At 49.3% G+C, this 144,179-nt stretch overlaps 2 protein-coding genes across 2 annotated transcripts; one reads left to right on the top strand and one right to left on the bottom strand.

The window, feature by feature from the left end:
• Positions 1-8,997: 8,997 nt before the first annotated feature.
• Positions 8,998-10,071, top strand: LOC119963615 (trace amine-associated receptor 1). The gene has a single exon (XM_038792946.1). The coding sequence runs from the start codon at positions 8,998-9,000 to the stop codon at positions 10,069-10,071; it is 1,074 nt and encodes a 357-aa protein (XP_038648874.1).
• A 42,910-nt stretch (positions 10,072-52,981) lies between these two features.
• On the bottom strand, positions 52,982-119,124 carry adra1d (adrenoceptor alpha 1D). The gene is made up of 2 exons (XM_038793240.1): positions 118,126-119,124; positions 52,982-54,266 (listed from the first exon to the last, which is right to left on the bottom strand). Exons 1-2 carry the CDS (start codon positions 119,078-119,080, stop codon positions 53,641-53,643), a joined length of 1,581 nt encoding a protein of 526 aa, XP_038649168.1. The 5' UTR covers positions 119,081-119,124; the 3' UTR covers positions 52,982-53,640.
• Positions 119,125-144,179: the final 25,055 nt, after the last annotated feature.

Here is a 144,179-nt window from a genome sequence, read left to right as displayed (position 1 = left end):
ATTGACCTCCTTTGGGTCTGTTACCAGTCTGCCTCTGCTATCCTTTACCTGCGCTATTTCCCTTGTGGCTGCTTGCTTTCTCAGCTGGTGAGTCAATAGGCGGCCAGCCTTGTCTCCGTGTCTGTAGAAGGTCCCCCGTGTCTGGCGGAGTTGGCACACTGCGTTCCTAGTTGAGAGCAGGTTAAAGTCCATTTGCAGCTTTTTTCTCTCCGCCAGCAGCTCTACGGTCGGGGCCTCAGAGTATTTTCTGTCAACTTCCAGAATGGAGTCCGCTAGCTGTTGCCTGGCCACCCTCTCTCCCCTATCTCTGCTTGCCTTGTAGGCTATGATCTCTCTTCTAATCACAGCCTTCAGTGCCTCCCAGAACGTGGAGGGTGAGACCTCCCCGTTTTGGTTGTTACTAACGTTGTCGCCTGTGGCCCGCGATATGTTTTGACAGAAGGCCTTGTCGGCCAGGAGGCCCGTGTCCAGCCTTCACGTGGGACGCTGGGCCCGGCCTGTCTCCAATCTCACATCCATATAGTGTGGAGCGTGGTCAGAGATAACGGTCGCGGAGTACTCCGTTCCCGTGATCCCTGGAATAACCGATTTCCCCACTGCAAAGAATGGTGTATACCTTGTGTACTTGTGAGAAGTATGAAAATTCCTTCTGTCCCGGGTGCAGGAACCTCCATGGGTACACCACCCCCATCTGCTCGATAAATGCTCCTAGTTCCCTAGCCATGCCAGTCTTTTTCCCTGCCCTTGGGTTTGATCAGTCGGTCAGTGGGTCCTGTACACAGTTGAAGTCACCCCTCATAATCAGTCGCTGTGTGTCAAGGTCGGGGATTTCTGCCATGGTGTTCCTTATGAATTCTGTGTCATCCCAGTTGGGAGCGTACACATTTACCAGTACAACCGGTGCCCCTTCCAGGATACCGCTGACCATGACGTACCGTCCCCCTGGGTCTGTAACTGTCTTGGTTTCCGTAAACCTCGTCCTCTTACTAATTAATATTGCTACCCCACCTAGCCCTCGTCCCGTAGCATGAGTGGTATGTCTGTCCCATCCAGCCCTTTCTTACCTGCAGTCGGTCCTTCTCCCTCAGGTGCGTCTCTTGTAGGTAGATTATGTCTGCTTTTAGGCTTCTTAGGTGGGTGAAGACTCTGAATCTTTTCACCGGGCCGTTGAGTCCCCTTACGTTCCAGGTAACAATCCTGGTGGGGGGAGGTTTTGACCCCCCGGTCCTGCGGGGGTCCATACTTACCTGGTGGACGCGGCCCTGCACTCTGGGGTTTCCCTTCGTTAGGGGGCCGTCCAAAATGGCCGCAGTCGCCGCCCTCACCATGAGGTCGGGCCCCAGGGTTCCGGAGTTTCCTTTTGTCCAGGGGGCACCCAACATGGCCATCAGCTATGTGTACGCCACGTGGCTGTGCTCCTGCACTCTAGGGTCTCCCTTCGCCCTGAAGCCCTCCTGAGTGGCTGTTTGTGGTGCCATCTTAGTTCCTCGCCCTGCTCCATGCCTGCCGAGGCCTGTGTTCATGCTGTTTATCTACCTCACCCTTCTCTTTGCTTCTCTTTTGTTCTGCGCTCTCCCCCGCCTCCTCTCCCCCCCCCCCCATAGTCCCTGTCCCTCTATCCCCCCCCGTGTTCTTCCCCCCCTTCTTCCCTGTCCGCCCCCTTCTCTTTGTGCCAGGCGCTCCCTCTCCCCTGAGAGGCGCGCTGGGGCCCTCCTTTCTTCCTGCCCTCCTGTGTTGGCCATCCTCGCTAGCACGGTGGCCCCCCTCCCAGTACTTGGCCTGCTCTGGTCCTGTTTTACCTCCCTTTTGCTAGCCCTTGTCTCGCCCTCCTGTTCGCCTTTCTCACCTTGGAACCTGTGCAGCTTCACAATAATCGCTCTGGGCTGCTCCCCGGCTTTGGGCCTGTGTCGGAGCGACCTGTCCGCCCTGTCGCTTTCTGGGGGGTTTGGAAATTTCTCCCTTCCCACTAGCTTGCCCAGCATTTGGGTGACGGAGCCTGTTGGTCTCTGCCCTCCATCCCCTCTGACAGACCCACAATTTTAACATTGTGCCGTCTGGACCTATTTTCCTGGTCCTCCACTTTCTCAGGCTCCCCTGGGTCCTTACCAGCCTTTTCACCTCGGTTTCCTGAGTTACCATCCTGTCGCTCTGGTCTGAGGCGGCCCTTTCCAACTCCTGAATCGTTTTCTCCTGCGCCTCCACCTTCCTTTCCAGGCCATCGATGGTTCGCTGTATTTTGTCTGTTGTCTCCGCCAACATCTCCTTCACCATTGTGTGGAGCTCCGTCCTGAGTGCCTCCCTCATGGCGTTTATCTCTGCTTTTATCTCATCCTTTGTGGTGTTTATTTCCGTTTTCAGCACGCTTCTCCATTCCTCCCCCTGTGCGGGGGGCGGAGTGGGGAGGGGGGGGAATGGTCGCCACGTCCTGTTCCTGCTCCGCTGCTCGACTCGCCAGCTTTTCCGCTTCCTGGTTCGCCTGAACCTCCGCCTCGCCCCGTGGGGTCATCTGCCTGCGCAGCCGCAGCTCCTGCTTTTTTCCTTCGCCTTCGTTGCTGCTCCTTCTTGCCCTCCGCTGTGCCCCCGGTTTATTATTATTTGCAGGCATATTTCTGTTATGTGCCTTTCTCTTTTTTTCCTGTGTTTTGGTGCGAGGAAGAAATTCTTTTTTCCCTCCCCCCAAAAAAAACCCCAAGGGTTTTTTCTCCTTTTAAAAACGATTTTTTTTAAATGAAAAGGAATTTTTATTTGTTGAGAAAGTTTTTTTTTGTAAAGATTTTTTAAATTTTCAGGAGAGGGAAAAAAAAGTTGAATAAAAAAATTATAATTTTTTTTGTCTTATCCTCTCCGTGCTCCGATTTTCAGGCAGCTTCTTGTTGCGATCCCCACTCCTCCTCCATGTGCAGCTGCCCCACTGACCAGGACCAGTCTCTCCTCTTTCTGTTCTCTTCAGCTCTGTGGAACGGAGCTTTGGCGCCTGGGCAGGGCGAGGGAGGCAGGGCCGATTTCACGGGACTTTAATGTTTTTTTAAACCCGCCGGGAAAACCCCCGAAAAAAGCCGCGATTTTGTGGATCTGTGGGAGCCTCTTTGCTGCGGCCGCTCCGTTTGCGAACGCTACTGGAAGTCCCCCAACTCCCGCTCTATCTAAATCCCCGCTCTGACTCTCAGCTCCCGCTCTGACTCTCAGCTCCCGCTCTGACTCTCAGCTCCCGCTCTTTCTGAATCTCCGCTCTGACTCTCAGCTCCCGCTCTTTATAAATGCCCGCTCTGACTCTCAGCTCCCACTCTTTCTAAATCTCCGCTCTGATTCTCAGCTCCCGCTCTTTATAAATCCCCGCTCTGACTCTCAGCTCCCGCTCTTTCCAAATCCCCGCTCTGACTCTCAGCTCCCGCTCTTTCCAAATCCCCGCTCTGATTCTCAGCTCCCGCTCTTTCCAAATCCCCGCTCTGACTCTCAGCTCCCGCTCTTTCCAAATCTCCGCTCTGACTCTCAGCTCCCGCTCTTTATAAATCCCCGCTCTGACTCTCAGCTCCCGCTCTTTCCAAATCCCCGCTCTGACTCTCAGCTCCCGCTCTTTCCAAATCTCCGCTCTGACTCTCAGCTCCCGCTCTGACTCTCAGCTCCCGCTCTTTCCAAATCTCCGCTCTGACTCTCAGCTCCCGCTCTTTATAAATCCCCGCTCTGACTCTCAGCTCCCGCTCTTTCCAAATCTCCGCTCTGACTCTCAGCTCCCGCTGTTTATAAATTTCTGCTCGTACTCTCAGCTTCCGCTTGATGTGTTGGTAAGCTGGGTCTGCGAGGACTGCGTTTACTGCAGCAGTGAGAGAGACAGTCTTCCAACACTTGAAGAAATGCAACTCAATTTTATTGAACTCTTAACTATCATACATACTTCAACTGTGGGTTGACACTATGCTGACTTCACTGGAGACCTGAGGCTAACCTGACCAGACTATCTTACTACCGCATGGTGGATGTTTTTTACACGTAAATAAAAAGCAAGAAGGTAACCGGGGAAAGGGTTGGCCCACTTAAGGACAGGGGAGGAAATCTATGCGTGGAACCACAGGAAATAATCAAGGTACTGAATGAGTTATTTGTATCAGTATTCACCAAAGAGAACAACTTGGTGAATAATGAATCTGGGGAAGGGTGTGCCTGGGTCACATTGAGATCAAAAAGGGGGAGGTGTTGGGCAACTTGAAAAACATTAAGGTAGATAAGTCCCCAGGGCTGATGGGATTGTGGTAGTAACCACTGCTGTATATATTAGGGTATGTATGGTAAGGCCCTGTACTATAGGTATGGGGGTAGTCCCTGCCTGCTGGCTCCGCCCAGTTGGCGGAGTATGAATATGTGTGCTCCCCGCACAGCAGCCATTTCACCAGCTGCTGTAGGAGGCCACACATCTTAGTGTAATAAAGCCTCAGTTGTATTCAACTCTCGACTTTGTGCAATTGATCGTGCATCGGGGATCTTTCCCAGAATACAGAGGGAGGCATGGGAGGAAATTGGTGGGGCCTTGACAGAAATCTTTGTATCCTCAGTAGCTACAGGTGAGGTCCCAGGAGACTGGAGAATAGCTAATGTTGTTCCTTTGTTTAAGAAGGATAGCAATGATAATCCTGGAAATTACAGGTCCGTGAGCCTTACATCAGAGTTAGGGAAATTATTGGAGAGGATTCTTTGAGACAGGATTTACTCTCATTTGGATGCAAATGGAGTATGCATTCGCGAGAAGCAGCATGGTTTTGTGAAGGGGAGGCCATGTCTCCCTAACTTGATCGTGTTTTACGAGGAAGTGACAAAGATAATTGATGCAGATAGGGCAGTGGATGTGGTCCACATGGACTTTGGTGTCCAGGTCCCTCATGGCAGACTGGTACAGATGGTGAAGTCTCACAGGATCAGGGGTGAGCTGGCAAATTCGATACAGAACTGGCTTGGTCATAGAAGACAGAGGGTAGCAGTGGAAGGGTGCACTTCTGAATGGAGGGCATGACTAGTGGTGTTCCACAGGGATTAATGCTGGGACCTTTGCTGTTTATAGTATATATAAATGATTTGGTAAAAATGTAGCTGGTCTGATTAGTAAGTTCGCAGACGACACAAAATTGGTGGAGTTGCGTATAGCGAAGATGATTGGCCGCCGTCCCCTTTCAGGGGCTCTTGGCCGCCGCCATCAGGAGGAGTGGCGGCCGGCCACTGGGACATCCACTTTGGTGGGGACACTCTCGGCAATCGGACGGATTCCACTCGGTGATCTGTACTCGATGGAGGGATGAGGGGTGATCGCATTGAAACTTACAGAATACTGCGAGGCCTAGATAGAGCGATCGTGGAGTGGATGTTTCCAGGAGTTTGAGAGACTAGAACCCAAGGCCACAGCATCAGACTGAAGGGACAATCCTTTACAATAGAAATGAGGAGGAATTTCTTCTGCCAGAGGGTGGTGAATCTGTGGAACATTTTGCTGCAGTAGGCTGTGGAGGCCAAATCACTGAGTGTCTTTAAGACAGAGATAGATAGGTTCTTGATTCATAAGGGGATCAGGGGTTATGGGGAAAAGGCAGGAGAATGGGGATGAGAAACATATGAGCCATGATTGAATTGCGGAGCAGACTCAATGGGCCGAGTGGTATAATTCTGTTCCTATGTTTTATGGTTTTATGATCTTCTGTGGTTCTTAAGGGTCGAAACACTTAATTCAGGTGGAGTTTTAAAAAATTCACTTACATAATGTGGGCATCGATTGTTAGACCAGCATTTATTGCCTATCCCTAGTTTCCCTTCAGAAGGTGATGGTGAGTTGTCTTCTTGAATTGCAGCAGTCCTTGAGGGGTCGGTACACTCACTATGCTGTTAGGGACACAGTTCCAGGATGTTGCCACAGTGACAGTGAAGGAGCAGCGATATATTTCCAAGTCGAGGTGGTGAGTGACTTGGAGAGGAACCTCCAGGTGATGGGGTTCCCATGAATCTGCTGCTCTTGTCCTTCTAGATGTTAGCAGCCGTGGGTTTGGAAGGTGATATCAAAAGAACCTTGACGAGTTACTGCGGTGCATCTATTAGCTGCACCCATCAGGGCAAGTGGAGAGTATTCCATTGCACTCCTGATTTGTATCTTCTAGATGGTGGACAGGCTTTGGGGAGAGGGGGGTTGGGGGTCAGTAGGTGAGTTACTATCCGCAGGATTCCTAGTCTTGACCTACCCTGGTAGCCACAGTATTAATGTGGCTAGTCCAGTTCAGTTTCTGATCCAGGGTCACATGCTTCACCCACACAGCAAGCATGCCCCAGGCACAGGGTGTCATCGACTGCACCCAAGTGATTCTGCACTCCCCATGGCATCATGGGGCACCATTTCTGAACCGCAAGAGATACCAATCCCTCAATATCCAGCTCACCTGTGACGACACAATGCAGATCATGCAGATGTGCGTCCGTTTCCCGGGGAGTGTCCATGATACATTTTGCAGCGCTGGTGCATCCCAACCATTTTTGTGGGAGAGCAGCAGCTCGAGACATGTCTCCTCGGGGACAAAGAGTACCCACCCAGGAGATGGCTAATGATGCAATGCGAAGGTCACAGTCACGCGCTGCGACTCACTACAATGCGTGCACTGGTCGAGCAGGTCGGGCCAGAAACAGTCGGGCGGGGGGGGGGGATGTGTGGGGGTGCGGTTCCGGTGTCCTCCACTTCGGTCAGGGCGGGGGGGGGGGGTTCCTCCACTTACTGATGATGTAGACGAACTTTCTACACATTTTCAGTGTTTGGCATAGAACATAGCACAGAACAGGCCCTTCGGCCCTCGATGTTGTGCCGAACAATGATCACCCTACTCAAACCCACGTATCCACCCTATACCCGTAACCCAAACAACCCCCCTTAACCTTACTTTTTAGGACACTAAGGGCAATTTATCATGGCCAATCCACCTAACCTGCACGTCTTTGGACTGTGGGAGGAAACCGGAGCACCCGGAGGAAACCCACGCACACACGGGGAGGACGTGCAGACTCTGCACAGACAGTGACCCAGCCGGGAACCGAACCTGGGACCCTGGAGCTGTGAAGCATTTATGCTAACCACCATGCTACCGTGCTGCCCACGGCATCTTCATAACGAGAGAATGCTGGCAGACATGAGAGGCCTGAACTTTGCTGTGAAGGGATAAACCTTCCATGGTTCGGGGCTGGGGGGGTGTCAGATAGGCAGGCCACCCCCAGGTTCTCCTGGGTGGAAGGCCCCAGGCTGTGATCTTCCCTTCAGTTGCCCAGGGCTCATCCATGGAATAGAGGAGCAGCTGGAGTGAGATCCAGAAGCCCCCCCTTTCTCTGGCGCTGACATTCAAGAATTCCCACCTTGCACCATGCTGTTGAAGCTCTGTACCATGAAGTTCATGCCCTCAGCCATGAAGGTCATGAGCTGAGCCATGGAGCGAACATCCCCCACCATTGAGTGCACCTCTTGTACAAAGCTATCCAATGTGGACGCCACCTTCGCCGTGTTGGCCTCATTGTTTTGGATGATGGCAGCATCTCCTGGGACAGAAGGCAATGGGACTCCACTAACTGGTTTTGTAGTCGAGCAGGGAAGCTGTCAACACTTCCTAATGCTCGTGACTCTGCCTTTGTAGCGCCTGCAGCTGTGGGATGAAAGGACCCAGGGGCACATCATCGGCCTGGGCCTCAGCCGAGTCCTGGGCTCTGGCATCCTCCCAGTGCTGCACCCCTGGGACATTCCTTCCTCCACCTGCTGTGCATCTTCAGCTGTGCAGTGTTCACCAGTGAGTGACCCAGAAGCCTGATTAATCCCACTGAGATGTTGGTATCTGCACTGGTGGAAGGTGAGGGAGACAGACGTGATGCCTCCTCAATACTTGTCTCCGAGATGTCTCCATCGGAGCTGCTCTGGTCTATAGTCCCAGAGGGCACGAGGATGGTCCGGGCTGGCCGATTCATTGACCTGCAAGGGGAGTAAGATGGCATTAGTGACATGACAAGGGCAGACTGATGGAAGAAAGTTAACTCATGTGAGGATTGCACCATGGTTGCACGTCTTGACAGTTCTCACTTTTGCCTCTTGTTCCCAGCTTGCCCTCTGCACAGGTGCACTGCTCTCCTCGCCGGCCAGCTCAACGGCTCTCTCCTCAAAGAGCATTAGGATTCTCAGCTTAGGTATGACTCTGATGGCTGTACCCATTCACGCTGGCTCTGCTCGAGTTTGTCCTGCAATGAGACAGGTGGGGAGAATGTAGGCAGGGGCTCTGCCGGATCAGATGGTGATGAAGTCTGGCACGTGTGGAAGGCGAGTGGGAGCGGGGATGTGAGGAGCAGACTATCTACTGGGTTGGGGGGGGGGGGGGGGGGGGATGGGTAGAGGGCGGGTTGGATGACAAGTGTTGGGACCCTGTGAGGTGGCTGGCAATGAGAAATCTGTGGAGATGTGATGGGTGTGTGATAGGGGTGCAGTGGGAGACGTGAAGAGGCAGAGTTACCCTGGCTGCACAAACAAGGTCATTCATCTTCTGGCACTGTCGCCCACATCCTTGTACGGAGCGAGCTGGCACTCACTATCGAGGCCACTCCCAGGCAGGGTTGGTGACCTTGTTTCCTGGTCACCTGGCCGATCGCAGGTGAAGGGTGCCACGCCTCTGTGCAACACCATCCAGGTGTTTGGTGAAGGCTCCCTCTGTAAAACATGGGGCTGCATTCCCGGCAGCCATCTTCTCCACTGGTCTCGGAACAAATGCTGGGGAGGCGTTTAATAGGAGCGGCCCACTGGTCACAGAGATTATGATTTCCTGGGGCCAGTGAATCAGAGTCAAGCAGCCATGGGTGGGGCGAGAATCACGTGGAAATAAAATGAATTAAAGAGGCTGAATTTTTGGTGGGTTTTCTTGCTAGAAATAGTCGGTTCTGACAGTAAATGGAGCTTTGGTGTCTTTCCTAATGATATCTCCCCCTTTTCTCCAGGTGGCAGTTTGACGGAGCATGGAGAATATCTCAAGTTCGTTCAATGTCACCAGTCCATCAGGCTGGAGGACGGCTGGTCAATGTTTATCGAGCACGGGAAGGTCTGCAGTCAAACCAGGACTTTACATCTTTATAACGATGATCATGATGGCCACCATGGTTGGAAATTGCCTCGTGGTCCTTGCCATTTTCTACTTCAAGAAGCTGCGCTCTATAACCAATGCCTTTGTCCTCTCGTTAGCCGTAGCCGATTTCCTGGTTGGGATTATGGTGATGCCCTACAGCATGATCAGGACTATTGAAGGATGTTGGCACTTTGGACCCATCTTCTGTCAGATCCATTCGAGCCTGGATGTAATGTTCTGCACTGCCTCCATACTCCACCTGAGTTGCATTGCCCTGGACCGTTACTATGCCGTCTGCGACCCTCTAGCCTATCATTGTAAGATGTCACCCGGGAAGGTTGTCATCCTGCTCTTTGTCTGCTGGACGGTCCCAGCCGCGATATCATTCATCCCCATAATGCTGCAGCTACACAAATTCAACATAGCTCCTGACCTGTTGACCAAGAGCAGCTGTGTGTTTATGGTGAACCCCATTTATGCTGTGTGTGCCTCTCTGATAGCCTTTTACCTGCCCATGTTTACTATGTTAGCGGCCTACTGGAAGATATACAGGGCAGCTCGAAAACAGGCAATTCAGATTGGTGCGGTGGACAACCAAATCCAGGGATGTGCGTCCGGTTTTGTGACGGCCCACACTCACAAACAGTCCATTAAGAGGGAAAGAAAGGCAGCAAAAACGCTGGGGATTATTATTGGCGCTTTTCTGGTCTTCTGGCTTCCTTTCTTCACAGCGAATATCGTCGATCCTTTCCTGGGTTACAAGTTAGGGAGAGTGACTTGGGAGGTGTTGATCTGGCTTGGCTACAGCAATTCGTCCCTGAACCCGTTCCTCTACGCGTTTTTCAACCGGTCATTCAGACGGGCCTTCCTCAACATTATCAGCTGTAAAATCTGTGCGCCCCGCTCTCTGCAGAACATGGACTTGTCCAACAGCAAAGCTGGCGTCGTGCAGGAGTCGGTGCCCTGAGCGGGCATGGCATTGGTCATGGTGAGGCCGTGTGCCCTGAGGATGGATGGGGAGAGCGGTCAATGGTTTGGAGATTGCACCTGAAACATGCTGCCATGTGCCGCACCGAGATAGCGAGTAGGGGCACCTCTCAGAGGTCATTTTAACTTTGGGTGGGTTTCAATGCAGGCAGTGGGAGAGGTGGAGGGAAGGAGGAATTTCCCTACTCGTTGGGATTGATTTCGAATTTGTGCTACAGCAAAGACAGGGGTGAGCCGACAGACCGATTTATATCTAACCCCAATGACTGGCACTGACTGAGGAGCTGGCAGCTTTATGGAGCTGGAGCAAATAGTCAATGGACATCAGTAACATTGGCGAGATATATACAGACTGCCTAATCACTACCACCTTGTTTTGTCCTATCACACAAGCTGTTAACCTTATGTGTCAAAACTGGGTCAGAACACTGCTCTAATGACTGATTTTGTGATTTGATTTCTCCTCTGCTTTCCTTTTGAGACCGTAGTGAATATATTAAAGTCATTTTGGATTTAATCTGGCTTGGTAGATATTGGTCTTGACCCACTCCAGTGTTTCGATTAATTAATCAATAGTAATCAGTCAGTCCTGTCTTTCTGCACCTTCTTGTTCAGCCGAAGCACCATTCAGCCTGTGTTTAGGCGAAGGCCGGGATTTTCCGGCCCTTCCCACCAGCGGGATATTCCGGCCCCGCTGAAGGCAGCCTCCTGTGGGTGGGTTCCTCGGCAGCAGGACGGGCGAGCCATACAAAACACTGTAAACATCGGCTGAACCGGAAGATTCTGCCAGCAGCCAATGGTGGGCCCCATCCACCAGTGAAAACCATGGTGTGCGGGGGCGGGGGGGCGGGGGGGGGGGGGGGGGGGGGGGGGGGGGGGGCGCATGGGGGCTCGGGAAATCCCCACCTTAAATCTTTGTTTTCCACTTTTTCAAGCTCGAATACCAAAATAAGTTGTCTTTTGTTTGTGAGTGGAGTGTGACCTTTGGGCTACAGACCGGGTTGTTGAGTAACCCTATCGGGTAGGCAGGCTCACCTGAAGCCATCGGAAGGTGAAGTTTGATTAATGGACATACACCTGATTGACGGCAGGTGAGAGGACTCCCCTTCAACAGCTGTGTAAACAACTTGGATAGTGTGAAGGCTGCATAGCCTCGCAGTCCCTGTGAGATGAACAGTTACAAGGTGAGATTTAGTTTGGGAAAGACTGCACCAGGCCTCAAAAAGGCTGGAATGCAGCCAGAGGTTCAGCTTCGAAGGGTCCATTGCATTCGGGCCACAGTGCTAGGGCCAGAGTGGAACAGTGACCACTGACAATGGGGTGGGGGGGGGGGGGAGAAGGGTCAGGAACGGAATGACTGACCGTAGCACCCACTGATTGGATTGCTCAGCAACTTGGTAATGAGGGGGCGGTAACATGTGTACCAAGTTTGGGGAGCTGGCTGTCGTGGAACAGATCAATTTGAGGGTTATTGTTTGTGATAAACAAACGTCTGTCTGTCCTCTTTTCTTCAGGTGGAGACAAAGTGCTTTCTTCTTTCAGTCAAGTTATCTTTCTTCCCTTTTACTTATTATCAGCTATAATTGTCATGTAAGTAGCCAAGACAAGATAGAAGAGTGGGAAGTGAGGGAGGACCCAGAGGGGGGTGGGTGGGTGGGTGGGAGGGAGGGGGTGAACAATAGAGGGAAGAAGGAAGGAAGGAAGGAATTTGTTTTTCTGTGTGTATGTTTATAATTATATCTTGTATAAAACCCAATAAAAACATTTAAAAAAACAATAGTTGTCATTTTAGTCTTACAATCATTATTCAATAAAATTGTTGTTTTAACACCGTATTTATCACAGTCGCTCATTCCTGTTATGCACAAACTCGAGTCTAAATGTGACTCTGAGAATGACTCTCCTCGCCTCACTGCAGCCCAGAAGATTTTTCTGCCATCTGTCTTTCTTGCAGAATCCGAGGCTTTAAAAAATGAAACGTTGAGCGTCTTGTTTTGATATTTTTGACCATCTTTCCACACAAAGGATTTAGATTGGAATTACATTTAATTTGCAGGGCTCCTGACAACACAGTGCATTCACACAAACTTATACAGTGTTTTTAAAAAATGTTGAGATTGAATAAGAATGGGCTAGCTTTTAGAACATAGAACAGAGAACATCGAACATTACAGCACAGAACAGGCCCTTCGGCCCTCGATGTTGTGCCGAGCATTGTCCGAAACCAAGATCAAGCTATCCCACTCCCTGTCATTCTGGTGTGCTCCATGTGCCTATCCAATAACCGCTTGAAAGTTCCTAAAGTGTCCGACTCCACTATCACAGCAGGCAGTCCATTCCACACCCGAACCACTCTCTGAGTAAAGAACCTACTTCGGATATCCCTCCTATATGTTTCCATTCAGTCAGAACAGAATAGACAATCGATTCCAATGAAAAACAGGGCGGGATTTGCCAGATTTGTGGTTGACACTCAGGAGGCTGACAAGCTTCAACCGCATCTACACACTTCACTCCCCACACACACCAACCCAGCCAACAAGATGGCAACGAGGAGAGCGGCACCCCATTTCACAGACAGCGAGCTCGAGACCCTGCTAGACATCATTGCAGTCGAGAAGATTGACGCTGTGGAGGAGAGGAGGTTCCACCCTGGCTCAGGAAGGAGGGCCGTTTGCCGTGCCTGGGCGCAGGTGGCAGAGGCCGTCAGTGCCACGAGCAACACCGTCCAGACCAGCCTGCAGTGCGGGAAGAAACTGCACAAACTCCTCAAAGCGGCTAGGTTGAATACGCAGCACTGTGCCCCTGGCACCAATCCCCACTTCACACACCCGTTACCCCACCCCACCAACCAGGACGGCGGCCAATCCCCACCCTGCCCCACATGCCGGCACCCATACCGGTCGCCATGGCTGGCAGCCCTGGCCACTGAAGCCACCAGCTACCCACCCGTGGGCTGTTTGCATCAGAGTAACACTGACGTTTTCTGTTTCGCTGCTGCAGGAGAAGGCTGCTCATAAGCGCAAGGAGCGGAAAAAGACTGGAAGGGGACCGTTGGACCTGCGACTCCTCACCGTGGCAGAGCAGCGGGCTCGGGACATGGTCAGCGGACCCGAGGAAAGGGAAGTCACTGAGGTGGCGATCGGACTCCGGCAAGGAAGTGAGACTCCGCTTAGTTGCAGTTCCCCGCACCGCCCTCATCCCCACACCACTCTCACCCTTACACCACCCTCACCCCCACACGACCCTTGCCCCACACGACCCTCACCCTCACACCACCCTCACCCCCACACCACCCTCGCCCCACACCACTCTCACCCTAACATCGCCCTCATCCCCACACCACCCTCACCCTAACATTGCCCTCACTCTCACGCCACCCTCACACCACCCTCGCCCCACACCACCCTCACACCCACACGACCCTCGCCCCACACCACCCTCACCCCCACACCACCCTCACCCTAATACCACCCCCACACAACCCTTACCCACACCATCACCCCCACAGCACCCTCATCCTAACACCACCCTCACCCTACACCACCCTCACTCCAGCCCATCCCAACCTCAACCCCCCTCGGCCTGCAGTTTAATCATGCATCTTGTCTTGTGCCTTGATGGAGCTGCTGGTGTTAGGGCGGGTCCTTCTGGTCCCACCCCCAGCCACAGCCAGAGCGCCCCCCCCCCCGCCCCACTCTCCCATGTACCGAGCAGCAATGATGACACCTACACAGAGGGGACCCATATGCCCGAAACCCACTGGTTTCCTTTCATAGCTGTCTCCAACATCCTCCACCATCCCAGAGACACTCACCTCGGTTTGGGCACTTTAGTGAAGAGGCTCCTGGGACAGTATCTGATGCGCACCACACAAATGCCCCGTGCATTAGGTAGAGGTAGGAACACCCGAGGGGGCAGACAGTCGGAGGGCAGGCCAACTCCAGGGACTAGCTGCCGGCCAGACGGGTTACAGGCTTCTGGAATGGACAATCCCATCAATCATGGAGATGCAGTCACAGAGCCAGTGACTACATGAGGGGTTGTCGGCGAGCGTCCAGTACCTGCAGACGCAGTTGGACGAGTTCAATTGTGTGCAGGAGCAGGATGTGGTCCCAACCATGCGTGCCACCTTGGCCAACACCGCACGGGTGGAGTCCAAGGTGGAAGGCTTCGGGGTAAGGGTTTTGGCTGTGGATCAACATGTCCAAAGCCTGGGGAATTTTAGCAAGCGCTGGCTGAGGCCCAGGACAGAGTTGCCACCTCACAGGCAGCCATATGCCAGAGCAGCGGTGCTGCTGAGAATGGCACAGTCACAGTGGGCCATGACTGGGAACGTGGCGGCATTGCCCAGGTGCTGGCCAACGTGGCACAGACACAGAGGGAGGTGGCGCAGTGACTGCCTGATATGGCACAGCCTCAGAAGGTGGTTGCACAGTTGCAGCGTGATGTGGCACAATTCCAGATGGCTGCGAACTTGCAGATCCTGCCCGAGACGAGAGCGGGCCTTCAGGACTGACAACCGAGAGCCTCTTGGGATAGCTTCCCACGCACCCCCGTCCCATGAAGTAGCCCGGGGGCCATCGGGCACCCCGAGGGGGAGAAAGTGATCGGACCCGTGCCGGTGACTCTCGCAGGGAAGGTGCCGGAACACTGCAGCACCTCCTCGTCCTGTCCTTGGTGCATCTGGTGGGCAGCAGGCAGAACGAATGGGCACCAAGCCACCTGGGACAGCTGAGCAGCAGCCGGGCCCATCCAGGCTCGATCGCCCCAAAAGACCCCCGTCACAGGGGATCCAGATCACAGGGCAGGAATCACAGCTGGCCGCCTCCACTCCTGATGTACCGATGATTCACCATGCACGTCAGCCCAGGCCTGCCCGAGCCCTGTGCCCTGCCCATCCCCGCCCTCCCCCCGTCTCCTCCTTGTCGGACAAGGACTGACGTTCATCATCCTCCTCCAGAATCTTGCCCCTCTGCTGTGTGATATTGTGGAGGACGCAGCAGGCCACCATGATGTGGGATACGCTCCCAGCGCCATACTGGAGGGCCCCTCCAGAACGGTCCAGGCACCTGAACTGCATCTTCAGGATGTTGAATGACCACTTGATCACGCACCTGGTCGCTGCATGTGCGTGTAGCAGGTCTCCGCATCAGTTGGTGGCCTTCGGATATGCATCATCAGCCATGACCTAAATGGATAACCCCAGGGGCCAACCCGCCAGCCAAGGCGCACCTTGAAGAGGCCAGGAACCGTTGAGCGTGTCAGGCTGAAGGTGTCGTACACACTGCCCGGGTATCGGGTGCAGTTGTGCATGATGGGCATCTCATGGTCACACACCAGCTGCACGTTCATTGCGTAGAACCCCTTTCTTTTGTGAAGACTAGCCTGTCATCTGCACATGATCGTAGGGGACATGCATCCCTTTGCTCACCTCCTGGATCTGGGGCATCTCGGTGATAGCAGCGAACCCTGCTGCCTGGGCATCCTGGTGGGCTCGGTCCATTTGATATCGATGTATTGCGCTAACGGGGCATACAGGGTGTTCGTAACGGCGTCTTGAAAAACACCAAACTCTGTCCTCCGGGAGGGCGGCCAGCTCTCCATCCTCACTGGCTGCTTCCTGTTCCTCTGGGCAGGCTCCGCTGCTGCAGGGTCCTCTCCGAGCAGCTCCAGCTCGTAGAGCCTCAGTGCATCCTACAGGGCTGCGACCACCATGACGAAAGCCCCCATTCCTGGTTGAATTCCAATATCTATTGTCTGCCTGAGGTGGAGGGCCGATACATTAGCATGGTGCACACATCCGTGCCCAACCAGGTCCAAACGGACTACATTGTGGCTAAGATTTACACTGCGGATCCAGCCCCCACATATAGATCATAGAATTTACAGTGCAGAAGAAGGCCATTCGGCCCACTGAGTCTGCACTGGCTCTTGGAAAGAGCACCCTACCCAAGCCCACACCCCCACCCTATCCCCATAATCCAGTAACCCCACCCAACACTAAGGGCAATTTTGGACACTAAGGGAGAATTTAGCATGGCCAATCCACCTAACCTGCACATCTTTGGACTGTGGGAGGAAACCGGAGCACCCGGAGGAAACCCACGCACACACGGGGAGGATGTGCAGACTCCGCACAGACAGTGACCCAAGCCGGGAATCAAACCTGGGACCCTGGAGCTGTGAAGCAATTGAGCTAACCACTGTACTACCACGCTGTCCAAATCCTCATCCTCCCATCTCCGCACCACTGGCCCTGTCAGTGCCCGGCAACGTGGGGGGTCTCTGGCCCAGGTGCCCGTCCCTGCTGCCAAGGGGTACCATCACCTGGCACTGTCTTTGCCAGTGGTACATTCCGTGGCCCCGTCTAGCATCCCCCTGGAGAGGCCATTGTGGGCGTTGCCCCTGAGTGGGCTGCGGGATGCCCCGCCAGCTAGTTTTGAGCATGGTGGTGTTAAAGCGGAGGGTGGAGTGTGGGGTAGTGGAGTGGAGGGTGGGGGCTGGGCTGTGGTTCGGTGGGATGGTGAGGCACCCAGGCCGATGTAACTCTGCAGAACCACAGGCCACAGTGGGTGGTCAGTGGGGTATGAGGCAATGGCAGTCCATACCTGGATACCTCGGCTCCACGGCCCGTCCCCTGGTCACCCCCCCCTCTCCCCACTACCACCCCACCGCCCCCTACCCCCGAGGCCTTAGCTCAAGGTGTTTTTGAAACAGAAAGTTGCCAGAGCAGGTTCTTGGCAGACTTTGAAGGGGTAGGAGGACAATTGCTGGAAAATTCAAAGGTTGCAATAGATTCATCGACATAGATTCATAGATGTTTATAGCACAGAAGGAGGCCATTCAGCCCATCGTGTCTACACCGATCAACAAAGATCTGACAACACTCATCCCATTATCCAGCACTTGCCCCACAGCCTGGAGGCTATGGCAGCGCAAGTGAATACCGAAATACTTCATAAATGTTCTGGAAATTTCTGACTCAACCACCCTTTCAGGCAGTGAGTTCCAGAAGGTTTCTCCTCAACTCCCCTCTTGGCCTTGTACCTCTTACCTTAAATCTATGCCCCCTGATTATTGGCTCCTCTACAAGTGGAAAAAGTGCCTTCCCATGCACCCTATCTACGCCCTTTATAATCTCATGCACCTCTATCAGGTCCCCTCTCAACCTTCCCTGCTCAAGGAAAACAGCCCCAGTCATTCCAATCTTTCCTCAAGATCAGACCCTCCAGCCCAGGCAGCATCCTGGTAAATTCCCTCTGCAGCCTCTCCAGTGCAATCGCATCCTTCCTATAATGAGGTGACCAGGACTGCACACAGTACTCCAGCTGTGGCCTGACCAGTGTTTTATGCAGTCAGCAATGCTGGCCAGTGCCTCCATTATTGGGCCTGCTGGAGTTTACAAAGTCAGGAAGGGGGCAGCTAATTTGCATGATGCAGGTAGTTTTAAGCCCCATAATGGGAACATGTCTTTTGTATCTTCCTGTCCCACACAACCGGATCAACTGAAATGAAAAATGAAAATTGCTTATTGTCACGAGTAGGCTTCAATGAAGTTACTGTGAAAAGCCCCTAGTCGCCACATTCTGGCGCCTGTCCAGGGAGGCTGGTACGGGAATCGAACCGTGCTGCTGGCCTGCTTGGTCTGCTTTAAAAGCCAGCGATTTAGCTCAGTGAGCTAAACCAGCCCCTAACTGATTCAGTTTTTGTCTTTCTGTCTCAGAAAGTATGAATAAAGAACGGTAATTAGAAGATTTATTTCAGTAAAGATGTGGCGGAGGGTGGAGGGGAGCATAGCCTATTCAGAATTTTATACCACACTATGAACAGAAAGGTACTGATTGCAGTGAGGAAGCATTGACTGGTTTAGCACACTGGGCTAAACCGCTGGCTTTGAAAGCAGACCAAGGCAGGCCAGCAGCACGGTTCAACTCCCGTACCAGGCGTTGGCATGTGGCGACTGGGGAGGCTTTTCACAGTAACTTCATTTGAAGCCTACTTATGACAATAAGTGATTTTCATTTCATTTCATTGTGTGCTTGCTATTTTTGTTTCATTCAGTGAAGGCTAATTTTGCCAACAATAACTTGCTCTGGATGTTGATTTGCTGACTGTGAAATAAAGTCATCTGATGATTCACTATTTTCTGTTTAGATGTTCACAGGGACCAGGTAACAAAATAGTCACTACATTTTGGACTTACAATGTAACATAGAAATTGGGGGAAATGTAAATGGGGTGCTTACTCACTGTCACCTTGTTTTATCCGATCACACGACGCCAAGATCTATCCCATTGTGTGTCAGAACTGGGTCTGAGACACTGCTAAATCGGTTGCTTGTGGGCCGTAAGTGCAACTGGGAAGAGTTCTTCACTGGGCCAATGCTTCTCGCCGAATCTGAGCTAATGACCTGGAGAGTTTTCGAAAAATTATTTCACGGGACGTGAGCACTGTTGACAAGATCATCGGTTGTTGCTGATTCCTAATTGCCCTTGAGATACGAGTTCAAATCCCACCACGGTGGTTGGAGCACTTAAATTCAAGTAATTGGTTCATTAAATAAACCTGAAACCTTGCATCAATAATGATGCCCTTATAACGACCCAGATTATTGTAATAGCCCATCTGGTTCACTGTCGCTTTTACTCAGCCCAGCTGATACGTGACTTGAGGCCAACAGCAATCCAACAGCAATGAGGGCCGGGGTAGGGGGGCTGGGGGAGGCAGTGAGGGGGAATACCAAATATGGGGGACAATATGCTTGGGGGGGGGGGGGGGGGGGGATAAGCCACTAATTATATTAACATTTATAGAAATTAGACTCTCGACCTTCCTGGGCGGGAACCTCTATTTATCACCGGTGGGGAGGGAGGGGGGGATGTGAAAATTGATGTGTTGGCTAGTGTAGACTTGAGAGATGAACAGACACTTCCAACACAGATGAAGGTTCAACTCAATTTTATTAACTACTTCTAACTAACTAACACACACGATGACTGTGGGTCTAAATGATGCTAACTTGAACTGGAGACCTAAGCCTTGTCCGAACCAGTTGATTCTCTCGGCACGTGTTGTGAGTCCGTGCTGGGCTGGATGAGTTCCTGTTACACTCAGAGGCAGCACCCAGAATGAGCGGGAACCATGGTGCCCTCTGCCTTTATAGTGTGTATATTCTAACTGGTGATTGGCTGCGGTGTTTGTACGTGTTGATTGGTCCCTGTGTGTGTCCATCAGTGTGAGTCTGCACCATGACATATTGGTATATAGTATGACAACCCCCCCTTTTATAAAAAAAATGTTGATCTAGGCATGTGCTAATAAATAGTGTGGGTGTGTGGAGAATGTACCTAGCTACGTGTGAGGTGCGAAGACATATGTACAAGGCTATATACAGGGAACAAGACTATTTACAGAGGAAGGTGCCTGGTGCAGATGACTACCATGAACTGGAACAACCAACGAATCTATTTACTAATCACTGGATAACGAATGTAACAACAAAGAATATGGTAAAAAAGAACATTTCAAAAAGTCCACATGTGTGCAGAGTTCATAAGTTCAGTCTCTGAGGTGGGCAACGAACTCCTGTTGACCAGACGATAATATCGTCGACATACACCCGGACGCCGTTGATCCCCTCCATCATCTGCTGCATGATCCGGTGGAAAACTTTGGACGCAGAGATGATGCCGAATGGCATCCGGTTGTAGCAGAACCTGCCAAAGGGTGTGTTGAACGTACACAGCTTCCTGCTTGACTCATCTAGTTGGATCTGCCAGAAACCCTTCGTGGCATCCAGTTTTGAGGATAGCTTGGCGTGGGCCATCTCGGACGTGAGCTCTTCCCGTTTCAGAATCGGGTAGTGCCCCTGGCTGATATTCTGATTTAAATCTTTAGGATCAATACAGATCCGCAGCTTGCCGGACGGCTTCTTGACACAGACCATGGAGCTTACCCAGTCTATGGGTTCCATGACCCTAGAGATGACTCCTTAGTCCTGGAGGTCCTGGAGCTGTTGCTTGAGGCGGTCCTTGAGGGGCGCTGGGACTCTGCGAGATGCGTGAACGACAGGCGTGGCGTTGGGCTTGAGATTTTGTATGTGTAAGGGAGCATGCCCATGCCTTTGAAAACATCATGGTATTGTTGAATAATGGAGTCGAGCTGCGCCCTGAAGTCTGTGTCAGAGGATGCAGGTATATCGCTTGAAGAGAGAGAGTGTACTCTCTGCACTAAGTGCAGCAGCTTGCCTGCCTGCACACCAAGCAGGAAGGCTTTTGAGGCAGCAACAATCTCGAACGGGAGAATGACTGTGTGAGCACGAGGTGTCACCTCAAGGCGGCAGGAGCCGCTGGCGGCGATGGCATTGCCATTGTAGTCCAGCAATTTGTACGCAGGTGGCAGGACAGCAGGCTGTACGCAGAGTTTGCGGAAATCAGATGATGCAATGAGATTGGCAGAAACGCCAGTGCGGAACCTGACAGGGGATCGGTTGACCGTAAGGGTGGCACACCACTCATCATCCTGGCTGATGCTGTGGACGTGGACAGTTTCAGTTCCACGGTTGGGGGACATCCTGTTGGTAGTAATGTCGTCGATTTGGAACTTGACCTGTGGGTCATTGCAGGCATAGTCGGAATCAAGGTCTAGAGTAGGTTCATTGATGGCAGGCTGGATAGCCCTGATGTCTCTGTGGGGCTGGGTGGACCTTCGAAAAGCAGCAGGCATGGAAGATCTGCACAGTGCAGCGTAGTGGCCTCGTTTGCCACACTGCAGGCAGCGTCGGGACTTCGCGGGACATTGCCGCTTTCAGTGGGCGGAGCGCAGTTGCCGCACGCCGGAGCGTCGGGACGTTCGTCATGCCACCGCGCATGCACAGGGCAATCCAGCGTAGCGCGCACCTGCGCGAAGTGGTCCATGACGTCAGTGCTCTCGCTGCGCGTGGGCGCGGGACTCCGTGAAAAATGCGCAAAATGGCCGTCATCATTCAGGTCCAGAGATTGAAGAGATTTTATCATCTGGACCCGTTCTGCCTCGTAGGGGGCTTGCCGCGCCGTTTCAGCAGCCTGGATGCATGAGTAACGCGTGGAGGCTCATGAAGCACACAGGTCTCAATGGCCATGGAGCGAGTGAGCTGCTTTACTTTTAGTAGCTGCTGGCGCAGGGGCTCAGATTGAACACCAAAAATAATCTGGTCACGGAGCATGGAGTCAGAGGTGGACCCGTAGTTGCAGGACTGCGCAAGGACGCGGAGGTGGGTAATAAAGGACTGGAAAGGCTCGTCCTTACCCTGAGTTTGCTGCTGAAACATGTATCTCTCGAAGCTCTCGTTCACCTTGACCGCGCAGTGGCTGTCGAACTTCAGAATTATGGTCTTGAACTTCGATTTCTCCTCCCCCTCATCGAAGGTGAGCGAGTTGTAAATGTGCAGAGCATGGTCACCGGCTGTGAAGAGGAAAAGAGCAATCTTACGTGCGTCCGAGGTAGCTTCCAGGTCCCTGGCTTCGAGGTAAAGCTGGAAGCGCTGTTTGTAAAGTTTCCAGTTGGAGCCCAGATTCCCTGCAATGTGGAGAGGCGGCGGCGGACGAACGGACTCCATTCTGTAGGATGGCTGGAGACTGGTGGAAGGGAGATCACTGAATGGTAGGTCTCAGAAGTGCGAGCATTCCTCAACTCCTGGTATCATGATGTGTTGGCTTGTGTAGGCTTGAGAGATGAACAGTCACTTCCAACACAGATGAAGGTGCGAAAGCAGGATTAGGCTATTGAGTTGGATGCTCGGCCATGATTGTGATAAATGGCGGAGATGGCTCGAAGGGCCAAAAGGCCTCCTCCTGTTCCTTCTTCTGTGCACCTATGTCCATGCATTGCACCCAAGAAATGCCAGCTGGCATAGAAACCTGCAGCATAGTGGCCAACACAAATGGTCCCAACTGGTGCAATATCGGTACTACTGTGTTAGCACAAATGAAGCAATTGTTAAATTGGCCAATGAACGAGCTTCCTTTTGGCAGATGAGCTTAAATTGAGCTGTTACATTTCACTGATATGTGTAATTATAAGCTGTTATAATACGCAATTGATTCAGTGTTATGATATTCCCGGACCAGCCTCCCCGAACAGGCGCTGGAATGCGGCGACTAGGGGCTTTTCACAGTAACTTAATTTGAAGCCTACTTGTGACAATAAGCGATTTTCCTTTTATTTCATTTCTTGATTCACCTACAGTCAACGTGTCAGCAAGGCCAGATTCTTGTAAAAGCAAAATACTGCAGATGCTGGAAATCTGAAATAAAAACAGAAGATGTTGGATCGACACAGCAGGTCGGACAGCATCTGTGGAGAGAGAAACAGGGTTCACGTTTCAGACCAAAATGATCCTTCTGCAGGTTATGTGGCGGGCCTTCAGCTGTGCAATGTTATGGCAGAAAGTGGCGCGGTTTGACCGACAAAGATGTATTAACAACTTGCCTTTTCAAATGTCGCAGAGGAACTTCGCGCAAACGTGCTTGTGCACTTCTCCCCTCTTGTCGTTCTGTTTGATTCCAACCCACCCCCTGCTGCCAGGTGCCAATCCTGGCACAGCTCGTAGCTCTCACATCGCTGGTTTAGAAAGGTCATGGGTTCAAGTTGCAACCCAGGGACTTGAGCATAAAATCCCAGTTGACAATCCAGTGCAATAGTGAGGGAGTGCTGCACTGCCACCTTTTGGATAAGACGTTATGTGAAAAGTCCTGTGGTTCTCTTCACAGAAGATCATGGCAGCGATCCCCGGTGTCCTGGCCGATATTTTCTTTATAAAAAAACAAATGAGCTGATCATTATCGCAGTGCCTGTGAGAGCTGGCTGCCTGCACATTGGCTTCCATGTTGCTGACATTATAACCATAGCTACATTTCATTGGCTGTTCAGCACTTTAAGGTGCTTTCAACTGAACAAAGCAAGTGGTTCTGAATTTCAAAATACGGAAACAACAATTGAAATACGTGTGAACTAACAAGGGAGGGGAAATTTCACGCCCTGCTACTGATTTGAATCATAACTTTCTTTTCCGTCCACCCTTCTGTGCAGCCCATGCTTTTTACCAGTTGAGGCCACTAGCAGCTCGCAAATGGATCCAAAGACTTGTTGCTACCAGCATGAACCAGCAGAGGGAGACAGTCTTTTGTAGATGGACTGCTCTTTGCAAGCTTTTTTATGCTGGGTAGGTTACATGGAGATGGCCATAACTCAGCCGTTCACCTAAAGATCCCTGTCGTAAATGACATCTTTCAGTTCAGACATTAAGCTGAGGTCTCGCCTGCTTTGTAGATGGATGTGAAAGATCTCTTGGCATTATTCCAGAGAAGGACTGTGAGTTGCTTCAGGACATCCTGCAGTTGTGCTGGATACATGAATCTTTTTTTATTAACGTGGGCTCAATGGCCAGCAATCAGAAGCCAAAGCCATACCTGTGCCTTTTTCCACTTCCTGGAAAGGAATCCTATGAAAGGGATTCCAACTATGTTTCAAGGGAAACTTGGAAAAACAAAGGGACGGGACTGAGAGCGATGGGGACACAGGGAGTGAGAGAGAGAGAGATAGACAGGATCAAATGGGGAGGCAGATGGATGGTGTGAGAATGCAATAAAGGTTAAAAAAAGGGCTGTGTGTGTGAGAGAGAGAAGAATCACAAAATGTTATGATGCAGAATGATGCCATTCGGCCCATCATGTCTGTATGAGCAATTCATCCAGTGCCACCCTGCTGACTTCTGCCCCCAAACCTGCACATTCGACCTTTTTAGATAAAGGGCCCTGACCTGCCCACCTAATCTCACTTGCCAGCACTTGGCCCATAGCCCTGTAGGTTATGGCGTGACAAATACTCATCCAGGTACATTTTCTTAAAATCTAGAGTACCCAATTTATTTTTTCCTATTGAGGGCCAATTTAGTGTGGCCAATCCACGCCCCTAAACCTTCCAACCCTCACCTTGAACTTGTGTCCCCTTGTAACTGACCCTTCAACTAAGGGGAGCAGCTGCTCCCTATCCACCCTGTCCATGCCCCTCATAATCTTGTACATCTCAGTCAGGTGGCCCCTCAGTCTTCTCAGCTCCAGAGAAAACAACCCAGGCCTATCCAACCTCTCTTCATAACTTAACCCTTCCATCCCAGGCAACATCCTGGTGAATCTCCTCTGCACCCTCTCCAGTGCAATCACATCCTTCCGATAATGAAGCGACCAGAATTGCACACAGTACTCCAGCTGTGGCCTCACCAAAGTTCTATGCAGCTCCATCATGACCTCCCTGCTTTTGTAATCTATGCCCCGATTGATAAAAGCGAGTGTCCCATATGCCTTTTTTATCCACCTTTCTGCCTTCAGAGATCAGTGTCCTTCTGAAGTTCTTCACTGTCCTCCTCACAGTTAACAATACTTCCAAGTTTCCAGGAAGAACTTCGTCTGTGTTAAATAATGGTAAGTGTGCCACACCCAGAGGAAATATGGGAGGACTGAGAGGTTGAGGAACCACCCACCTGTAGTAAAGAGTTTCCTTCAGATGCTCTGAATAGCTAACACTGATGTGCAAACTAGGATAAAACAATCCAATGTGTTAATGTCGCAGAGAGAGTCATGTGGGATTCAATGTTTCTGATTTATGGAAGGGCTAAAATCAAGACTTGTGCCAAAGTTTAGGATGGAATCCAAACTACTGGATCTCATCCTCATTTTCCAGACAATTCTGATTGAGGAGGATGATGTGTAGGGTCAGAAGGGAAGGTGGCACTTCTGAAACTTTCTCAAAGAGACTATTTCAGGACATTCCTGGACAACATAGAACATTACAGCGCAGTACGGGCCCTTCGGCCCTCAATGTTGCGCCGACCCATGAAACCATCTGAAGTCTATCTGACCTACACTATTCCATTTTCATCCATATGTCTATCCAGTGACCACTTAAATGCCCTTAAATTTGGCGCGTCTACTACTGTTGCAGGCAGGGCATTCCACGCCCCTACTACTCTCTGAGTAAAGAAACTGCCTCTGACATCAGTCCTATATCTCTCACCCCTCAATTTAAAGCTATGTCCCCTCATGTTGGTCATCACCATCCGAGGAAAAAGACTCTCACTGTCCACCCTATCTAACCCTCTGACTATCTTATATGTCTCTATTAAGTCACCTCTCAGCCTTCTCCTCTCTAACGAAAACAACCTCAAGTCCCTGAGCCTTTCCTCGTAAGACCTTCCCTCCATACCAGGCAACATCCTAGTAAATCTCCTCTGAACCCTTTCCAAAGCTTCCACATCCTTCCTATAATGTGGTGACCAGAACTGCACGCAGTACTCCAGGTGCGGCCGCACCTAGACTAGTCTAGGAAATTCAGCTTGTTGCCTTTCAACCTGTAAATCCTGTCACTAGTTTGCCCTATTCTCCATGTCAAGATACAACAACCTCTAGAGACTATGAAAACTCCACTGATCAGAGTCGGACCGGGCTGTACTTTGTTCTGCATTACATTTGGGTGCTCCTTGACTCCAGACTTATGACGCATTGTCCATTCCACTGTTGGAGTTATTGGGGAAGCTGTCATTGTTTGTTAGTCTAAGGCAGATCGGTATTTCTCTCATCTTCCCTCAGCATGTAACCCTGTCTCCCACGCACGTTACCGACCCCCACGCAAATGTTTCACATTTATATCCATCTTGACTCCTTTATTGATCATTTCTGCTCAAGCCAAGTGTACGTGCAGATGATTGGCTTCCCATTGATTTTATTTCTAAACTCACCCTTGTTTTCAATTGTACCACATGTCATCAGGGAGGGTAAGACAAACAAGAACGTCAGTCCCTCGACGTCGAAACATCCTCTTTGACACAAGACACTGCTAACACTTCACAGGCATTGAGCAGCGGATCAAAAACAACAGGGAAGTTATGTAAGGGAAGCTAGTTACTGTAGAGCAGTGCTTCTCAAACTACCTGATGTGGCGTACCGGCAGTTTTTTTTTTCAATGTGCCAGGGACCGGTGAGTGAAACAAGCCAGTCCAGCTGGGGGTTTGGGGGGGGGGGGGGGGGGGGGGGGGGGGATGTGAACCCCCAGAAACTTTTTTGAGATATATCTTATTGCAGGGGCAATTATATTACATTATATTATATTATTGCAAATATAATGGATATATTTGCAGTAATATAATATAATGTAATATAATTGCCCCCCCCAAAGCACGGCCCGAGGACGCAACCCCCCCCTCTCCCCAGCACGGCCCGAGGACACAACCCCCCCCCCCCCCAGCCCCCAGCACGGCCCGAGGACGCAATCACCTCCCCCCCCCCCAGCACGGCCCGAGGACGCAACCCCCCCCAGCACTGCCCGAGGACGCAACCCCCCCCCAGCACTGCCCGAGGACGCAACCCCCCCCCAGCACGGCCCAAGGACGCAACCCCCCCCCCAGCACTGCCCGAGGACGCAACCCCCCCCCAGCACGGCCCGAGGACGAAACCCCCCCCCAGCACGGCCCGAGGACGCAACCCCCCCCCCCCAAGCACGGTCCGAGGACGCAACCCCCCCCCAGCACTGCCCGAGGACGCAACCCCCCCCCCCCCAGCACGGCCCGAGGACGAAACCCCCCCCCCCCCCAGCACGGCCCGAGGATGCAACTCCCCCCCCCCCCCCCAGGACGGCCCGAGGACGCAACCCCCCCCCCCAGCACGGTCCGAGGATGCAACCCCCCCCCCCCCAGCCCCCAGCACGGCCCGAGGACGCAACACCGCCCCCCCCAGCCCCCAGCACAGTCCGAGGATGCAACCCCCCCCCCAGCCCCCAGCACGGCCGAGGACGCAACCCCCCCCAGCCCCCAGCACAGCCCGAGGACGCAACACCGCCCCCCCCCCAGCCCCCAGCACGGTCCGAGGACGCAACCCCCCCCCCCAGCCCCCAGCACGGCCCGAGGACGCAACCCGCCCGCCCGCCCCGCTCAGCACGAGGATGGAACTTTGGAACGCCCCAGCCCCAGCTCCAGCTCAGCACTCACCTTTGCGCAAGTGTGAAAGTGTTTCTTTTCTGGGAGTACTCCACGTACCGGCAGTCGACGGCTTGCGTACCGGTGCCGGTACGTGTACCACACTTTGAGAAGCACTGCTGTAGAGGATATTTAATCACCTCAAATTGGTGCACAATCACCCAGCACCCTGACTCCCAAAGCTTTTCAAACACCTGCGCTTTAATTCAAACTAAAGGCACATTTTTTTCTAAGTACGAAGAGAAAAGGGGCTGGATTCTCCCAAAATGGGACTATGTCCCCACGCCGGCGTAAAAACGCTGGCGTTTTACTCCCCAGTTTCCTGCAAAATAAAAGTCAATTCACTTACCTGCAGGGGGCTGGCAGAGACCCGGGGAGCTTCACGAAGCTTTGGCTGCGGATATGGGCCCCCGCACTTCCGGTTCCGAGCCCACGCATGCGCATGGCGGCGGCCTCCAGTGGCCGCGCCGAGCGCCATGGCAGACTCAGACACGCACAATGTAGGACCCACTGATCGGCCGCATGCCGCTGCATTGGACCGGCCCGATTGCTGCCCCTGCTGGCCGTACGGACCCCCCGCCGGTGCTCGATCCTCCCGCCCCCCCCCCCCCCCCCCCCCCCCCCCCCCACCCCCACCAGGGCAGCTGCGGACTGAATCCCGACCGGCCATACCACATTCGTTCCACTCCGTTGGGAACTCGGCTGGTCGGGAGCAAAGTATCGCTGGGAGGGCCTCTGGCAATGACCCCCCCAACCGTGCGGCGTAATTTGCGGATGAGCGATTCTCCGCGGGCCAGAGTGACGCCGGGTCCGATTCGGTCGGGAACTTTGATTCACGCCAAATGCGATTTCGGCGCGGGGCTGCAGGGAATCCAGTCCCCAGTCTGGATAGGGTGGAGGACACGGAAGTTTGAATGGCATAAGATGTCAGGGTCACGGGAATGATAATAATAATCTTTATTGTCACAAGTGGTCTTATATTAACACTTTAATGAAGTTACTGTGAAAAGCCCCTAGTCACCACTCTCCAACGCCTGTTCCTGTACACAGAGGGAGAATTCAGAATGTCCAAATTACCGAACAGCACGTCTTTCGAGACTTGTGGGATGAAACCGGAGCACCCGGAGCAATCCCACGCAGACACGGGGAGAACGTGCAGACTCCACACAGACAGTGACCCAAGCCGGGAATCGAACCTGGGACCCTGGCGCTGTGAAGCAATAGTTGTAACCAGATGCGACAACTAAAGGAAACAACAAAAAAAAATGCATGAGTGTCTGAACGTGGAAATAAGAGAAAAACTGAAACATGTAAAGAAAAGTAAAAAAACAAATAGGGGAGGAGACAGAGTTTCTTGGCCGGAACTGTTCAACTCAATGTTGAGTCTGGAAGGGTGAAAGGGCCTAACTAAAATAATGAAAAACGTATGTTGGACTTCACTGGAAGAGCACAGAAAGACATGGGTAGAGATGTCACCGTGAGAGCAAGGGGGTGAATTAATATGGCCAGTGAACGGAAGCTCAGGGTTATGTTTGTTATCTGAACGGACATGTTCAGCAAAGTGGTCACCTAATCCACGTTTGCCTCCCCCCCCCCCCCCACCCCCCAGTATAGTGGAGACCACATTGTGAGCAGCAAATACAGTAACATAGATTGAAATAGGCACAGGTAAACTGATGCTTCACCATGAAGGTGTAGGAATGTCTGGGATATTGGACAATGAAGAGATAGGCGGTAAAAGGGAAAGTGTTACATCTCCTCCGTTTGAAAATGAAATGAAAAATGAAATGAAAATTGCTTATTGTCACAAGTAGGCTTCAATGAAGTTACTGTGAAAAGCCCCTAGTCGACATATTCCGGCGCCTGTTCGGGGAGGCTAATACGGGAATTGAACCGTGCTGCTGGCTTGCCTTGGTCTGCTTTAAAAGACAGCGATTTAGCCCATTGTGCTAAACCAGCCCCTAAACCTTGCGTGGAATGGTGCTGTGGGAAGGGGCAAGGTATTGGGGTGACTGAGGAGTGGAGCGGGGGGGGGGATATTTTGGTGGTGGCATCACTCTGGAACTAACAAAAATCACTGATAATGATCCTTTGAATGGGATGGTTGGAGAGGTGGAAGGTGGGAACAATGGGAACCCAATCATGGGGCAGCATGGTAGCACAGTGGTTAGCACAGTTGCTTCACAGCTCCAGGATCCCAGGTTCAATTCCCGGCTTGGGTGACTGTCTGTGCAGAATCTGCACGTTCTCCCCGTGTCTGCGTGGGTTTCCTCCGGGTGCTCCGGTTTCCTCCCACAGTGCAAAGATGTTCAGGTTAGGTGGATTGGCCATGATAAATTGTCCTTAGTGACCAAAGAAGGTTAGGTGGGTTATTGGGTTAAGGGGATAGGGTGGAGGCGTGGACTTAAGTGGGGTGCACTTTCCAAGGGCTGGTGCAGACCCAACGGGCCGAATGGATTGATTCTACACTGTAAATTCTATGATAAAGACAACTCAGAAATGGTGGTGCAGAAGGTTGCATCATTGGAACAGATACAATGGAGTTGTAGGAACCGGGAGGATGGAATGGAATCCTTACGTGTGTGAGAAAATGTAGTTGTGGGAACTGTGGAAGTCAGTGGACTTATCATGAATATTAGTTGATGGTCCATCACTAGACAGGGAACAAAGAGATCAAGTAAGGGAAGGGATGGACAGAGTCCAAAATGGACTGTGTGAAACTGAGAGAAGGAGGGGAATTGGAAGCAAAGTTGCTTTTTTAAAATAAATTTAGAGTACCCAATTCATTTTTTCCAATTAAGGGGCAATTTAGCGTGGCCAATCCACCTACCCTGCACATCTTTGGGTTGTGGGGGTGAAACTCATGCAAACACGGGGAGAATGTGCAAACTCCACACGGACAGTGACCCAGAGCCGGGATCGAGCCTGGGACCTCAGCGCCGTGAGGAATTGGAAATAATGTTTTTTTTTTAATAAATGTTTTTATTCAGTTTTCATATTTTATATTGAACAAATTACAAATTGTTAGAAGAGAGAAAAAAAAAACAAACACGCAAAAATTAACATACATATTTACAGGTAAGCATCTTCGTAGTAGTAACTGCGCCCCCCCCCCCCCCCTCAACATGTTTATTTAGTTTGGTTTTGGGCCTTAGCTAGCCATCGAACCCCCGTACCGAACCTGTAGCCGCCCCCCCCCTCCCGCTACCTTCCCCCGACTATTCTTCCTCTTGTACATTGGCCACAAATAGGTCCCGGAACAGTTGCATGAATGGCTCCCACGTTCTGTGGAAGCCGTCGTCCGACCCTCGGATGGCAAATTTGATTTTCTCCATTTGGAGAGATTCCGAGAGGTCGGACAGCCAGTCCGCAGCTCTGGGCGGTGCTGCTGACCGCCAGCCAAACAGGATTCTACGGCGGGCGATCAGGGAGGCAAAGGCAAGGGCGTCCGCCCTCCTCCCCAGGAATAGATCTGGCTGTTCTGAAACCCCGAAGACCGCCACTATCGGGCATGGCTCCACCCTCACTCCCACCACTTTGGACATAACCTCGAAGAAGGCTGTCCAGTACTCCACGAGTCTGGGGCAAGACCAGAACATGTGGGCGTGGTTGGCCGGGCCTCTTTGGCACCGTTCACATCTGTCTTCCACCTCCGGGAAGAACCTACTCATACGGGTTCTTGTTAAGTGGGCTCTATGTACCACTTTTAGTTGCGTCAGGCTGAGCCTTGCGCACGTGGAGGTGGAGTTGACCCTATGCAGTGCTTCGCTCCAGAGTCCCCACCCTATCTCCATCCCCAGGTCGTCCTCCCATTTCCTTCTTGTTGCGTCCAGTACGGTGTCGTCCCTATCTACCAGTCGGTCATACATGTCACTACAGTTCCCTTTCTCTAGGATACTTGCGTCCAGTAGGTCTTCCAGTAGTGTCTGTCGTGGCGGTTGTGGGTACGTCCTTGTCTCCTTTCGTAGGAAGTTTTTGAGCTGCAGGTACCGTAGCTCGTTCCCCCCAGCTAGCTGAAATTTCTCTGTCAGTTCGTCCAGTGTTGCGATCCTGTCGTCCGTGTATAGGTCCCTGACTGTCAGTGTCCCCCCGTCCTGCCTCCACCTTTTGAAGGTGGCGTCAGTCAGTGCTGGTGTGAACCTATGGTTGTTGCAGATGGGAGCCCTGTTCGACATTTTGGTCAGGCCAAGTTGCTGCCGCAGTTGGTTCCAGGATTGGAGGGTGGCTGTCACCACTGGGCTGCTGGAGTGTTTTTTGGGTGGGGATGGGAGTGCTGCCGTGGCGAGGGCCCGGAGGGAGGTTCCCATGCAGGAGGCCTCCTCCGCACGCACCCACTCAGCTTCTGGCTCCTGGATCCATCCCCTTACTCGCTCGGCTGTTGCTGCCCAGTGGTAGAATTGTAGATTCGGGAGGGCTAGCCCTCCCCTGGTTTTTGTTTTTTGTAAGACCTTCTTTGGGATCCTAGCATTTTTACCCCCCCCCATACGAACGCCATGATGAGTTTGTCCAGCGTTTTGAAATTGGAAATAATGTTGATGAAGTTTTCCAATTGAGGGCACAGAGAAGCCCAGCACAGATGCCGTGATCAGTGTTTTTGGTTGTTCTCTTATGGGATGTGCGCATCGGCACCATTTATTGCCCATCCCTTGAACTGATGTCCAGCTAAGAGTCAACTACATTGCTGTGGGTCTGGAGTACCAGGTAAGGGTGCCATTTTCCTTCCCTCAAAGCTATCAGTGAAGCAGATGAGGTTTTATGACAATTGATATTTCCATTACAGGGAGTAACTTGCAACTCCAAATTTATCCGGTCATTGAATTTAAATTCCCCCATCGGCCATGGTGGGATTTGAACTCGTGCCCCCAAGATACTTGCCTGGGCATCTATATTATCATGTAAAAGGGCTGAGGGAGGCGACCCGCGAAAGCACTGTAACTCGGAATGCTCCATGTAGCCCATAAAAAGGCAGGCATAACGAGGACATTATTCTGGATTTCCAGCATCCAGAAGATTCTGCTTTTTGATCAGTGTAAATGTTTTCCAATCTGTGCGCCAGGTCTCATGTCTTTATCATCGGGTTGCCAACCCACCAGGAGTAGGCTAGAGTCTCCAGAAATCAAAGGTTAATCCTTAGGAAGCTGCATACAACACAGGAAAAAAAATCATAGTGGCATCAACAAACTCTTTTTTCTTCTCCCCCTCCCCATTTTATTTGAATGCTTTACCTAGTGATAAAATATATCGCAGGTGGGGAGGAAACCTGTTTGACTGGGCAGAGATAAGTTACTTCATGAAATGTTCAGAGGCGCGATTCGACGGGGAAGAAAGAGTTCCGTTGTGGGCATGTTTAGCGGAATGTTTCCCAGTGGTGGGAGCGCCGAGAATGACCCCAGGAAGGCCCTGCTGTGGCTGCACTAATTCCCTGCACCGAGGACCCTCCCAACGTAGCTATTCGGGGGTCCTTGGGCCCCCCTCATCCCATCTCATAAGGGCAGGGCACCCCTGGGCCCAATCCCTGGCATGGGCAAGATGCCACCTGGCTACCTTGGTACTGCCAGTCTGGCACCCTGGCAATGCCCCTCCCAGTACCACCTCATCCAGCCTTTACTGTGCATCCCGAATTGCCCTTGAGAAGGTGATGGTGAGGCACCTTCTTGAACCTCTGCAGCCCCTGTGGTGTAGATGCACCGACAGTGCTGTTAGGGAGGGAATTCCAGGGGAGATAGCGGCATAGTGGGAACTTCACTGGACTGGTAATCCAGATGCCCAGGCTAATGTCCTGGGTACACATAGAACATAGAACATAGAACGATACAGCGCAGTACAGGCCCTTCGGCCCACGATGTTGCACCGACATGGGAAGTCAAAAACTAAAGGCCATCTAACCTACACTATGCCATTATCATCCATATGCTTATCCAATAAACTTTTAAATGCCCTCAATGTTGGCGAGTTCACTACTGTTGCAGGTAGGGCATTCCACGGCCTCACCACTCTTTGCGTAAAAAACCCACCTCTGACCTCTGTCCTATATCTATTACCCCTCAATTTAAGGCTATGTACCCTCGTGCTAGCCACCTCCATCCGCGGGAGAAGGCTCTCACTGTCCACCCTATCTAACCCTCTGATCATTTTGTATGCCTCTATTAAGTCACCTCTTAACCTTCCTCTCTCTAACGAAAACAACCTCAAGTCCATCAGCCTTTCCTCATAAGATTTTCCCTCCATACCAGGCAACATCCTGGTAAATCTCCTCTGCACCCGTTCCAAAGCTTCCACGTCCTTCCTATAATGAGGCGACCAGAACTGTACGCAATACTCCAAATGCGGCCGTACCAGAGTTTTGTACAGCTGCAACATGACCTCATGGCTCCGGAACTCAATCCCTCTACCAATAAAGGCCAACACACCATAGGCCTTCTTCACAACCCTATCAACCTGGGTGGCAACTTTCAGGGATCTATGTACATGGACACCGAGATCCCTCTGCTCATCCACACTACCAAGAATTTTACCATTAGCCAAATATTCCGCATTCCTGTTATTCTTTCCAAAGTGAATCACCTCACACTTCTCCACATTAAACTCCATTTGCCACCTCTCAGCCCAGCTCTGCATGTTTAAATTCCACCACGGAAGCTGGTGGGATTTAAACTCACTCAATAAAACCTGCAGCTGAAAGATATTCTCAGTAATAGGGACCATGAAACTATCCTGGATTGTTGCAAAAACCCATCCAATTCACTAATATCCTTTAGGGAAGGAAATCAGCCATTCTTACCAATCTGGCCTACATGTGACTCCAGACCCACATTAATGTGGTTGACTCTTAAATGCCTGTGGTAGTCACCACTGTTGTATTGTATATGCTGCATACTAGGGGTATTACGGAAAGACCCCTGTACTGCAGATACAGGGGTAAATCCCCACCTGCAGGCTCCGCCTAGTAGGCGGAGTATAAATGCAGCCATTTCAGCAGCAGCTGCGGGAGGCTACACATCTCTGCGTAATAAAGCCTCGATTACTCTCTACTCTCGCCTTGTCGTAATTGATAGTGCATCAACTTATTACACAGAGATTTTACAATGATGGATCTCCGCATCAAGCCAGATCGCCTGCAGCTGCACCCTCAAACAGACAACGCCAAGTCGGCCTTCGCCCACTGGCTAGCCTGCTTTGAAGCCTACATCGGATCTGTGACAGAACCACCCACAGAGGCACAGAAGCTCCAGATCCTTTACACGCGGCTGAGCTCCGAAATCTTTCCCCTCATCTGGTTCGTGCTTACCCACGCTGAGGCCATGGCACTACTGAAGGAGAACTACGCTCAGCAGACCAACAAGATATGCCAGGCACGTCCTGTCCACGCGGCATCGACTCCCCGGTGAGTCTGTGGAAGATTCCTGGCGTGCCCTGCAAGCCCTGGTGAGAGACTGCGATTGCCAGGCCATTTTGGTCGTTGAACATTCTGACCAGCTAGTTAGATACGCGTTCGTTACGGGCATAGGGTCGGCCTACATCCGCCAGCGCTTCGTAGAAGGGGCTACCCTCGACCTCGCAGTGACCAAGAAACTAGCGATCTCACTCACAGTCACCTCACGCAATGCACAGGGATATGCCCCTGACCGCACGGCCCACCCCTCCTGGGCATCGTGGACCCCGCCAGCGAACACCCCATCGTGGACCCCATCAGCGACCGCCCCCAGCCAACCCCAGGCCTGCACCGCGCGGCAGCCAGCCAACCCCGGGGGACCCAAGTGCTACTTCTGCGGACAAACAGAACACCCCTGGCAGCGCTGCCCGGCACGGAGCGCGCTCTGCAAGGCCTGCGGGAAGAAAGGACATTTCACTGCTGTGTGCCAGGCCCGCTCGATCGCCGCTATTGTCCCTACACCCCCCACGTGTGACCCATGGGCGCCGCCATCTTGCTCACCTCACAACACATGCAGCCCATGGGCGCCGCCATCTTGCCTGCGTCCGGACATGTGCGGCCCGTGGGTGCCGCCATCTTCAACCGCCTCATCGGCCACCTCATCAGGCCGCTCGTCGCCTGCAACCGCCGCCGAACAGCCGCGTATCGCCTCCATCACGATTGACCAGTCCCGACCACACAACCTCGCGACTGCGTCGACGACAGTGAAGGTCGACGGGCACAGGCTATCCTGCCTTCTGGACTCTGGGAGCACTGAGAGCTTCATCCATCCCGATACGGTAAGGCGCTGCTCCCTCACGGTACACCGCATTAACCAAAAAATCTCACTGGCCTCCGGATCCCACTCCGTGGCGATCCGGAGGTACTGCACCGCTGCCCTCACCATCCAGGGCATAGAGTTCAGTCGCTTCCAGTTCTACGTCCTACCCAATCACTGCACTGCCTTGCTACTCAGCTTGGACTACCAGTGCAACCTCTAGAGCCTAACCCTAAAATTTGGCAGACCCTTAAGGTCGACCTGCCTTCTCTGTTTGCAAACCTCACCCCGGATTGCAAACCCGTCGCCACCAGGAGCAGGCGGTACAGTGCCCAGGACAGGACTTTCATCAGGTCTGAGGTCCAGCGGCTGCTACGGGAAGGTATTATCGAGGCCAGCAACAGCCCCTGGAGAGCCCAAATGGTGGTTGTGAAAACTGGGGAGAAAAACAGTATGGTCGTTGACTGCAGTCAGACCATCAATCGGTACATGCAGCTCGACGCGTATCCTCTCCCACGCATAATCTGATATGGTCAATCAGATTGCACAGTACCGGGTCTTCTCGACAGTGGACCCGAAATCTGCCTACAACCAGCTCCCCATTCGCAAGGCGGACTGCCCGTACACCACGTTTGAAACGGACGGCCGCCTTTACCACTTACTTACGGTTTCCTTTGGCGTCACTAATGGGGTCTCAGTCTTCCGACGGGAGATGGACCGAATGGTTGACCGGTATGGACTGCGGGCCACCTTCCCATACTGGATAACGTCACCATCTGTGACGTCCAGCCACGACGCCACGACCAGCAGGACCACGACGCTAACCTTTCCAAGTTCCTCCACATCGATAAACTCCTCAACCTCAACCTCAACAAACCGTCTAGCCATCCTCAGCTATGTGGTTCAGAACGGAATGCGAGGGTCCGACCCCGATCGCATGCGCCGCCTCATGGAACTCCCCCTTACCCACTTCCCCAAGGCCCTCAAACGATGCTTGGGCTTCTTCTCGTACTACGCCCAGTGGGTCCCTAACTATGCGGACAAGGCCCGCCCACTCATCCACTCCACCGTTTTCCCACTGACGGCCGAGCTCACCAGGCCCTCAACTGTATCAAGGCCGATATTGCCAAGGCCGCGATGCACGTGGTCGACGAGACGCTCTCCTTCCAAGTCGAGAGAGATGCATCAGGCGTCGCTCTGGCTGCCACCCTCAACCAGGCAGGCAGGCTCGTGGCATTCTTTTCCCGCACCCTCCACGCCTCTGAAATTCGGCACTCCTGCATCGAAAAGGAGGCCCAAGCTATCGTTGAAGCTGTGCGGCATTGGAGGCATTACCTGGCCGGCAGGAGATTCACTCTCCTCACTGACCAATGGTTGGTTGCCTTCATGTTCAACAACACACAGTGGGGTAAGATCAAAAATAGTAAGATCTTGAGGTGGAGAATCGAGCTCTCCATCTACAATTGTCATGTGAGAGTACCTTTAAGAAATGAATGTTTAAGCAATGTACCTTTAAGAAGTAGCAGCTCATATTACTGAAGTGATGTCAGAGGGTGGGGGTAGCTGAGTTGAGCTCACTTCTGCTTTTAGTTTCAGTTTGAGAGAGAGCAGCTGAAAAGTGCCTGGCTGGTTTGCTGTGAGCTGTTTTGAAAGGTGAAAGCCGGTTTGAGGAGAAAGCTGGGAATGTTTGTGTGTTTTTCAAAAAGCGGCAAGATGAAAACACAGAACTAGTCTGTTCATGTCTGAAAATCCAAGGACTATAAGTATATTGAATGTAACATCATGTCTGTTGTTAAAGGTGAAGTATTTTGCGGGTTTGAAGGAGCATTTTGAGGGATTATTTAGTGTTGTATTATTTTCAGTGTTAAGAGATCAATGTTTATTTTAAAAGGTTAATTTGAGTTCATGGAATAAACATTGTTTTGTGTTTAAAAACCCACGTGTCCATAATTGTAATACTACACCTGGGGAACATGCCGTGTGCTTCAAAAGCAACAATCTAATAAAGGGAGTGGTTGGTTGAACGCCATGATACATTTCGGGGTTCTGAAACTGCCGCACCCATAACACAATTACGAGATTTTGTATTGCCCCGATAAGCTCAACCAGCCCCCCGATGCCCTATCCTTAGGTACTTGTGCCAGCGCACAAGTGGACCAAATCCAGACCCTGCATGACGATCTCTGTCACCCAGGGGTCACCCGCTTTTATCACTTCATAAAGGCCCGCAATCTGCCCTACTCCATTGAGGAAGTCAGGGCTATCACCAGAGACTGCCAGGTCTGCGCGGAGTGTAAACTGCACTTCTACTGGGCAGACCGAGCGTACTTGGTGAAGGCCTCCCGCCCCTTTGAACCCCTCAGCATGGACTTCAAAGGGCCCCTCCCCTCCACCGACCGAAACACGTATTTCTTAATGTGGTCGACGAATATTCCAGATACCCCTTCGCCATCCCATGCCCGATCTGACGTCTACACCGCCATAAAAGCCCTCAACACCATCTTCGCTCTGTTCACTTTCCCCGCCTACGTCCACAGCGATCGGGGATCCTCATTTATGAGCGATGAGCTGCGCCAGTACCTGCTCAACAGGGGCATTGCCTCGAGCAGGACGTCCAGCTATAATCTCCGGGGAAACGGGCAGGTGGAGCGGGAGAATGGGATGGTCTGGAAGGCCGCCCAGCTGACCCTATGGTCCAGAAATCTCCCGGCCTCCCGCTGGCAGGAGGTCCTCCCTGACGCCCTTCATTCCATTCGGTCGCTCCTTTGCACTGCGACTAACGAAACCCTCCATGAACGTCTCTTTGCCTTCCCCAGGACGTCCACCTCCGGGGTTTCGCTCCCAACATGGCTGGTAGCTACAGGATCCGTTCTCCTCTGCAAGCACGTGCGGCTCCACAAGGTGGACCCGTTGGTTGAGAGGCTACAGCTACTTCACGCGAACCCGCAGTACCCCTACATAGCGTACCCTAATGGCTGCCAAGACACAGTCTCCCTCAGGGACCTGGCACCAGCTGGGTCCCCACACACCCCCCCCACCGCCGCCCCGGCGCCACCCTCACTCCGCCCAGCGCACCCCACCACAACCCCCGCTCCAGGACGATCCGGCCTCCTGTTGGTCCCAACCGGGGATGAAGCTGAGGTCGACACGCTCCCGGAGTCACCGCCGACCGAACCGACGCCGGAATCGCCACCAGAACTGCAGCGCTCGCAATGACGGATCAAAGCGCCCGATCGTCTGAATTTGTAAACTTTTCCTAAAATGTTAAACACCTGCATGTGAATAGTTTTCCACCACCCCCGCTGGACTCTTTTTGAACAGGGGGTGAATGTGGTAGTCACCACTGTTGTATTTTATATACCGCATATGACGGGTATTACGGTAAGGCCCCAGTACTACAGGTACAGGGGTAGATCCCTGCCTGCTGGCTCCGCCCAGTAGGCGGAGTATAAATGTGTGTGCTCTCCGAGCTGCAGCCAGTTCGGCAGCAGCTGTGGGAGGCTCCACATCTCTGCGTAATAAAGCCTCGATTACTCTCTACTCTAGTCTCATCGTAATTGATGGTGCATCACTGCCCTCGGCAATGGCCGAGCAAGAAACTCAGTTCAAGGTGCCAGTGATGCACACATCATATGAAAGAATTTTTCTTTTAATTGATGCAGCAGGGAATGGTAATATCGTTCCAGAAGTTTCTTTACAGTTGTCAGCCATTTCTATTTTGCTGAAGAATCATGGTGTTTTCAGAGTGTGCTCTGTGCGCAAGCACATTTCCATTAAAGCCTCTTTCTTCAGAATTGCAGGGATCAGGGAGAATTCAGTCCTATCAGAGTCTCTCTATCACCTTGTCAACCCTTTGGGGAACAATAGGTTGTTTTGAGTATTGTTATTCGCTTAACGTCAGAAAGTACAACAGCAATTTTACAAGCAGTAAGGTCCCACACATTACTTGTACTAATGATCAATTAGTCTAGTTTTGTTTTAACGGTGTTAATTGTAGGAAGAACCTTTCGACCTGGAGAACTCCCTATCCCAGGGCTTTCAAAGGTATCTGAACTACAGAAGAAGCAAAGAGATGGTCTCAGTTCAACGCCTGACATATGGCACCTTTGAAAATGCAGCACTCCCTCAGCACTGCACTGAAGTGGTAGCCTTCTACTACCTTTAGGTTTTACATTCTTCAGGCCCATTGCCTTTGAACAAAAGGGAAAATGCAAACACCGAGTCTAATTGACAATCCATTATCCTCCCACGGAAAAATCTGACTTGATGTTATAATTGTGTTAATTATATCTGATTTGGCTTTTCTGATCCCGCAAAGCAGGAGGTATAAATCAAGTGCAAATTAACAATAAACCAGCAGCATTTTCTGTTGACTGATTATGTAATCCCACCAATGTGAATTTAGACATTCAATTTCCGGTTAATCCGTTGACCCGAAGATTCCTGTGCAGACTGTGTGGGAAAGGACATCCCAGTAGAAATGATTGTCCTCTTATGGCTACGGGCCAAGAGCAAACTGCTGGAACAGATCCAGGAGACTTGGGTTGTGGATTTTCAAGTCGCATTCAACTTTGACATATCAAAGGCAATTCAGGACCATGCCTGCTGCGTGACACTGCTTCATCTTTTGGCATGAGAGATGTACCTAACAACAGTGGGCCCAATGAGAGGAATATCACTGGCGTCAGTGCAGTTTGTGGAGATATATGAAAGCTGTCCCAAACGCCTACCCTTGGCCAGAGAGTTTTTTGTGGAAGCCCCAGGCATCAGACAGCATAGATCTCAGACCTGTCCCAGATATTGAACTCTGGGGGAACAGCAAATATTATCAGATCGTTTAATGTGAAATGATCTGTCAATAAAAACCTGGGTGGTGGAAACATGAAAGAACATTTATTCGGGGGTGGGGGGGGGGGGGGGGGGGGGGGGGAGATCATTTTGACTTTGGCCGGAGTGGCAAGAGAGTGATTCAGCGGATTTTAATGGAAATTTAGATTCCTCATGGGTGACTGATCCAATGGCGGCCATTTTATCTGGTTGCCCAGAATACAGATAGAGCACTTGGGGTAAAAGAGATCAAAGGATATGGGGGAAAGCGCCTTCAGGCTATTGAGTTGGATGGTCAGCCGTAATCATAATGAATGGCAGAGCAGACTCGAAGGGCCGATTTGCCTCCTCCTGCCGCTATTTTCTAAGTCTCTATGTGATTAAATGCCAATTAACTGCCGATGCAGGACTGAAAATAAACTTTTGAAAAAGGTGTCACACTGTAAGCAAATCAACAGGTCTGTCGAGAATGGAGCACCAGACCAATTTCTTTCTGTAGAGCCATTACAAGTTGGGCGGGATTTTCGGCCCCTTCTCGTGGCGTGTTTTGTGCTGGTGGAGGTGGTCCATCATTGTCCAGCGGCGTGATCTTCCGGCCCAGTTGCTGTGAAAACGGGGTTTCCCGTTGTTCACACCCTCCACAGCCGGGGAACCTGGGGTCGTCGGTATGGGGACCAGAAGATCCCACCAGTGGGAGCAGCTGGAAAATCCCGATGGTGGTATTTTAATGAATTAGGATTACAAAGTATTATAAAACAGTATTGATTGAAAATGGTTCATCCTAAATTCTGATGGAATGTTCCCATTCCAGGTATCAACTTATTTCTCTCCATCCATCATAATTGCTCTGCTGTCAATTATATGGGAACTTGGAGAAAGGTTTAGGCCAATTAGCTCCTTGGGCCTGCTCCACTATACATTAAACCTAAGCCTCAAATCAACTGATAACCTCACTTGACTTAAACCCATTGATTCCAGCCTTCACTCTCGCCAGCTTCAATTGGCCCAGCACCCGCAGCCTTTTTGGGGGTGGTGATGGGAAGAGAATTCCAAATTTCTGCCTCCCAGCAGGCTCTGCTTTCATTTCAGAATTTCGGCATTTCCACTTTCTCTTTCTGACTCCTATTTAGTTTCCTCCACGTCGCCGTGGGTGTACTGTGACTGGAGTAATCCTGCTTCTCTGAGTTCTGCTGCTCTGTTGCCAGGGTTACCTCAGGGCATCGAGATAATCCCTCGCGGGATTTTAAGAGCAAAGATCCCAAAAGGCACAAACATGGAAGAAAAAAAGGCACGAATGAGTGAAAAAGCAAAACAAGAATTAGATCGAAACAGGTAGAACGCTTTGAAAGGAAAAAAATATATTGAAATACGAAACAGGGCAAATCAGGGTAAAATACAGGCAGAAAGATCCTCTTTAAGAAATGAAGATCACGGAAGCACAGAATCGGCGAATACGAGCGCATGGACTTAGCTTGAGAGTGAACTGACTAGAGGTATTCAAACTGTTGAAGGGCTTTGATTGAAGACACAAAAAAAATCTGGTAGAAAAAACGAAACAAAGGGTGTAAAATTAGAGGCAGGCCCTTCAGTGGTGGAATCATGAAGTACTTGAATCGCGGGGAGGGCGCCGTACCAGAAACCTGGTGTGGTAAGATGGAGAATCGCGCCCATTTTCTCCGATTTTTACAACAAAGCATGGGAGGAATCTGAAACTCTCTCCATAACAATGTAGCTGTCATTCGTAGAGTATTTTCCATAGTCCCAGGGAACATCTCAGGAGCACTTTCAGGGCAAAGAAAATTGACACCGAAGCAATGATATGGTTTGCAGAAGCCTCTTTAAGAAGGTGAGATTTAAGGAGGGAATACAGGAGCTAGGCTGCTAAGCTCATGACAGTCAGTATGAAAGCGATTAAAATCAACGATGCAGAGGAGACCAGAATTAGAGGAGCATGGAGGTATGTCACACTGGATGAGGCCACAGAGATAAGGAGGGGCGATGCCATGGATGGATTCAATTAAGGATGGGAATTTTTAAATGGAGGCATTGGCGAACTGGGAGCCAGTGTAAATGAGTAAGCACAGTGTTGACGGGTGAATGGGGCTCGACAATATGGACGGCAGAGGTTCGAATGAGCTCAGGTTTGCGGTATGGAAGATTAGTGTGAGCTCTGAAGACTGAGAGTGATAGATAATAATAATAATGATAATCGCTTATTGTCACAAGTAGGCTTCAATGAAGTTACTGTGAAAAGCCCCTAGTCGCCACATTCCGCGCCTGTTTGGGGAGGCTGGTACGGATCTTTGCTATCCAGGAATATGGAGCAAAGTTTGGAATGTAGATCACCCAGGATCTAACTGAATAAGGGTGTTGAAGCAAAGGTCTGAATGGCCTCCTCCTGTTCCTCATCCTGTTGTTACGCCTATTTGTACTCAGCAATGAAGAATTGCATTTTGGGAGTGCGGCACCCGTGACAGGATGATTCACCGTGACTGGAGAAGAAAAAGCAATTGAAAAAGCAATGTAATGACACCGGGATCGTGATAAATAATAAGAGCCACGTTACAGTTGTTGATTTGTCACCTCATGTTTATGCTGGTGATCATAAAATGTTCTTCACGCGCATCATGGGTTTGAAGCCTTCCTATCAAACATCTTTGTTTCAGAATAATAACACATCTGAACAGGAGTTAGAGTGTTCGCGATTCTTATGTTCTGCCTTCTGACTTTCATTTAATGTTTTCACGTCAGCTTTCCACATAAGTTCGGAAGGTGCATGATTGAAAGCAGAAAACTAGGATGGTTTTAATTCTTTATCTGTACAGACAGATATCATGTTGTGTCTGGGTTTTGTGCACATCACTGATTTGGCAGGGATTGCATGTGTACGTGCGAATGACAATATATCTGTGCGCAAATGTCTGTTCCGTAGTATGTCTACTGGTACATGTTTATGTGAATGTCATCGGCTTCTGGGTTTGACTGGGTCACCACACAGCCCAAAATTAGATAGAAACATAGAAAATAGGAGGCGTAGGCCATTTAGCCAATGGAGCATGTACAGAAAGTTATGAGGCCAATTGCAGCTGTGTGCCTTTGCACACATTCATGCACAAGCCTCCAATTAGGCGGGTGTATCTGAATATGCATTCTCAGGTTTCCAAGTTTACCTGTGTGTGCATTTGTTTGTGTACCCCAATATGGATCGCCTCATGTGCGTATATTCTGGAATTAGTATAACAAATTTTCATTTTTTTTTAACCTGTCTTTCTTGTCCTGAGTTGGAGGAAGCACTCTGTTAGAAAGTACACCTGTCAGTGGGTAGGCACGGTAGTACAGTGGTTAGCACTGTGGCTTCACAGCTCCAGGGTCCCAGGTTCGATTCCCAGCTTGGGTCACTGAGTGTGAGGAGTCTGCACGTTCTCCCCGTGTGTGCATGGGTTTCCTCCGGTGCTCCAGTTTCCTCCCACAGTCCAAAGATGTGCAGGTTAGGTGGATTGGCCATGCAAAATTGCCCCTTAGTGTCCAAAGGTTTGGTGGGGTTATGGGGATAGGGTGGGGCATGGGCCTAGGTAGGGTGCTCTTTCAGAGGGTCAGTGCAGACTCAAAGAGCCGAATGCCTTTCTCTGTACTGTAGGGATTCTCTGATTCCACCAACTCCCATTCATTCGTCTGGTGATTTACATTTGCTCCTGGTTCAACAATGTCTCAACTTCAAAATTCAGCCACCTCCACAGTCTGCACACACCCTTACCTCCATCACCTTTTCCAGGCCTATAACTCTCCGACAACTTTGAGTTCCTCCAGCTCTGACCTCTTGTGCATCCACAATACCTTCACCCCACTATTGGTGGCCACACATACACACTTAGCTCTAGAATTTGCTCAATCAATCTCTCTGCCTTCCCTCCTCCTTTGAAACGCACCTTGAAACCTCTCTTTGACTAAACCATCAGTCACCTATCTCTTACTTTGGATTAGTGTCAATTTCTGTCTGATTATGTGGAAGCATCTTAGAATGGATTGGATTTGTTCATTGTCACATGTACCAAGGTACAATAAAAAGTATTGTTCCCCGTGCAGCTCAGACAGATAATTCCGTACCTGAAAAGAAAATACATAATAGGGCAAACAAATACATAATAGCCATGTGAAAGACATTTAGAAATGGAAGTTGTTGGTGCTTCCCTTTCCACCCCACTCACAAAGGTATATATCTGCTTTTCTCAGCCTCCTCAATTAATATGTACTGTTTCCCTCAGCAGTTCCCTGGAAATACCTGCCCCAGGACTCTCTCTCCCCAGCTTCTTCTAGTTGGCATTGCACTCACAGAGATTGCCAGCAAGCAGTTTGTTTAGCCTGCTGTCAATTATTCATTTAACTCGGTACCGATGAGCATGAATCTAAATAAAGTTAGGCTGAATTTATGCAGTTGTAAAGCATTGTAGGCTCAGGAACAGGGTCCAGGACCGGACTGAGTGTTGTAGGGATGAAACCAGTCTAAGGAACAGAACACCAAGAATTGGTATCCTTGGAATGTAGAGGCTGGAGGTGGAGCAGTGGCAACTACCTTAAAGAAAAATGGCTGCTGAAAATATTTTTCCCTCATTCTGATGAGTTAAGACCGGCAACAGGGTTTGGCATATCTCGCATGCCATTCAATGAAAAACATTGGTCCAATAACATTGAGAAAATTATCACTTAGACAGAGAGGGATAATGGGCGGGATTCTCTGATCCTGGGGCTAAGTGTTGGCGCCGTCGTAAATGCCGGAGCGTTTTACGACGGTGTCAACATGCCCCTAGGATCAGCGATCCTGTGCCGCATAGGGGGCCAACAGGGCACTGGAGTGCCTCATGCTGCTCCAGCTGCTGATACGGGCGTCAGAACGGGCGCGCGGGTCTGTGCATGCATGCTACGGCCGCCACGAGTTCACGCATGTGCGCTATGGCCGGCGTGAATTCGAGCATGCGTGTGGGTTTGCGCCAGCCCCGATGCAACATGGCGGAGAGCTACAGGGGCCCGGTGCGGAGGAACATAGGCCCCCACCAGGATAAGCCCGCCCGCCGATCGGTAGGCCCCGATCGCGGGCCAGGCCACCGTGGAGGCCCCCCCCCCCCGTGCACGGATCCCCCTCCTCCCACCAGGCCGCCCCCTGCAACATGAATGCCGAGGCCCCGTCGGGTAGGACCGTACCAGAACGGCGCCGGTGGGATTCGGCCTAACTCGGCGGGCACCCAGCCCATCGCGCGGGGAGAATCGCTGGGGGGGGGGGGGCTTTCAACGGCTCCCGACCGGCGCCGCGCCGACCATGCAGGCGCCAATGCTGCCAATTCTTCGGTCACCGGAGAATCGGCGGACTGGCGTCGGAGCAGGGTCACATGAATCGCGCCCTCCCGGCCGATTCTCCGACCTGGCGCGGGGTCGGAGAATCCCGCCCAACTTTTGCCACAATCCCCAATGAAGGGATGGGTCATGGCACTGCCACATCACATTCTTCAGTCTTGAGACTTGTTAAGCAATTTATTCCCTTTTATTGGTGCACCGTTGGAACATAATACAACACCTTTTCACTTCAAAAGGAGAAAATCATGCAGATTAAACTCTGTGTGTTTTTTAATACATTTGAAAAAAATATAATTTAACATCAAATATGGAGTTTGGTGGACTTACAAAAATAATAAACCTGGAATAACAATATAACTTAAGGAGTTTGTATATAGACAATAATTTATCAACGAAGGAGTGACTATGTAGAGTGATATCATGTATGGTTTTGTCATAATTTCCTCAGGAATTCCAATGGAATCATAAATTCTTTCTTTCTGTCGAAAGACTGAACATAGGGAATCTTTACCAATGCACAGATGATGATGCCACACATAGTGGGTAACCAGAGGAAGTTTTACTCCATTTCCCCTTCCCAGCACCTGTAGCGTGGAGACGAGACAAACAGAAACAGACTAATGTCTAAATGCATGTCGATATTTTTTCTCGAATGATGCTCCAACCTCTCCCAAAAATACATCTTTGTAAGCCCCAAAACAATCTGTTGTGAAACTTCACATCGGGCTTTAGTGAATGTACCGAGCTCCTGAGCAGGGATTTATCCCTCCATCATGTTCCAATCTGAAACCTCACATCCCTTTAGTTCTTAAAAATGTGAGCATTCTATTTAAACCATAACAAAGCAATGTCCAACTTACGCAACAAGCCTATTTCTACTGTTACCCATTACATTTATATGCCCCCTCACTTCCCACCTTCAACTAGAATGAGGGAGGACGAGGCCTGAGGCCTAAATGGAGGAACAAACGCTAACTTGGGAATTCGGTGAAGGTGCGATAACTCTGGTAGGTTTTACTCAAGCTATCATTTAGATTCACAGTCAGATTTTGACTTTGAACTTTAAAACTGCAATCTCGTTCAGAGCACTACTTTCGCAGAACTGCATGGCAGTTATCGGTCAATCAATTGGAAGTGGCTGCCTGAATAGATGTTAATTACTGTAGCAAGAAGCTGACCTAGCAGTTGCAATGTGGGTGCGAGTCACCAGCTCTCTGTAAAAGCAGACAGATTTTGCGATTGCATGGAATGGGAGCATTGAGTGTAAATGAGGAATGCGTACTAAATTGGGAATTTAGTGCAGGTGGGAATAAGGTGCAGAGAGGAATGAGGCGCTGCTTCTTGCACGTTATTTTTTCAGCCTCCAGTAACTGGTGAGTGTTCAAAGGCGGCACGGTGGCACAGTAGTTAGCGCTGCTGCCTCACAGTGCTAGGGATCCCGGGTTCAATTCTGGCTTTGGGTCACTGTCTGTGTGGAGTTTGCACTTTCTTCCCGTGTCTGCGTGGGTTTCCTCCGGGTGCTCCGGTTTCCTCCCACAGCCCAAACATGTGCAGGTTAGGTGGATTGGCCATGATAAATTATCCCTTAGGGTCGAGTGGTGGACAAGTTATGTGAGGTAACAGTCAGTGCAGATTCGATGGGCCGAATGGTCATCTTCTGCACAGAAGAGATTCTATCATTCTAATTAATTAGGGAAGCAGGTCAGTGAGTTTGAAGTTTTGAAGTTGGGGTAAAGGATGGATTCCACCTCACCTTCTGACAGCCTGGAGGTGAAAGTCATGACAGCAACTGAAATTGCAAGCCCCAGCTGTTCAAATGCTAATGTTGCACAACATGACTAATGCACCTTTAGTGATTCACATCCTTTAGTCTTTCTTGCCTTTCTGCATTATTTTTTACTTTTCAGGATAGATATTTCTGTTTGAGATTATCCACTGAAGATATGAGGGAGCACAGGTTATTTCAGTCATGCACTTGTAAAAATTGATTTATGCCCTGCGCCAAACTTGCACTATTTTTGATGAAAGAGCAGCATTGAGAAATATTATAAAAAGAATCACAGCAAGCTCAAGGTTGTATATAACCTGGAGACTCACTTTAATAAAAAAAAGCACTGCACCTTCCAACAAATGAGGAGGACTGAGAGGCCTGAGCATGTTTAGATTTATAAGGGCCGGTAATTGTTACTCTCTGTTGACACTCAGTTCCAGATTGGCAGTCAGCCATTGGCAGGGAGTTCGTCCAAAATAAAACTGCTGGTGCTGCATACTGAGCCCCAACAGAGAAAGGGAAGCAAGAGGCAAAGCTCCGCAAAGCTGTGCAGCACATTCAACACTTCGATCGCCGGCCTGTGCTACCAGCTGATTTCAGACGGGGCAGTGGTCGGGAATGCTACCCTGGGTCTTTGTGTTGCTGGAATGTAGAAGGGTTAGCCCACGCCTGCTGGTCATCCAGTGAAGCAAAGTGAGCAAGCATGATCTTTTGTAATGATATCACTGCATGAGAGAGGAGACAGGGGAGATTAACGGACATGTGACCAGGACGGGAACATCCCAGCTACCAAGGAAGGTTGGATTGGCCGAGGTTGATCCCCTCGGAACAGAAAAGGCCGCGGGAGGTGCCGAGGTCCCAGGTTCGATCCCGGCTCTGGGTCACTGTCCGTGTGGAGTGTGCACATTCTCCCAGGATGTGCGTGGGTTTTGCTCCCACAATCCAAAGACGTGCAGGGTAGGTGGATTGGCCACGCTAACTTACCCCTTAATTGGAAAAAATTAATTGGGTACTCTAAATTTATATAAAAAAAAGAAAAAGCTGAGGGGAGATTTGATTGAGATAGAATCCCTACAGTGCAGAAGGAGGCCATTCGGCCTATCGAGTCTGCACCGACCCTCCGAAAGAGTTAGGCCCATGTCCTCACCCCATCTCATTACCCAGTAACCTCAGCTAACCTTTTGGATATTAAGGGGAAATTTAGCATGGCCAATCCAACTGACCTGCACATCCTTGGCCTGTGGGATGAAATGGGAGAACCCGGAGGAAGGCAATGCAGACACAGGGAGAATGTAAACTCCACACAAACAGTCACCCAAGGTTGAAATTGAACCGGGATCCCCGACATTGCGAGGCAACATTGTTAACCACTGTGCCACCCCACGTGTAATGTCCAAGGTTGTGAGGGGCCTGGATAGAGTGGATTGGAAGGACCTATTTACTTTAGCAGAGAGGTCAATGATTAATGGGACATGAATTTCCCTTCATCCTAGACTCACTCAACAAGCAGGACAGTTTTTCTCTATCTCTATTGTTCCTCGAAGACCTCAAAACTTGATTTGCTCAAATAATCCAATTAAATTCGAAGAAACGCAACCCGGGGTTTTAATAATCCCTCCTCATAATTTAACCTACAGAGTCCAGTTATTGTCGTGGTCAATCGACATTGACCCCTTCAAGACCAGTATAAAGGTCAAATTGCCATAGTCCGATTTCCCCTTTGAGGGGGAGAGCTGACTAGTGGTAGTCAATGCTGAGAAAGCAAGGCCTTCAAGAATAATCTCAGTTGGTCCGGGAATTGAACTTGCGCTGCTGGCTGATGTTCGGCATCACAAACCAGCTGTCCAGCCCACTGAGCTAAACCGGCCCTAAAAAAGCCTCCCTATGGTGTCCAGAAGTATTTACAGTACTCCAAATGTTTTCTAACCAGGGCTTGTATCGCTGAAGCATGATTTCTGTCCTCTTGTAATATAAGTTTCTGGATATAAAGGTCAACATTTCATTAGCTTTTCTGTCTCTTTCCTGTATTATGACAGTTTAATGATTTATGTACGTGGCCTTAACTATTTTTACATTTTCACTGTTACTCACCTCTTGCCATTTCAAACACAACCTGTGCTATCTATCCAATTTAGGTCCAAATTGAATGATCTCACATTTGGGACAATTTTGCCCAGTCCATAAATTTATCCTTGTCATTTTATAACCCCATTTAGATGCTTATAATGGCTGGAATCTTCTTAACGTTAAAGATTCTCAGGCATTTGAACCTTTTTCACACTCTAACCCAACTGCAGTATTTCTCTCTGGTGGTATGTGACAGGAGGTAGCCGATTAGGAGGCCATCGCCGCGTTTGACATCCAGCTGGTGGGTAGCCGATCCAGCAGGAAAACCAGACAGTCCTGAGCATTGAAATGGCTGCCAGCCCCATTTGGGGAGGTTGGGCACTGCTGAGTTAGGTGGGGGAGCATGAGGGTGCCTCAAAATGTAGGCACTCTTGGTAGCCTGCTAAAGTTTTAAAACAGAGAAGGCCCTTAGCTGCTAAAGCCATCATATTGGCCACAGCTGTGTCCTTTTCATCTGTGTGGCTCCATGTTCACAGATTAGAGAGAGGACTGTTTCCTCACGCTCACCCCCCCCTCCCCCCACCCCCCCACCCCCAGCCCATTGTTGGGAGGCTGATGTCATGTAGCAGCTAAGCTTGGAACTAAGCAGGGGTCAACAAAGTAAACATTTTGACAGCTTCTGAAAATGGCACCTAAATTGGGTCTCAAATGGCCTAATTAACCCATCAGATTAATTCATGCTTTTTTTACAGTAAGAAGTCTTACAAGACTTCTTCTTGTAAGGCTTCTTACTGCGCTGACCCAAGTCCACACTGGCATCTCCACATCAATGGTTTTTTAGGGAAGGAAATCTGCCATCCTGACCCAGTCTGACCTACATTGAGTCCAGGACGACAGCAATGTGGTTGGCTCTTAACTGCTCCGTCACTCAATTCAAGAGCAATTAGGGATGGGCAACAAATGCCAGCTTTGCCAGCGACACCAACATCCCATGAATGAGTGAAAACAAATTGTTTGCCTGTCTCCAAGGAACAGGTTGCCGAGTCCCATGACACCCCTCCCCTTGGTAACTCAGCCAGAGACAGGACAGCCTCGAGAAGCTTATCTGACACGCAACTATCTGAATTTCCTCGCTCCATTGCCTCCAAAGCTGTCTGCATCGGGTTGATAAGATCCAACCTAATGCAAATTTAGATTTGTGGCTTCCCATACCATTATCAGAGTTATTAATAAATACAGTAAATAGCTGAAGCCTCGACACAGATCCTTGCGGGGAACCACTGGACACATACTGTCAATTAGAGTAACTGCCCAATTAACCCTACTCTCTTTCTTATCAGCCAATTACCTAACTAGATCAATTAGGGCAGCACATAGCATAGTGGTTAGCCCAATTGCTTCACAGCTCCAGGGTCCCAGGTTCGATTCCCGGCTTGGGTCACTGTCTGCGTGGAGTCTGCACGTTCTCCCCGTGTGTGCGTGGGGTTCCTCCGGGTGCTCCGGTTTCCTCCCACAGTCCAAAGATGTGCAGGTTAGGTGGATTGGCCATGCTAAATTGCCCTTAGTGTCCAAAATTGCCCTTGGTGTTGGGTGGGGTTACTGGGTTATGGGGATAGGGTGGAGGTGTGGGCTTGGGTAGGGTGCTCTTTCAAAAGAGCCGGAGCAGACTCGCTGGGCCGAATGGCCTCCTTCTGCACTGTAAATTCTATGAAAAATTTTGCCTTCTATTCCATGGGCTTCCAACTGTGTTAACAGTCTCTTATAAGGCACTTAATCATATACCTTCTGGAAATCCAGAAGTAAGTGACATCCAGTGACAGTCCCCTGTTCACTTGTTTCGTCATCTCTTCAAAATATACATCCATATTGAAGGTTGGAGAGGTGGTAGTGTAGTGGCACTGTCACTGGACTAGTTTTGTAGTAAATCCCAAGATAATGCTTTGGGGATGCGGGTTCAAATCCCACTCCAGCAGATGGTGGAATTTGAATTCAATAAAAATCTGGAATTTAAAATGATGATGACCATGAAACCATTGTCGATTTGTCGTAAAAATCCATCTGGTTCACTCATGTCCTTTAAGGAAGGAAATCTTTTGTCCCTTACCTGGCTGAGCTTACATGTGGCTCCAGACCCACAACAATGTGGTTGACTCTTAACTGTTCTCTGTTGTGCCCTCGCAAGTTATTCAGCCCAAGGTCAAATAGGGATGGGCAACAAATGCTGGCACTACCAGTGACGCCCACATCCAACGAGGTCATTTTTTTTAAAATTAAAAAATGTCAACTCAATTATAGATTCTAGCAATTTCCCTACACTCAGATGTCAGGTTAACTGACCTATAATTTCCCTCTATCAATATTGCATTGCAATTTTCCACTTTGAGCTACACTGCTGACAATTCTATCTTTGTGTCATTAACAGGTTTGGGTGTGTGACTTTCTATCCTATGATCTAAGTTATTAATAAATAAAGTGGTTAGTTGCACCCAGAGTTAAGTGGATAGTTCCAGGATTTGACCCAGCTACAGTGGAGGAATGGCGCTATATTTCCAATTCAATGACTTGAGGGGGAATTTTCGAGTGATGGTTTTCCGGTTTGTTTGTTGCCCTTGTCCTTCCAAGTGGTAGACCTCATTGCAGTGTGTTATAGTGGATGGAAGACCCTATTCCTTATCGTTGATTGGCTCAGAAGCAGGGGCCATAGATTTAGGGCAGGAGGTCGGAACTTCAAAGGGGACTTTAGGGGAGATTTTTTCCACATCAAATGGGAAGTGTCCCAGCTCACGCCTGATTTAAAATATCAAAAAAAGTAACAGAGTCCACTTCCTGCAGTATGAGAATAACCTGACCTTGGACTTTTAATCAGTGTTAATGTTTGAATAGAGTGACATGGGGTTGAGTCAGCTCACTGAAGGCATGTTGCTCCATTATAGTGAGCAGTTTCAAATATAGGACTAGCTTCTGTCTGGACAAAGATATTTATAGTTCCGGCAGAGGAGTGGGGATTAAGACTGGCTGATGTGAAGTCTCGGCTAACACATCTTTGTGACACTCAGGAGATCTGTAATTCTCCGTTACTCAGTAAAGTGCTACAATTTGTGTGGGGTTCCTGTTTTCAGTCTGACAGCATTGGTCAAAGCTGGTGGGAGGACGACATGACTTCAACAGAACCTCTGTAAACCGGAATAGGGCAGATTAAGTACTAATGAGCCCCAGTCAGTTCTGTTCCATCATGTCCTACGGGTGCCACACTGAAAATGCCAAAAGAATTTTCTTCAAAAGAATGTCATAGCTATTTCCAAAGAAAACCTTGGCTAGTCTTTAAAACAGGGAGGCATTTCAATCCGATGAGATAGCCATCCTTTGGAATGCTTTGGGAATAGACGCCTTCTCTTTGGTCCATTTTGTGCCAAACAAAGTGAGGGATGTTAGCACACTGGGGGCTGGGCTTTTCCCTCTCAATTCGTAGTGCTGAGCACTCCCAGCACAGCCAGTTGCAGAATGAACCCCTCTCTTCTCACCTGAGAATCCTATCCCCTATAACCTGAGTGTGCGCCATTTCCACACAGGCCCCCTCCCCTACGCTCACCACCCTCCCCCCCCCCCCCCCCCCCCCCCGCCCCACTCACCCCCGCACACACTATCACCAGTCAGCCCCCTGACTTCTCAGAGAGATAATGCTGACAATGTGCCCTGTGCTTACATGACTCTTCCACCTTCCCAAGGGTAATTAGGGATGGACAATAAATAATTGTCTGGGCACTGATGCTTAAATCCCAAGAACGAATCAAAAAAATACTCATGTGAGCCATCAGCAGGGAGTTTTCGCCCGTACATACGGAGTTAGATTGGAGCGCTGTCCTCAGAGCGAAAGGAGAGTGAGGGCATCAATCAAACAAAAAAAACTGGGATGATTCCTGCGTCCCTCTGCCCCATGCTCATATGTTGGACATTGTTGGCGGGAATTTCCTCACGGATTATTTTGAATGGCTACCATCCCTTTAGCGAAGGCTTGCAAGACACCCTGCTCACACACCCTGCTCTCGGGCATTTCACTGTTCTCTTCATGAAAGTTGCTGTTGCCAAGTGAAACAAAGATGGGGGAGATCGAGGAACATGAGCGGTGATCAGGAGAACCCTCCAGTAACATGGCAAGGGAGGGTGATCCGGTAGACTCTTGAAGAACATTGGGCTGATCAGAGAATAAGCGCAAGGAAATTCCCAACCTGTATTTGTAAAACATTTTCTTCACTCTTGCCAAAATTGGCAATGCAGACACAACACCAATCTATGACAAACACATTTAAAGAACATACATCCCGGTCATTCCCGGTCCCACCTTAAATATCTGTCTCTTTCAGTCCAAAACAGTCAGTAACTTCATATATTTGATAAGCGGTGTGCTCTTTGAACTCCTGGCATACTCCAATGGAGATGGATTCCACTGGGACATTGTCTATTTTGCTGACAGTGGACGAACAGGACCTGTGCTGTCCCATCCTGATTTTGTTGGAGAGGCTGTTCATTTTCTCTCTGAGGTGGAAGGGCGATTTGGGCAAAGATGGGAAGAGTCTCCAGCCATGCAGGCTGAGTGCCCGATTGGCACTGCCCCCTCTGCTGATGCCCTCGCCACCGCTGACTGTGCTCCCTCGGTGCCTGTGGCTGAGGGCGAAAGAGCTGTTTAACGACAATGTCCTGCGGCTCACAATGGACTTGCTCAGCACGTCGCCCTCGGAGCCACGTTCCGAACTGTGGGTGGAGGTCCTCCAGTCACGGTGATCGTACACCCGCCATGCCGGACGCCGTCTCCTCCGGCACTGGCACTTGAGCAGCCTGGTGAAGGCCCGCTTGAACTCTTTGCTGGAGCAGGGGTAGATTATAGGATTTATGCAGCTGTTGAAGTAACCCAGCCAGAAGATCACCTTGAAGACCACGTCAGAGGGCTTGATAGAAGGAAAGAAAGCACCTAAAATACATTTAAGAAAATGGTGAAATAGCCTGTCGTCATGATTTAGAATTTACAGCACAGAAACAGGCTATTTGGTCCATCTGATCTAGGCTGGCATTTGTGTTCCACATGGGGGTCCTCCCACGCAAGTTTACCTTACCCTATCAGCATAGCATAGAATCCCTACAGTGCAGAAGGAGGTCGTTCGGCCCATCGAGTCTGCACCGGCCCTCTGAAAGAGCACTCCACCAATGCCCATCCCCCGCACTATCCCTGTAACCCCACCTTCTGCTACTTTATCCCTCATGTGCTTACCTCACTTCCCTTTAAATGCATCTGTGGTATTCATCTCAATTGTTCCCTGTGATAGTGGGCTCCACATTCTAATTATTCTTTGGATAAAGAAATTCCTTCCGAATTCTCGATTCAATTTGCTGCTGACTATCTTACATCTATCGCACCTTGTTTTGATCTCCCCAGCAAGTGGGGACATCTTCTCTAAGTCTACACAGATGGCTCCACATCTTTTGCCAGAAGCTGATTGTAAAAGGTGGTGCATTAATCAATTCTGAATGATTGAGTAATAAATTTGAATCCAATTTTGAGGATCTTATTTGTTTGATTGTGAGGCAAACATTCATCACGTCATATTCTACTTGAACAAGAGGGGAAAATAAGCCTGCAGTTACTCAGCGCCCTCAGAGACACTTGAAAACGCTTCTCAGTTGGTTAATTACTCCCTCTTTTTCAAAGTATATCACTGCAATTAAAGTGTCTGCCATGGGATATTAATAAGAAGGAAACCGGGAGCAACAGAAAGTTGAACTAAGGGAGGGACCTGCGAATGTACAGAAGCTCTACACCTTGCTGTAACTGTGACATTATATTCTGCAGTCTCTCCTTCCTTCCCTATGTACGGTATGCATTGTTTGTACAGCATGCAAGAAACAATACTTTTCACTGTGACAATAATAAATCAAATCAAAAATCAAATCAAATCAGCTCAGTCGAGTGGGGATTTTAACTGTCGGAGGGGAAGCCAGGGAAGAGGGAATGGGGAGTGTGTGGGTGACAGAGTGAGAAGATATTGAAATTCCTGCCAGGTGGTTGTCATGTGAGGTCTGGTTGATTTCAACTGAGTAACTGTCCACAAGTAGTGCACTCATAAAGGTCGCTGATTAGCCCCATGCGGGCATAGGTCCGATGGCACAGAGAGTTGCTAGCTGCCACTCAGGTAAGTCACAGGAGGAAAAGGATTAGCAGCAAAGATGGGGTCTCCCATGTGGGGCAGCAGAGACCCAGGCTTTCCTTGTGGGGTGGCAGAGTGACACCCCTGCTCCTACTCACTGCAGTGTTCAATTTTTTTTGTGTCTGATTATCTGAGCCTAGTAACTGATCCATGCTCATTGTTCTCGATTAGTCAATCCTGGGTGTGGACTCCGAGCTAAGTAAACACGGAAGCCACCAGAAATTGAGCTATAAGCATGAGTGTAGACATTTCGTGATGAATAAGTTACTTTAAAACTCTTGTAAATAAACATGTTGCACAATTAGAAACTAGTTTCATCTCTGAGATATATAAATATTTACATTGGCCCCAGAAAGATTCCTTTTGATTACATCATAGAGTCACAGAATTTTACAGCACAGAAAGAGGAGACCATCAAACAACACCTATTTATTCTAATCCAATTTTACGGCACTTGGTCCACAGCCTTGTCTGTGTTTCAACTGCTCCACACTTTCAGGGAGTGAGTTCCAGATTCCCACCATCCTCTGGGTGACATCTTATGAATCTTATGAACTTATAAATCTTCTGCTCCTTATCATAAATCCTGGTTATTGATTCCTCTACTAAGGGAAAAAGTTCCTTCCTGTCTACCCCATCTATGTCCCTTATAATTTTGTACACCTCATTCCCAGTCCTCCCTCAGCCTTCTCTGCTCTAAGGAAAACAGCCCCAGGCTATCCAGCCTTTGGTCGTAGCTGAAACGCTCCAGCCAGGCTACACCCTGGTGAATCTCCTCTGCATCCTCTCTCGTGCAATTACATCATTCTTATAGGCTGGCGACCAGGACTGCACACATTACTCTAGCCGTGGCCTTCTGAGCATTTCAGACAGCTCCATCACAACCTCACTTATAGGACTGTTGGTGAGTGGCAGACGTCACTGATCAGAGAGAACACAATGATCATGAGAAGAAGCTGGGCTGCTGAAATGATTTTGGAAGCTAGGCCGAACACTAAGGGGTGGGTTGACATTGCCCGATGCTGGTAGCAGGTTTCCCGATCTGGAAAACTGGGTCGGTGCTGGGCACCAATCCAGTGCCAATGCTGTGGTTCCCCCACTGGCAGTGGCAACGAGCTACATAGCCCGGGCCAGTAGGAGGATGCAGCTCAGTGATTTACATCTGATTAACGGGCTGTAAACCTGAGTCTCCACCCCCTGCCCCCCGTGCACTGACCTCCACATATCCTCTGGGCAGATTTGGTGCAAGACTTCCCAAGCGTGGCCATGATGTTGCAGACCCCACGTGAGTCAAGAGGATCAGCGCATCACTGAAGCGCCCCCCCCCCCCCCAAAGTCCATCAGAAGCCCCCTTCCCCCCAGAAAATGAATCCTGAGCCCCCCAGCCCCCTTAATGGACCTAATAAGAATAAGAACATACAAACTAGGAGCAGGAGTAGGCCATCTGGCCCCTCGAGCCTGCTCCAATATTCAATGAGATTATGTCTGAACTTTTTGTGGACTCAGTTCCACTTATCCGCCCACTCATCATAACTCTTAATTCTTTTACTGTTCAAAAATCTATGCCTTAAAAACTTTCAATGAGGTAGCCTCCAACTGCTTCACTGGACAGGGAATTGCACAGGTTTACAACTCTTTTGGTGAAGCAGTTTCTCCTCAACTCAGTACTAAATCTGCTCCCTCTTATTTTAAGACTATGCCCCATAGTTCTAGTTTCACCCGCCAGTGGAAATAACCTCCCAGCTTCTATCTTAACTATTCTCTTCATAATTGTATATGTTTCTATAAGATCCCCCCCTCATTCTTCCAAATTCCAATGAGTATAGTCCCAGTCTATTCAATCTCTCCTCATAAGCCAATCTTCTAAGCTCCAGAATCAACATAGTTACTCTCCTCTGCACCCCCTCCAGTGTCAGTACATTCTTTCTCAAGTAAGGATACTTAAACTGTATCCAGTACTCCAGCTGTGGCCTCACCAGCACCCTATACAGCTGCAACATAACCGCCCTGTTTTTAGACTCCATCCCTCTAGCAATAAAGGAGAACATTCCATTTGACTTCCTAATTATCTGCTGCACCTGTAAACCAACGTTTTGTGATTCATGCACAAGGACACCCAGGTCCATCTGCACAGCATCATGCTGCAATTTTTTAAAATCATTTAAATAATGTTTTGCTGTTATTCCTACCAAAATGGATGACCTCCCATTTACCAACACTGTCCTCCATCTGCCAGACACTTGCCCACTCACTTAAACTATCTATATCCCTCTGCAGATGTTCAGTATCCTCTGCACACTTTGCTCTACCACTCATCTCAGAGTCATCTGTGAACTTTGACACATTACACTTGGTCCCTAACTCCAAATCGTCATGTAAATTGTAAACAATTGCGGACCCAACATTGATCCCTGAGGTTCACTATAAGCCACTAATCGCCAACCAGATAAACACCCATTTATCCCCACTTTTTGTTTTCTGTTAGTTAACCAATCCTCTGTCCATGCTAATACATTACCCATGACACCATGCACCATTATCGTATGCAGCAGCCTTATGTGTGGCACCTAGCTGAATGCCTTCTGGAAATTGAGATACACCACTTCCACCAATTCCCTATTACACACTGTGCCCATAATGTCCTTACAGAATTCCAATAAATTAGTTAAACATGACCTGTCTTTTCTGAACCCATGCTGCGTCTGCCCAATGGGACAATTTTTATCCAGATATCTTGTTATTTCTATCTTGATGATAGATTCAAGCATTTTCCCCACTAGTGAAGTTAAGCAAACTGGCCTAAAGTTACCCATCTTTTGTCTTCCTGCCCAACAGACCCACCCAACAGAGCCACCAAATGAGACCCCCCCCCCCCCCCTAAAAGCTGGAGATAGTTCCAGGCAGTAGAGAGAAAAATCACTGCATTTGTACTTACCCCTCCCTCACATCTGCTGCCTCTGATAAAAGTGTTTAAAGCAGCAGCTGTTACAAGTGTCAGAGGCTTCCTAAGAAAGCAAAGTACTCTTCAAAGAGCTTAAAATCCCTTGACAGCCTTTGAAATCGAAATGTTCAATTCTATTAAACACAGCACTGCATTGCATTAGCCAGTGATTGACAGATTTATTACTCAAGAGACAGCTGCTTGGTGGATTGCTGATTTATCTTTACTTTCACGCTTGAATGCATCTCTAAGATGTACGCAGGAGCAGTGGGAGAGACTGCACCTGAAGTAAGACACAGCCAGAGTGAGTTTGAAACTCAGGAATTTGAAACAGAGTGGGAATTTGATGCAGAGTGGGAAGAGGGGCTTTTTGCTTTTTTGTATTGGCATGTAACATTTACATTTTCACAGAGTGGTTTTGCCATTCTGCAGCTGAGGCTCTACTAAACCCGGCATTCCCCAAAATTTCTGGTATCGGCTTTGTGTCCTCATTTGTGGAGACAACCAAAGTATGCATTTAATTGCTGGCCTTCATTGCAAGACGATTCAGGGGCAGGTATGTCTTGCTGCAATTATACAGGGCCTTCAGGAGGTCACACCTGGAATATTGTGTGGCGTTTTGCTCCCCATACCTGAGGAAGGACGTTCTTGCTATAGAGGGAGTGCAGCAAAGGTTTACCAGGCTGATTCCTTGGGTGGCAGGACTGACGTATGAGGAGAGATTGAGTCGGTTAGGATTGTATTTGCTGGAGTTCAGAAGAATGAGGGGGGATTTCATAGAAACCTATAAAATTCTAACAGGACTAGACAGGGTAGGTGCAGGAAAGATGCTCCCAATGGTGGGTGTGTCCAGAAGCAGGGATCACAGTCTGAGGATATGGGGTAGATGATTTAGGACAGAGATGAGGAGAAATTTCTTCACTCAGAGAGTGATGAGCCTGCGGAATTCATTACTACAGGAAGTAGTTGAGGATAAAACATTGTCGGTGGGATTCTCCGTCGGCGGGATTCTTTGCTTCACCGGCAGTGCACTCACACCCGCGGATTTCCCGACGGCTTGGGACTGCCCAATCCCATTTGCCAGCTGCCGGGAAGGAAGATCCTGCTGCTGGGGAGGAGGAGGGGGGGGGGGGGGGGGGGGGGGGGGGGCTGCACCGCACCAGATGACGGGTGCGGAGGGACGGAGTATCCCGCCCTCTATCCCACGAAGAGGATCGCCCACGATCATAATGAATGTTGGAGCAGGCTCAAAAGGCTGAGTGGCCTCCTCCTGCTCCTTTTCTATGTTTCAAGTGCCTTGCTTTGATATTAGCCACAGTGTTTATAAACACTCTTGCTATGATTGACAATTCCTTAGCACATCAAAAGCAGTGCAGTATTTTCACTTCCTCCTTTTCGCAGTAGAAAGCGGGTGGGCGCACTTTGTCTTCAGAATGGAGAATCCAGTCCGAAAATCACCAGAGTCAGGGAAATAAATAATGGGCCTTACTGCTTCTCCTGTTTCTGGGCCCCTTATTCCGCCAACGGTCATGGTCAGTGAGAAGTATTGGAGCCCTCAGGTGTCTCTGTGAAACAACCTTTCAGAGGGCAACACTGAATAGTTCATAATTGTACCTGTGTTTTCTTGATCAGCAAATATCAGTGCTGATCAAGTACTGATCAAATATCTGCTGATTGCTGCGTATTACAATATATTTTTAATATCCACTATACAACACAACTTTATCACGGTATTTTAATAGCTCAAAAACCTCATAAAAACACCAAGATAGACTGGGATAATAGGTATATAGACAAAGGGATAAGATTGAAGTCAATGGAAAGACTCAGGTGCAACCTCCTGTCCTGGAAATTTTACCTCACAAAGCCTGGTCACGGTAAACTTCTATTAGAAACAAAATAAACAGAACTCTAGACATGATTCAGTCCTCTGGATAATTATGGATGACAAAGACCATCTAACCCAGCTCAGCTCAGCTCAATGCTTCCGCTCAGAATTATATACAGATGTATGTAATAGGAGTGGGAGTAAGCCATCCAACCCAGCTCCTTGAGCTAGCTCCATTTGATAACATTGCCCACATCATACCAGTGACTATAACTCAAAAGCATTTAATTATCAGCCAAGCTATTTGGACATTGTAAAAGGTGCTGCATAAATGTAGGTTTTGTCTTTTTTTTTCATTGCACCTGCGTACAGTAGGCAGTGACAGTAACAATGATAGAGTTGGAGGCCCAATGCTGTTTCACAAAGAATAATAATTCAGAGAGCGATCAACTAATGTCAGGGAGGCAGCACGATGGCACAGTGGGTAGCACTGCTGTCTCACAGTACCAGGGACCCAGGTTCAATTCTATCCTTGGGTGACTGTTTGTGCGGAGTCTGCATGTTCTCTCTGCGTCTGCGTGGGTTTCCTCTGGCTGCTCTGATTTCCTCTGTACAGATCAGGAGGATTCCCCATAGTAAATTGCCGCTTAGTGTTTAAAGGTTGGGTGAAGTTACGGGGATAGGACGGGGGAGTGGGCTTAGGTAGGGTGCTGTTTTGGAGGGTATGTGCAGATTTGATGGGCCGAATGGCCTCCTTCTGCACTGAAGGGATTCTATGATTCTAAGTAGCTACAAAGAAACGATTAAATTTACAAAACAATTCAACTTTGTAGCTAATACAACATTACCATTTTCTTATATCTGGTGCTTACCCACAAAAAGCCATAAATAGCATCTATCCCATAGACAGCACTGACTTTAATACCAGGATTTGTCAATCAGACAGCGATTAAAATTCAGATTGAATTGCTGAGAATGATACATAAATTCAGAATGGCCTGAACTCCAGAACTGGATTGTTTGCCTGTTTCCCCCTGCAGCTGCCATCCACATTGTGTTGTACCCTGAAAATGTACAGCCTATCCACAGGCTCCGTATGATGTATACATTTGTATACATAAATGTGTAAATAGTATTATTTTAAAATTCTCATTGTTGGTTGAGGTGTGAGAGAAACAGGCAAATTGAGTGGAAAAATGCAATTATTAAATAAGAAACTTTAGGTGCAAATAAAGAGTTTGGCAACAATATCCTGAGAGAAATCATTTCTGGAAGGACTGAAGTCATTGGATTGGGTTTCTGTAAATACTGTAGATCTCAAACAGGGTGGGGTGAACCTCGGATGGAGTAAAGATTTCTAAAATGTTTCCTGACAAATCAGGATTAAATCCCGGACGTCGCAAAAGGAGAAAAGCTGTGCATAGTGAGTCAAAACTCTATGCGCGATTCTCCGCTCCCCACGCCGGGTGGGAGAATTGCGGGAGGGCCGCTCTGGCACTCCCCCGCGATTCTCCCACCCCCGCTCGGAGAATCGTCGCTCGCCGTTTTTCACGGCGACCGGCAATTCTCCGGCCCGGTGGGCCGAACGGCCTGACGACCATGACGGGTTCATGCCGGCGGCAACCACACCGTGAACAGTGCGCGACAGGTAAGTGTGGGCCAGTGGGGGGCGGAGAGGGGATCAAGCACCACGGGCGTGCTCGGGAGGGGACTGTCCCGCGATCAGTGCCCACCGATCATCGGGCCAGCATCTCCAAGGGACGCACTCTTTCCCCTCCGCCGCCCCGCAAGATCAAGCCGCCACATCTTGCGGGGCAGCGGAGGGGAAGACGGCAACCACGCATGCGCGGGTTGGAGCCGGCCAACCTGCGCATGCGCGGCTGACGTCACTTAGGCGCCGCCGCCGCGTCATTCTCGGCGCACCGCCTTGAATCAAGCGTCAAGGCCCAGTGACCGAGTTACACGAAACGCCGCTCCTAGGTGGAGAATAGGGGGCGAGGAGCGGCCTCCGACGCCATCGTGAAACACTTCGGGTTTCAAGACGGCGTCAGCCGTTGCGGAGAATTCCACCCTCTATTTACATCATTTCCAGTTTTTAGTTTTGAACATTTATTTTGATGAGGCCCAAGATTTAGCACAGTGGGCTGGGTTAGCACAGTGGGCGAAGACAGCTGGTTTGTAATGCAGAACCAAACCAGCAGCGTGGGTTCAATTCCCATTCCGGCTTCACTGAACAGGCGCCGGAATGTAGCGACTAGGGGCTTTTCACAGTAACTTCATTGAAGCCTACTTGTGGCAAGAAGCGATTATTATTATTCTCAAGCCTCTGGTACATCAACACAGCATGAGTTCAGATCTGTACCTGCTTAAGGGCATAAATCTAGGTTGCTGTTTATATGTTTTTTGTAAATTCAAAGGAGACATTCGAGACATTTTAATCCGGTATTTAATTTTGCGGTACGAAACCTTGCAGGCAACAACCCCAGCCATGCCACCAGCCCAACCCCCCCCCCCCCCAACCTCCCCCTGCCGACACCCCAACCTCCCCCCATGCCCCAACCACCCCAAACTCTCCGTACTTGACCTCCCAGACTGGCATTAAAACAAATTGGAATTTTCAGGCTGACGGTTCTGATGTTTATCTTAAAGCTGGTTAAAAGATGTTTATCTTAAAGCTGCTTAGGGGTTGGTTTAGCACAGTGGGCTAAACAGCTGTCTTGGAACGCAGAACAAGGCTAGCAGCAAGGGTTCAATTCCCGTACCAGCCTCCCTGAACAGGCACCGGAATGTGGCGACTAGGGGCTTTTCACAGTAACTTCATTTGAAACCTACTTGTGACAATAAGCCATTTTCATTTTCATTTCATTTCATTGAAGCAGGAATTTCAAGTGTGAGGCTCGACCGAAGGACAATAAGAAACTTTACCGCTAGCCAACTGAGCTAACCCACCCTACTAGACGATATGCTCAAGTCTGTAACTCAAGTAACCACTGCTTACAAACTTTCCACAATCCTTGTTACCAAACCAGACACATTTTAAGAATGCAGACTCCCAGCAAGTGTAGCAACTTCTGGGAGCACATACCAAGGACCTGAGGCACAGATTGAAAATCCGGCAGGACCTGTGTGTCATAATATGCAAACATACAGATAATGATATACAGACAGGCAGCTAATGAACACAGAGAAGAGGACATGACCAATGAGCAGGCAGGACACTCAGGGGTGGTATCTCACTATAAAAGGCATGAGGCACTCACACTCCGCCTCTTTCCACTGATGAACATCGATAGAGTGAGTCAGGGTGTATGTACAGTATCACACCTCCAGCATGTGGCTCAGAGCTAGTCTGGTCCAGTCAGACAGAGTAACCACACTTAGGTTAGCAGAGAGTCGAACTCATAGAGAACTGTGCTAACTGTGCTGTGATGAATGTATTGTACTAACCATTCACCATGTATTACACTGTATCACGCTGTTGCCCATGTGGGCTCCACCTATGGACCATTGTACGATATTACACAGAATGTATCATGTTGGTGCCCTTGTGGGCTTCGACCCTTGAGCAGAGGTATAAAAAGCAGCTGCCCTGTAGGCAGCCCTCACGAGCAGAGCAGTCGCGGGCAGGCACTGTTCTGGTCGATTAAAGTCACTGTTTATTTCAACTCTCTGTCTCGTGTGAATTAATGGTCGCATCATGTGCTACTAGTTCAATAAATCAGATTGAAATAACTTCAAGGTCTGGAGTATCTATTGGTCAAAGCTGCATCCAGTTTCAGCCTCTGTTGTCCCAGAGTACATAACACATCATGATACCAGGAGACTGCTTAATTGAAGTGGTTTACCTCAGTCTGGTCCGTGACGACCAGCAAATGTATGCCGGCACCATGGAGAAGATTCAGACTCCTCATCAGCTCAGGACCTCTGCCAATCTCAGTGCCAACTGGCGGATATTCAAACAAAAATTTCTGCTGTACATCGACGCTTCAGACCTCGTGGGTGCTTCTGATGCAAGGAAGATCACGCTTCTCCTCTCAACAGCGGGTGATCAAGCCATCAAACACTTCAACTTTTTTCACTTCACCAAAGGCCAGGACAAGACAAAGTTTCAGGCCATCCTGGACAAGTTTGACAGTCACTGTGAAGTAGACACCAATGAAATCTTTGAGCGCTACATATTTAAACAGCATCTAGAAGGTAAAGATTGATCTTTCAACTCCTTCTTAACTAGCCTCCGCCTGCTGGCGCTGTCCTAAAACTTTGGTGATATTGCTGACTCCATGATCAGAGACCAAATCATATTTGGAGTTCACTCTGATCCTCTGAGAGGGCAGCTGCCGAAAATCAAGCATATGACCCTGCCAGTCACGATTGAAACTTGCACAGTGCATGTGCACGCCAAAAATCGCCATGTCCAGTGCAAATAAGCTGAAAATGAGACATTTGCCTCCCATGAGGCAGAGGAGTGTGCAGGACATCTCCTGGATGCAGCGCCTCAACATTCCCAGGGCCCAATGCATGAGCGATGCGAATGGGATAACGAAGCGGCCGACACCCGCACTGCGCATGTGCAACGATAAGTGGAGCTTCAGGACGCCGACGTCATGACGTGCTCGAACTGCGGCAACGCCCACTTAAAGAAACACTGCCGTGCAAGAGGCAGGCGAAGTTTAAACTGCGGGAAGCGTGGACACAATGCAGCCTTGTGCAGGTCTGCACCACCAGTCAGGGGCCAGCGCTCCCAATTCCAACAACAGCGCGTTCAGAGTGTGCAACAATGAATACAGGATTCTGATCCTGGCAGCACAACGGATCCAGAGGGAGACTGCCTGGATTCTGCCTACTGTGTGGGCATCATCACCAAATGTGAATATGCCACATCCAACTCATCAGAACTTCAATCCATCCTCGCTGTGGATTCTGCAGACGAATGGCGTGCGGTGATGCAGGTCAACCACTGCTCCATCCAGTTTAAGCTGGACACAGGTGCCTCTGCCAACCTCCTCTCACAGGCAGATTTCAAACCATCAAGAAGCCCCCCAAGGTCCTTCCAGCAGCCTGCAGGCTCCTGGGCTACAACGAAAATGCCATCATGGCACTGGGATCCTGCCATCTACTCGTCTCCAACAGGAGCACCCATGCACGGTTACATTTTGAAATCAAGCCAGACAGGGCATTCCCACTTGGCACGCATGCCTGCAAGCAGCTGAACCTCGTGCAGTGGGTTTACACAACAACATCTTCCAATGTGAATCTTCAGGCCGGCATTGACGCCATCCTTGCTCAGTATCCGGATGTGTTCGACTGGATGGGCATGCTGCCATATCGATACAAGATTCTGCTACGACCTGATGCCAAGCCAGTGGTCCACGCACCATGCCAGGTCCCGGCTTCACTGAGGGAGCGCCTGAAGGCACAGCTCAAGGATCTTCAGCAACAGGACATCATTTCCAAGGTAACCCAATCGACTGACTGGGTCAGCTCGATGGTATGTGTTAGAAAGTCTTCGGGAGACCTGCACATCTGCATTGATCCCAAGGATCTCAATAAGAACACAATGAGTGAACACTACCCCATCCCGAAGCGGAAGGAAATCACCAGTGAGCTGGCACACGCACGTTTTTTCATCAGTTAGATGCGTCACATGGATTTTGGCAAATCCAGCTGGATGAGTCCAGCAGAAGGCTCTGCACCTTCAACACACCGTTTGGCAGATCCTGCTATAATCGCAGCCGTTTGGCATTGTATCGGCATCGGAGATCTTTCATCGCATCATGGAGCAGATGATAGAGGTCATTGAAGGGGTTTGTGTGTATGTGGACAACATCATCATATGGTCCACGACCCTTGAAGAGCATGTTTCGCGTCTCCAGCAGGTATTCCGCCGCATCCATGCCAATGGCCTGAAGCTGAACAGGTCCAAATGTTGCTTTGGCATGTCGGTACTCATGTTCCTAGGTGACCAGATCTCTCAGCAGAGTGTGCACCCAGACACAGACAAGGTCAAGGCCATCGAAGCCATGAAGGTCCCTGAAGACAAGAAGGCGCTGTTGCGCTTCCTGGACATGACCAATGAGCAAGCAGGACACTCAGGGGTGGTATCTCACTATAAAAGGCACGAGGCACTCACACTCTGCCTCTTTCCACTGATAAACATAGACAGAGTGAGTCAGGGTGTATTTACAGTCTCACACCTCCAGCACGTAGTTAAGAGCTAGTCTGGTTCAGTCAGATAGAGTAACCACACTTAGGTTCGCAGAAAGTCGAAATATGCTAACCGTGCTACTGGTTCAATAAATCAGATTGAACTAACTTCAAGGTCTGGAGTATCTTTTGGTCAAAGCTGCATCCAGTTGCAGCCTGTGTTATCCCACATCACTGTGGAGCTGTGTGCCCTAATGCCCCTTACAAGTGCCAGGCAGGTGACGGTCTGTACCACGAGAGTGAACTTATTAATTGTGTTTTGCAAGTTGAAGCCCTCGAGCAGTGGCATTCAGATACAAACACAGCTCAGATGGGAGATCCATTGGGAGGCATGGACCTCTGAACTTGAATTCATCAGAAGTGGATGGCTATCTTCCTATTTAATTTCCCCTTTGCTGTTCTTCCAAATCAAAGCCCACTACACTCTAATGTTCAGTGAATTAAGTGAATCTTCCACTTGATTAGATTCCAAGTGGTGAATGAAACCAGGGACCCTAATACCACTCAGTTTCTGCTATTTCCTTACGTTATATTGTGGAGTGTCACTCACAGTGAGAGTGTGCTATTGACTTCTGCGAACTCTATCGATTTCACACTGAGCTTTCTATTGTGCGGAATGGTGGTTTTCCCAGTGCCAGTAATGCACTACATGGATCATTGGAGCAAATGTAGTCGCACCAGTAATTTACTGTCCCTCTCACAATGAAAACAGTTCGACTTATTAATCTGCAGATGGAGCATCAATTAGGTTATCGATTGAGAAACTTTGATGAAGGGCCAGAGCCCATAGTGCTGGATAAGGTTGAAAATAGTTGGCGTGCAGATGGGATCATGAGGAGGTTGGGTTTAGTTGATGCCAAGCTCAAGTTTTTAAGAAGTGAATAGCAAATCTCAGTATCAGCATTTATCACTGGAGCTCAAACTGTAGTTAGCTGTATTGATGATGTGGAGATGCCGGTGTTGGACTGGGCTGTATTGAAACGGTGTGCAGGGGTGCAGGAAAAAGGCAGGGGAATGGGACCAAGTCAGCACGCTCGTTTGGAGAGCTGGTACAGTCACGATGGGCCAAATGGTCTCCTACTATGCCGTACAAATTCTATGATTCTGTGACATCCCAATTGTCACAGCAGTCTGAAATAGTTCATTGTGTAAGATGCTTTAAGTCATTTCCATATGACAAGGTGCTAGATAAATACAGGTATTAGGAATATTCTATAACTGAAGGCAATAATTAACCAATCTTATCATCAGAATAACCATTGGTAGGGTTTGCAAACAATGAATATCCATTGATTTCAATCTTTCCTTTGATAAAGGAACATACCTCAATGAAGGGGACATTCTAACCCTCTCGTTGAACAGACACTGAACCAAACATGGGCTAGGACGGAGTCGCTCTTTTCTCTGCTCTGGTACTGCCTCACTTCTATTTTAGCATAGGGCAACTGGACCATCTACCTGATTTAGGTATGTTAATGGTGAACCCTAGGGACCTGGGGAGGTGGGTGCAGAATGTTCTAATCACTGCAGCCCGGCTCACTGTTTCAAACAAAGCGTCTTGTCCTTCAGATGAGTTTCAGACCTGAAAGATGGGCTTGAAGAAAAAAATCATCACTGTCAGCCTGACTATTTCCATTTTTTAAAACTGCTTTTTCAGGTCAGTCGCACTGAGTTGCTGCATTGCTGCTTCCGACCTTAAGCCCGCATCGTGATTCCGATTTATGTTTGAAAATCCTGCGAGAAAAGCACGAAGCTTCCTGAAGGTGGGAAGCAGCAGGTATCAACTGAGCGTTTTCTTGGCTGTAAAATGGTTAGTGAAATTTCCAATTATTTTAGAGCGATTGGGTACCATGTGGGACACGAAGGAGGTTGGTTAGTTTTGATTGGTTGAAGGGCGGCACGGTGGCGCAGTGGCTAGCACTGCTGCCTCACGGCGCTGAGGACCCGGGTTCGATCCCGGGCCTGGGTCACTGTCTGTATGGGGTTTGCACATTCTCTCCATGTCTGCATAGGTTTCACCCGCACAACACAAAGATGTGCAGGTTTAGTGGACTGGCGATGCTGAATTACCCCTTAATTGGAAAAAAAATAATTTGGTACTCTTTTAAAAAAGTTTTAATGCCTCGGGTAGGGAGTTTGGTGGGCTGGTGGGAGGTTTAGAGAAGTTACGGGTATTTGCGGGGGAGTGAGCTGTTGGCAATGGATGCAGCACTTGGATAGGGTAGAGGTTGGGGGTGAGGGTAGAGTTTGGGGAGGTGGGTGGAGGTTGGATTAGTTGGTGGAATTCGGGGGAGATTGGCGTGGTTGAGCACATGGGAACGCAAGATGGGGGAAGATTGGAGGATGGGGCCAGGCTTGGGGAAGGTTGGGGGAGCAAATGCAAGCTGGGGGAGGTGGGGGTTCCAGGGGAGGTTAAGTGGTGGGGGCAGAGATTGGGGGCACGTTGGGGAGTGGGAGGAAGGCGGGGTGAGAATGCCGGTTGGAGGTTGGAGTATTGGGGAGCCTGGGGCCTTCATTTTTAAAGTTTAATACCCAAGGGACCAAAATCAAAATGTTGTGCACTTCTCAAAATTCTCCTTTCAATTTAAATCGGCATATAAATAGCAGTCAAAATGTTCGAAATAACTACTTGGGTTATTTATCGATTTGCTGTTTGTGGATCTTGCTGTGTGCAGTTTAGCTGTCATGTTTGCCTAATGATCAACAATGACTCTGTCTCAAAAGTAATCAATTGTTTGTAATGTACTTTAAATAATCCTGACGTGAAACGAGATACACAATGGAAAGTTATTTATATTTTCATGCAGGACTATGGTGTGACTTTTTGTTGAGAATTAGAATTTTATTCCGAACAATTTATCATGTTTTATGTCAGCAATTACTGTTCCTCCATTGTCCAAGGGTTACAGATTGACCTGTGCTCAGAATAGTGGCCTGCTCTCAGTGGAACTATGAAGTGAAGAATTGGCTTGTGTTCCCTTCCAGTATATGTTTGGATCAAATTCCAACTTTTGATCGAATTATTAATTATTTTAAAGAAGATGGGTTAATGCTGTTACTAAAACAACAAAGGAATCCCAAAATAATGGGTATCGACTGATATTGGCAAAAGTTAACCTCTTGGCTCAAGCACGCTGAAGGGCTGAAGGCTTTATTATTAAAAATTAAATGTCACGAACATTCAACTGAAGAATTTATAATACTGTGGAAATAAAATTGTCAAATGGAGTTGGAATTTCACTGTGTGCTATCTGAATCAAAAGAAGAATTTTCATTTAACTTGCATCATTTTGACCATCTGGACATCCCAAAGGGCTTCACAGCCAGTTGAATACTTTTAAAGTGTAGTCACGGTTGCAATGTTGACAAAGGGCAAACATACTTTGGCAGAGGCACTGGTAGCTGGTGCCTTTGCTGCACATCTGTTTGCTGTTTCAGTGAATTAAAGTTGCATCTTCAGTGAAAGGCTTCAAATAGGGACTGCCAAGGAACTGTCGGCAGATAAAGGATAACGGAGCACGTAGATATTGAGAGAGCATTTATATGGGAACTTTGGGTGCAATTTAATAACTGCCTCTCTTGGGTGAATTACAAAGGCAGGGGAGCAGGGGTTGCAGTCAGGTGGAGGGTGCAGGGTGGAAATCCCACCTCCCTCTCTTCTCCCCCCTCAGTCAAGTCCTGGGCTGCACTGTTTCCAGTCTGCCTTCTCACTTGGAGACATATTGAGGCCCATAAGTGGCACCTTATTGGAAGTGATGGTGAGTGGGGTCCCTTCTGCACAGACAGTTTGTGTCTGACTGAGGGGCCCAACATTGACACATATAGCCCTTGTAAATTTGGTAAAACATCCCAAGGTGCTGTACAGCTCAAGCTGTCATCAGTCACAAGTTTACATCGACCCAACAAAGGAGATGACACCTGGCTTCCAAAGGTGGGACAAAGGAAGCAGAAGATGTACGTGGATAGCATGTTAGCACAGTGGGTAGTACAGTTGCTTCACAGCTCCAGGGTCCCAGGTTCGATTCCCGGCTTGGGTCACTGTCTGCGTGGAGTCTGCATATTTTCCCCATGTCTGCATGGGTTTCCTCCGGTTGCTCCGGTTTCCTCCCACAGGCCAAAGATGTGCGGGTTATGTGGATTGGCCATGCTAAATTGGCCTTGGTGCCCAAGAAGGTTGGGTGGGGTTACTGGGTTACGTGGTTAGGGTGTGGGCTTGAGCAGAGCGCTCTTTACAGGGGCCAGTGCAAACTCGATGGGCTGAATGGCCTCCTTCTGCGCTGTAAATTCTATACAAAAGGCTAGGATTTGAAGAGTGCAGGGTCTCAGAGAGCTGTAAGGCTGGGCTAGGTTACAGACAGAGGGAAATGCAATGCTATGGAGGGATGTGAATAAGAGATTGAGAATTTGAAAATCAAACCGGCGGCACTGTCGGTCGACATGAACAAGAGGTGGTGGGCAAGTGAGACCTAGGGCAAGTTAGAATGCAGGCACTCTGGTTATCGATATAGAGGGTAGTAGATGCAAAGCCAGCTAGGAGGGAATTGATGTCTTGAGAAAAATCTCTTTTGAATGCATGCATTTATAAAGATTTTGACAGAGTATACAGCACAGAAATAGGCCTTTCTGCCCAACAATTTCATGCCAGCATTTAAGCTCCACTTGACCTTCCTCTCATAGAATTACAGTGCAGATGGAGGCAATTCGGCCAATCATTTCTGCACCGGCCCTTGTAAAGAGTACTCTACCGAGGCCCATGCCTCCTCCTTATCCCCATAACCCAGCAACCCCGTAGCCCCACCTAACCTTTTTTGGACACCAAGGACAATTTATCATGGCCAATCCACCTAACCTGCACATCTTTGGACTGTGGGAGGAAACCGGAGCACCCGGAGGAAACCCACTCAGACATGGGGAGAACGTATAGACTCCGCACAGACAGTGACCCAGCGGGGAATCGAACCTGGGACCCTGGCGCTGTGAAGCCACAGTGCTATCCACTTGTGCTACCGTGCTGCCCAAATGAGGTCCAATGAGGTCGCCTCTCATTCTTCTAAATTCCAATGAGTACAGGCCCAACTTACTCAACCTCTCCTTGTAAGAAAATGCCTCCCGACCTGGGATCAACCTAGTGAATCTTCTCTCGACACCTTCCAATGCCAGTATATCTTTCCTGAGATAAATGGACCAATTGTTCACAGTATTCCAGGTGAGGTCTAACGAGTGCCTTGTTTAGTCTGAGCAGGTCTTCCCTATTTTTATACTGCATTCCCTTTGGAATAAAGGTCAAAATTCCATTTGCTTTCCCTATTACCTGCTGAACTTGCAGGCTCGCCTTTTGTGATTTATGCACGAGAACCCTCCATTCCCTCTGTGCTGCAGCTTTCTGCAGTCTTCTCCATTTAAATAATATTCAGCTCCTTTATTCTTCCTGTCAAGGTGCATAACTTCACATTTTCCTACATTATATTGTCTGCCATGGTTTTACTCACTTAACCCGTCCATATAGGGTGGCATGGTGGCACAGTGGTTAGCACTGCTGCCTCACAGCTCCAGGGACCCGGGTTCGATTCAGCCTCGGGTGACTGTGTGGAGTTTGCACTTCCTCCCCATGTCTGCGTGGGTTTCCTCCAGGTGCTCCGGTTTCCTTCCATTGGCCTATAGTCATCTACTTTTTGTCTCCCTTTTTTGGATAAGGGTGGTTTGCTAATCCTCTGCGACCTTTCCAGAATTTAAGGATACTTGGACATATTTCCTTCCTAAACGATGGGAGTAAACCTGATGCGGTTTTAGGAAAGACTAACAACTTTCTGGTCATCTTTTTAATACTGAAATCCAATTCTCAAACTGCTATGGGTGGATTTGACCTCACAGTCTCTGAATCAATGGTCCAGGAACATCAACCACTACACAGAGGTTGGATTGTAGCAGTGAAAGATCCAAAGTGTGAATCAATGATGAGCCTATGCAAAAGCACTCAACTAATTAGTTCCTTCCTTTGCACCCATTGCTAATACTCAGCCATTCGTGAGTCATTAAATGACTGGCAGCTCTAACTCATCATCAGAAGAATGACGTGGTTTACTATGGGCGGGATTCTCCCCTACCAGGCGGGGCGGGGGATCCCGGCGTAGGGGAGTGGCGCCAACCACTCCGGCGTCAGGCCTCCCCCCTCCGAAATTCTCTGCAACTTTGGGGGATAGGCCCGCTCCGGAGCGGTTGGCACCACGCCGACTGGCGCGAAAACTGGCACCAGCTGCCTTTCAGGCCCGGCGCCCGGCACCGGGGCTGGCCGAAAAGACTTCGCCGGTTCGCGCATGCGCGCTGGGGGATTCTCTTCTGCCTCCGCCATGGCGGAGGCCATGGTGGCGGCGGAAGGGAAAGAGTGCCCACACGGCACTGGCCCGTCCACCGATCGGTGGGCCCCGATCGCGGGCCTGGCCACCGTGGGGGCACCCCAGGGGTCCGATCGCCTCGCGCCCCCCCCCTCCAGGACCCCGGGGGCCTGCTCCCACCGCCGATCCCGCCGCCACAGAGGTGGTTCAAACCTCGGCAGTGGGAGAGGCCTCCCAGCGGTGGGACTTCGGCCCATCGCAGGCCGGTGAATCGCCGCAGGGGGCTCGCCGCTCGACGTGCCGCGATTCCCACCCCCGCCAATTCCTGGGTGGGGGAGAATTTCTGCCACGGCAGGGGCGGGATTTTCGGCACCCCCGGGCGATTCTCCGATCCTGCTGGGGTCGGAGAATTTCACCCTATATCTTTTTGATGCCTGCATCGAAGCTTCTAACTTGGTTGCCATTTCTTATTTAAACAAAGAACAAAGAAAAGTACAGCACAGGAACAGGCCCTTTGGCCCTCCAAGCCCTTGCCGACCATGCTGCCCTTCGAAACTAAAATCTTCTACACTTTCTGGGTCCGTATCCCTCTATTCCCATCCTATTCATGTATTTGTCCAGATGCTCCTTAAATGTCACTATCGTCCCTGCTTCCACCACCTCCTCCGGCAGCGAGTTCCAGGCACCCACTATCCTCTGTGTAAAAAAACTTGCCTCGTACATCGCCTCTAAACCTTGCCCCTCGCACCTTAAACCCCCAGTAATTGACCCCTCTACCCTGGGAAAAGCCTCTGACTATCCACTCTGTCTATGCCCCTCATAATATTGTAGGCCTCTATCAGGTCGCCCCTCAACCTCCATCGTTCCAGTGAGAACAAACCGAGTTTATTCAACCGCTCCTCATAGCTAATGCCCTCCATACCAGGCAACATCCTGGTAAATCTCTTCTGCACCCTCCCTAACGCCTCCACATCCTTCTTGTAGTGTGGCGACCAGAAATGAACATTATACTCCAAGTGTGGCCTAACTAAGGTTCTATACAGCTGCAACATGACTTGCCAATTCTTATACTCAATGCCCCAGCCAATAAAGGCAAGCATGCCGTATGCCTTCTTGACTACCTTCGAAGGCATACGGTACTTTACTTCGAAGTGGTTTGGGCATTTAGTGAATACGAATCCTCAGAACGTTTTTGATCAGTGGCACTGTCAGCAGATAAAAAGGAAAACCACTTTGTGATCAAAGCAATTCACGATAGTTTACAAACATTTGCCCCCTTCATTTGTAATGCAATTTGACCACAGAGGCCGGATTGAATGTAAATCGAATGTCTAACATATTAGACTGAAAGAAATGTCAACCACTGTGAAATAATGAACAATAACTGGCCATTTTGTATCATTTAGAACAAGAATCAATTTTGCATTGACACAAACGGGTCTAATTCTCCGATCCATTCCCACCTCAGACTTGAGTCCTTAGCCACCCACACTGTTGTAATAAAGCTCAATGGGAGCCTGGGAAACAGCACACCAACGTTTGATTAGGCATTTCAGAGCCTTACTGACTCAACATGGAGTTCAACAATTTCAGGTCAAAAGCATTGTTCCAATTATTTTATTGGCCGTAATTCTCCGGTTGTTGGGAATCTCTGCCCCGTCGGCAGCGCACCCCCACCCAAGGGTGGGTTCAGTGGGAATTCCATTGGCAAGCAACTGGAGTAGAGAGTCAGCCAGCAGAGTATGGTGCACCACTGAGAAACACCGTGACTGGGGACGCCGGATGGATCTTCCGGTCCAGCCGATGGCAAATCCCAGCCATGGGTTCCTGGTGGCGTGCAGTTGATTCAGGGACAGGACCAGAAGATCCCACCACCAGCCAATTGCAGGCCACCTCCCACCGCCGAGAAAAACAGCCATATGTCCATCTGTAAACATAAGAATCCAAAATGCCCCATCATGACCTACAGACTGTGAACTACATTCAATGAACAATGTATCCGTTCGCATGGTGTGATCTGAGAAATACATTCACTGAAACTCCAACAGTCTAAGTGCATGATTATCTCGGACTTGGGCGAACCACAGGACATAACATGATGTCAGCAGGTGTGTGTGCGAGCAAACCCAAACATCAGAAACAAAACAAGAGCAGAATTAGATTGAGAAACATTAGCCCAAATTAGTGCCACGCAGAACGAAAAACACTGATTCAGTGGCAGGGAAACAAAATGGTCGCCGCAGCGGCTGCAGGAATGGACACACAACAGAAGCCCAGGATGGATTGGGAGGCCAATGCTGTTGTGGAAGCATTTGCGAAGTTTCAACAAAAGTGCTGATTGACCATTCTAAAAGGCACCGGCAAAGGGGAAAGGGTCAGCCACGTCCTATAGGGGGCAGAAGTGAACGGTTTAGATGTGTTTATTAGTTGGAAGGTCAGTGAGGTCGGCATAAAAAAATCCACACAAAATTTTAGAGACATTCAGCACACGTCTCCAGTAAAAGTGAAATCATTAGATTCACCGATATGAATTTCAAAGCCAGAGTCAGGAAACAGGTGAGCCTGTTGACAATTTCTTAGCAAGAATGAAAATTAAAGCTAACAAGCGTAAGTTGAAAGAAATGGATGGAAGAGGAATAGATCAGTTCATTTGGGGCTGTCTACCCTGATGTACAAAAAGCTCTCAATGGAGGTGGCACACTCATATTATTGCAGGCTGGTGACACTGCCAGAGCACATGAAGCCACAAGTAGACTGATGAAGACGTTAACTACCTAAATGTCTAGCCTTCAGTTAATTCAAGTGAAAGGCACCAGGTTTGATCCAGAGAAGCAACAGTAAAAGAATGCATACCAGAAAGCGAGAAGGATATGCAAGAGGTGTGGTTGACCACATGAGTCCCACAGAGGGATCCAACTGTAGAGTTTGTGGAAAGCCCAATCAATGGAAACAAATGGGAAGAACAAAGAAAGAAGATGGCAAAGGAATTACCAGAGGCAGAACAATAGTTTGAGTGATAAGGAAAATAAGCAATCCTCTGAAAGGTGGCTATCTGTTTGAAGATGCAACAGGCATACCATACAACTGCATGAAATGTCAGTTCCAAAAGAAAATAAATTCACACAGCCATTCAGATATGGAAGGTGGTGAAAAACAAGCCCACAGCCATAAATCCTAAACTAAGATTTGGTACCAGGGCACAGAATAATATCATCCCATTCAAAATACCACAAGATCTATCCTGAAATTAAATGGTTAACCTACTGAACGATGCTCTGAAATCAAGCAATGCCATGCTCATGGCACAGGGTGGAACTGAGATGCAACAGCTGGGAAAAACCCCAGTCAGAGGGACCCACAAAGGAGCAAACGTTAACAGCATGGCCTTTGTCACTGAAACAGATGGATCTACTATCCTGGGGTTGAACAATTGTGAAGATCCGCAGCTAATCTCAGTAAAGTATGAGATGAAGAAGGCGTCACTGACAGTTGAGGGGAGTACACCCATTGAAACGTGTCCTCTGACCAGAAGCAAGCAAGATCTGGTGCACGTGTATCCAGAGTGCTTCGGTGAGTCGGTCAGATGCTTTGAAGCTTTTGAGTTCACACCACTGTTGATTCAGAGAAAAAAACTAATTATTCAGCCCAGATGAAGCTTGAATAAGAGCTCCAAAAGATGGAAGAAATGCAGACGATCGCTAGAGGCGTGGAGCCTACAGACTGGGTAAATTTCATCATTGTGAGAAAGAAGACAAATGGACGGCTACAAACTAGCCTGGATCACAAATATCTGAACCAAGCAATAACGAGGAAGCAGTACCGTATTCCAATACTGGAAGAGATCGCGCCGGCATTGGCAAGGGCAAAAGTTTCAAGCAAGCTTGATGAGCGAAAAGGATATCGGGATGCGAAGTTTCGCAAGGAATCTTTGCCGTTGACAAAATTCAACACAATGTTTGCATGGTGCAATTTCCTGGATCTACCTTTTGGCAACAAAGTAAACCAAGATGTGTTCCAGAAAAAAATAGGCAAATTGTGCCGAGCATCTAGAGGGGCAGTCAGTGATATCTAGATCTGTGGTTTAGATGAGAAAGATCGTGATTATCATTTACATGAAGTGTTGGAGAGAACCAGGCAAGCTGGAATCAAGCTAGATGCAGGTAAATACATTGCGAAGGTGACAGAATGCCAGTTCTTTGGAATGATATGCACAACTGAAGGAGTTAAGCCAAGTACTGTGAAAGTCAGAACAATCTCTGAGACGGAGGCTCCATGAGACGAGAAAGTGGTGAGAAATTCCTCAACTTGATTCAGTGCATGAGGTTTTCATACCTCTTGTCAGAACACACAGGAAACCTACGAGAGCTGATGAGACAGAATGTTGAACGGCAGAGTCACGCGAGAAGAGTTTGAGTGAACCTGACAGTGTGTAAGGAGACAAGTCTCTCATAATACAACAGAGAGAATCCTGTCACTGTACAAGTAGAAGTTTCTACGAAAGGACTGAAAGCAGATCTAGTACAAAAGCATTCACGTTCGAAGCTCTAACTCCAGCTGAGATTTGATAATAACAGAGAAAGAGGGCGTCTGGCAGTTTTGCTGAATGTGAGAAATTCCAAACATATCTCTATGGAATACAATTCACAGTGGAGGGTGATCATCATCCACTGGAGAGAGCTACAAGAAACCTCTTTGTGAAGAACCAGTAAAACTGTCGAGATTATTCTTGAAGATTTCACTCTGAAAGAAACAGAGTGCTGGCAGATACCCTCAGTTGTTGCTATATGAGAAACACGAGATAAAGGTTTAGGTATAAAGATCTATCCCCTAATGAATACGACACCATGAAACAGAGTTAAATTAGAGATGAGATCAGCAAAGGTGAAGAGTTGTAGATACTGTCTCAGCAAGTGATCCAGGGATGGCCTGATAAGATGCAGCCAGTAAAATCACAGTACTGATCTATCAGAGATGACGGGCGTGATTTAACCACTGCGTTACACCCAATGAGGATCTGGGCATGCTGGTTAAATAGCGGGAAAGGACATAATTGAGATTCACACGGGGCACGAGTCGGGGCACGAGTCAGTTTTCTGTCTAACCAGCCTGCCCGACGGCAAGCTCAAGATCATGCCCAGATATGGCAAGGTACGGCATAATACCCAAGTCGTTAGCACTGTTGCTTCACAGCGCCAGGGTCCCAGGTTCAATTAAACGCTCTCCCTGTGTCTGTGTGGGTTTCTTCCAGCTGCTCTTGTTTCCTCCCACAAGTCCCGAAAGACATGCTGTTAGGTGAATTGGACATTTTGAATTCTCCCTCTGTGTACCCAAACAGGCGCCAGAATGTGGCGACGAGGGTTTTTTCACAGTAACTTCATTGCAGTGTTAATACAAGCCTACTTGTGGCAATAAAGATTCTTATTATTATCATATAATTAACCCTCATTTGCATTCAGTTCCATCTCATTAGTGAGAGTGAAGTCAAATGCAACGGCCTCCCAGGAATTAACCGGCTCCCCAGTGAGAAATTACATGCGTGTCATTTAGTACTCCTTTTTAAAAATGTGAAGCTGGTGCAATGGCTGCTGAGGGGAACTGAGGGGGTGAGTAGCCATTTCTGTTTTTGCTCAAGGGCACTGGAGTTGCTGCCCCAGTGCTTGAGGGGGTGGGGATACCCTCAGGGGGGGGGGTAAGGCTTGGTTGGGAAGCTGAACCTTCCATGCCGGGGGGGTTGCCCCTGGGCCGGAGATGGTGAGGGGCTTTTCATCTGTGAGGCCTTCAAGCCATCTTTAAATATTGTAAGATACTCATAACAGGAACAGCTACAGCTGCTGCCTGTCTAGTTTACTGAACACTTCCAGGAAAGAGCCCTGCTCTTGGTTCTATGCTGAAGGTCACTTTAATTCCCTTTGACTGTGAGCAGCCTCCAGCTTCACAGCTGAATAATAATAATACATTTTTATTGTCGTAAGTGTGAAGTTACTGTGAAAAGCCCCTAGTCACCACATTCCAGTGCCTGTTCAGGTAAGCTGGTATGGGAATTGATCCCGTGCTGCTGGCCTTGTTCTGCATCACAAACCAGCTGTCTAGCCCACTGAGCTAAACCAGCCCTTGGCTGGATGGCTTGGAAATAGCTTGGAAAGCTATTGCTAATCAGGAATTGGCCTTGTTAGATGTGAGAGTCCTTCACAGCTCTCAAGTGCTGCTGGACTCCCCGAGAATCTCAGGTGGCTGCAGGTTGTATTTTCCGCTCGCTCCTGCTTGAAATGAAATGAAAATGGCTTATTGTCACAAGCTTCAAATTAAGTTACTGTGAAAAGCCCCTAGTCGCCACATTCCGGCGCCTGTTCGGGGAGGCTGGTACGGGAATTGAACCGTGCTGCTGGCCTGCCTTGGTCTGCTTTCAAAGCCAGCGATTTAGCCCTGTGCTAAACCAGCCCTGAGTGGGAGGGGAGCTCTGTCTCCTCTCTGATGTGCTCCGTGTCGGTATGACCTTTTGTTGCTGAGGAGTTTACTGCTGGAAGCTACAGGAGGGAGAGGGAAGCAGACTGATTCAAATGATGGAGATGTTGGAGAAATGCTTTTGCAGGTTGCTTGTGACTTTTTATTTACTGTTGACTGTTCAATGTCTAATGCCTGGAGGTAGACGGTTTGTTTGCTGCCGGCTCTTTTCATTCTGTGACCTCGAGTGAGGAGAGGGAGGCTGTACGATGTCATTGGTATTTGGGGTTTTAGGAAAAATGTATAAGACAAATGTGTATTTGGTTTTCTTTGTATAAATGCACTGTTTGTACCGATATTCTGTAGCAAAGGTGATTGTGTGTGTACGGTATTGTGCCTCTTCCTTGTCGGTTAATGGTTAGTGTGATATATGGACTGTTAAGTAGCAGGAGGGAGGACAGGTACTGCCCTTGAGATGCACAGGTGTCAGGAGGGGGGGATTCTGAAGCACTGAAGACTGCTGTTGTCCCCATGCCGGCAGGCCCCGGGTTGGCCTCCAGTGCTTTCCTCTCCTTGACGGTTCCATAAGGCCCTGTGGGTCTCCATGGGATGGAGAGATAGTTGGAGTGAGCTCCAGAGGCCTCTGTGTCATCCGGCACCGCTGGCCCTGGTGGTTCCCCATTGTCTGCAACATGGTGTCAGCACCCTCAACGATGCTCCTCAATCACTGAGCCATGCTCTGCAGCGCCTTGCAATGTCAACCTGCATTTGGGACATGTCGCTCAGCAACTGGGACATGATGTTGAGGCCCTCAACCATGGTCGCCACAAACTGAGCCATGCCTTGGGCAACACCACTCAAGCCGCTGATGATGCGCCCCAGGTTTTCCACTGCAGTCATCACCCTAGCTGTGTTGGCCTCAGTGCCACGCATTGTCAGCATCATCTTCACACCCATAGCCTTTGGTCTCCTGCAATCTGCTATGCAGTCGCTGAAATGGTGCTGACACACCCTCCTGAATCTCTCAGCTGTGTCCTAGCATCTGCATCCGCTCTGGGAGAATGTTGTTCAGAAGCTCGGCATCTGACTGTGACTCAGCTGATTCCTGGGATCTAGTATACATCGGACTCATGGCTCACTTGGATGTTCTTGCCTCCACCTGATGTGCATCTGCAACCGTGTGGTTCTAAACCAGATTGTGCCCCAGAAGGGGCACAGTAGCACGGTGGCACAATGGCTAGCACTGCTGCCTCACAGTGTCAGTGACCCGGCTTTAATTCCGGACTTGGGTCTCTGTCTGTGTGGAGTTTGTACGTTCTCCCTGTGTCTGTGTGGGTTTCCCTCGGGTGTTCCAATTTCCTACCACAGTCTAAAGATGTACGGGTTGGGTGGATTGACTATGATAAATTGCCCCTTATTGTCCAAGGATCTGCGGGTTAGGTTATGGGGTTACGGGGATCAGGCTGGGTGGAAGGATGGGTGGACATGGGTAGAGTGCTCTTTCGAAGGGTCGGTGCAGACTCAATGGGCCGAATGGCCTCTTTCTGCACTGTAGGGATTCTATGAGCTTCTAAGCCTAACTACTAATGTCATCTACCGAGATGTGTCTCTGCGCCGGTGGAAGGAAGGGATGATAATGATGGTGGTCTCTCTGAGCTCTCCTCTGACGGGCTCTCTTGGGAGACATGGGGGGAACGACTCAGGGTGCCTCTGCCCCATCAAATGGAGATCCTGCGAGACAATGGACATGTGGGGCGGCATTCTCCCCTACCCGGCGTGACGGAGGGTCCCGGAGTAGGGGAGTGGCGCCAACCACTCAGGGGTTGGCACTCCCCAAAGGTGGGGAATTCTCCCCACCTTTGGGGGCCAGCCCCACGCCGGAGTGTTTGCCACCAGAAGACCGGCGCAAAAAACCGGCGCCCCCGGCAGCGGGGCTGGCCGAAAGGCTTTCGCCGGTCCGCGCATGCGCCGGCAGCGACGTCAGCGGCAGCTGGCCGCTGATGTCACTGCCGGCACATGCGCGATATAGGGTTCTCTTCCGCTTCCGCCATGACGGAGGCCGTGGCGGCCGCGGAAGAAACTAGTGCAGCCAAAGCACTGGCCCGGAGTCTGAGCGGGGGGCCCCGATCGCGGGCCAGGCCACCGTGGGGGCACCCCCCGGGGTTCGATCGCCCCCCGCCCCCCAGGACCCCGGGGGCCTGCTCGCGCCGCTGATCCAACCGTTCCAGAGGTGGTTTAAACCTCGGCGGCGGGAGAGGCCTCCCAGCAGCGGGACTTCGGCCCATCCGGGCCGGAGAATCACCGCCGGGGTCTCTCCGATCGGAGTGGCGAGATTCCTGCCCCCACCACTTCCCGGGTGGCGGAGAATCTCTGCCACGGCGGGGGCGGGATTTTAGGCGCCCCCAGGCGATTCTCCGACCCTGCTGGGGGTCGGAGAATTTCGCCCGTGGTTAGTGAGAGGGAAGAATCATTTGTCTGACATGAACTATTCAGTTGACACAGATCATCTGGGTGAATTGGCAGTAGATGTAGCTCTGCAGCGGAGGCCAAACTCACTGTCGGTGAGTGCTGCCTCACGGGTCAACCCTGCAACTCCCAGGGCCTGTTCCTCATCGGGGGCTGAGGGCTCAACTCTCTGGTACTCTACCTGCTCCCCTATCTTGACCCTTTCCCGTTTATTTTGGGCTATCTTCTCCTGTGGGGACAAATGATGTGGAGATTCTGGAGTTGGAATGGGGTGAGCACAGTAAGAAGTCTTACAACACCAGGTTAAAGTCCAACAGGTTTGTTTCAAACACGAGCTTTCGGAGCACTGCTCCTTCCTCAGGTGAATTCCTCATTCACCTGAGGAAGGAGCAGTGCGCCGAAAGCTCGTGTTTGAAACAAACCTGTTGGAATTTAACCTGGTGTTGTAAGACTTCTTACTGTGGGGACAAAGAGAGGGCTTTGTGAGCTGCATGCTTGATTGGTCAGAGGAGTGTATAGCAAGTGCATGTGTGGACAGTACTCCTGGGTATAGTGTCATAGTTTCATAGAATGTACAGTGCAGAAGGAGGCCATTCGGCCCATCGAGTCTGCACCGGCACTTGGAGAGAGCACCCTACCGAAGCCCACACCTCCACCCAATTCCCAAAACCCAGTAACCCCACCACACCTTTTGGGCACTAAGGGACAATTTAGCACGGCGAATCCACCTAACCTGCACATCTTTCGACTGTAGGAGGAAACCGGAGCACCCGGAGGAAACTCACGCAGACGCGGGGAGAATGTGCAGTCTCCGCACAAACAGTGACCCAAGCTGGGAATCGAACCTGGGACCCTGGAGCTGTGAAGCAACTGTGCTAACCACTATGATACCGTGCTTGAAGGGGTTGTCCTGGTGGGTGCCAGTTCTGAGGTGTAAGCATGAAGATTGTATGTGAGGAGGGTGCAATGTGTCAGCCAGTGATTTGAAGAGGGGGGGGGGAAATGTGAGGGGTGGCAGGCGGAACTGATGCCAGGAGAGAGGTGGTAACGTATTTTTGCAGCTTGGTAGAGGTCATTGGTCTTCTCCCCACATTGGACGGTGGTCCTCCTGGTCATGCAGCCTCCACGGACAGGCATTGCCACAGCCCCCAGATGGTATTGATGGCAATGCTATTGGTCCCCCGACCTCTTTGGGGGGACAGGATGTCCCATCTCACATCTACGGTGTCAAGAAGCCTGCCCAGGTCGTATACCCAAAGCAAGGAGCAGCTCTGCGCTGCCATGCTTGTGCGTTGACTGGGAGTGAGTGGTGAGGGAGTGTTTAAAAGCAGCTTGTTAGCAGTGGGACGCTGCAGCGCAGGTCTGGTGAATCAGGCGGTGAGACAGCCAATAGGAGCCAATAGGAGCGAGGAGCTTGTGAGGGCTCATTTCCAGCTGTTAAATACGGGCTGCGATCTTGCCAACGCGACCATCACGAAACACCCTGCCAAACGCGCCCAAAATCACACTTAGAAATTTTTCAGTAAAATCACGCTCAACATCTCCCTTGAAGATGGTGGGCGGGATTCCCTCAGGCCGGGCCGAAGAATCGGCGGGCCGGCGTGAATCACGCTAGGCTGTCCCTACGCCGGTCCGCTGATTCTCCGGACAGCGGAGAATCGGCGCCATTGGCGCCAGCGTGGTTGGTGTGTCACCGGTTAGGGGCCGCTCGACACGCCCCCCCCCCCCCCGGCGATTCTCCGCCCAGGATGGGCCGAACGGCCGTAAGACCCCTGGGGGGCCTCCGCTGTGGCCTGGCCCACGATCGGGACCTACTGATCGGCGGGCTGGCCGCTCAGGCTGGGGCCTCTTTTGTTCCGTGCTGGCCCCTGTAGCCACAGCGCATGCGCATAACCGCGCTGGTCGCAGTGCACATGCGTGCATTCGCGCCGGTCTGTCTGCGCATGAGCAGGCCCTCGGCGCCCATTTGACGCCGGCATCGGCAGCTGGAGCGGCGTGGGTCGCTCCAATGCCGTGCTGGCCCCCTGTCGGTGTCATTATCGCTGCTCCTGAGGGCATGTTGACGCTGTCGTGAAACGCGGCAGGTTTAGCCTCAGGATCAGAGAATCCCGCCTGGTGTTCTTCTCGCAAGATTAGAATAATAATACCCAAAATGATACTGGAAGAAGTCCAGAAGATAGATAAAGACCACATGGGAATGAAGATGTGTCAGCTCAGAGCCAGGTCAGTTGTGTACTGGACAGGCGTCTGCAAAGACATTGAAAGAATGATGTCCACATGCAGTATCTGCCAGAAGGAGATGACACTGAAGTACCAGCCAGACCAGGGAATACTCCAGTTGATGACTGATTCACACACAATAAAAAAGGCATCTCATTATTCTTAGTTGCCTTTGATCAGAAATGTGAAAGATTTGACAAGTACAACCATCATCCCAGAAGTTCAATTAATGATTAAAGAGCAAGGGATTGCTGAAAGAAATGGAACCCAATTAACCACCAGAATGTTTAAAGAATTTGCTGAACAGCGTGGGTTCAACAAATTACCTCATCATCACATTATCTAAATGGTCAAGGGAGCGCTCATGAAATGCTGAGAGACAAAAGAAAGACCCAGACATTCCCTTCTTGTCACTCCACGCTACACCTCTGAAGGCTGACTTGAAATTTCATGGAGAGCTACTCAATGACAGAAAGTATCAGGTAACATTGCCGAGCAAGATACGCCCTTCAACTGACCCGGAGGAAGTAAGACAACAACTCACTAATGTACATGTAGAAGGAGGCCTTCACTTCAACAAACATGTCAAATCCTTGGCTGAGTTGTCAAACAGGGTAAACTGTACATATACATGAGGAATCCTGGGACCCAGCAAAGGTCGTTAGTGAAGCTGAGACTCCAAGGTCATTGAGACCGAGACCAGTAAGTAAATAAGAAGGAGCAGAGTCTACATTTGACCTGCCCTTGACCTGAAAAGGCAGAAAAAAAAATCATCGTCAACATCAGCAGCATCACCAACCACTGGTGCAGCATCACTAATGTCACTCACAGGTGACACAATATTAGCAACATCAAGGACGGCTACTAGAATACCAGGAGCAACATCCGCAACATCACCCATGCAGCGTGCAAACTCATTAATAAACGTAAGAATGACCAAATCCACAAGATGGAGTCACAATACCCTACCACAAAAGCAATGCCATAAATAATATTTATTGAGAAAAGAAAAAAAGCAATAAAAGACGTAATGTTAATGATTGGAACAGTTATATTGGTACATAGAGACATATGTTTTAAATAAAGCAGAATGCAAAGTTGCTATATTATTCCAATGTTATTTAGGGACTATCTTCATGTGTAAATAAGAAGATCGCTCACTGCTGCATTACAATCGGTGTATCGAAATAACAGTGTATAATATGCAGCACATAGTGTGACCCATGAAATTGCTTTAACAAGGCTCGAACACTTGAGTCTAAATGTGTAATCATTTCAAACATCTCGGTAACGCAAGTGGAACACCATTTTTTTGGACAGCAGCTGCTCGCCTTCTCTAGGCACATCTTTTGTTTCTTTACTTAGGACTTTTCCTTCTGCCTTGCATCGTCAGCCTTTAAACCTTTCCAGCTCTACACCCTTTCACACACCTTCCCTTTCCTTCCTTTTCTCCCCTCCACACTTTGCTGGTTTTGTAGATGGTTCAAACCAAATACTGCATCAAACGTTATCAGTTCTGATCAAAGGCCATCAACAATAGAATCATAGAACTCCTACAGTGCAGAAGGCCATTCGGCCCATCACGTCCGCACTGACCCTCTGAAAGAGCAGCCTACCCAGGCCCACTCCTCCCCATTATCCATTACTCCAATTAACCTGCTCATCTTTGGACTGTGGGAGGAAACCGGAGCGCCCGGAGGAGCTTTGGAATTCATCCCTTTCGCCTCAGACACCTCAGGCGAGCGGCCTTACAGCATTGGTCCCTACAATCGGGGACCAGACTGACCAACACTCGTGGGGGGTTTCCCCAGGGGATCGGAGGCCCCCAGGGCAGGGAGATGCCCTGGCACTAATGGTGCTGCCTTGGCCAGCTGGCACAGGCACTGCCAGGTTGGCACTGCCAAGGTGCCATGCTAGCATTCTTTGTGCGCACGTGATCAGGCTGGGGTGTCTGGCAGGGGTGTGTGGGGGGGGGGGGGGGAGGAACCAGGGACCCTCCCACAGTGTGTTCGGGCTGGCTGGGGGGGGGGGGGGGGGGAGGGAGGTCAGGGTTTGTTTCGGCCTCGGAGATCAGGACGCCATTTTTAAATGGCATTCCTCGCTACGCTGGGGAGTTTCGGTGATCGGAGCTCCCCATTGTACAAAACGGGGCTTTGTGTGGCCTTGGCCGAGCATTCAACGTTCAGGCCCCTTGTACAACACGAGTCACATTGAATAGCCATGTGTTTCATGGCACTGAGAGCGCCGAGAAACATACGGCTAAACGCCCTCGCGAGGGGGCTTTATTCCCTTTTGGCAGGATTGTGCCTGACACTCCTTATAAATGTTCGAGTTTGCAAATCCTTTGGCACGAATCAAAACAAGGAAAGTGATTGCTTTATGTTAGTGGAGTCTGACATGCAACAAAAATTTCCAAAGCCCTGACATAACCATCCTTCACTTACAAGAAAAGAAAAACAAACATTTACACAATCTCTTCACACCCTCAGGGTGTTCCAAAGAGTTTTACTGTCGATGAAATGCTTCTGAAGCGTATTCACTGATGCAATGTAGGAAACAATTAAACCATAAAGTACCTTGATACATTGCTTTTGGCAGCATGAGATTGAAAATGGAAAATCTGCTTCAATAAAGCTCACCTTCGTGACTGGGTAGCTTCCAACTCTCCCTCCTATGTTAAACAGCAGTGCATCTCCAAAGCAACACCATTGCAGATCAGACAGCAATTATAGTGAAGAGGCATCCCTCCGTCATGATGGGAGTAAAATGTTTTGGTCACATCTAGTCAAGGAGTCTGATGATTGAAGTCAGTAAATTACTGAAATGTTGGTCTGGTCTGAACCCGCTGTGTGAATGTAGAGATGGGCACGAGTTCAAAAACCCATTCCCCCAATCCACAGGTTATCAGAGAAAGAAATGATGACATTCCAATTTGTCCTCCCTTGTTTCATGTTATTCTTTCTGGCTGCACTCAGCCAGCAGATTAAAATTTCAGATGGATTTGCTTCCTGCACAGGAAGTTCCTTTATTCCCACTGCAGGCCCACTTGGCACAGTTAAAACCCCATGTCCCTAATTACCAGTGACCTTCTCGAGAACCAGGGCTTGGGACTGGTCAGAAGAGAACAATCCCAGACTGGCCACATTGCTAGCTGCAACACAATGAGCAGCTGATGATGGGAGGCCCCACAGTGCAACACTTAAAACTGCTTCATTGGTTGTCAAGCGCATTGGGACAGGCCTGTGGTTGTGATAGATGCTATGTGAATGCAAATCATTCCTTTCTTCTGGAGCTACCTAACCACTCTCTGACTACTTTAGGGCAGCATGGTAGCACAAGTGGTTAGCACTGTGGCTTCACAGCACCAGGAACCCAGGTTTGATTCCCCGCAAGGTCACTGTCAGTGTGGAGTCTGCACGTTCTCCCCGTGTCTGCGTGGGTTTCTTCCGGGTGCTCCGGTTTCCTCCCACAGTCCAAAGATGTGGAGGTTAGGTGGATTGGCCATGTTAAATTTCCCTTAGTGACCAAAAAGGTTAGGAGGTATTATTGGGTTACGGGGATGGATGGAAGTGAGGGCTTAAGTGGGTCGGTGCAGACTCGATGGGCTGAATGGCCTCCTTCCGCACTGTATGTTCTATGTTCCATGTACTATGTTCTATGTTCTACGACAAACTTCTGGCGAAATTATGGTGCAAGAGCAGGAGTAACTCTGAGGAAATTCCCAGCCATGCCCCCACTCCAATCATTAACACTGGCAGCGTATTCCACCGCCTCACATCTCTCCGCACAGAAACAAGCTATTCAATCCCTTAAATCTCTTGCATTTCATTTTGTATCGGTTTCCCCTCATCCAATCTTCAGTCAGCGGAAGCAGTTTGTTATTACCAACTTTGAGCACCTCTACTGAATCATTCTGCAATCTCAGCTGTTCTAATGAAAATATGTTTTCAAATCCTCTTTTAATCTTTAATGTTGAAATGGGAATTCATTCCATCACCTAGATTAGAACCAAAGAGAAATGCTGGAAAATCTCAGCAGGTCTGAAGGGAGAGAAAAGACTCTAACGTTTCGAGTCCAGATGACACTTTGTCAAAGCTAAAAAACTCAGAAAGTGGTCAATATTTATACAGTGGAATGAGAGAATGAAAGATGAGTCATAGCCATAGAAACCAAGGGAACAGAGTTCCCAGAGAGAACAAAAGATGTGAAGGGCCAAACAGCAGAGAAACTAACAACAGAGGGTAAACTGTGACAGATGTAGATGTGGGGGGAGGGGAAGGGTAAGCAAAGGGAGAAAAGGCAAGGAAAGGTAAGAAAGGGAGGAAATATATTTAAAGAATGACAAGAAATAAATAAATGGTAAAATACAGTTAAAATGAAATGGGATGAAAACAAAGGGGTTGATGTGGGGTAGGGCTAATCATCTGAAGTTGTTGAAGAGGTTATGCATCTGCCCATTGTTCAATTTCTTTGATTCATTTTTTATCTCTGGTCTTGGTTCAGTCTGCAGGATGCCTATTAGTGGCATCAAGTCATGGGGGCTTATTATACGAATGCATGTTCAGTGAGAAATGGGTGGGAAATCCTGGAGAGTGCACCAGATAATGTGCCTGAGGCAATCATTTGGTAAAGTAAGTCCATTGCTTCCTTTCTGTTCGCCTCTCCAATTTTCTTTTGTAAAATTATCCAATTGCAGCTGTCTTTCATGTTCTCCAGATTTAGATTTATTGTCACGTGTACCAAGGTACAGTGAAAAGTATTGTTCTGCATACAGTCCAGACATATCGTTCCATACATGAAAAGGACATAGGACATATGATAAATACACAATGTAAATACATAGACACAGGCATTGGATGAAGTATATGGAAGTGCTACAACAGTAGAGAACATGCATAGAGAGATCAGTTCAGTCCAAAAGAGGTTCATTCAGGAGTCATGAAACATGCGGGGAAGAAGCTGTTTTGAATCTGTTGGTGCGTGTTCTCTGACTTTTGTATCTTCTGCCCGATGAAAGAGTTTGGAAGAGAGAATAACCCGGGTGGGAGGGGGTCCTTGCTTATGCTGCCCGTCTTCCCAAGGCAGCGGGAGGTGTAGACAGAGTCAATGGATGGGAGTCGGGTTCATGTGATCGACTTGCCTGCGTTCACGACTCTCTGTAGTTTCTTACGGTCTTGGGCCGAGCAGTTGCCATACCAGGCTGTGATGCAGTCAATAGGATTCTTTAGGAGGTCTTGTGCGGCAGTGGGTGGTGTCCCTGCCTCTAAACCGGAAGCTCCAGGTTCGAGTCCCACCCCAGGGCATGATGACCAAGGAAGGTGCGTTCATACCGCGGTCAAACAAGTTGAGTATCAACCTACAAATCCTTCCAACACACCAATGGCTAGTGGTAAGAGTGGGAGTGACCCCTGGTCAGCCATGCTTTCTGTGGAGTGGGACCCCCCACGCTATAAGCCCCTGGCGACAGACTAGTAACGTGTTCCGGGAATTACTATGGGAATGGAAGAAAGTCTACCTTCATGAACCACTAGGTCCGGGAGAGAATTAGAGTGGACTTCATGTCCTTTGGTTAACTCATTCATCTAAAATTCTACCATGTTTCATTGAGGGTAGCTGTTAACAGGCAATTATACAATGACCGGAAATTATTGGGCTGCTTTAGATCAGCTGGTCCATCAGGTCTGCTGGGGTCACAATGATGTGGAGAGCTTCATGACCATATCCATCTTTCCCCCATCCATCTGCTTCCCCATCCATGGCCCCTTTTTTCCAGCTACATAATAGAAAAATATTTAAAAGCTAAAATTAATTGCAGAGTTAAATTGTAGGTTAACGATTATTGTTAAACATGTAAATACAAGCGCTGGCCCCGCACCTGCGGGAGATGTTCACAGACTCGCTAGCTAGGGGCACATTGCCACCCACGTTAGCACAGGCCTCAATCTCGCTGATACCTAAGAAAGACAAAGACCCAACGGAATGTGGGTCATACAGACCCATATCCCTGCTGAACGCAGACGCCAAAATACTGGCCAAAATCCTAGCCAAAAGGCTAGAAGACTGTGTACCTGAGGTGGTCACAGAGGACCAGACGGGCTTTGTCAAAGGTAGACAGCTTACCGCGAACATCAGGCGCCTGCTGAACGTGATAATGACCCCCTCCGGGGAGAGAACACAAGAGGTGATCGTCTCCCTGGACGCAGAAAAGGCCTTCGACAGAGTCGAGTGGAAATACCTCATAGAGGTACTGGAGCGGTTCGGGCTTGGAACAGGGTTCACCGCTTGGGTAAAGCTCCTGTACAACGCTCCCATGGCAAGTGTACAGACCAACAATACCAACTCCCAATACTTCCAGCTGCACAGGGGCACCAGACAAGGATGCCCACTGTCCCCGCTGCTGTTCGCACTAGCAATTGAACCGCTAGCAATCGCGCTCAGGGCAGCAAAAAATTGGAGGGGGATCCGAAGGTGAGGTAGAGAGCACAGAGTCTCACTCTATGCGGATGATCTGCTCCTCTATATCTCGGACCCACAAAGCAGCATGGACGGAATCATCGCGCTCCTGAAAGAGTTTGGAGCCTTCTCGGGCTACAAACTCAACATGAGCAAAAGTGAGATCTTCCCAGTACACCCGCAAGGGGGGGGGGGGGGGGGGGGGGGGGGGTGCAGCACTAAAGGGGCTGCCGTTCAAACAAGCCCGACATAAATTCCGCTACCTGGGGATCCAAATAGCCCATGACTGGAAAGGGATCCACAAATGGAACCTCACCAGCCTGACGGAGGAAGTTAAAAAGGACCTGCAAAGATGGAACACACTCCCGCTCTCCCTCGCGGGGAGAGTTCAGACGATCAAAATGAACGTACTGCCCAGGTTCCTCTTCCTGTTTAGATCCATTCCGATCTACATCCCCAAGGCCTTTTTCAAAGCGCTGGACAAACTCATCATGGCGTTCGTATGGGGGGGTAAAAATGCTAGGATCCCAAAGAAGGTCTTACAAAAAACAAAAACCAGGGAAGGGTTAGCCCTCCCGAATCTACAATTCTACCACTGGGCAGCAACAGCCGAGCGAGTAAGGGGATGGATCCAGGAGCCAGAAGCTGAGTGGGTGCGTGCGGAGGAGGCCTCCTGCATGGGAACCTCCCTCCGGGCCCTCGCCACGGCAGCACTCCCATCCCCACCCAAAAAACACTCCAGCAGCCCAGTGGTGACAGCCACCCTCCAATCCTGGAACCAACTGCGGCAGCAACTTGGCCTGACCAAAATGTCGAACAGGGCTCCCATCTGCAACAACCATAGGTTCACACCAGCACTGACTGACGCCACCTTCAAAAGGTGGAGGCAGGACGGGGGGACACTGACAGTCAGGGACCTATACACGGACGACAGGATCGCAACACTGGACGAACTGACAGAGAAATTTCAGCTAGCTGGGGGGAACGAGCTACGGTACCTGCAGCTCAAAAACTTCCTACGAAAGGAGACAAGGACGTACCCACAACCGCCACGACAGACACTACTGGAAGACCTACTGGACGCAAGTATCCTAGAGAAAGGGAACTGTAGTGACATGTATGACCGACTGGTAGAAAGGGCCGACACCGTACTGGACGCAACAAGGAGGAAATGGGAGGACAACCTGGGGATGGAGATAGGGTGGGGACTCTGGAGCGAAGCACTGCATAGGGTCAACTCCACCTCCACGTGCGCAAGGCTCAGCCTGACGCAACTAAAAGTGGTACATAGAGCCCACTTAACAAGAACCCGTATGAGTAGGTTCTTCCCGGAGGTGGAAGACAGATGTGAACGGTGCCAAAGAGGCCCGGCCAACCACGCCCACATGTTCTGGTCTTGCCCCAGACTCGTGGAGTACTGGACAGCCTTCTTCGAGGTTATGTCCAAAGTGGTGGGAGTGAGGGTGGAGCCATGCCCGATAGTGGCGGTCTTCGGGGTTTCAGAACAGCCAGATCTATTCCTGGGGAGGAGGGCGGACGCCCTTGCCTTTGCCTCCCTGATCGCCCGCCGTAGAATCCTGTTTGGCTGGCGGTCAGCAGCACCGCCCAGAGCTGCGGACTGGCTGTCCGACCTCTCGGAATCTCTCCAAATGGAGAAAATCAAATTTGCCATCCGAGGGTCGGACGACGGCTTCCACAGAACGTGGGAGCCATTCATGCAACTGTTCCGGGACCTATTTGTGGCCAATGTACAAGAGGAAGAATAGTCGGGGGAAGGTAGCGGGAGGGGGGGGGGGCTACAGGTTCGTTACGGGGGTTCGATGGCTAGCTAAGGCCCAAAACCAAACTAAATAAACATGTTGAGAGGGGGGGGGGGGGGGGGGGGGGGGCGCAGTTACTACTACGAAGATGCTTACCTGTAAATATGTATGTTAATTTTTGCGTGTTTGTTTTTTTTTTCCTCTCCTAACAATTTGTAATTTGTTCAATATAAAATATGAAAACTGAATATAAACATTTATAAAAAAAAACATGTAAATACATAGGGCGTGATTCACCGGAAAAATGCAAAGTGCAACCTCGGGTGTGATTGGCGGGGTGTTGCACGCCAACTGCCATGCCAAGATTGAGACCACTGTTCAATGGTACTCAGCTGACTTTTGGGGTCTTGGGGAGTTTCTCCCCACCGAGGCCACACTTTGAAATGTTTCCGCACTGGGGAGCTGAACCCACCAGCTGGAATGGCTCCTCAGAGATGGGGACACATTTTAAAAGGCTGCCCCAATCTCGACCTTCCTCCCCCCTTTCAGAAGTCCCCCCCCCCCACACCTTTCTGTGACTTTCATACCCCCTCCACACCTTTCATTGGCATGCCCCCCCCCCACCCCCCCCCCCCCAGACCCCAGCTCTTGGCAGTACCAACCTGGCACCCGGGCACGTTGACATCGTATCAATGTTGGCCTGGCATGTGCCAAATGGGCACCCTGGAAGTGCCAGATCAGCACTGCCAGCATACCTGGCTGGCAGTGCCAAGGTGCCGGGATACTCTGTCCTGCTGGGCATGGCACGGTGGGAAAATCATGTCCATAGTCGACATCATCAGTGACATCACATGATAACAGAGCATAGAGAGTGCCTTATGCTGCCCCTGTATTGTACATAGTTAGTATAATATTCAGTAAATGATAGAGGTTAACAACCGCCTTGCCTCCAGTATTTTCTGTCAGTCCCAGGTTATGAACAACGCCATCCAAAACCCACAACAATGAAAACAGATGCTGTCTGTGGAAAACAAGTGAAGAGCTCAGTGACTGGAAAGAGCATCAGGAGAAATGATTGCATGACAAGATAAGCACATGAAAATCTTCAGTGGAACGCTAGAAAGGGAAGGGAAGCCAGGAAAAAAATTCTACCTTACCCAGAATGTTTTGACAAATAGAAACCCGGATGAGGTGAGAAGTGGCAGAACGAGTGTTGCAGGTTAATCTGGTACAGGACAGGTAAGAGGCTAGCAGAGAAGGCTAGCAAGGATCAGGTCAGTCCTTACTCTGTGCTATAGGCAGTAGTGCAGATTATGTAATGGTCAGACAGCACATAAACAAATACACAGCAACATATGAAGAATTTACCAAAGCCATTGATAATTATTTTCATCTTTGAAGGAATATTGTTATCGAGAGGGCAAAACTTGATCAGAGAGAGAGCGTAGATTACTTTGTTAACGATTTATTTTGATCAGCAGAGAATTGCCCATATGGTAACCTGAAAGATGAATTAATTCAGGATCACATTGTTGGAGGAGTCTTAGAAGAGACTTCATTAGATTTTCTGTAATCTAGGGAAGACTTGCCTCCATCGAGGGCTGTGCTGTTAAGAAGGCAGCAAGATGTGAGAAAGCAAAGCCAGATTTTTATCTGAGGCAAAAAATGAAATGAAAAAATGAAAATCATTATTGTCACGCGTAGGATTCAATGAAGTTACTGTGAAAAGCCCCGGCCGCCACATTCCGACACCTGTTCGGGGAGGCTGGTACAGGAATTGAACCGTGCTGCTGGCCTGCCTTGGTCTGCTTTAAAAGCCAGCGATTTAGCCCAGCGTGCTAAATCAGCCCCTGGTTCCCACAAGGAAATCTTGTGGAGAAAAACGGCAGAGACAATGCAGTTTGTAGCACCACAGGAGTAGCTGCATTCTTAATCCGAAACAGGGAAAGTGTGAAGAGGGTGCAGTAGTCACCATTATTCAGTGTTCTTGCTGTGGCGGGAAAAGGCCGCATCGGTGGGCAGAATGCCCAGTCAAAAAGGCAGAGCGGCCTTCCTGCAAGAAGAGAGGCCATTTTACATTGGGATGTTGCAGCAAAAAGCCCCTAACACAACAGCAGAAGGAGAAAAAAAAACTAAGATCATATATGTACTTTCCATGAAATTCAAGAACAAAAAAAGATAATGAAGTGCCATTCTTGGGAGAAATTACAGGATTAGGTGGGGACTATTGGAGCACAGAACACAAAATGGTCAACGGACACAAAATGAAGTTCCAATGAGACTGGATCAGGAGTTTCAGAAAGGGGCAGCACGGTAGCATGGTGGTTAGCATAAATGCTTCACAGCTCCAGGGTCCCATGTTCGATTCCCAGCTGGGTCCCTGTCTGTGTGGAGTCTGCACGTCCTCCCCGTGTGTGCGTGGGTTTCCTCCGGGTGCTCCGGTTTCCTCCCACAGTCCAAAGATGTGCAGGTTAGGTGGATTGGCCATGATAAATTGCCCGTAGTGTCCTTAAAAAGTAAGGTTAGGGGGGGGTGGGGTTGTTGGGTTACGGGTATAGGGTGGATACGTGGGTTTGAGTAGGGTGATCATTGCTCGGCACAACATCGAGGGCCGAAGGGCCTGTTCTGTGCTGTACTGTTCTATGTTCTATGTTCTAAAGGTGGTTAAAACCAGACTTCCTCCAGCCATCAGTCACATGATTCCATGGTCCAGGAGGCATTCATTGGAAGGTCACGGGACAGTTGATTGGTAACATCCAGTACAAAGGAAGAGAATTCACAGAAACTTTTTATGTGATCAGCAATCAAGAATGTTCACCGTTAATTTGAAAAGATTGCACACAAAATGATTGCACACAACTTCCCCACAAAGGTGCGGTATTGGAAAACCTGGGGAAAAGCAGACGGAAGATTTCCCAGGTGCAGCAGTTCAAAGAACCGGACAACCTTGACCATGGTGAACAACAAACTACAGTAGATGCATTCCTGTTGCGACGGCAGAGCAGGAGGACGTACATTTTCTTGGGGATATCAAGTCAAACACCTAATTGACTGCCAAATTCTGACCAGCAACAACACAGAGGCTGATTGAAATCTGGCAAGCAAAAAAAGCCGATGGTGAACAAGCTAAGATTAGAGAACACTGTAAAAGTGGATCGCCAGAATATATTCTAAACAATCTCACATTGAAACAATGCTTTGAGCAATGCAGACATCTCAGAGGACTACTTGTTCATTTAGAATGAGAAGCTGATCATACCAAAAGTCGCCAGACAGCAGAAGCGGGATTCTCCGGTCCCCCCGCTGTGTTTTCCAGTGCGGTGCGCCCTTGCCGACAGCACAATCCTCCGTTCTGGCAGCCGACCAATGGGATTTCCCATTGTGGCCACCCCACGCCATTGAGAAATCCATGGGTGTGGGTGTGTTGCTGCCGGTGGATCGGAGGATTCTGCTGACAGAGAATTCCACAGAAAAGGGCAGCACGGTAGCATTGTGGATAGCACAATTGCTTCACAGCTCTCGGGTCCCAGGTTCGATTCCGGCTTGGGTCCCTGTCTGTGCGGAGTATGCACATCCTCCCCGTGTGTGCATGGGTTTCCTCCGGGTGCTCCAGTTTCCTCCCACAGTCCAAAGATGTGCAGGTTAGGTGGATTGGCCATGATAAATTGCCCTTAGTGTCTAAAATTGCCCTTAGTGTTGGGTGGGGTTACTGGGCTATGGGGATCGGGTGGAGGTGTTGACCTTGGGTAGCGTGTTCTTTCCAAGAGCCGGTGCAGACTTGATGGCCCGAATGGCCTCCTTCTGCACTGTAAATTCGATGATAATCTATGAAAACCCTTCAGAGAATGCATGAGGTATTACAAACTGTGAAATTCAGTCTATTTTTTTTCCATTTACTGTATGTGGGCATCGATGGCTCGGCCAGCATTTGTTGCCCATACCGAATTGCCCTGGAGAAGGTGGTGGTGAGTTCCTTCTTAAACCGCTGCAGCACCCACTGTGCTGTTGGGGAGGGAGTTCCAGGAATTTGCCCCAGCGACAGCGAAGGAACGGCAATATATTTCCAAGTTGGGGTGGTGAGTGATTTGGAGGGGAACCTCCAGGTGGTGGGGTTCCCAGGTATCTGCTGCTCTTGTCCTTCTGATGGTAGTGGTCGTGGGTTTAGCAGGTGCTGCCTGATGGCCTGAAATCTCAAAATCACTGGAGAAAATTATTTCAAGCTGCATCACCTGTGTAATCCATCACCAATAGCAATGTTTTCAGCATTTCATACTTTAGGAAGTATTCTGTTCTATAGTTTTCGAAGGCCAAAGTGGGCAAATGCACATTTGACACAATTTTGACCATTTAAGTTAACTATTACTATCTCATTGTAATGTTACATTTCCATTTCCAACGTTTACGATGCTGCCTGTTTTTTTTGTCATTGGCATACTTGGATCTGTGACTTTAGTCCCATTATCTAAGTCTTTACAAGGCAAGCAGAAACTCAGGTTCAAGCTTGTGGCCTGAGCAGAGGTATTCAGCAAAGTGATCACCCAATCTGCATTGAGTGTAGAGGAGGTCACATCGTGAGTGGCGAATACATTATATTGAAATAACAAGTACAAGCAAGTTGGAAGGAGGGCTTGGGGCGCTGGAGGGTGGAAAGGAGAAGGTAAAAAGGCAGCTTTTGTAGCTCTTGCGTCTGCATGGGGGGTACTATGGAAAAGGGAGGGGATATTGGGGATGATTGGGGAATAGACCAGGGTGTCACGGAGGGAATAGTCCAGGCTCAACATTGGGCGTAATTTATTGAAAATGAAACATAATCCCGTTTTGGGTGAATTTAGCGGGTGTTTCCCGGCGCTTGCAACACCAAGAATAACTCTGCTATTAGACTGGACTCTGCTTCATTTTTGGGCATCAGTAAGGAATACCCCAACGGGGCTGCATTTAGGCTGATTTTCTGCACAAACGAGCTTAGCCCACCCCCCCACTCCAGTGCAGCCCCCCCCCAATGTCCCAATTTACCAATCCGGGCCCCTCGAGTACCCTGCACCTCACCTCAGATGGGCAGGACACCCCCGACAGAGGTAGCACTGCCGGGATGTCAGGCTGGTAGTGACATGGTGCCTGGCTGGCACCGGGAGTTCTAGGGTACCATCCTGCCCAGAGCCCGACCACCCGGCGGCCCCGATCACCTGGGAAAGACCCACCAAGTGCCAATACGGCTGGTCCATATTTGTGGAAACCAGTGTTAAACGGCACCCACTCAGGGTCTCCCAGGGCGGGATCCAGATCTCATTACATCTCGGGGGGCGTAACGAGCATCGTAATTCTCGTGAGAGACCTCTGGTGAGATTTACCGGTCTCAGCGGATCCCGAGTCTGGCATGGCAAGGTCGTTAGATCGAGCCCATTCAGTTCAACATTTTCAGATTATAAACTTTTCCCCAATTTTTCTGACAGCAACTAGTGATTCTGCTATTGGTCAGACCATGCGGGTGGCTGTGGGGTCACACATCCATATAGCTTAGGGGAAAATTGACTTCCAAGCTTCCCAGATCTTGGTGATCCTCCATTTATGGTGTCTTGTGGATTCAATTATCTAGGATGCATAAAGATTGCAGATTTCCTTCCCTAAAGGAGATCTTTCCCATCCCATCCTGACCTACAGTTGGTCCTGGACCAGGAATCCCCTAGATTTTAGAATTCCAATCCTCATGTTCAAGCCCCTCCACAGCCTCATCCCTCTCTGTCCATTGGGTGGCACGGTAGCACAGTGGTTAGCAATGTTGCTTCACAGCGCCAAGGTCCCAGGTTCGATTCCCGGCTTGGGTCACTGCCTGTGTAGAGTCTGCACGTTCTCCCTGTATCTGCGTGGGTTTCCTCCGGGTGCTCCGGTTTCCTCCCACAGTCCAAAGGAGTGTTGTTAGGTGAATTGGACATTCTAAATTCTCCCTCTGTGTACCCGAACAGGGGCCAGAGTGTGGTGACTCGGGGATTTTCACATTAGCTTCATTGCAGTGTTAATGTAAGCCTTCTTGTGACACTAATAAAGATTATTATTATCCCTTAGGCCGGAATTCTCCGGCCATTCGCTGGCAGAAGGATTCTCTGATCCCGCCAGCAGCACACGCCACCCTTGGTTTTCCTGGTGGCATGGGGGCGGTTCTGACAGCGGCAGGAACAGAGAGCACCTGGCTGGGAGGCTGGAGAACCTCTCCCACCTTTTCCAATTCGGTCAGAATTTAGTTTAATTCTTGCATCATTGGTGCCATTGGTTGCCTCGGCCCTAAGATATCGAATTCCTTCCCAAAATCTTTCCACCTCCCTATCTCATTGCCCTCAAATGTCCTTCAGCATTTGTTCTCCCCATGGCACAAGTTGGGGCCTTTTACTTTGTAACGCCTCTATATAAATGCAAGTTGCTGCTGCTGTTCTGTGACCTTTTTCTTCACTGACAATCCAACAACTTCGTTGTCACTCTCACTGGTGCTAGTTGTCCTTTTTTCAGAATTCCAGATTTTTAAATTTAGATCACAAAGGTGCTTTTCACAGTAACTTCATTGGAGCCTACTTGTGACAATAAGGGATTATTATTATTCAATTCTTAAACTGCTACGGTGGGAACTGAATTCATGTTCTCGGGATTATCAGTCGAGGCCTGTGGATTTACTGTTCAGTCAAAGAGCCCCACTACTATACTGTCAACGTCTAGGGAAATCAAACATCTGGTTAACCTCTGGTTGGGGTTGTGGCAGAAAATAACTCTTCAAGCTGTTTATCTGTCAAAAAGCATGATCGCAAACCGATATATAAAAAAAAAAATTATCCTGATTAAATTAAAGGAAAATGCAATCCCGTCCCAAGTACGAGACTGGACAAACTGCCACCATCACTGGGGTGTAATTTTCTGGACACATTATTACTGCCAATCGTTTTCCATTGATTTTGCTGTGTTATATTCTGCACATTTATCTTAGAAATTGAAGTGCTTAATATTTACTCAGAACGGCTCTGAGTCACTGTCCGTGTGGAGTTTGCACATTCTCCCCGTGTTTGCATGGGTTTCACCCCCACAACCCAAAGATGTGCAGGGTAGGTGGATTGACCATGCCAAATTGACCCTTAATTGGAAAAAAATGAATTGAGTACTCTAAATTTATAAAAAATATATATATATTTGCTAAGAAAACCAGCCTTAGGTTACATCAGTTATGAGCGCCACATTAGATTTTCCACCTGAATTGAATTGATGTTCATCTCCTTTCATTTGATGGATTATATTTTGACCACACCAGAAATGTGTTGATAGGTAAATCTTTTAGCCACTGACCAAGAACGCTGAAGTAATAATGGGCTGGATTTTCATCCTCGAGGCGAATCACGGGAGTTGGGGAAAATCCCAGTTCAGCCTGTCCGCCTCCGGGGAAAATGTCCCCCAGGACAGGATTTTTATTTTGGGAGTGTGGATGGAAGGCTTGGATGTAGGGGGGGTGGGGGAGGGTAGCACGGGGGGGGGGGGGGGGGGGGGGGGGGGGCGTAGTTGTGGCACAGTCAGGTCAGCCATCCCGTGAAAAAGTCAAGAGGCAGCCACAAGATCCACTGGGTGGCAGAGGAGAGGTATTTATAAGCCCCTCCTCAAGTTCTGTGGGACTTCATCCCGGTTAAAATAGCAACAGAAAGCCCTTCCATCCCTCACCCATCACAGCCCCTCAACTCTCCCACACACTCCACATGCACCATCCATACCACCGCTCTCATGCCTCTCTACCCACCTTCTTTGGCCACTCATGGAAACTAAGGAAATTCGGCATGTCCACATTGACTCTTACCAATGTTTACAGATATACTAGAAAGCATCCTGTACGGCTGCATCACAGCCTGGTGTGGCAACTGCTTGGCGCAAGAACGTAAGAAACTACAGAGAGTCATGAACACAGCCCAGTCCATCACGCGAACGCACCTCCCATCCATTGACTCTGCGTACACCTCCCACTGCCTTGGGAATATGGGCACCATAATCAAAGACTCCTCCCACCCGGGTTATTCTCTCTTCCAACTTCTTCCATCGGGCAGGAGATACAATTGTCTGAGTACACGCACTAACAGATTTAAAAACAGCTTCTTTCCCGCTGTTACCAGACTCGTGAATGATCCTCTTATGCACTGAACTGATCTCATCACACACCTTCTCTACTGAGTACTACTTCACTCCATCTGCTCATTCCATGCCTGTGCCTATGTATTTGCACTGTACATTTATGCATGTCCTATTTTCATGTATGGAACAATCTTTCTTGACTGTACACAGAACAATACTTTTCACTGTATTGGTACAAGTGACAATAAATCAAATTCAAATTAATTTCCATGCCCACTCACCCTACTCACTGTATAGAACTATAGTGACAGTAGGATATGTTAAACAAAAGGTTTTAAAAACTCATTCACTCATAACTTTCTGCTTTCTTAAAAAAAAATCCTTTCTTACTACAGTTCAATAAAAGTGTCAATTATCCAAAACCTTTAATGTGCCAATAACAGAAACTGTAAGTAATTGAAACCTCTTTATCTTATATAAGCCAACATTGTGTAATTGACAGCATAGTTCAGAGAGGTCAATAAAACAATGTTTTCTCTGGGGTGCAGGTGTTTCAAGAGGCTAATGGATGTCTGGCTCTCAGCCTGATTGATGGACCTGCGACGATGGGGGTAACTGAAAGCTAAGCCTCACTATGTATTCTTGGCTGGGAGCCCAGACATTCATTAGTGGACTGAAGCGGGGAGTTACAGCAGAACTCACAGCAAACAATCTATTTTCCAGAAAAGAAAGCATATTTAAAGTTTAAAATGTGTAGTACAGCAAAATGTCCACAGACATTATTTAAAATTAATCTCTGTGACCAAGAGCAAACAGAACTCTTGACCAATACTGCTTGAACTTATAAAAGCAGCATAATTGTTCCAACATAAAGTGAGTGGAGGGTAGCTACATAATGAAATCAGTCCAAGTCAAGTCTTACATAGAACATAGAACAGTACAGCACAGAACAGGCCCTTCAGCCCTCAGTGTTGTGCCGAGCCATGATCACCCTACTCAAACCTACGTATCCACGTAACCCAACAACCCCCCCCCCCCCCCTAACCTTACTTTTATTAGGACACTACGGGCAATTTATCATGGCCAATCCACCTAACCCGCACATCTTTGGACTGTGGGAGGAAACCGGAGAACTCGGAGGAAACCCACGCACACAGGGGGAGGACGTGCAGACTCCACACAGACAGTGACCCAGCCGGGAATCGAACCTGGGACCCTGGAGCTGTGAAGCATTTATGCTAACCACCATGCTACCCTGCTCTACAGTGATTGATGGACTGACTCAGCGAATCACCTCCACTCTAGCTGAGAATAGTGTTGCCACTCTATGCAGCCCTAACTCACACTGTGGGTGGAATTTGATGTCCCTCCCTCCACCTTCATGTTTGGAGGTGGGGAGGGCCGTTTGATTGGGCTGTTAGGCATAAGTTGGGTCCCCCCCCCCCACCCCCACATTCCTGGCTACCCCCTATCAAAGAGTTCCTACAGGGCAATGTTCCGACCCTGAAACCAATTCATCCCAACACCTCAAATTCAATTTCAGCGGCTGGTTTGCCGAAGGCCCAACATGATTGAGGGATGTGTGGTGGTCAGGGACACTGAAAGCCCCTTGCTTCCTACCGCCCAATTGGTGAACCCCCCTCCCCACACATAACCCCCACCTCACCCACACTAACCTCTATCCGGGGATTTTTTTCCATTGGTTCATGAGATGCTGGCTGGGCCAGCATTTATAGCCCCTACCTAATTGCCCTTCAATTGAGTGGCTTGCTCGGCAATTCGGAGGGTGTTTAAGAGACAGCCTGTGGATTTGGAGTCACATATATGCCTGACTAGGTAAGGATGGCAGATTTAAACACCATTAGTGAACCAGATAGGTTTTATGACAACCAATGGCCATCGTTAGGTTTTTAATTCCAGATTTTTATTGAATTAAAATTTCACCATCTGCTGTGGTGGGATTCAAACTTGGATCCCCAGAACATTACCCTGGGTCTCTGGATTATTCGTTCATCGACAATATCACTATGCCACCACCTCCCCATGGGCCAGTTCCTCCTGTAGGCCCATGAGTCATACTGAATGTGGCCACCACTCACGGTGGCACTGCCTGTACCAGAGAGCTCCTGGCTTTTGATTGGCCAACAGCACTGGTAGGTGGGATTTGCGCTCTATTCGTGGCTTCATTGAGTGGGAGGCCCGATGATGGTCAGTTCAGCCTGATTACCTGATATTTGTGTCAGGCTTCCAGAAGAGAAGTGCGCAGGTCTCCCACTGGTTCCGCACCGGGGATGAGACCATCATCTCCATCGTTAAATTCACCTACTTTGGCCTTCACGCAAATTTGCTACAATGGCTGCAAAGTTCCGTAAACATTCTGAGGGATTTTTTTCAGACTCCATTTCTTACCTTCTGAGGAGATGAGTCCCATGATAAATTAGATTGATCGCCATAAATTCGGCAGAGTATTGATGGATACGCAGGGTTTCAACTGACCTTCAGCCAAGAGTACGGCAGCCAATCAATAAATCCTTCAAGGATGTTCCTGGCACATAAACTCGCAAGAGGCGGGTTACTGGGTTACGGGGGATAGGGTGGCGGCGTGGGCTTAAGTAAGATGCTCTATCCAAGAGCTGGTGCAGACTCGATGGGCTGAATGGCCTCCTTCTGCACTGTAAATTCTATGAAATGCCTCCTGTGCTGTGGGATAAGGAGGTACCTGCCATAGTGAATCATGTAAACTGTACTGTCTAACGCATAATGGTGTCTCCAAGGTTAGATAGAAATTTAACTGCTACCTACCATTATTCATCATCCTCAAAAGAATGAAGGGATTAAAGAAGTTGGATCGAGTCCATGATATTAAACATTTCCACATAACCTGGGAGATAATTGGGCTCAGTGAGCCAATTGAGCGTTGCTCATTTCATGCATTATTCTGGCAGACAGATGGTGAAAAGTTCTTTAACATTGTGCATGTTACTGCCCTGTCTGTTTAAACTCAAACCTGCATTCAAATCCGCACCGAGTGGGCTGGATGATCCCCATAAGAGTCACACATTCTATCCTGGTAGAGAGACAGAGAGGTTTAGGGAGGGAATTACAGCGTTCAGGGTCGAGGCAGCTGAAGACATGGCTGACAAATTGAAGTTGGGAATGCGTAAGAGGCCTGAAGAGGAGAAGTGCAGAGAAGCAGAAGATTGGAGAGCTGGATTGGGGTACAGATATAGAGGGGGAGGCCATGGGCGGACTCGAAAAGAAGAGTGATATATTTTTAAAATAAATCTGAAGTACCCAATTACATTTTTTTTTCTAATTAAGGGGCAAGTTAGCATGGCCAGTCCACCTACCCTTCACATCTTTGGGTTGTGGGAGTGAGATCCACGCAGACACGGGGAGAATGTGCAAACCCCACACGGACAACGACCCGGGACCGGGATTGAACCCGGGTGCTCAGCACCGTGACGCAGCAGTGCTAACCACAGCACCACTGTCCCGCCCAAGAGTGAGATTTGTAATACCGAAGGGTTAATACTGCAACAGGCTCTTCAAGTTTAGAACTGTCTCCAGCACTTATAGAAATGTCTACCCCACTTCTGGTTATCACTTTTTAGCCCTGTTACATTCTACACACAATCTGGGTAATTATTACTGGAGGTGTAGTACTGACACCCTTGGCATTAATCTATTGTTTAAGTGTTGATGCTCTTCACTAAGGCCCTAGTTTTGGGGGAGTAAATCTGTCGTTTTGAGCTGGTCTGGCCTCCATATGAAAACACAGGGCAATGCCCTCTGAAATGGTCACTTAGTTCATTGGAAATTCGAGAAGGGTAACAAATGCTGGCCTTGCCAGCGATGACCACATCCCATGAAAGAATAGATAAATAAAAAGGAACATCAAACTTTGATAACCTAGACCACGACCTCTACAGTTTACAATGCCACCTGGACCCCTGTCCATGTCCCTGCCGTGTGGTGGTATGAATGTGAGCACTGCCATTGGTGCAGGGCATTGGTTCCCCATTGGCTCTGGCTGGTCATGTGCCTCTCGTCCGATTGGCTGGGACTAGTCATGTGACTGCTCACCAATTGGTCGAGCGGCAAGTAGACCCCGCCTCCGAGGCGGGGTATAAGTACCCAGGTTTCCCGGCGGTCGGCCTTTCTCTGTAGTCGACCACCGGGCTAACAACTAGCTGATTAAAGCCACAGTTCGGATCTTCATCGTGTCTCAAGTCCAATTGATGGTATATCAAGTATATTTAAATAAAGTTTCAATTTGATTACATTGATTGTTACATTTTGTTCTCCCAAGCCTTCATTGAGGATGCTGAAGTAGTGTTTTAATCTGATTCCAGGAACTGATTTAAAATCCATAAATGGGACATTTGAAAGGAGCACTTCAGTGATTGGTGATACACATTTCAATGCAAAGATTGTAGTGAATAAGACAAGAGTCAGGGCACCGATACACAGAAAGCCGATACCATGGTGATTACGGAAACATGGCTTAAAGAAAGATAGGATTGGCAGCTCAGCATTGCTGGTTACAAACAAACCATTCCTGTTCAAGTAGTTTAATAATACATAAAGGTTATTAGTGGGGGGAAGGGGGTGGGCAGTGGGGAAGGGGGGTTGTGGGGGAGATAAACCAGAGTGACATTGTAGAATTGGTTAAAGAAACAATTGCAGCTACTATGAAGAAGGATCATCAAATGAGAGCCATAAGGTTTGAACTGTGGAACAAAAATGGGGCAGTGGGGAGTATGTTATAGACCCCCCCCCCAAAAAAAAACAGAGGAGGATCAAAGAGCAAATATTGTTTGCAAAGTTCTGAGAAGTGCAGTCAGATAGCAGGGTGCGGGGGGACATTGCAAAAAGAGTTCAGAATTTAAAAAATGTCAGGAGACTTTATTTTAGCCAGCACATAGCATGTTCAATGAGAGAAGGGCCAGTTCTGGACTTGGGTTTAGGAAATGCTGTGAGAAGGTGCGAGGGGTATTGTTGGGACAGCATTTTGGTGGGTATCAATCATAATTCAGTTAGCTTTAGGATAGTTTGGAAAAAGACAGAGAAAGACAATGAGTGAAAGTTCTAAATCGGGGAAAAGACAATTTTACTAAGCCGAATACAATTTGGCAAAAGAGACTGAAAAATAGCTACTTGAAAGTAAATCAGTGTTGGAGAAGTGGGAGGCATTCAAGGAAGAGAGAGAGAGGGTGCAGAGCAAATATATTCCCACAAAAATAAGTGGTGGGTCGCCCAAATCTAAACACTCGCCTGCGCGACCCCTGCCCCCAACCCCCCCTCCCCACATCCCCCCACACTGTGATGTCAAAGGACATACAGAGTAGGATAAGGCAAAAAAGATTTTTAAAATGATCCCTTAATCTTCTATACTCAAAGAATTACAAATATAAATCTATAAACGCATTGCATGAATGTTGCATCAGAGTGTATCTCATTCTGTTTTTCAGACCTTTCTAATTTTTTTGTACCAATGTCAATGCCTGAACGTAATGTAAACAACCTTGTAAACCACAGTTTAATAACTGCCGGCACAACGGAAACACTGATGTGCTGAACTGGAATCTTTGCCAATTTTTGGCAAGCAGCCATTTAACTGCACATGTTGTTTATATTATCTTATTACATGGTTGCACAAAATAACAATAATTGAACTTGACAAACTCACATAGTAGGACATGTCAAGAAATTTGACCTTGCAATCATCATGCAGCATTTGAAGAATTAATACCCAGATTCACACACTTATTCTCATGGGAAGGGGCCACCTTTGATGAACTTGAAAAGTAACGTGTGAGGCAAGTTGAGATGTCTCACATGATAAGATGTTATATTTATGCGACTGCTATTTATGTGTTCTTTTTTTAACTTTTATTCAATGTTTATTCTGGAGATACAGGTATTACTGGTAAGGCCAATGCATAATGCCCATCCCTGGTTGTCCTTGGGATGGTGACTTTGGGTCTTCTTCTAGAACCACATCGGCCATGATTAAATGGCGGAGCAGACACAATAGCCTAATTCTGCTCCTATGTCTTATGGTCTAACCACTGCAGAGTGTGTGGTTAAGGTTTTTCCATCATACTATTCAGTAGGGAGTTCCAGGATTTTGCAGCAATAAAGGAACTGTTGTAAATTTCCAGGGGACGGTATTGTCGGGGTAATTTTTAAAAATTCATTAATTAGATGTGGGTGCCCCTGGCTAAGCCAGTATTTATTGCCTATCCTTAGTTTCCCTTGAAAAGGTGGGGGTGAGCTGCCTTCTTGAATGGCTGTAGTCCATGTGGTGTAGGTATACCCACTGTGCTGTTAGGGAAGGAGGTCGAGGATTTTGACCCAGCGACAGTGCAGGAACGGCGTTACATTTCCAAGTCAGGATGGTGGTTGGCTTGGAGGAGAATATCCAGGTGGTATTCCCATATTTCTGTTCCCTTGTCCTTCTAGATGGTAGTGGTCATGGATTTGGAAAATGTTGCCCAAGGAGCCTTGGTGAGTTACTACAGTGCATCTTGTAGATGGTACACACGACTGCCACTGTTCATCGGTGGTGGAGGGATTGAATGTTTATTCAAGGGGTGCCAATCAAGTGGGCTGCTTCGTCCTGGATGGTGTCGAGCTTCTTTAGTGTTGTTGGAGCTGCCTGTTATTGGACTAGTAATCCAGAGGCCCAGACTAATGCTCCAGAGGCTGGAGTTCAAATCTAACCATGGCAGCTGGGGGAATTTGAAACGTCCTTAATCAATAAATAAAATGCTAATCTAATTAATAATGATTATAAACCCACCAGGTTAATGCAGAAATCCATGTGATTCACTTATGTCTTTCAGGGGATGAAATCTGTCATCTTTACCTGGTCTGGGCTACAGGTGACTCCAAAGCCACAGCAATGTGATTGCCCTCTGAAAAGTTCCCAGCATGCCACTGACTTGCAATCAGCTCACTACCATCTGCTCATGGGCAAGAAATGTTGACTTGCCAACAGTACTCATAATCCAGAATAACTTGAAATAATGGGCGCGATTCTCCGCAAATGCGGCGAGTCGTAAAGGCTGCCGTGAAACTGGCTGTGTTTCACGGCAGCCTCCGCACCCCCTCCCGGGACCCGATTCGCCCCCCCGGGCGGGGCTAGCAGCGGGGCCCCGTGAACCACGGCATCGTGGCCTTAGCGACCGTCGCTAAGTCCGCCCGCCAAGCGTCACGCCGGCTGACGCGCACGATGACGTCAGCCACGCATGCGCAGATTGGACGGCTCCAACCCGCGCACGCGCAGGGCCGTCATCTCCCTCGGCCGCCCCGCGAACTGCTTGTGCGGGGCGGTGGAGGGAGAAAGAGTGCGTCCGTTACGGACGCACTGCCCGCGATCGTTGGGCACTGATCGCGGGCCCATGCCCCCCTTGGCACGGCCGTGGTACTGCCGTGCCAATCGGGGCCCTTGATGCCCAGAACGGGCATGTTGTGGCCGTTTTTGCGACGGCAGCAAGCAGGTGTGTTTGCTGCCGTAAAAACGTCCGTAAAGGCCTGGGAACTTGGCCCATCGGCCTGGGGAGAATCGCTGTTCGCCGTAAAAAACGACGAGGGGCGGCCGTGGGGGGGGGGGGGGGGGGGGGGGGGGAGGGAGTGGAGAATAGCGGGAGGGCGGGAAAAATGTCGGGGACGCCCTCCCGCTATTCTCCGACCCATCATGGGCAGCGGAGAATCGCGCCCAATGTTTACTTTGGAGGTGTTGGATGGTCTTCCGATGCATCTGATGCTATTGTCCTTCTAGCTGGTAGAGATTAGGGGTGAGGAAGTGGCTTCAAAGACTTACAGCTTTCATATTAAATGACATTTTTCCCTAATTATATTGCTTTTCACTTCTTCTCCCACTTGCTCTGTCTCATTGTTAAGTGAGTGGATAGGACACCCATCCATTTCTCACTCTGCCTTTTCCATGTCCTCACTCTGATCGACACTGAGGTCAGGGAGAGTGAGCAGGTTGATTCACTCCAACTTTTCCCCTCCTGCCTCTGTCTGGTTAGAGTGAGACTTCACATTGTCATTTCTTTCATGCCATGACCAATATTGGGAACTCAACACAAGAACAATTAAGGGGTCAAATCCACATCCCAGCACTCATTGACACACATTATTAAAGTGCTAGCAAGCACCATGCCCTTATTTCTGTTATCGCTGGCAGACTTTTGTGGTAGCCAGATTCCACGCAAGGCTGCAGCAAGATTCTGAAATCCAGACTATTAGCCAACTCATTACTTTATCAGTAATGACTAAATCACAAAGTACATTTTTAAGTACAAAAGTGCTGGAAATCCAAAATCAACAAAAGTTTTGAGTATGTGCACACACTTCATACGATTAAAATGCCGGCAGAGGAATTTAGCACAGGCACTTAAATCCTGTGTTATCTTTGTCAAGGGGAATCATTTCACCCATTCATTTGAATAGTGCCTACCCCAGTATATATGTTCATATTTTTGTAGCTTGGAGTGCTTTGCTAAAGGGATGAGTTGAGGCAGAGACCTTGGTACCTTTTAATGCAAGTGTTAAGGAGAACAGGGTATTAGTTGTGGAGCGTTCCAACAAAAAGATGTGATGGGCCAAATGGCCTACTGATGTGCTGCAAGATGGTATGATTCAATGAGAAGAAATCCTCTTCCACATCTTTAATATCCAACAATGCTCACCAAGGTAGATGGCAATGTCCGCTTATTATACTTTGCATGTGTTTTGCTTTATATGTCAGCCATGGGCTGGTTAGTAGAACTATACCCTCTCCATTCAGAAGGTTGGAGGTTCAAATCCTACTTCAAGAACTTGAACATAAAAATTAAGACTGACACTCCAATGTCAATACTGAGGGAGTGTGGTACTATCTTTTGAGTGAGACTTTAAACCAAGGCCCTCTTTGCTCTCTCAAGTTGATGTAAAAGATCCCTTGGTACTATTGTAAAGAAGAGTTATGGCTAGGGTCAGGGGGGCTGGTTTAGCTCACGACTAAGTCGCTGGCTTTGAAAGCAGACCGAGGCAGGTCAGCAGCATGGTTCAATTCCCGTACCAGCCTCCCCGAACAGGTGCAGGAATGTGGCAACTAGGGGCTTTTCACAGTAACTTCATTTGAAGCCTACTTGTGACAATAAGCGATTTTCATTTTCATTTCATTTCAATATTTATTCTACACCCAGCATCACAGTGTCTGATCATTATTACAATGCTGCTTTGGGAGCTTTTTGCGCGCACATTGGCGCACACCATATTCCAGAAGTATTTCATTGGCTGTTCTTTGGGACGTTTCAAGAAGGTTTCAAGATAATGGTTTCAAGAAGGAGATAGATATTTTTCTGATTTTAAAAAACGGACTATAGGGTTTTGGGAACAGGTAGAGAGGATGGGGGGTGGGGGTGGGGAGGGGGTGGGGTGGGGGTGGATTTGAGACCAGGAAAAGATCAGCCATGATCTGATTGAATGGTGGAGCAGACTTGAAGTACTGAATTGCCTGCTTCTCCTCCTAATTCCTATGTTCCTCTGTTCCTATGTCCTTATGTTGAAAAAGGCCCTCTAGAAATACAAGCCTTTCTTTCTCTGTAAAATGCTGCTTATACTTGGTGCTATATTGAACATTATGCAAAATGTAAATGGCTACTTCTTAACATAGATATCACAGCTTATGTATTTAACTTGGGGAAAGTATGGTAGTCTAGGATTTGATTTCTCAACAAATGGCATGAGGGCTGAACCCACATATTGATCATCATTGCCAAGAAGGAGTGCCCTCCAAGTCTTCATCTAGAGCACTACTGAGGGAGTGCTGCATCAGCAGAGATCTTGGTCTCTTGAGTAGAAATGGAGGATCGCATGAAGCTATTTGAAGAAGAGTTGAAGGAGCCCCCATAATGTCCTTGCCAATCTTTATCCAAAAGGTGGTTGAGGTTTGCAGCTCTTTGCCAAATGGCAATTGATGCCAGATCAATTGGCAGCACAGTAGCACAATGGTTAGCGCAATTGCTTCACAGCTCCAGGGTCCCAGGTTCAATTCCCGACGAGGGTCACTATCTGTGGGGAGTCTGCACGTTCTCCCCATGTCTGTGTGGATTTCCTCCAGGTGCTCCGGTTTCCTCCCACAGTCCAAAAATGAAATGAAATGAATGAAAATCACTTATTGTCACGAGTAGGCTTCAACGAAGTTACTGTGAAAAGCCCCTAGTCGCCACATTCCGGCGCCTGTCCGGGGAGGCTGGTATGGGAATCGAACCGTGCTGCTGGCCTGCTTGGTCTGCTTTAAAAGCCAGCGATTTAGCCGAGTGAGCTAAACCAGCCCCTAACGTGCAGGTTATGTGGATTGGCCATGCTAAATTGCCCTTAGGTCAAAAAAGATTAGGTGGGGTTACTGGGTTACAGGGATAGGTTGGAAATGTGGACTTAAATGGATGCTCTTTCAAGGGCTTGTGTAGACTCGAAATGAAAAATGAAATGAAAATCGCTTATTGTCACAAGTAGGCTTCAAATGAATTTACTGTGAAAAGCCCCTAGTCACCACATTCCGGCACCTGTTCGGGGAGGCTGGTACGGGAATTGAACCGTGCTGCTGGCCTGCCCTGGTCTGCTTCAAAGCCAGCGATTTAGCCCTGTGCTAATGGCCTCCTTCTGCACTGTAAATTATATAAACAATCCTGACGGGACTTGACAGGGTGGATGCTGAAAGGATATATCCCCTTGAGATTAGAAAGAGGGAGCACAATTCAAAAATTAGGGGCCACCCAATTTGGATAGAGATGAGAAGAGATTTGTCTTTCTCTCAGAGGGTTGGGAATCTGTGGAACCTTCTTATCCAACCATCGCAGGAGGCAGGGACATTGCATTTTTTAACGGCAGAGGCAGATAGATTCTTCACTAACAAGGGAGTCAAAGGGGTTTTGGGGTAGGTGAGAATGTGAATTTGAGGCCACAATTAGATTAGCCTTGATAATATTAAATGGCGGAGCCTGTCCTAATTGGTAAGTGGGGCCTGCTCCTAATTGGGATGTTCATTTGCTTGTAATTGTTAATTTTTAATTTTAAATTGATAAATATTTGTTAGCCAAAGGTATTCAGAGAAGAGGGGAAAGGTGGGTATATGAAGTTAGATCATAAATCAGTCAGAATCTCATTGACTGTTGGAGCAAACTTGAGGGACGCAATGACCTACTCCTGCTCCTATGTTCCTACCCTTAAACTGCAATTGGCACATTAGTTGGCCATCTGTACCATTTTTATTTTAGGACTTTGCTTCATGCGAATGATCTGCTTCATTTGCCTATGCAATAACATGGACCATACTCCGAACACAATTCATTTGTTGGGAGATGCTTTGGGATGTCCTGGGAATAGAAGGAGCACTATATACAGGAAGGTTTTTGCTTCTTTCTTTCAGTCATCCGGGGAGATTAAACTTTTTTCTGGGCATCAATCGCAAAAAAGTAGTAAATTTGTTTGTGGAGAATAGTTTTGTGGGTTTTGTTAACCAAAGCACATCAGGGCTAGCTTCAACCACGAGAGTTTGAAGGATGTTAGTTGCTGACAGTTATTTTAGATTTGGATTACACGGAGTGCTCAAATTAACCTTATCCGTATCTATTGCCATTAACCTTGACATCTGCTGGAACACACTTCCAACAAACTAGTTAGATACTGAAGATATCAGCTACTTTTCAATCTGTTCTCTACAGCTTTAATTTATGCAGCAAACTATTTGGCTTGGAGATCAATTTGTTTTTTTTTCACATATTTGTTGATTGATGCATCTATGGTGTAAATGTGGTGTTTATAATTCTCTCAGCACAATTGAACTTAATAATCATAACCTTTTATTGTCACAAGTATGAAGTTACTGTGAAAAGCCCCTAGTCGCCACATTCCACCGCCTGTTCGGGTAAACTAGTGGGGGAATTGAACCTGCGCTGCTGGCCTTGTTCTGCATCACAAACTGGCTATCTAGCCCACTGAGCTAAACCTTGCAAGAGAACCAACAGCCCCATCAACAGTTTATACTGTGGTGCCTTTACAATCGTGAAATATCCCAGGCTGTATCCCAGAAGCATTATCAAACAAAACCTATACCGAGGCACATCAGGAGATATCAGGGCAGATGATACGAAAACAGCATGGTAGCGTAGTGGTTAGCACAGTTGCTTCACAGCACCAGGGTTCCAGGTTCGATTCTCAGCCACTCTCTGTGTGAGCCTGCGCATTCTCTCAGTGTCTATGTGGATTTCCTTTGGGTGCCCCGGTTTCCTCTCACATTCCAAAGTTGTGCAAGTTAGGTAGATTGGCCATGATAAATTGCCCTCAGTATCCAAAAAGGTGAGGTGGCATACGTGGATATGGTGGAGGTGTGGGCTTAATTAAGTAGGGTGCTCTTTCCAAGAGCCGGTGCAGACTCAATGGGCCGAATGACCTCCTTCTGCACTGTAAATTCTATGAAATCCAAAACCAAATCTTTGGGTTTTGTTCACAATGTCAAGCTTCCAAAGAAATATCTTTGCAATAGTGTTTTCTGTTTATCTTAGTTGTCCAGTGTCAATAGCTTGTGCAGAACATAGGAAGGTTAAACTGCCTCAAACTTGTTTGTGGAACGAGGAGAGATGAAGAGAATTGTTTTGTATGCAGTAGGATGTTATGACCTGGAGTGCATTGCCTGAAAGGGAGGTGGAAATAAACCCAATAGTAACTTTCAAAAGAAAATTGAATGAATACTTGAAAAAAGGAGGGGAAAAATATCAGGATTGTAGGAAAAGAGCTGGAGGAGTTGAACTGATCGAATATCTCTTTCAGAAGAGCTGGCAGAAGCACAAATGGCATTCGAGTCCACTATGTGATTCTGTGAAACTCTGAAGAGCTTCATTGCTGTATCATAGAATCATAGAATTTACAGCGCAGAAGGGGGCCGGGAATTGAATCTGAGACCCTGGCGCTGTGAAGCCATAGTGTTAACCATGATGCTACCGTGCTGCCCCTGCAGAATGCAAGAATATGGGGCACGATTCTCCGCCCCCCATACCGGGTGGGAGAATAGCGGGAGGAACTCCTAACATTTTTCACGCCCTCCCGCTATTCTCCCCCCCACGCCCGACCCACGCCACAAATCGGCACTCGCCGTTTTTTACGGCGAGCGGCGATTCTCCGAGGCCGATGGGCCGAGCGGCCAGGCCTTCATGCCCGTTTCAACACGGCAGCAAACACACTTGCTCCCTGCCGTCGTGAAACGGGCGCCAGATGCCCGTTTGGGGCATCTGGGGGCCCGATTGGCACAGCTGTACCACGGCCGTGCCAAGGGGGGCATATGCCCGCGATCGGTGGGCACCGATCGCGGGCCGTGCGTCCATAATGGATGCACTCTTTTCCCTCCGCCGCCCCGCAAGATCAAGCCACCACGTCTTGCGGGGCGGCTGACGGAAAAGACGGCAACTGCGCATGCGCGGGTTGGAGTTGTCCAACCTGCGCATGCGCGGCTGATGTCATCGGTCGCGTCAGCCGGCGTGACGCTTGACGTGCAGCCTTGACAACCCTCGTCAAGGCCGCGCCGCCGTGACGCACGGGGCCGCGCTCCTAGCCCCGCCCGGAGGGGAGAATCGGTCCCGGAAGTGGACGTGAAGGCTGCCGTGGGTCACGGCCTGTCCCACGGCAGCCTTTATGATTCTCCGCATTTACGGAGAATCTCGTCCATGGTTTCTTCATTTTTCTCACCAGTTATTCTTTTAAACTGTCCACCTGAGATTGCAATCTTTGAGCTGTGCCACAGGGACTTTCTAACGAAAGTTTCTTGCTGTCCAAATTTATATTTTATATACTCCTTACATGCAGCATAGGTAGTTCACTAGAAACCTATTATTTTTATTGGTCTCACCTGAATTGGAATCCAAGCCTGAACCGTCAACTAATCCCAAAATGTACCGAATATTTCATACCATGTTGCATTAGATTCCAATTCAGATTATTTCATTCCATGTTGGACTAGATTCCAATTCAGATTATTTCATACCACATTGAATCCAATTCATATTATTTCATACCATGTTGAATTAGATTCCAATTCAGATTCTTTCATACCATGTTGGGGACTAGATTCCAATTCAGATTATTTCATACCATATTGAATCCAATTCACATTATTTCATACCATGTTGAATTAGATTCCATTTCAGATTCTTTCATACCATGTTGGGGACTAGATTCCAATTCAGATTATTTCATACCATATTGAATCCAATTCACATTATTTCATACCATGTTGAAGTAGATTCCAATTCAGATTATTTCATACCATGTTGAATTAGAGTCCAATTCATATTATATCATGCCATGGTGAATTAGATTCCAATTCAGATTATTTCATACCATGTTGAATAAAATTCCAATTCAGATTATTTCAGATCATGTTGAATTCGATTCCAATTCACACTTTTTTCATACCATGTTGAATTAGAGTCCAATTCAGATTATTTCATACCATGTTGAATTAGATTGCAATTCAGATTAGGCAAACCACAAGCCATTTTGGTTCGGTTGTAAATTATCGATACAATTTTAGATATTTTAATTCAATATTTACTCATTGGTGCCACTGAAAATTGTAACAAACTGAAACCTAATAATGGAGTTCAGAGTCTGGATGACAAAAAATGTGAGTGTTGCTTCTAGCCTGGGTTTCACTGTCTCACAACCCGGAACTTGGCTCCTGTTGTACTTCAGTGAGTCTAGCATGATACCAGCAATGCACAAAATACATATAAAAACGGCCCAGAATTAATATTTAAAGAAAATACCTGCACGCTTAGAGCAGGATATCCCAAAGTGCTTTACTGTCAATGAGGTGCGTTTGAAATACTGTCTTTTTGTCATGTCGGAAATGAAAATCTGTTAACAAAGAGCATCTAAATGTCTGTCATTCTGCTACAAATAACATGTTTTGTGCTAAGCCCCATGTAGATTTGTTGAGAAAGAAATTAAAACCCTCACGAAAAAGTGAGTGGGAACCGACAATACAGTCGGGAGGGCAAGATGGATTTCGAAAGGGAACGTCCTTTTCATCAACTGTACTGGATTCGTCAACAAGTGATAGAAACGGTAAGCAGAGGTCATGTACTTCATGCAATACACTTGAATTTTCAAGAGGTGTGCGATACCATCCTGGACTAAGGTCAGGGGGCAAAATGCATAGCAAAACAAGGAACAGAATAGGGCATGAGGGTGATTTGTCAGTCAGGCAAAATACGGGATGGGGTGTCCCATGGGGTTGGGTACTGGAACCCTGTTAATTAACGTATCGGGTATTGGGAGAACAATTTGTAAATTTGGAATGTCACCAAATTGGAAGGAATAGCTAATACAAAGGGCGAAGGTCACCAAATACGTGATGAGGACATGAATGAATTCACGGAAGTTAACTTCAATGTAAGCGTGGAGGTGGTGCAGTTCGGGAGGAAGAATAAGGAGGTCACATACTGCCTGGGTAATAAGATTCTGAATGGGTGAGAGAAGCAGAGGGGACCAGAGACACAGATCCATACAAATCAGCAAAAGTTTTTCAAAAGCTAATGAAACTGGCGATACTGGTTAATAGGGCGAACGAAGCACTGGGATTAATTTGTAGAGACATAGAATTGAAAGCATGGAAATTATGTTCAATTTATTCAAGTGTAATGGGACAACCTGGTCTCCCTGTATTATTAAAGAAAGGACGAGAGGCACATGGGGGAGGGGATTATCTTCCATGACTCCAGAACTGAGAGGATATGTTGTCTAAAAAAGAGAAAACTGAGGGATAAGCTGCCAGAAGCCTTCAACGTAATAAAACCGCTTGATGTCGAGAAAATGTTTCCACTTGTGGGGAAGTCGAAGAGTAAAGGTTGTAAATGCAGGATAGGCGATATTGTATCCAGTCGGGAATTCAGGAGAACGTTCTTTACCCAGAGTGTGTTAGGAATATGGAAGGCAGAGCTCACACCTCAATAGTTGAAGCAGGTACCACCGCTACATTTAAGGGAAAGGTCGATATGCCGATAAAGGTGATTTTAGAGTGGGAGGAGCCTGTTGTGGAGCCGCAACACCAGCATTGCCCAATTGTCCTGATTGGTTTCTGTGCGGTAGATATAGTACGACATAAATTATCCAAAGACCATAACAAACATACTAGACTAGGAAAACAGAAACATTCACTGCTGTGACTTTATTGTGAACAAGTCGGCACATTTCTCTGTTAACGGAACAGAGGAGTTGGATTGGAATGTGTTCACCGAAGCAAAGATAGAGTTACTGAACAAAGGTCAGTTAAAATACTGGCTCAGGCACCATCTAAAGGCAGGAGAAGCCCTTCTTGTTCCTCATCGTGCCGTGTGCTGAACCTTCACATGACAGGAACCCTCAGTGTAAATTGTCAGCATCAGCAGCAAGTGGTGTCGCCCGTATCGATTCAATGCAACTAATCTGTGAGGTTGCTGGATTTGGAACTCATTGCAATCAGTTCTGAATTTGTGGCACGGTCTGTCCTCCTGCATTCACTCTGGGGGGGGGGGGGGGGGGCTGGAACTGACAAGGGGGCAGCCACGTTCTATCGCGCCAATGAGCATTTTCAATGGGGACTGTCCGGGCTTTGGGATAGTCTCAGCCGCCCTTGCTCCAAGTTGAGCGGAATGAGATATGCACCATCCCTCACCGAAGTGGGCCGAGCAATAACCTGCAACCCCACTGGACTTTAGCAAACATTTGTGTGGGGGAATAATCCAGCAACGGATGAAAGGTCTGTCTGTGCGGAGTCTGCACGTTCTCCCCGTGTGTGCGTGGGTTTCCTCCGGGTGCTCCGGTTTCCTCCCACAGTCCAAAGATGTGCGGGTTCGGGGGATTGGCCATCCTAAATTGCCCTTAGTGTCCAAAAAAAGGTTAGGTGGGGTTACGGGGATAGGGTGGAGGTGTGGGAATAGGGTGGGGATATGGGCTTAGGTAGGTTGCTCTTTCCAAGGTCGGTGCAGACTCGATGGGCTGAATGGCCTTCTGCTCTGTATATTCTCTGATTCTATTATTCTAACCCAGAGCCGCGAATTGGTGGGCATGGCGCCCGGTACAGTAAATTAGTCAGATCGAGTGACAGGATGGAATGGAAAACAGAGAGGCTTCCAAATGAGATTGGGCATCGAAGTATGACATGCATCATTGGTCAGGGTTTGGGTGCCAAGTTTTGGCTTGTGGCCTGGCTATACTCAGTCCAAAAGGAGCAGATAGAGGGGGAATAGTTGAGCCTCCCTCTGTTGTATTTGCTGATGGACACTTGAATATTGAACTGCACAGAACCACCCCAACAATCGTGAGAATTGAAAAGTCCAGAATCAGAGGATGTTGAAATGAAATGAAAATCGTTTATTGTCACAAGTAGGCTTCAAATTAAGTTACTGTAAAAAGCCCCTAGTCGCCACATTCCCGTTCCAGCCTCCCCGGACAGGGGCCGGAATGTGGCGACTAGGGGCTTTTCACAGTAACTTCATTGAAGCCTACTTGTGATAATAAACGATTTTCATTTCATTCCGGCGCCTGTTCGGGGAGGCTGGTATGGGAATTGGACCCGCACAGCTGGCCTGCCTTGGTCTGCTTTAAAAGCCAGCTATTTAGCCCTGTGCTAAACCAGCCTCTTTTGCAATAAGGGATTGACATCCAGTTGCTCTGCTACACTGTCATCGCTAAAGATGAGTTGAATTTGATGTTAGCTCCATCTCTCTCTCTCTCTCTCTGATAAACCCACTTTCAGGAGGAGGAAAGGAGTCTGTTTTCTGTGAGGTTGGACCATGTGACAAACTGCTGCATCTTAAGGGCGCTTGGAATGAAGTAGTGGAGCATTTTGGGTGCACTTACCGAGCGGCAAGATGGTGAAAAAGGGAAGCCAGCAGAGAATGAAGACGCCCACCACAATCCCCAGAGTTTTGGCGGCTTTCTTCTCCCTGGAGAATTTGAGGAGCCTCATGGAGAGCGAGCTGCGGAACTGTTGCCCCTTGTTCTTGAAGGTGGAGCTAGTTTCGTCCATCACACTCTTACAGTGGATCCTCAAGACAACCTCCATGGTCTTGCTGCGCTCCCTCTTCACCCCAGCCTCCAGGCTCTTGGTTGTCCTCCTGGCCACGATGTAGATCCTGAAGTACATGGCCAGGATCACCATCAGAGGGAGGTAGAAGGAGAAGAGCGAGGAGAACAAGGCGTAACCCGGCTCCTCGGTAATACTGCAGACAGTCTCATCGTCCGGGGCCGGCTCCTTCCAACCCAGCAGAGGACCCACCGAGATGACAATGGAGGACACCCAGAGGATGATGAGAATCCACACCGCCTTCCGCTCTGTCATGATGGTGGGGTAGCGCAAAGAGTAGCGGACGCCGATGTACCGGTCGATAGAAATGACACAGAGACTCATGATGGAGGCAGTGCAGCAGAGGACATCCACGGCAGCCCACACATCGCAGAAGATCCTCCCAAACGCCCAGTAACCAACCACCTCCAGGCTGGCCGAGAAGGGCAGGATGGTGGTGCTGAGCAGGAGGTCGGCGATGGCCAGGTTAATGATGAAATAGTTGGTCACCGTCTGCAGGTGCCGGTTACACGCCACGGATAGGATGACCATGATGTTCCCCACGATGGCGAAGAGTATGAAGGCGCCCAGCACCACCCCCAGCGCCACGGCTTGGTTGGCATCTCCATCTCCCGGCTCGCCCGACCTGTTCTGGGCATTGCCCGGCTGGGAGGTCAACGCCGAGGCGTTGTCCGCGCCCCTCGAGTCGTTCCCACTGAAGCTCTGGTTCACCAGCTGAGGAAAAGTCATCTCAGTGAAGCTGCCGCCTGCATGTGAGGGAGTTGAACAAGTTGGCGGGCGATGTGCCCCTCCCCCCCCCCCCCCCCCCACACACACACACACACTCACTCACTGAATGTCAACCTGTGCAAAGCCCCTCCAGGCAGCAGTGTCCAGGACATCCCCCAGTTCAGGCAGATTCAAGTCCAACGCCACCATTATCTTGGTAGACCACTTTCCAAGCGACTTCTCCCTCACACAGTTTGAACGGTACTGAGTCCCAGTTAGACACCGAAGCTGCCGACCCTGGCTGACATGATCTTCCTCCATTCCATCTTCCAGGCTAATTCGGCTGCAACTTTTTTGTTGTTGCCTCTACCCGGTCTTAATGTTCAGCATCACCACAATCCAAATGTGAATAACCCCCCCCCCCCCACACACACACACACAGACTCACAGGCTCAGACCCGTAAGAAATAGCGCGGAAGCTGACCACCAATGCAAATCTGTTCAAACAGTTGGATGCTGAAGCTTTCAATATCACTTTAAACCTCGCCTCCTCGGGATGGTCCAGACGTCACGGATTCTGAGCGACTGGGGAGGGAGGGAGGGAGAGAGAGAGAAAGGGAGGGAGAGAGAGAGAGAGATAGGGGGCAGCAGAGATCCGACTGTGGAGACCTGGGCTGGAGAAGCAACAGAGCAACAGGTTTCCAAATGGCCAACTGTGAAATGTGAAAGGTCCACCCACCTCCCCATTTATACACTCAGCTGCCTTGTCTCATCTGAAGTAGTTACCGGAGCTCTCTCCCAGTTATGTGACCACTGTGTCTTTCGATAATTCTGGTCGGTGAACTCACGGCTCACAGTTCCGTACTTCTCGCCGCTCAACAAGTTCGAGTCTCCTGTCCGGATGACTAGTTGACTTTGTTGACTGCTCTCTTGCTCCCCAGGCAGGCTCACTGTTTCTATCTCAGTAAGACTTTCGGATGTTGTTTAATAATACCATGGCTATCCGCTACTGCGTTGACCGCAAGTACATTTGCTTAAAGGCTGGTTCCCAACCGCGTCCTTCAAGACTTGTTCAGAGAGAGAGAGAAACGATGAGATTTTCAATTCGGAAGGAAATGATTAACTCTCAAATCGCCCCGTTTTAATGGTCGGAATCCGACTGAGTTCTTATTTTGAAAATGAATGACACTTATTGTCACACGTCGGCTTCAAATGAAGTTACTGTGAAAAGCCCCTATTTTGTTTGGTGACGCCCACCTCAGCCGAATGTCGCAGGCGCCGATGTCCCTGGGTTTTAAAACATGAAACAAAGCATCAGAGCAAGTTTTGGGGGCCGGTTTCTATAGTAACGCACATTAATGTGAAATACTCCAGTCTTGACATGCCCCTGTAAAACATTACATTGGACAGAGACTGAATCTTAATTAGACCATTAACACTGACTGAACGACACACAGTCCTGTAGGTACATCTACCCCAGGCAACATAGAGTGTCTTCACAAAGTGAAATACAAAACCCCATCACTCTACTTTTAAAATTACTTTGTTTGGGAGGGAGGGGAGTTTTATTCATATATTGTGGGTTACAGTCCCGGTATCGATTGGATACGCGTGACAGATTCTCAAATGTGAAAAAAACAATTTGCCATAATGTTCTCCCCTCTCCATTGATTTGATTTTTTTCTCTATTTTTCTCCCATCTCTATTGCTATCTCCCCCACTCTGTTTCTGTCTTCTCTCTCTGTTGATCCCCTCTCATGGTTAGACTGTGTCTACTCCTGTTTTGTCGATCAACAGCCCTGCTTTTTTTCCCTCTCTCTCTCTCGCACTATTATGTTTCGAGTTCAGACTGTAGCTCACTCATTCTGTCCCTACCCCTCTCTGTGCACGAGACCCACCTCAGTTTTCCATCCCCTTGCTATCCCTTTGCACCTCTCACTCTCCCAGTTTCACTCCCCGCCCCTCTCTCTGTGTGTGTCCTCTCTTGTCCCCTTGCTCGCCGTCTGTTTTCTAACCCCGTCGAACTTGCATTGTGTACCGCTCAGCCGGTTTCTGTGTCTGTCAGTGTGTGCCCCGTGCTGCCACTGTTCCCTTCTGTGTTTGCAACTCCACTCCCTGCCTCCCAGCGTCCAACTTTCACAGCTGGATCACCCAGCGGCTGAGAGGGGAGGACATAAACAGCGAGAGAGGTCTGTACCATCTTTTTGCCTCCCCCGACATACACAGAGCACGGGGACGTGCTGTGCCACGCTCCAATCCAATCTCTCTAATTTACAAGGATCATTACAAGGGCAGTGGGACTGATGCTAATAAATAAGCAAGCGGAGAAATTAAACCGCGCTCTCCCTGGCAGCTCAGGGTTATATTTTACATTATGAGTGATTAACACCAAACACTGTGGCGTTAGTCACCCAGCATTGCGCTGAATATCATGACAGGTGAGAAGTGGTCGCAGCAAGCAGTTAATACATGTTGCATTTAGACCAACTCCGGGAGGAGGGAGAACTAAAATAGAGAACCGATTTACCGCAGAATTCTGTCAAACGTCCTCTCCACAGATGCTGCCGGAACTTTCCAGCAATTTCTAAAGCCTGGACTGCCCCCCTCCCTCTGACCCCCCCCCCCCCCTCCCCCACTTGCGTTGCCAGTTTTATTTATACGGAGCTAAACTGGATTGATCTGAACGATCAGAATTGTCTGACTATTTGATGATAAACTCTCTGATTTACTGAATGAGTGTGGATGAATAATCCTCCTGACCCAGAATGGGACATTCGCTCAGAAGGACGCGGGCAGACAGCTCCAGATATCGATGCTCCCAGGTTCAATGAGCAAGATAATTCCCCAAATCGTCAATCCTCATCGCTCCAAATTTAAAAAAAAACATGTATTTATTGTTTTCCATTGAAAAAAATAAAATGTGTTTTCTTCCCTTACGTTCCCTCTGTGTTACTTGTCCGGGTCGAACACAATCTTCCAGTCAAACCTGGAAATCGGCCAGATGGATGTGTTGGCGGGAAATGAGTCTGTGGTCGTATTTCTGATACTATTTGCCCCCCACCGCCCCTTCCCCGCCCATTTTAGATCACAAACATACAGAGCTAGCGAAACAAAGGGTCCGGTACAATTGCCCCGTGTCAGAATGAGGGTTGTCATTGCCCAAACACAGCGGATACTGAACACTGAAACTAACTAGAAACTGACCAGCGGACAACTCCCCCGGTTATTTCCCCGGAGATCGACGTGTTTCAATGGTGGCGCCTCCTGCTGAATAAACAGCCTGGGGAGGGCGTTTCGGCTGGTTGTAAAACAATAAATCAGACCATTTGTCCTCAATGCGGACAAGGAACATTGCAGACACTGCGGAGCAATTCCATCTGTAAACCTTGGGCTGAGATTATTATTTTTTTCTACAGAATGAATCCGAACTGGATGATACAAAACGACACAGATTCTCAACCACTCAGTCCAACCAGGCTCTGCTGGTTGTTTTCACCCGCACAAGCCCCCTTCATCTACCTCATCTGGACCTTCTCGGCATCTTTCCCTATCTCTCTTGTTCATACCTAGTTTCATTTTGTAGTTATCTAAGTGTGACAATGTGTATACTGTAAGAATAATGAAGGGTTAACAATTTACTGTAACTACATCCAACCACTAGATGGCGATTAGGCCCATACACGTGGATCACATGATACTCTTGATTGAGGAGTAGGTTGTTCGGCAAAATAGGGAATGTTCCTGTTATCAGGAACCCTGTGGTTCGAATCATAGTTTTAGTCAATCTGTAATCTTTTATATCCTGGCAGGCAAATCGAATCTATTTAGTTGTAATGTAGACAAATTAGCCTTTTTCAATACATTGCTTGATGTTCTTTGTGAGACACTACACTTCAAAGCCATCCTCATTCAGAAATCAAAGAACATCACATGATACCAGGAGTGGACATCAGAAAGTACCAGGTGTGCATGCTTTCCCAGTGTCTGCGTGGGCTTCCTCCCGGTGCTCCGGTTTCCTCCCACATGTCCCGAAAGACGGATTGTTAAGTGAATTGGACATTCTGAATTCTCCCTCTGTGTACCCGAACAGGCACCGGGATATGCCACTTGGGGCTTTTCACAGTAACTCCATTTCAGTGTTAATGTAAGCCTACTTGTGACAATAAAGATTACTTTACTTCAAAAATAAATAGAAACGTACAGAAAGAAGAGAGAAGTTTGCAAGAAATTTCCGTGAAAAATACTTCGAAAAAATTTCTAAACTGACTTCAACGACGACGTGGAAGTAAATCCCAGGCAAAGCGAGATGGAAGGTTTGTAAACTCCATGCCAATTTTGTAATGCCAATTAGGGTAAAGTAGACGTTAATTGGTACAATTTCAAGCAACAGTTTGAATTATATATCTCTGCCCTAGACCTGGAAGTGACCAGCACAAAATAGCACGGTTTTTAATAGTAACTGGCTTCCAAGCCATTGAAATCTTTAACTCGTTCAAGTTTGAGGATAAGGCAGATTTAAAAAAGTATGACCAAGTTATCGAGAAGTTTGACAAGCACTGCCAGTTGCATCAAAACTAAACATTTGAACGGTATGTGTTCTGGCAAAGAGTGCAAAAAGCAGGCGAAACGTGTGGCTGCTTCAGAACGGATCTGAGACTAAAAACGCAGACATGGAATTTTTCGATTCTCCTGCACTCACTTTTGCACGATCAGATAGTCTATGGAGTTAAAAGTGACAAACTGCGAGAAAGGTTATTGCGAGAGTCTGATTTAATGTTAGAAGACACAATTAGTATGTGTAGAGCAAGAAAACTTGCAAGAAATCAATTTTTTGAAATGTTTGTCAGAGAAAGTGGCGCGAAAACTCACAACGTGGCCGCCGCCATTAATGCAGTGGCGCACCTATAAAAGAAACGTACTCCAGACGGCAGCCATTTTACGCATGACATCACGAGCGTCATGACGTGCAAAATGTGTTGCAACATGCACCAGATTAAAAAATGCCCTGCATATGGAAAAACCTGTGCTAAACGCCAGAAGCTAAACCATCTCAGTGTAGATCAGGAAAAAATTTACAACAGTTTAAAAAGCTTAGTACAGTGAACAAATGAAGAGCTGTGCAAGATGTAAGCATTAAAATAAACTTTAAACATCAAACCTGACTCAGTGGAAGATGAATTTGACTTAGAGAATTCCTTCTTTGTTGAAATAGTGGAAATGAAATAGTGGAAATCATAGAAAAAGCACAACAGAAAACTTCAGATTCAGAAACTTTAAAACAAATTTCCATCATTCGGAATACAGACGATTGGACGAATCCTTTCATAATAAATGGAACCAACATCAAGGTGAAATTGGATACCGGAGCAAGAGCTAATCTCATTAATCAGACAGATATAGCCAGATTAAAGATAAAACCAGTGATTGATGAGAATGATTGTCAATTGTGAGATTATAATGGCAATTGATAACCACAATGGGTACCTACTATTTAACTGTCGAAGTTAAAGAGAAAAAGATTCAAATTAAATTTGAGATTGTTGAACCAAAGAGTTCTTGGTGTTCAGGCATGTGAGATTCTGCAGCTTGTGAAACGCATTTACAGATCGGACAGGATTTCATCCAATTGCAATGACCAGATTGAGGCGATTATTCAGAAATTTCCTCACATCTTTCATGGTATGGGAACACTACCATTTGAATACAAAATCCAGTTAAGAACAAATGCTAAAACAATAATTCATCTACCTAGGAGGGTACCAGCTCCTTTGAGGAAATGTTTGAAAGTGGAACTTGAGCATAAGCAGCAATTGGAAATAATCACCAAAGTGGAACAACCAACTGATTGGGTCAGTTCTATGGCTTGTGTGAAGAAAGTCAACATTGACCTGAGAATCTGTATCGATCCCAAGGATCTGAATAAAATATTAAGCGGGAGCACGACCCAATTCCTAACTGGGAGGAAATTACTCGTGAAATGCCAGGAGCCAAGATCTTTACCAAGCTAGGCACATTCAGGGGTTTCTAGCAACTAAAATTCGATGAAGCAAGTAAATAACTCTGCACGTTTAACACACCATACGAAAGATACTGTTTCAACAGAATGCCATTTGGATTATTTCAGCTTCCAAAATTTTTCATTGAGCAATGCAACAGATGGTCGAAGGTATCACGAACGCATGAGTGTACATGGATGACATCATCATTTGGTCATCAAATGAATAGGAACATAATGCATGACTTCTGCAAGTCATGAAGTGCATTGAACAGTTTGGTCTCAAACTGAACAATGTCAAATGCCAATTTGACATTTCCAGACTAATTTTCTTGGGTGATCAACCGTCAGCTCAAAGAGTCCAGCCAGATAATGAAAAGATAGCAGTCATGACCAGAATTTCATGTCCAAAAGACAAAAAGGCAATCCTAAGGATACTAGGTGTTGTCAATGTTTTGGGGAAATTTATACCAAACTTGGCATCACGCACCACGGCACTAAGACAGCTTATCCGAAAGAATGTGATGTTCACTTGGTCTGAGGACACAACAGAGAGTGGTCTGATCTGAAAAGACCACTCACTACAGCACCTGTTCTATCGTTCTTTGATCCCAAAAGCAATACGAAGATCTCGACAGATGCCAGCAAAGACTGCACAGGCGCAATGCTGTTACAACAGACAAGTGAAGGGCTGTGGCAACCAGGTGCATATTCCTTGAGAGCGATGACACCAACTGAGCAGCGCTATGCGCAAATTGCAAATGAGTGTTTGGGTCTACTCATGGGTACGGACAAATTCCATAACTACGTGTCTGGGTTACCCATGTTCACAGTTGAAATCGATCATCGTTGTCTCGCCTCAATTATAAAAAAAATTGAAACGATATGTCTCCACGACTACAGAGAATGATTATGAAACGATTTTGAGCTTGTCTATACACCAGGAAAGGAGATAGTTGTAGCTGATGCGCTATCGCATGCAACCGATGATCCAGGCGACGATATCGTACAGATCATTGAAGCTCAAGCAACCCTCATTGAAGAGAACCTACCTGTGTCTGATGGCAAGTCAAAATTGATCAAAGAGGAAACAAGTAAGGATGAAACTATCCAACGTGTATTAAAATACATGCAGGATGGTTGGCCCAAAGGAACGTGTTCCAACTACTGAAAAATATGACCAGAATTCAGCAGTGTAAATGGGTTCCTGCTCAGGCAAAATCGTATTGTGATACCGACTTCTTTACGACAAATGATCCTCAGCAAGGTGCAAAAAGGCCATCGAGGGATGGAAAAATGTAAAAGAAGAGCCTGTGAGTCCATGTACTGGCCAGGAATCAACAATGACATTAGCAACAATGTGAAACTTGTCAGAAGAACTGGTCCCATCAATAGAAGGAAGCATTGACTATGCACAAAATAGTCAGAACTCCGTGGTTGAAAGTCGGCATTGATTTGTTTTTCTTTCAAGGCAATAAATACTTGTTTGTCATTGACAATTTTTTTGAATTATCCTGAGGTAATCAAGCTACCCAACTGAAGTTTGAAGGCAATCATCAAGGCTACAAAAGAAATATTCGCTAGGCATGGCATCGCATTCACTGTAATCAGTGACGGTGGACCGTGTTTTGAGAGCATTGAATGGACGGAGTTTTCCAGACAGTATGACTTCCAGCATGTAACCTCCAGCCCACCTCATCCACAGTCAAATGGAAAGGCTGAGCAGGGAGTGCATATTGACAAGAAGTTACTCAAAAAAGCTCAGGGTTCAAACAGCGACCCAAATTTACCTTTTTAAGCTACAGAGCAACACCACTTGCACCAGGATACTCACCAGCGTTGTTGCTGCTGAATATGAAGAGACATACCATGTTACAGTTTTTACAACAGCAAATCCTGAAAACGAAGATGCAATCCAAAACATCACACAGAACAAAAGGAAACAGCAAAAGTACTATGATGGAACAGCAAAATATCAGCAAGAACAAGGTGATACTGTCAGAGTACAACTTCCAAACGGATGGTCGAGCATGGCACATGCCATGCACCAGGAATTTCCACATTTCTATGCAGCAGTTACAGAAGAGGGTTCTACCATAGGAGAAACCACAGAACACTTCTTAAGGTGAAGACGACTTTACTCACATATCCAGATATCACAGTAGATACAAAGCCACACAAAGGTACTCCAACAGTATGTCAGGAAGACATCATTCTAGCAGCGAACACAACAATACCAGCAGTGGAAAAACACCATGCAGAAGCTCTGCAGGATGACCAAACGCAATGGCAAGACAAGATTGCCCTGTGAAGATCTACACGTCTCAGAAAAAAACCAGACAGACTTAATTTGCGAGAAAAGCAAATTGTTAATTGCTGGACAATAACATAGTGAAACCATGTATAGCCTCAACAAGCGTCATTTACTGTAAATATGTTTGAGTGCATATCTAAGCAACTTCAAAGAAAGAGGGATGTGACAATATGTGTATTGTAAGAAAAATGAAGGGTTAACAATTTACTGTTACTACATCCAACCACTAGATGGCGATCAAGCACATGCATGTGGATCACGTGATACTCTTGATTTGGGGAGTAGGTTGTTAGGCAAGATAGGGAATAGTCGTGTCATCAGGAGCTCTGTAGTTACAATCATAGGTTTAGTCAATCTGTAGTTTTTTATATCTTATTAAGAAGTCTTACAACACCAGGTTAAAGTCCAACAGGTTTATTTCACTAGCTTCCGGAGCACAGCTCCTTCCTCAGGTGAATGAAGAGGTGGGCTCCAGAAACATATATATAGATAAAGTCAATGATGCAAGATGATACTTTGAATGCGAGTTTCTCAAGTATCCACAGGTCCTGGGCTTGCAAACTCCTACCAACTGTCCCAGCCCGAGACAACTCACACCGTCAGAGTACAACTTCCAAATGGATGGTCGAGCATGGCACATGTCATATACCAGGAAGATCCACATTTCTATGTAGTAGTAACGGAAGAGGGTGTGTGTTGTAAGACTTCTTACTGTGCTCACCCCAGTCCAACTGCGGCATCCCCTCATCATTTTTAAATCTTAGTAAGCAAGTCGAATCTATTTAGTTTTAAGATTAGCTTTGCTCGTTACATCCCTTGATGTTCTTTGTGAGACACTACACTTTGAAGCCATCACCAATTTGAAATCAAAGAGCATCACACTAAGCAGTTTCAACCACTCGTGAATTCCATGTGCTAACCACTCGCTGAGCAAATGCATGTCTCTTTACTTTCCAATTCTTGTGTTTATGGTGCTAATTTTGCATTCTCCATTGAATGGAAAAGTTCTCTGTCCTGCCCATCCAGTTCATCATTGAAAAGGATTCTAATAAGTCAACTCAAAGTCTCACGTCTTTTCTAAAGATGTTCCAGTCTGTTCAATCCTCCCCGGTAGCTGTAATATCTCAGTTCTGATACTATACTCTTAAATCCTTTTTAAAAAACCCTCGCCTCCAATTCTTTCACGCATTCTGGAAGCCAGAGTTCGAAGTGCATCAGATCTGGGCCTGACGAATTTAACCCAACTTCACTGAATTTGAATTCTATACCCCGAGAAATAAACATCAGATTCTGTTTGCACGTTGATTATTTTGTTGACTTGCAAATGCTGTTTTGTTCACCTGCATTCCAGGTCACTTTGCTCGTCTACAGCAATTAGCTTCTTCTTTTCTGAGATCTTGGTGATATTTCTGTTTTTCCATCACCTCAAATCTATCTACATTGAAGTCCATCCGCCACTTAACTTCCCAGTCTGGAAGTCTTCCAATGTCTTCTCTTCTGCCATGTTCATCTTCAGTGTTAGTTATCCATATCTCCCAGTTTGGTATTGTGTGCACATTTGTTACTCGTTCCGAAATCCAAATTATGAGTAACAGTGGTCCCAACACTGATCACTGTGGAACATTGCTTTCTACCTTCCTGCAACCCAAATAACTAACCTTTATCTTTGCTCTAAAACTATTGTGCGTAGCCTCATCAAAATTCTTTTGAGAGGCTAAGTGTGCGGCATGTACTGCAATACCCGCTGAATGCCGTCATCAAAGATTCTCTCAGGTTAGTTAAGCATGACGTATGCTGAACAAAGAGTCATCCAGGCACAAAAGGTTAGCACTGTTCTCTCTCCATGGACGCTGTCAGACCTGCTGAAATTGTCCAGCATTTTCTGTTTTTCTGTCAAAACCCATACTTCATAGAATTTACAGTGCAGAAGGAGGCCACTCAGCCCATCTAGTCTGCACCGGCTCTTGGAAAGAGCGCCCTATTTAAGCCCACGCCTGCATACTACCCCCATAACCCAGTGACCCCACCTAACCTTTTGGACACTAAGGGGCAATTTAGCATGGCCAATCCACCTACCCTGCAGATATTTGGGCTGTGGGGTGAGACCCACGCACACCTGGGGAGAATATGCAAGCTCCACACGGACAGTGACCCAGGGCCAGGATCGAACCTGGGTCCTCGGCGCCGTGAGACAGCAGTGGTAACTACTGTGCTACCGTACCACCCTATCCCTACTATTAAATAACTTTTATTTAAATAAACCACTCACTCTGCTGTCTGGTCCATAATTTCCTTGAGCATGTGTGGGTACATACCATGCTGAGGTTTCTTCCTCTTGTAGTTTTGCTGCTTTATCAATTATGTTCTCCCTTTCCATCCCAATTGTATTATTATCTTTTAAAGCTCATCGGCTAGTGAAATTTCATAGCCATTTTTCACAAAACGGAGGTAATGTAGTTATTCAATGCTTCAGCCATTTTGTTTTCATTATCTGTGTGTGTATTTTGCTCATCCTTTCGTGGCACTATTCCTACTTTGTTTTCTCTGTTATTTATGGATTCATGAAAATGGTCTCAGAGATGAGGAACTTCAGTTATGTAAATAATTTGGAGAAACTAGGGGCGGGATTCTCCGACCCCCCGCCGGGTCGGAGAATCGCCTGGGGGCGGCGTCAATCCCGCCCCTGCCATTTCCTGAATTCTCCGCCACCAGAGATCCTGGGGGGGCGCGGGGTGATCTGACCCCGGGGGGGGTGCCCCCACGGTGGCCTAACCCGCGAGCGGGGCCCACCGATCGGCGGGCGGGCCTGTGCCGTGGGGGCATTCTTTTTCTTCCACCACCATTGTCTTTACCATGGCAGAGGCGGAAGAGACCCCCTCCCCAGCGCATGCGCCGGGATGACGTCAGCAGCCGCTGACGCTCCGGCGCATGCACGGACTTACGCCAGCTGGCGAAGTCCTTTCGGCCCTGGCTGGCGTGGCGCCAAAGTACTGTTCACGCCAGCCGGCGGAGCGGGAAGCACTCTGGCGCAGGTCTAGCCCCTCAATGTGAGGGCTTGGTCCCTAAAGGTGCAGAGACTTCCGCACCTTTTGGGCGGCCCGACGCCGGAGTGGTTCACGCCACTCCAACACGCTGGGATCCCCCGCCCCACCGGGTGGGGGAGAATCCCGGCCCAGGACTTGTTTGTTAAGGAATGGGTTAAGAAACATTCCAATTAGATGTCTCATTGATCCATTAATTGGCACTGATATGGAAAGAGGCTACTGGTGGTCTTTGGGGCATGCGATGTGATGATAGAGTTTGGTGCAGTGTGTGTTGATGGAAAAATAAAGGTGTTTGGGAAAAGGAGCAGATCTCTTGGTTCTTTCAACAGCAGCCAGAGGCTAACATTGTTTTCTTTGGAAAATAGAAGGTTGATAGAAGATTTGATGGTATTCAAAATGGTGAGTGGTCTTATTATGGGCCAGGGTTGAGAGAACACCAAAGTATATCATGGAGTTCACCTGACCCACAAATTTTAATAGATTTTGGTTATAGGGAGCACAAGGGCCCACTTTACTGGTGTGTTGCAACAGAGATCTAAAGTATTTTAAAACAAAAACAATATTTATTCTATGAATCCAGTTAACATTTTATAAACATCTTATCAACTACCAACACTGATACCCTCCTAAAGATACAATATAGGTAACCCTTAGTAACTTTCCTAACAACATCCATAAGTCAAACACCCTTTTTAACAAAGACAGTAGGTTTGCATTCCTTAATAAACCTGTATTATTGTGAAATTATCAAGCAATCTGGAGACATTCTTTAGCATGCAGAGAGAGACCAAAATACACCTCCTTGGTTTGAATGCAGCTCTCCAACTGAAAACTAAACTAAAACTCAGCTACAAAACAGCTCTCAGCTCAAAACGAAAGTAAAAAGCAGAGCCAGAGCCCAGATCCAGCCACACACTGACATCACAGTAGCCACTTGAGAGGGAAAACATTTCTTAAAGTGACATTCCCATGACAGTCTGGACAGAGTAGAGAGGGAAAAACTGTTCCAACTAGTGTAAGGTTCAAGAATGAGAGGGCACAAATTTAAGATATTTGGCAAAAGAAGCAATGACAACATGAGGAAAAGTCTTGCAACACAATGAAAGGCTAGGATCTGGAATGCGCTGCCTGAGAGTGAACTGGAGGTAGGTTCAACCAAGCCATGCGAGAGGGAAGTGGATTTTTTGGGGCATCGCTGCCTAGGCCAGAATTTATTGCCCATCACTAATTGCCCTTGAGGCACTTTGTTGAACCGCTACAGTCCGTGTGATGTAGGTACACCCACCGTGCCATGAGGGAGAGAGCTCCAAGATAAGGACCAGCGTCAGAGAAGGAACAGTAATATATTTCCAAGTCAGGATGGTGTGTGACGTGGAAGGGAACTTCCAGGTGGTAGCGCTTCCATGCATCTGCTGCCCTTGTCATTTTAAGTGATAGAGGTCATGGGCGCAATTCTCCGCACTCACGAAGGTGCGGAGAATAGCGGGCGTCGTAAATTTTTACGGCCACGCTGGTCTGATGCCCTCCCGCTATTCTCCCCCCCCACGCCCGCCTCCCGACACGAATCGCTGCCCGCCGTTTTTTTTACGGCGAGCAGCGATTCTCAGCTGGCCGATGGGCCGAATTCCAAGGCCTTTACGACCGTTTTTATGAACGTCAAACACACCTGGTCTGACCGTTCGTAAAAACGGCCGTAAAGTCCCGATCTGGGGAACCATGGCACCGATTGGCACGGCAGTACCACGGCCGTGCCAAGGGTGCCATGGGCCCGTGATCGGTGGGCACCGATTGCGGGCAGCGGGTACTTACCCCGCGCACTCTTTATCCTTCCGCCGCCCCGCTGTATCCATTCGCGGGGCGGCTGAGGGTTTCACGCAAATGCGTGATGACGTCATCCGCGCATACGCGGGTTGGAGTCGTCCAATCCGCGCATGCGCGGCTGACGTCATGTGACGTGTCAGCCGTCGCAAACTTTAGCTAGCGGGCTTAACGAAATTCGTTAAGCCCGCGATGCCGGAGTTCACGGCCGAGGGATGCTAGCCCCGACAGGGGACCAGAATCGGTTCCCGGTCGGGGGGGGGGGGGGGGGGGGGGGGGGCGGAGGCTGGCGTCAAACATGCCCGTTTTTGACGCCAGCCTCACAATTTCTCCCAGGTGCGGAGAATCACGCCCCATGGGTTTGAAAGATGCTGCAGTTTTTATGAGAAGAGGAAGAATGTGCAGGGCTATGGAGAGAAGTGGGGTTGACGCACTTGGTGAATTGCCTTTGCGGAGAATGGATGCAGACATGAAAGGCTGGATGGCCTCTTAGAGTGCTGTAACAATTCTGTGATGTATCGATACAATGACCTTATCACTTTATTTACTTTTTGATCATTTGGCATGACAATTTTCTTTTCCTTCCTGATAGATTTTTTAAAAATGTCTCTAAAGTTCCTCATATTCCCTTTTGTACTCGTCTCCTTCAATACCTAAGTACTTTTTAAATGCATTTTGTTTAGATTCAATTTCCCTTCAGTTCTTTATTAATCACCAGTGCCCTATAACTAGCTTGCTTTTGTTTGGCTTTTAGTGGAATGTATTTTTCTTGAACTCTATTGATTACACTTCTGGAGATTTCCAAATGTTTTCCTGTCTCAGTTTTTCAAGACTCACCCACCCCGCCATTTACCTTATTTAGTTCTGTTCTCATTACTTTATAATTCTTATTTTTCGAACCCATTAATTCAGCCTCTGTCCTGTTTTTGTCACCCTTGAGGGTTTAACCATCACTTTGTTGTGATGGCTATTACTAAATTGGTCTAATCTAGCTGTTCTGATTCATTGACCATTACAATATCAGGCAGTGAAACTTTACTTGTTGGACTTCTTACATTCTGATGGAGAAATTAGTCCCCTATGCAGGTTGAATCTTAATTCTTTTTTCTCCGTGCACTACATCTTCCTGCTAGTTTACTGGGGGTAGTTGAAATCTCCCACCAGCATTATTCTGTGCTTATTATTCGCTTTATAGATTTTCCGAAGTATTTCTTCCTCCAATTTGTTTTCTGTTTCTGCTGCTTTATAGTATTTGAGAGGTGAAGTGGGGGTAATTGCTCTTGGCAGAAATTGATTGAGTGTGGAATCCAGGAGCCTTTGTAAAACTGAAATCAATAGGAATCAGGAGGAAAACTCCACACTGCTTAAAATCATAACTGGCACAGATTGTTGCAGCGGCTAGAGGTCAATCATCTCAGTTCCAGGACATAACGGCAGGAATTCCGCAGGGTAGTAGTGTCTTAGGCTCAACTATCTTAAGGTCAGAAGTGGAGGTGTTTGCGGATTATTACACAATGTTCAGCACCGTTCACGGCAGTTCAGACAATTAAGCAGTCCATGTCCGTGCTGCACAGGAGTGTCAGTGCTGCATGGGAGTGTCAGTACTGCACCGGAGAGTCAGTGCTGCACCGGAGTGTCAGTGCTGCACCGGAGTGTCAGTGCTGCACCGGAGTGTCAGTGCTGCACCGGAGTGTCAGTGCTGCACCGGAGTGTCAGGGCTGCACCGTAGTGTCAGTGCTGCATCGGAGTGTCAGGGCTGCACCGGAGTGTCAGTGCTGCACCGGAGTGTCAGGGCTGCACCGGAGTGTCAGTGCTGCACCGGAGTGTCAGTGCTGCGCCAGAGTGTCAGTGCTGCATCGGAGTGTCAGTGCTGTGCCAGAGTGTCAGGGCTGCACCGTAGTGTCAGCGCTGTGCCAGAGTGTCAGGGCTGCACCAGGGTGTCAGTGCTGTGCCAGAGTGTCAGTGCTGTGCCAGAGTGTCAGTGCTGTGCCAGAGTGTCAGTGCTGCACTGGAGTGTCAGTGCTGCACCGGAGTGTCAGCTCTGCGCCGGAGTGTCAGTGCTGCACCGGAATGTCAGTGCTGCACCGGAGTGTCAGTGCTGCACCGGAGTGTCAGTGCTGCACCGGAGTGTCAGGGCTGCACCGGCGTGTCAGTGCTGCATCGGAGTGTCAGTGCTGCGCCAGAGTGTCAGGGCTGCACCGTAGTGTCAGTGCTGCACCAGGGTGTCAGTGCTGTGCCAGAGTGTCAGTGCTGTGCCAGAGTGTCAGTGCTGTGCCAGAGTGTCAGCGCTGTGCCAGAGTGTCAGTGCTGTGCCAGAGTGTCAGTGCTGTGCCAGAGTGTCAGTGCTGTGCCAGAGTGTCAGTGCTGTGCCAGAGTGTCAGTGCTGTGCCAGAGTGTCAGTGCTGTGCCAGAGTGTCAGTGCTGTGCCAGAGTGTCAGTGCTGTGCCAGAGTGTCAGTGCTGTGCCAGAGTGTCAGGGCTGCACCGGAATGTCAGTACCACAGTGTCAGTGCTGCGCCGGAGTGTCAGGGCTGCACCAGAGTGTCAGTGCTGCATCGGAGTGTCAGTGCTGCACCGGAGTGTCAGGGCTGCACCGTAGTGTCAGTGCTGTGCCAGAGTGTCAGTGCTGTGCCAGAGTGTCAGTGCTGTGCCAGAGTGTCAGTGCTGTGCCAGAGTGTCAGTGCTGTGCCAGAGTGTCAGTGCTGTGCCAGAGTGTCAGTGCTGTGCCAGAGTGTCAGTGCTGTGCCAGAGTGTCAGTGCTGTGCCAGAGTGTCAGTGCTGCATCAGAGTGTCAGGGCTGCACCGTAGTGTCAGTGCTCACCAGAATGTCAGTGCTGCACCGGAGTGTCAGTACCACAGTGTCAGTGCTGCGCCGGAGTGTCAGGGCTGCACCAGAGTGTCAGTGCTGCATCGGAGTGTCAGTGCTCTGCCAGAGTGTCAATGCTCACCGGAGAGTCAGTGCTGCATCGGAGTGTCAGTGCTCTGCCGGAGTGTCAGTGCTCACCGGAGAGTCAGTGCTGCATCGGAGTGTCAGTGCTCTGCCGGAGTGTCAGTGTTCACCGGAGAGTCAGTGCTGCATCGGAGAGTCAGTGCTGCATCGGAGTGTCAGTGCTGCAGCGGAGTGTCAGTGCTCAGCCGGAGTGTCAGTGCTGCACCGTAGTGTCAGTGCTCACCAGAGTGTCAGTGCTGTACCAGAATGTCAGTGCTGTACCAGAGTGTCAGTACCACAGTGTCAGTGCTGTGCCGGAGTGTCAGGGCTGCACCGGAGAGTCAGTGCTGCATCGGAGTGTCAGTGCTCACCGGAGAGTCAGTGCTGCATCGGAGTGTCAGTGCTGCAGCGGAGTGTCAGTGCTCTGCCGGAGTGTCAGTGCTCACCGGAGAATCAGTGCTGCACCGGAGTGTCAGTGCTGCATCAGAGTGTCAGTACCGCAGTGTCAGTGCTGTGCCGGAGTGTCAGGGCTGCACCGGAGAGTCAGTGCTGCACCGGAGTGTCAGTGCTGCAGCGGAGTGTCAGTGCTGCATCAGAGAGTCAGTGCTGCAGCGGAGTGTCAGTGCTGTGCCAGAGTGTCAGTGCTGTGCCAGAGTGTCAGTGTTGCACCGTAGTGTCAGTGCTCACCGGAGAGTCAGTGCTGCACCGGAGTGTCAGTGCTGCACCAGAGTGTCAGTACCGCAGTGTCAGGGCTGCACCGGAGAGTCAGTGCTGCACCGGAGTGTCAGTGCTGCAGCGGAGTGTCAGTGCTGTGCCAGAGTGTCAGTGTTGCACCGTAGTGTCAGTGCTCACCAGAGTGTCAGTGCTGCACTGGAGTGTCAGTGCTGCACCGGAGTGTCAGCTCTGCGCCAGAGTGTCAGTGCTGCACTGGAGTGTCAGTGCTGCACCGGAGAGTCAGTGCTGTGCCAGAGTGTCAGTGCTGCACCGGCGTGTCAGTGCTGCACCGGATTGTCAGTGCTGCACCGGAGAGTCAGTGCTGTGCCAGAGTGTCAGTGCTGTGCCAGAGTGTCAGGGCTGCACCGTAGTGTCAGTGCTCACCAGAGTGTCAGTGCTGCACCAGAATGTCAGTGCTGCACCAGAGTGTCAGTACCACAGTGTCAGTGCCGTGCCGGAGTGTCAGGGCTGCACCGGAGAGTCAGTGCTGCATCGGAGAGTCAGTGCTGCACCAGAGTGTCAGTACCACAGTGTCAGTGCTGCGCCGGAGTGTCAGGGCTGCACCAGAGTGTCAGTGCTGCATCGGAGTGTCAGGGCTGCATTGGAGTGTCAGTGCTGCACCGGAGTGTCAGGGCTGCACCGTAGTGTCAGTGCTGTGCCAGAGTGTCAGTGCTGTGCCAGAGTGTCAGTGCTGTGCCAGAGTGTCAGTGCTGCGCCAGAGTGTCAGGGCTGCACCAGAATGTCAGTGCTGCACCACAGTGTCAGTGCTGTGCCGGAGTGTCAGGGCTGCACCGGAGAGTCAGTGCTGCATTGGAGTGTCAGTGCTGCATCGGAGTGTCAGTGCTCTGCCGGAGTGTCAGTGCTCACCGGAGAGTCAGTGCTGCATCGGAGTGTCAGTGCTCTGCCGGAGTGTCAGTGCTGCATCGGAGTGTCAGGGCTGCAGCGGAGTGTCAGTGCTCTGCCGGAGTGTCAGTGCTCACCAGAGTGTCAGTGCTGCACCAGAGTGTCAGTACCACAGTGTCAGTGCTGTGCCGGAGTGTCAGGGCTGCATCGGAGAGTCAGTGCTGCATCGGAGTGTCAGTGCTCTGCCGTAGTGTCAGTGCTCACCGGAGAGTCAGTGCTGCATCGGAGTGTCAGTGCTGCAGCGGAGTGTCAGTGCTCTGCCGGAGTGTCGGTGCTCACCGGAGAGTCAGTGCTGCACCGGAGTGTCAGTGCTGCATCAGAGTGTCAGTACCGCAGTGTCAGTGCTGTGCCGGAGTGTCAGGGCGGCACCGGAGTGTCAGGGCTGCACCGGAGAGTCAGTGCTGCATCAGAGTGTCAGTGCTGCAGCGGAGTGTCAGTGCTGTGCCAGAGTGTCAGGGCTGCACCGTAGTGTCAGTGCTCACCAGAGTGTCAGTGCTGCACCGGAGTGTCAGTGCTGCACCGGAGTGTAAGTGCTGCACTGGAGTGTCAGTGCTGCACTGGAGAGTCAGTGCTGCAACGGAGAGTTTGTGCTGCACCTGATTGTCAGTGCTGTGCCGGAGTGTCAGTGCTGGACCGGAGTGTCAGGGATGCACCGGAGTGTCAGTGCTGCACCGGAGTGTCAGTGCTGTGCCAGAGTGTCAGTGCTGGACCGGAGTGTCAGAGCTGCACCGGAGTGTCAGTGCTGCACTGGAGTGTCAGTGCTGCACCGGAGTGTCAGTGCTGCACCGGAGTGTCAGTGCTGCACCGGAGTGTCAGTGCTGCACCGGAGTGTCAGCACTGCGCCGGGGTGTCAGTCCTGCACTGGAGTGTGAGTACTGCACCGGAGTGTCAGTGCTGCACCGGAGTGTCAGTGCTGCACCGGAGTGTCAGTGCTGCACCGGAGTGTAAGTGCTGCACCGGAGTGTCAGTGCTGCACTGGAGTGTCAGTGCTGAACCGGAGTCAGTACTGCACCGGAGAGTTTGTGCTGCACCAGAGTGTCAGTGCTGTGCCAGAGTGTCAGTGCTGCACAGGAGTGTCAGGGCTGCACCGGAGTGTCAGTGCTGCACTGGAGTGTGAGTACTGCACCGGAGTGTCAGTGCTGTGCCAGAGTGTTAGTGCTGCACTGGAGTGTGAGTACTGCACCGGAGTGTCAGTGCTGTGCCAGTGTGTCAGTGCTGCACAGGAGTGTCAGGGCTGCACCGGAGTGTAAGTGCTGCACCGGAGTGTCAGTGCTGCACTGGAGAGTCAGTGCTGCAACGGAGAGTTTGTGCTGCACCTGATTGTCAGTGCTGTGCCGGAGTGTCAGTGCTGGACCGGAGTGTCAGGGATGCACCGGAGTGTCAGTGCTGCACCGGAGTGTCAGTGCTGTGCCAGAGTGTCAGTGCTGGACCGGAGTGTCAGGGCTGCACCGGAGTGTCAGTGCTGCACCGGAGTGTCAGTGCTGCACCGGAGTGTCAGTGCTGCACCGGAGTGTCAGTGCTGCACCGGAGTGTCAGTGCTGCACCGGAGTGTCAGCACTGCGCCGGGGTGTCAGTCCTGCACTGGAGTGTGAGTACTGCACCGGAGTGTCAGTGCTGCACCGGAGTGTCAGTGCTGCACCGGAGTGTCAGTGCTGCACCGGAGTGTAAGTGCTGCACCGGAGTGTCAGTGCTGCACTGGAGTGTCAGTGCTGAACCGGAGTCAGTACTGCACCGGAGAGTTTGTGCTGCACCAGAGTGTCAGTGCTGTGCCAGAGTGTCAGTGCTGCACAGGAGTGTCAGGGCTGCACCGGAGTGTCAGTGCTGCACTGGAGTGTGAGTACTGCACCGGAGTGTCAGTGCTGTGCCAGAGTGTCAGTGCTGCACTGGAGTGTGAGTACTGCACCGGAGTGTCAGTGCTGTGCCAGAGTGTCAGTGCTGCACAGGAGTGTCAGGGCTGCACCGGAGTGTCAGTGCTGCACCGGAGTTTCAGCGCTGCACTGGAGTGTCAGTGCTGCACTGGAGTGTGAGTACTGCACCGGAGTGTCAGTGCTGAACCGGAGTCAGTACTGCACCGGAGAGTTTGTGCTGCACCAGAGTGTCAGTGCTGTGCCAGAGTGTCAGGGCTGCACCGGAGTGTCAGTGCTGCACTGGAGTGTGAGTACTGCACCGGAGTATCAGTGCTGTGCCAGAGTGTCAGTGCTGCACTGGAGTGTGAGTACTGCACCGGAGTGTCAGTGCTGTGCCAGAGTGTCAGTGCTGCACAGGAGTGTCAGGGCTGCACCGGAGTGTCAGTGCTGCACCGGAGTTTCAGCGCTGCACTGGAGTGTCAGTGCTGCACTGGAGTGTGAGTACTGCACCGGAGTTTCAGTGCTGCACCGGAGTGGCAGTGCTGCACCGGAGAGTTTGTGCTGCACCAGAGTGTCAGTGCTGTGCCAGAGTGTCAGTGCTGCATGGAGTGTCAGTGCTGCACCGGAGTGTCAGTGCTGCACCGGAGTGTCAGCGCTGCACAGAGTGTCATGGCTGCACCGGAGTGTCAGTGCTGCACTGGAGAGTCAGTGCTGCAACGGAGAGTTTGTGCTGCACCAGAGTGTCAGTGCTGTGCCAGAGTGTCAGCGCTGCACAGAGTGTCATGGCTGCACCGGAGTGTCAGTGCTGCACCGGAGTGTCAGTGCTGCGCCGGAGTGTCAGCTCTGCGCCGGAGTGTCAGTGCTGCACCGGAGTGTAAGTGCTGCACCGGAGTGTCAGTGCTGCGCCGGAGTGTCAGTGCTGCACCGGAGTGTAAGTGCTGCACCGGAGTGTCAGTGCTGCACCGGAGTGTCAGGGCTGCACCGGAGTGTCAGTGCTGCACCGGAGTGTCAGTGCTGCGCCGGAGTGTCAGCGCTACACGGGGTGTCAGTGCTGCACCGGAGTGTCAGTGCTGCACCGGAGTGTCAGTGCTGCACCGGAGTGTCAGTGCTGCACCGGAGTGTCAGTGCCGCGCCGGAGTGTCAGCACTGCGCCGGAGTGTCAGTGCTGCCCCGGAGTGTCAGTGCTGCGCCGGAGTGTCAGTGCTGCACCGGAGTGTCACTGCTGCACTGGAGTGTGAGTACTGCACCGAAGTGTCAGTGCTGCACCGGAGTGTCAGTGCTGCACCGGAGTGTCAGTGCTGCGCCGGAGTGTCAGCTCTGCGCCGCAGTGTCAGTGTTCCACCGGAGTGTCAGGGCTGCACCGGAGTGTCAGTGCTGCGCCGGAGTGTCAGCGCTACACGGGGTGTCAGTGCTGCACCGGAGTGTCAGTGCTGCACCGGAGTGTCAGTGCTGCACCGGAGTGTCAGTGCCGCGCCGGAGTGTCAGTGCTGCACCGGAGTGTCAGTGCTGCACCGGAGTGTCAGTGCTGCACCGGAGTGTAAGTGCTGCACCGGAGTGTCAGTGCTGCACTGGAGAGTCAGTGCTGCAACGGAGAGTTTGTGCTGCACCTGATTGTCAGTGCTGTGCCGGAGTGTCAGGGATGCACCGGAGTGTCAGTGCTGCACCGGAGTGTCAGAGCTGTGCCAGAGTGTCAGTGCTGGACCGGAGTGTCAGGGCTGCACCGGAGTGTCAGTGCTGCACCGGAGTGTCAGTGCTGCACCGGAGTGTCAGTGCTGCACCGGAGTGTCAGCACTGCGCCGGGGTGTCAGTCCTGCACTGGAGTGTGAGTACTGCACCGGAGTGTCAGTGCTGCACCGGAGTGTCAGTGCTGCACCGGAGTGTCAGTGCTGCACCGGAGTGTAAGTGCTGCACCGGAGTGTCAGTGCTGCACTGGAGTGTCAGTGCTGAACCGGAGTCAGTACTGCACCGGAGAGTTTGTGCTGCACCAGAGTGTCAGTGCTGTGCCAGAGTGTCAGTGCTGCACAGGAGTGTCAGGGCTGCACCGGAGTGTCAGTGCTGCACTGGAGTGTGAGTACTGCACCGGAGTGTCAGTGCTGCACTGGAGTGTGAGTACTGCACCGGAGTTTCAGTGCTGCACCGGAGTGGCAGTGCTGCACCGGAGAGTTTGTGCTGCACCAGAGTGTCAGTGCTGTGCCAGAGTGTCAGTGCTGCATGGAGTGTCAGTGCTGCACCGGAGTGTCAGTGCTGCACCGGAGTGTCAGCGCTGCACAGAGTGTCATGGCTGCACCGGAGTGTCAGTGCTGCACTGGAGAGTCAGTGCTGCAACGGAGAGTTTGTGCTGCACCAGATTGTCAGTGCTGTGCCAGAGTGTCAGTGCTGCACCGGATTGTCAGGGATGCACCGGAGTGTCAGTGCTGCACCGGAGTGTCAGTGCTGCACCGGAGTGTCAGTGCTGCACCGGAGTGTCAGTGCTGCACCGGAGTGTCAGCACTGCGCCGGGGTGTCAGTCCTGCACTGGAGTGTGAGTACTGCACCGGAGTGTCAGTGCTGCACCGGAGTGTCAGTGCTGCACCGGAGTGTCAGTGCTGCACCAGAGTGTAAGTGCTGCACCGGAGTGTCAGTGCTGCACTGGAGTGTCAGTGCTGAACCGGAGTCAGTACTGCACCGGAGAGTTTGTGCTGCACCAGAGTGTCAGTGCTGTGCCAGAGTGTCAGTGCTGCACAGGAGTGTCAGGGCTGCACCGGAGTGTCAGTGCTGCACTGGAGTGTGAGTACTGCACCGGAGTGTCAGTGCTGTGCCAGAGTGTCAGTGCTGCACTGGAGTGTGAGTACTGCACCGGAGTGTCAGTGCTGTGCCAGAGTGTCAGTGCTGCACAGGAGTGTCAGGGCTGCACCGGAGTGTCAGTGCTGCACCGGAGTTTCAGCGCTGCACTGGAGTGTCAGTGATGCACTGGAGTGTGAGTACTGCACCGGAGTTTCAGTGCTGCACCGGAGTGGCAGTGCTGCACCGGAGAGTTTGTGCTGCACCAGAGTGTCAGTGCTGTGCCAGAGTGTCAGTGCTGCATGGAGTGTCAGTGCTGCACCGGAGTGTCAGTGCTGCACCGGAGTGTCAGTGCTGCACTGGAGAGTCAGTGCTGCAACGGAGAGTTTGTGCTGCACCAGATTGTCAGTGCTGCACCGGATTGTCAGGGATGCACCGGAGTGTCAGTGCTGCACCAGAGTGTCAGTGCTGCACCAGAGTGTCAGCGCTGCACCGGAGTGTCAGCTCTGCGCCAGAGTGTCAGTGCTGCACCGGGGTGTTAGTGCTGCACTGGAGTGTCAGTGCTGCACCGGAGTGTCAGTGCTGCACCGGAGTGTCAGTGCTGCACCGGAGTGTCAGTGCTGCACCGGAGTATAAGTGCTGCACCGGAGTGTCAGCGCTGCACTGGAGAGTCAGTGCTGCAACGGAGAGTTTGTGCTGCACCAGATTGTCAGTGCTGTGCCAGAGTGTCAGTGCTGCACCGGAGTGTCAGGGATGCACCGGAGTGTCAGTGCTGCACCGGAGTGTCAGTGCTGCACCAGAGTGTCAGCGCTGCACCGGAGTGTCAGCACTGCGCCAGAATGTCAGTGCTGCACCGGGGTGTCAGTGCTGCACTGGAGTGTCAGTGCTGCACCGGAGTGTCAGTGCTGCACCGGAGTGTCAGTGCTGCACCGGAGTGTCAGTGCTGCACCGGAGTGTAAGTGCTGCACCGGAGTGTCAGTGCTGTACTGGAGAGTCAGTGCTGCAACGGAGAGTTTGTGCTGCACCGGAGTGTCAGTGCTGCAGCGGTGTGTCAGTGCTGTGCCAGAGTGTCAGTGTTGCACCGTAGTGTGAGTGCTCACCAGAGTGTCAGTGCTGCACCGGAGTGTCAGCTCTGCGCCGGAGTGTCAGTGCTGCACCGGAGTGTCAGTGCTGCACCGGAGTTTCAGCACTGCGCCGGAGTGTCAGTGCTGCACTGGAGTGTCAGTGCTGCACCGGAGTGTCAGCACTGCGCCGGAGTGTCAGTGCTGCACCGGAGTGTCAGTGCTGCACCGGAGTGTCACTGCTGCACCGGAGTGTGAGTACTGCACCGAAGTGTCAGTGCTGCACCGGAGTGTCAGTGCTGCGCCGGAGTGTCAGCTCTGCGCCGGAGTGTCAGTGATCAGAGGGTTAGATAGGGTGGACAGCGAGAGCCTTCTCCCGCGGATGGAGGTGGCTAGCACGAGGGGACATAGCCTTAAATTGAGGGGTAATAGATATAGGACAGAGGTCAGAGGTGGGTTTTTTACGCAAAGAGTGGTGAGGCCGTGGAATGCCCTACCTGCAACAGTAGTGAACATGCCAACATTGAGGGCATTTAAAAATTTATTGGATAAGCATATGGATGATAAGGGCATAGTGTAGGTTAGATGGCCTTTAGATTTTTTCCATGTCGGTGCAACATCGAGGGCCGAAGGGCCTGTACTGCGCTGTATCGTTCTATGTTCTATGTTCTATGTTCCACCGGAGTGTCAGGGCTGCACCGGAGTGTCAGTGCAGCGCCGGAGTGACAGCGCTACACGGGGTGTCAGTGCTGCACCGGAGTGTCAGTGCTGCGCCGGAGTGTCAGTGCTGCGCCGGAGTGTCAGCGCTACACGGGGTGTCGGTGCTGCACCGGAGTGTCAGTGCTGCATCGGAGTGTCAGTGCTGCACCGGAGTGTCAGTGCTGCACCGGAGTGTCAGTGCCGCGCCGGAGTGTCAGTGCTGCACCGGAGTGTCAGTGCTGCATCGGAGTGTCAGTGCTGCACCGGAGTGTCAGTGCTGCATCGGAGTGTCGGTGCTGCACCGGAGTGTCAGTGCTGCATCGGAGTGTCAGTGCTGCACCGGAGTGTCAGTGCTGCCCCGGAGTGTCAGTGCTGCGCCGGAGTGTCAGTGCTGCACCGGAGTGTCACTGCTGCACTGGAGTGTGAGTACTGCACCGAAGTGTCAGTGCTGCACCGGAGTGTCAGTGCTGCACCGGAGTGTCAGTGCTGCGCCGGAGTGCCAGCTCTGCGCCGGAGTGTCAGTGTTCCACCGGAGTGTCAGGGCTGCACCGGAGTGTCAGTGCTGCACCGGAGTGTCAGTGCTGCGCCGGAGTGTCAGCGCTACACGGGGTGTCAGTGCTGCACCGGAGTGTCAGTGCTGCACCGGAGTGTCAGTGCTGCACCGGAGTGTCAGTGCCGCGCTGGAGTGTCAGTGCTGCACCGGAGTGTCAGTGCTGCACCGGAGTGTCAGTGCTGCACCGGAGTGTAAGTGCTGCACCGGAGTGTCAGTGCTGCACTGGAGAGTCAGTGCTGCAACGGAGAGTTTGTGCTGCACCTGATTGTCAGTGCTGTGCCGGAGTGTCAGTGCTGGACCGGAGTGTCAGGGATGCACCGGAGTGTCAGTGCTGCACCGGAGTGTCAGAGCTGTGCCAGAGTGTCAGTGCTGGACCGGAGTGTCAGGGCTGCACCGGAGTGTCAGTGCTGCACCGGAGTGTCAGTGCTGCACCGGAGTGTCAGTGCTGCACCGGAGTGTCAGCACTGCGCCGGGGTGTCAGTCC

The sequence above is a fragment of the Scyliorhinus canicula genome, chromosome 3 (genome assembly GCF_902713615.1).
Source record: "Scyliorhinus canicula chromosome 3, sScyCan1.1, whole genome shotgun sequence".
In the NCBI taxonomy this organism is placed as follows: domain Eukaryota; kingdom Metazoa; phylum Chordata; class Chondrichthyes; order Carcharhiniformes; family Scyliorhinidae; genus Scyliorhinus; species Scyliorhinus canicula.
This window is presented reverse-complemented; position numbering and strand designations above follow the sequence as displayed.

What these genes read in the sequence shown, in the direction of transcription:
- adra1d (XM_038793240.1), bottom strand. Translation starts at nt 119,080, where the DNA reads ATGACTTTTCCTCAGCTGGTGAACCAGAGCTTCAGTGGGAACGACTCG. An exon ending in TTTCACCATCTTGCCGCTCG is followed by an intron (nt 54,267 to 118,125) that starts GTAAGTGCACCC and finishes AATGTATTTTAG; the next exon opens with GTGCTTTCTTTCCTTCTATC.
- LOC119963615 (XM_038792946.1), top strand. Translation starts at nt 8,998, where the DNA reads ATGGAGAATATCTCAAGTTCGTTCAATGTCACCAGTCCATCAGGCTGG.